Source organism: Lepisma saccharinum, chromosome 14 (assembly GCF_977018435.1).
Source record: "Lepisma saccharinum chromosome 14, izLepSacc3.1, whole genome shotgun sequence".
In the NCBI taxonomy this organism is placed as follows: Eukaryota; Metazoa; Arthropoda; class Insecta; order Zygentoma; family Lepismatidae; genus Lepisma; species Lepisma saccharinum.
In genome coordinates this window covers 37,173,273-37,317,451 of record NC_139242.1, presented here as the reverse complement: position 1 = coordinate 37,317,451, position 144,179 = coordinate 37,173,273, and the positions used below count along the sequence as shown (strand labels likewise).

Here is a 144,179-nt window from a genome sequence, read left to right as displayed (position 1 = left end):
TAAAACTGAGAATTATATGAGGCTAATAAAAGTTTCTAAATTAGTGTTTCTTTGCATTTCCGATGTGTCAATGGTGCAATGTTCATTATATTAATTTCCAAGACTCGATGTGTCCAATATCAAACTATTGTTTTACCTAACAAAGTGGAAATTTTTTTATTTACTTTTCATTGAATTTCGATGCGTAGTGAATTTAGATTCTTTCACATCATGATTTCATTCAGTAACAATGAATATTAACTATTTTTGATATGTATTTGAAGATGATTTTCTGTAGGTAGTACTTTCTTTAGCATATGATTTCAATAATTTGAATATATTTAAGTAATTATGTGAAAAACATGTAAGAGGGCACACCGCCCCCCGGGTTCGAATCCCGGCCAGGGCATGGATGTTTGTGAGTGTCCATTCATCAATTTCATCATATCATCACTCATCCCGCCAAAGTAAACATCGTTGCCAAATTTCTTGGGTATTGTCCGAATGCTCTGCCATTTTATTTTTACCCCTGGGCCACACTCAGAATTCATCACTGTCTGTACAGACAATTGTTTTTTTATAGCTACTGGCAACACTGCACGAGAAGCGGAGACCTGCTGGTAAGCCAGGAATCGTCCCGCACCGCAGCAACAGAGGCCGACCTGCCCGAGGCAGCGGAAGGCGGCGAACATCAAAGGAAAGTGGCTCGTGGCACAGAGGGGGCCTTTCCGAGAAAGACTCTTTCAAGTCTTGTGAGAACACCGACTCATAAGGCAGGTGAAGTGGAGGGGGCATTCATCAAATGGCACCGCAAAATGTTCGGGAGCTCCTTTTAAATCCCCTGCCTAGAAAGATTTGCAACTTGCAAAATTGCACCTCTGCATAAACACGTAAGGTACTGGGAATCCAAGGTTCCAGAGTTCGAATGTCGCTCAGGTATGAATGTTCCCTTGCCGACCTCCGTGGCGGAGTGGTTAGCACAGCGTGCTACGATGCCAGGAGTCCCGGGTTCGAATCTCGACCTGGGCGTGGTTGTTCTTTGTGTCCCCTCCAGTGACCCACCCACCCAAATTACCTCAACAACCCCTATTTTTTTTTTCAGAGGCCCGAATTTTGGTCATTTTGGCTTTAAATTTACCTTTACATCCCCTGAATATGAGCTTATATCTCCCAATTGAAATATACTGGATAAACTACCTCATCATTTCATCATATCATTCCTCATCTTCATCGTCGCCATTAGCCGAAAAGTGGAAGAAAAGCTACACTAAATAACATAAAATCAAATCACACCAAATTAATGTTACCATGATTTTTCAGTGATTTATCAATCTAATCCTATCTGAGAACGACACATCCCCCGCGCAAATAGAGCCTTATCTTCCAGAAACATAGGTTTTAAGTGAAGGGTTCATTTACGTAAATGTTTTGGAAAATTAATCTCTTTTGCTCATCAACTATGCCGAGTATAATTTCCCAAATCGTCGCTATTAGCCAAAAGTGGCAGAAAAGCGAAGTTAAATAACAGAAGTCCAAGTCAAATATTTTCCCAAGCTGTGTTACTGTAACTTGAAACTCGACCTATTTCGCCCATATACAGTGCGTTCAGTTTGGCTCGGGGCCAAGATAGCGGCAGACGACCAGGCATGGGACAGATGCCGGCATTTTCGATCTGTAACGTCACGCTCATTTTTACGCACATATCTTTAGCATGCAGACAATTATATTTATATTGCATAACGAGTACTAACCTGTATTATAAGTAGGGAAAGGATTTTAAGTGCAATGTTATGGTCGGGAAAGGGAAAGAAAAAGTTCTGAAAATGTTTTCAAAAAGGTGCAAAAAAAAAAAGGTGATGATAAAATGCCTTTATACTCAATCAGCTCTCTTTTTCTATGCTTTCAGTATGCTGTTTTCTCTCGCGCGTTTTGCTACATTGTCTTGGAAACTATTGGGGCTGCAATGATTACATAATACAATTTTATAGCTCTCGTTGTGCTCTACAAAATGAGACTATAGGATTTTATGTAGCTGCTTAAGAAGACTGAAAATGATTTATTTTCCTGTCCAACTTTTTAACAAAACATGAAAGAAAAGGAAGGAAAAAGGTACTGAAGCATCAAAGGAGGGTTAGAAAGGGAATAAATGTGTTAATCTCACGAAAAGGTGCTACAAAGTGTGTTCATTTTCTTTGATTTTATGTCCTAAAATACATATCTCAAACGATCGGTATGAAAACAGCTATATTTTTGGAAAGATGCTGAACCTTGAAATCCGTTCCTCAGTTATAAGTGTATATAAACTGTACACAAGAACATTTCTTGGGTATCTATCTGCTTTTTCAGTAGGTCTAGTTTTACCAAGTTTATCCTAGTCACAGAATAGAGATTTGTTCCTTTCTGCCACCCGCTTCCACAAACACATGCAATTCTTCAATCAAGCACTATTATTTTATTTCGAACTTTCCTTTAACAAATTTCAGCTCAAGGAATGATCCGAAAATATCAACACAATTTGGAGCTCTTGCAACGTAAGGAAAAGTGCTCCCGCGCGCCATCTTGTACCGTGTTGACGAATTTAAAAATACCTTCTTATAAGTTTGTTTTATTGGTACTCGTATTTTGATTTATTGCATCAGTTTTTGGTTTTTTTATCTCAGGGTAAGCCACTGTGCCGAGGATAAATGATAAAATAGATTAAGGCACACATAATGCCTGGGTACTCCATGCCATGCACAGGATTCGAAAATAGGGCCCTCATATTGAGCACTATAACAACCCTCAAAATGTATGCTGTGTATATCGGCACTTGTCATTGGAGACAGTTCTACGGTCAAATTTCAAGGTAGATACTTGTGAAAGCCAGCAAAGCAAATATGAAGTTTTCAATCTATTAAGTTCTTCTAATTTCTTTTTTCTTTCTGATATGAAATCGGTGCTTGAAGTGGGGGGGGATGGTAACCCCTAGCTAAGAAAAATTACGGAAAGCATGCCCCCAGGTGTTCCATTGCCCTTACGTTAAAACACAGCAGCATCCCCCAAGCTAGCCTCAATGCTCAAATAATCCCTCCCCACTTAACAATTTCCACTTCGAAATATTAGTGGGGAAGAAAATATCATATTAAGGAATTCCCCAAGTACCTCGCTTTTCCGGAAAATTCTAGGTCTAAATAGCATTGTAATAAATAAACTAATTACACTCTTAGAGATAAACAAAACATGTTTGTCAAAGTATGCATAACCACATAGGCAGGCCTCAAGCAAGAATCAAACCCAAAAATTTGTGCCTTTGTGCCAAACGAAGTAACACATAGATTCGAACTGCTGCGGGCGGCTCTATTGGCAGTCGAAGGCAGAAATAATAGCAACCATAATGATAATAATAATAACAATTATGGCCAGGATTTAAACACGACAGCTATGTTGATTTCATGTTTTCTCCTAAAATTATATACAGCCGCCTTGGCTACCGAGTACCTTCAGTTTACGAGCGATTTCGCAGGTGAAGAAACTGGACTAGAGTTGGCTGAATTTCAATTAACTTAAAGAGGTAGAAAAACAAGTTAAATAACGAATAATAATAGAAACAATACTACGATGAGAAAAATAAGAACTCGTTCAAATGTGTTGTATCTTGCACAAGGGCATACTTTTCTTATCAAACATCATGATTACCAAGTATAAATTACAAACTAGTCCGTTTACCGTAGGGTTGTGACACATGTGATAGATAACTAATAAATGGAATAATAAAACATTCTGAAATACGTGATAAACTCTTTCGTGGTTAATGGTACGTTCTGTAGCCTGCAAACCCCCATGGTTCGACAGCCCTCTAAGGGGCAGGGCCTGACAGAGCGGCTTCTCATTGGGCAACGCGTGGTCAGCGCATCGAGTCCCATCGCCGCTGTTTTCTGGTTTTCGAGACCGGAGTTCGCTATTATTTTTAAGTAGCTTCCCACGCTGAGTCAACGCCGAATTTTTGAGACTCGCACCGGGAATGAACCCGGGACCGTTCGCACCAAAGTTGAGAGCGCTAAGCGTTTGGCTACCCGGAGCCTTCCGTAACTTACTACGTAATTGACAATAATGAAACATTAATTTGCTATTATTTGCCAATAATTGAAGCATTCCACCGAATAACGCTGTATGGCACTTTTGGGCATCTGCTGAGTTACCAGTGAAATCATGCTGAGGCCCTGGTTCTATAGGCAACAAGCTGGTAAGTCATAAGGTCGGATGTTGCCCAAAGATTGCTACTGTGTTTGCATAAGGTTTTATGTTGCTTCTACTGTAGTCCAGTAACATACAACAGGTTTTATCCGTTGTTCTCGCATTCACTGATGTACCATACATCGTTATTCGGTGGGATGCTTCAATTTTGTGTGCAGCATCTACATGTATCAAACCTACTGAGTGTTTTACTACCATTTTGTATGGGAAGTTCTATGAATAGGAATGGCATCGAAACGAGACGAGACGAGACTTGGTCTCGCCTCGAGAGGAAATTTCTGTCTCGTCTCGATTTATAAACATACGTCTCGTTCTCGAAGTGTCGGTCTCGTAATATATGGTATAAACAACATACACAGCGTGTAGTTATCATTAACGATATTATATTTCGTTCAACAAGCGTTTAATTTATCCTATCTTGTCTGTATCTCATTGTAATCAAGGGGTCCCGGATACAATTTTAGGTAGTGGTTCACTACACAGAGTGGTTCGAATCCTTTTTTCTACAGATCTAGCCCGAATTCTCTCTTTCCCACTGAATACATGACATATCCTGCAAGAAATGGACAGTGTGTAAAGACGAGCTCTTGCGGTATCAAAAACTTGGATATCTTGATTACAGGTAATAGACATTTCAAGAACATTGAATTCATGAACTTCCTTTTTGAAGCACTTCACCAAATTGATTTATCGGCATGCCCAATGCTAGCCATAAAACCCAATGATATTACTTCATCAGAGCTCCCCTAGAAAACAAAGGCCTTGCGCCCCAATACTCTAAAATCCTCGTCACTCCCTCCTCATTGAAAATTTTGGATCTGACAAACTGCCGCCCCGGTAGCAGAAGGTGAAAGTTTTTAGTCCAATTTGGGCTAAACGGAACTGGACCTACAGTTTAAGTGGATCCGAACTATTGTGCAATGTATCTCGTTGGAGGATCGAATCCAGAATCCCTTGATTACAAGATGATAGCGTTAGCCTACTACTGCGCCATCAGGAATCCTGTCATCCATTTCCATCATCGCGATGTAAAATAAGCAGAATACAAATATGCATTCCATCGATTTGATTTATTTTACTTCGCTTTTCCACCACTTTCGGCTAATCGCGAAAATGAGGATGAATTGTGATAATATGAAATGTATGAAAGGAGAATCACGAACACAAAATGGATAGCACACAACACGAGTCCCACGGAGGATTATAGGTTATTTCACGTCGCTTTTCTGCCACATTTGGCTAATCGCGACGATGAGAATCAGTAATAGTATGATTAAATCGATGGACACTCTCAAAAAACACCCATGCCCGGACAAGGATTCGAACCCGGGACCTATGACATTGTATCGGGCTGTACTTGCCACTCCGCCACAGAGGTCGGTAAATAAATACATGCTCGAAATGGGAGACAAATCACAGCTTTAGGGGGATTTCAGACCGAGGCGACAAGCGACACGAGTCGCTTGAGCGCGCACCAATCGAACGCAGGCTTGTGCGACCGCTACGTTGTGGAACTGTGAATTTTGGATCGTTCTGAAGCGACATGTGTCGCCTGTCGCTCCGGTCTGAAATCTCCATTAGGTTGCAAAGTGCATGCGCTGGATCACTTACCTAGATGAACCCCATTCAGAGCTCTGCACCTCTTCTGCGTCACCGCAAGGTCAACGAAGAAGACGACGACGAGATGTCCGAAGCTCGCATCCGCAAACGGGTCAAGGACGATGACTGCATCGTGGCTACCCGACCTGCTGAGAGCCCCGTCCGGCAGAACGGACAGGAGCGGACCGTCCGGAGTCGGCTCGGCCGCGTAGACGCGAATTCGCGATTTGGGCACGCGCGACACGTCGCGACACATCTTCTCCGTGGTGAACAGCGCCTCGGTGCAACTCTGATCCGCGATCCACCCGTACGCGGCGTCCACCCACGTCGCCAACTGCTCCGTGGCCGCTGGGGCGACCATCTCGGCCAGGTCGGAGGTCACCTGGCCGGAACACGAGGTGGCCAGGAAGAGGAACGCAACGCATGCTACCATCATAGCAGACGGAAATAGACTGTGGTCCCTTTTCGTACGCCGTGACGGCGGAGGGAAGGATTCTTTCGGTGGCTTCTATAAAACCGCAGCCACAATGCAAACACGGGACAATGATCATCACGAAGATCAAAGGGACCGACAAGCCGTGCCCCCCGGGTTAGGGGGGAGGGGGGAAGCGATGCCGTGGGAGAGTGAAAGGAGAAGAGGGGGGAGGGATGGGTGGCACTCCAAGTCGGCTGCAGTTCACCTTCCGTGGATTGAGCCGTGACGGAACACGACCTGCGACGAGTGGTTCCGAGGACACCCGATGTAATTGCGGTGAAATTTTCGAAATGGCTCCGCTTTGTATTAGCGATCGGTACCTTGAATTCGACTCGACTCCAAGCACGGGAAATATGTATTGCGAAAGTTTACCTCGAAGTCCACATGCCTCATCACCCCATCATAAATCGAACCCAGGACATCTTAAAAACCTTCCAACGCAATATTATTTCTCAGGAAAAGAAGATGAGAGGTTGAAATCTTATTAATAAAACGGAGATATTTCAGAACTTACCATGGTGCACAATTTTCCTTATTTGTCTTCCCTATTCCTTTGATTTGAGATGAACATAGGCTTTTTTGCCGATCCCCGTGACGAAGTGGTTATCACAACGTGCTACGACGCCAGGGGTTCTGGTTTCGAAACCCGTCCTGGCATGGGTGTTCTTTGTGAGTGCCCATTCATAAATGTCATCATACCACTCATCCTCATCTTCGCGATTAACCATCAGTGGCAGAAAAGCGAAGTAAAATAAACTAAATCAATCGCCATAGGCTTTCGTGTTCTGTCGAGCCCGATAAATGCCTATTTTGTCCGTTTTGCATAATCTTTTCTTAAATTGCTATTTCTCGGTATTTTTTAAACTTATTCCCACTCTCTTTCTTTCCCATGTCTATCCCACAGACAATGTAGAAGACAATCCCTTGTGTTGTGATTGTCCCTTGGTCGATGTCATCAAACCACCATTCGCGATTAGCTAAAGTAACAGAAAAGCGTGTCAAAACAAGAAAAATACAATAGAATAAAAGAAATTCAAACTAAGAGTATGCAAATGATCAGAAATAACAACTTCATTAACAACTGCCTTTTTATTTTATAGCTATTGCTATTTTCATCAGTTTGGCATCTATAGGTATGCCTGGCTATTTTGCATTTTTAATATTTTTATTTTATTATATTATTTATTTATTATCTTAATGGGGCTATAATTAAGCCTTACAGTATTTTCTTAAGGTGAGGTATGACAATTTCGCACTAGGCATGCATTTATTTCAATACCTTTGGAATAGCCAATGCTACTAAAGAAAATCCACGCATAATTATTAGAGAGTATGAATTTCTCCCCATGTTGCAAGTGGAAGCGGTTTTTAAAGTTGATTATTAAGCTAGATACCGTATTTGAAAAATATGACGCATTAGCATTTACAGAATCCCATGTATTCCTTATGGAGAAACAACTTCAAATTCAAGTTACGGCTAAACAAATGGAAGTTTCTACTCTTTCTAGCGAAAATGTCATCTTCAATGGATCCTCTACCCGATCATATGTTTTTTTCCACCATCGGAAGTTTGATATTCCCAAGAAAACTAATAAAATAATTCTCCCATAAGCGTAATGCATTTCCCCTTGCTTCCACGACCATCCTTACAGTGTTGTCAAACCTGAGCTAAAGTGGACTTTCAAGGACCAAGATTTAGGAAGGCTGGCTAAAGTGCCTCCCATGGTAATTTTAGTTGTCAATGGGATGGGGAGCTGCTATCACCGGTAACTTTAAAGTAATGACAATCTATTCTTAGTTTTCACCGTGTAGATCTGAGGGCATCTCCCATCTCAATAATCCACTGATGGCTGGCACGTATCTAGAAATAGGTTTCGGGAGGGGGCGGGGGTCCGAACCAAGTGTCTCAGGAATAATAATAATAATAATAATGTTTAAATTAAAATAATTATATTAAATAACATTAATCCTAATTACAATACATAAATTAATATTATATTATTATTACAGGAATAGGTAAAAAGACTGTATAAGAATAGAGATATAACAGCGCATATTCTTTACGTAGCTTACCTGTAGTTAAGATCGGAATAATTTACATAAAAGCAAGTGTCCTGGCAATGAAATTAATGTCAAATAGATGAATAATTGAATATTTATCGAATAATAATAATGATGTTCATGTAGTTGGAGAGAAGTAAGTTTCTGATTAATATTTTATACATATTGAATAGTAGTGTGCATAAATCTTCTTTGTAATGTCATTCAAAGCCGTAGATCCCAATATAATCCTTGTCTTCTAAAACGTTCAGAGGAAATTAATAACTATCGATTATGCAACAAATACTTAATTTTAGTAGGCTACTTGGTAAATCTTTCGGGGAGTCCGGACCCCTGGACCCCTCTAAATACGTCCTTCCTGTCCTTCAAAGCCATATGATCCCAATATAATCCTTGTCTTCCAATAAGTTCAGAGGAAATTATACAACAAAGGCTAAAATAAAATATTTTTCATTATCTAATTTTATTACATGATAAATCTTTCGGGGGGCTGGACCCTCCCCCCAAATACGTCCTTGACTGATGGTCGTATGAAATCGAAAATAAGGGATTACCGGATAATAATATTGTCATCTTCACCTCAGTCACGGCGCTATATAAAAGTAGCTGGGGAGGTAAGGAGGTGGGGCAACGCAGCCAATATAACAATATCACGTCACGTGCAAAATGTATACTCATGGCAAAAGTTGATCTATGTGGGCCAGGGCCAGTGATGGCATCATAGTGGGGCATGGGGCGGGGGCGACAGTTTGAGCCAAACGAGTGCACGAAAGAGCCAGATCTGGCTCTAAAAGAGCTAAGTTGGCAACAGTGCTCCCCAGCTGCCTGAGAGAGAAGGACTTAGGGGAAATTGTTCCTCTCCCCCTTAAATAATGTGCACAAATTCTCAAAATTAGTCAAAACATTACATTGGTTTAAAAAGCTATATTAATATCACACCATACACTCAAGTAGGTGTTTTATGAATGAAAGTCTAATTCTAACGAACTTAAATATGAAATGAATACTATTATACTTAATATAATTAATGTACAGCAAAAGTGTTCATAAATTATCATTAAATTTCAAATTATAACTAAAAAAAAAGTGTACTATCCTTGAGCTGCTGTAAATTGAAAGCCACCCATTATTTCTGTACAAATAAAACAAAGTAGTTGCAAATGAAGTAAGCAATAATAATGTAAACTGAAAGAACAAAGGGTGAGGCAAGGTTCAAGTCGGATTCTAAAAGAGATGAATTCAAGTTTGTCTTTGATCAAAAACAACTCGCTTTTTAAAAATCAACTCCCCCAAGCAAAGAAATAATAACTCACTGCAATTCAGATCAGTTTTTTCAAGGAAAAAAGAAGTAATTGAACGAAAACTTACGCTATGAAAGATATCAATGTGTAAGGCTTCATTACAAAAATAGACGATAAAAAACCACAAAAGAAACACATCCTGATTGCAATGTTTGATTGATTGATTTGCTTTATTTTACTTCGCTTTTTGTGCCACTTTTGGTTAATTTGCGAAGATGGGGATGAGTGATGACATGATGAAATTGATGAATGGACACTCACAAACATCCATGCCCAGGCTGGGATTCGAACCCGGGACCTCTGGCGTCGTAGCGCGATGTTCTACTCCACGAGAGCCGGCTGATTGCATTGTTCTTTCCTTATTTCGCCTTTTTGGTCATATTTGGCTAAGGATGAATGATGATGAGATAAAATAAATGAATGAGCACAAGTGGTGAAGTGATATTGAAGTTGAGAATAAAGCAACACCGTGGTCAGCAAGTCAAAAATGCTTGTTGCAGAAGAAATTCTGCTTCATTTTCGTTTCCAAACTTAGCCTCCTCCATGCAAACTGGCGTACGCCGGGGGAGCTGATGGGGCTAACTTTTGAGAAAATCAAAATGTTCAAATGAAATCAGAAAAGAACTATAGGGGGAAAAACCAAGCCCCTTAAATGACCCCCCGATTACCATTCTTGTCTTTGAACAACATTTAAAAGGAAGGTTAAATGTGGCAGTTACGAAATAATTTATTGTGTATCCTGGCCCCGCCTAGAACAATTTTAACCCTGTCCGCATAAATCCTGCATACGGTAGTGTCCATACAGAATGGAGGAGAAACAGTGTGTGTTTATTTTCAAACGGAGCTGTAAGCCTTCCCACCCAAATGCTTGGATTTTAAATTCTGGTGTTTCGGTGTTGAACCTCTTTCTAATTGTGAGTCCTTTGTAATAATTGCCAGTAAAATCCTTCTATGAAGTAATTTTCGCCTGATATTCACTGCGTAGTAGGAGGGGGCCTCCGCCCTCTCTCCTCCTTCAGGACAGCATGGCCGAAACTCCTCCCGACTTGTACTCACTGCTTGTCACCACAGTTGCCCATTTCAGTGTCTTTTAGCATTTTAAAGGCACGTTGAGGCTCGTACGGTCCTTCAAGAAAGGCCGCCTCACCAGTCGAGGCATTGCGCAAGATGTTTACCTTCCAATTACCTCGCGTTCTGTGAAAAGCTGTAATCCAGGGACATAAAACAAGGAATAAGGGGTTTCTTAGAAGCTACACGTGTAAGGGGAACTCTGTAAAGCTGGGGAGCTCTGAACTAATTTCCACTAGAACGCCACAAATGACGATTTCTGGGTCGGCTTGTGCAACACTTTTTTTTTTGTCGAGAAGTTCCCTTTTTTCCTTCACTGTTCTGTGCTTCTCCTCTAATTCTCTACTCAAGGTATGGTGTCAGAGTGTTTCCTAATTTCGGACTAACATGTTTAATCATAGAAGAGCAGCGTCAGCGCACAATGGAGTCACACGGAACTGTATTTCCAGTAGGAATACCCTAGTTGGCGCTGGACTGGCTACCTGACTGGAAATGATAGCTGCCAGGCTTGCTGATTGACTGGTTTTGACGACTAGGCCGTGTTCTAATTGGAACTGACTTTCTCTGCTAGATAGATTCTGAGGGACAGTCAATCAGAGCAAAAGTTTGGTCATGTGAAGATAATCTGTGACTTTACTTTGGTGAAGGAATGTTTTCGTCTGTGGTTTCCGAGAGTTGGTTGTTTCTGTTCGGTGTTCGATGAAAGGAAAAGTAACGGAGATGATGTGCCCATGAATTTATCCAAAGCGATGAGATTTGTACACGATAAATGTGGTTAGCCGATAATGAAAATCATTATTATTACCACGGAGAAAAATGTTTGTTTGGATTAACCAAAAAAATGGTAGTTTGTTTAAATAGGCATCAACCAAACAATTGTTCACCAGTACCAAAAGATTTGGTCAACTTCTATTTGTTTGTCGTAAACAATTTTTTGGTTACCAAAACCAAATATTCTTTTGGTAAATCTAACAAAATGTAGCCAATTTGTTTCGGAAAACCAAATAATTTAGTTAAAATTACCAAACGATTTGTTAAATAATTTATTCATAATTACTTGTTAATTCTATACATTTTGACAGAACCATCTAGCGGCCGGTGTAGGAAACTCAGTATAAAGTAGGTATATTCTGAGCTTTTTTTCAGAATATTAGGCTACACAACAACATAAAGACTCGCTTCGAGTAATTATCTATCTACATGAGTTTGAATTTTCGACAAAGGATTTTCATACTGCACTCGACGAAACTGGACAATCGTTATTTCAAATTCGAAAGCATGCTCATGCACATATAGTAAATTTAACCAAACGTTTTGTTTCTCTTTACTTACATATGTATCATTTTGTTTACGAATACCATATTTCGTCTGACCAAATTTTTTGGTATTCTTAAACAAAATTATTTAGTAATTACAAGCAACATTTGGTTATCGGAAACAAAAAGCATAACCAAACAGCTCAACCAAACTTTTTTGATAATTCCAAACAAACCAGTTTTTTCTAGTGCATTAAATGTTTGACATATTTAGTTGAACATTTTTTTTTATGATTGAATCCTGCGAATGTGTGAAAATACATACACGAGTTCATTAAAAAGCTTGTTGAGTACACCCTGATTACCTTATTTTATTTCGAGCAAATTTCTAGCACATAATTTTATTTTCATTTTTTAAATTTTTAATAACAGCAGTAGGTATTCTCCTAAAACGTTCTTGAAATAGCTCGTTCATATTTCTTAGCTTGTCTGCTCTGCGCATTGCCTTGTGGGAACAAGAGGATAATGAGAAGTACGGTAAAATAAGTATCGTGGGAGGCGAGAACTAGCAGATGAGCCAGAACCACACAACTAGTTCAAGTCAGTTCAAGTCTAACTGGAAAATCCAGGAGGGTCTAGCCTCAGGCATAATAGTTGCTTACATGTGCTTCATCTTGAGGGTTGAGATTTTACGTTGTGATTGTTACTCTGGCCTTTCCAAAAGTCATGGTCGAATGTTGCACGTTCAGATCTTAAGTTTGTTTTAAGTCCACTTCATTTACAGATAGGCTAATCGGGACTGGGCCTACAGTTTAAAATGGGATCCGAAACACTATGTGCCTCCACCGGGTATAGAACCCGGGTCTCCTTGATTACAAGGCAACTGCAACTTCAACATCGGGGAGGTCCACCAGGATGCAAATTTGAATATTTTGTATTTTGTGTGATTTATCCACACAACCCCTGACATCCCTCCAAATTTCACAAACAACCTCCTAACATTTTTCACAAATGCCCGATTTATGGTCATTTTGGCTCTAAATTTACTCTTACATCCCCTAAATTCCTAAATTTCCCCTAATTTCCTAGATTCCTAAATTTTCTCTATATTTAATAATATTCAGTACAATTTATGTGGCATTATTTTCATTAATATTTGGTTCTTTTCCTAGTATTGCATTTTTTCAAACTTTACCTAGGTAATTTGTCATTGGCAACCCTATCCGAAATTAGTTAACTTTTCGTAAAAGTTCAATCAATATTGTGAACTCCAAGTTTTATTAGCAACGTCATATCAGGACTCGTATTTCTATTAACTGAAACTTTAGAAAAAATGCATGCATTATGCCCTAAAACATTATCAAAGCATATGTATATGGTTGAGTGTAGGAAAAGGCAATGAGCCTTAATCTCCGCCTCAAAAAATAAGAGGCAAATAAATAAAATAGAATGTGTACAACTTATTCTTGAAAATTACACAAATACCTTTTACGGGTATTAAGCATTTTACAAAATCATTATTTATGTGCTGTAAAGTGACCATTACAGCAAATTGTTCACCCAATAAATTTGTCCATAACTATATGCAAGAAAAAAAGGAAAAGGTCAACAAAATTTCTTTGCACTACCGGTACGAACATGATTTTAGGAGCCTTGTCTGACGAAATAAAAAAAAACTAAATATGACCGAAATATGCTTTTACACCATGCTTTTGGCCAAAATATTTCCTAAAGCTAACCAATGGTAAAATATTCATTTATATGACGAATAAAACCAGCGTCACAAGTGCTGAAACGTGTTTAGATTAATTTAGGGACAGAAAAACAGGATAGTATAAAAAAATATATGACGTCATGACAATCATAGCCCTAAACATTATTATTTCCTTGAATTGGAACAGGAGCTTTTTGACCCTTGCAATTCCTAAGAACATTTATCGCAATACTTTTACCAAAGTACTATTTGAAGAGAGTAAAAAACTTGACAATCACACTCTTTTGTGGCTACAATGTTACAACTGCTATCTTGCGGTCATAGGAGCAGTACGAAAGCCATGTTCCTCATGAGGACTTACTGTTCTGGGTAAAGAGTGATTGAGATTGGTGGAAGGGGGAGAAAACGCCTCTTCCTCCTCCCCCTCGATTTTTTGGTTAACAATTAGCAGTTCACAGGAGGGAGGACTGTGGTCTTCCACCATTTTCTTTGAAATGTATAGTTTCGTATGTCGCCCTCACTCTTGCCATGCTTTGATGATGTGCGCGAGGCGGCATCTACGAGATTACAGGGCAACTGGACAACAGGCGTGGTCGGGAAGCACACTTAGCACAGTCCAGTTGTCCGTCTTCTTCTTTGGCGGCTAAGGGCTTTGCTACGTTCCTCACACCTGTGGCATACTTGTCGTGGATTAAGGAAACGGAGCGAAAAACAAGAACCATATTGTGTGAACTTTATGGCACCGTCTTACGCTCACAAAGGTTGACCATGTCGATTCTTGGAAGTACAACGTATTTGTCTTGTTTCATTGCAGATGGCCTCAAATAGAGCGTGGGAAATTCTCCTACACAAGGGTACAAAGACAAGGAAATATCACAACTCTTATCTCAACTGCCAACCTCCGAGCTGGAGTGGTTAGCACAGCAAAGAAGAATCCAGAAGATTCCCCGGGTTCGAATCCCGGCCTGGGCATGGGTATTCTTCGTGAGTGACCTTTTATCAATTGTATCATATCATCACTCATCCTCACATTCGTGTTTAGCCAAAAGTGGAAGAAAAGCGATGTAAATGAACCAAATCAATCAGTCTCAAATTCCAACCACTAGTCTCGAAAATACTTGTTGCTAAAAACCAGTTCTCGAGGGCTAGGGTTGGTATTTTAAACATTCGTCTCGTTGTTCTCGTTTCGGTCTAGAAGGACAAGTTTCAGTCTCATGTCGAGTCTCGTGGGTCCCGGGTTCGATGCCCAGTGGAGGCACATAATGGTTCCACTTTAAGCTGGTCCACTCCCGATTAGCCTATCTGTACTTAAAGTGGATTTAAAACAAAAACTCCAACTCCAACTAGAGTCTCGAAATATATAGTATAAACAATATACATCTTGCTATTGCACAAACATAGATGTCCGGAAGATGGGGGAGAGGGAGGTTCCCCAACCTCCCGGAAACTGAATGTCAATCTAAATTTATAAGTTTCACACATATAATTTCATTTCAATAACAGGAAGTTACGTTAATTATTAAGTGAGCGTTGCAGGAACATGATAACTTCAAACTAAAGGGGTGTTTTTGAGGGGGCAGTACTATTCTGGGGAAAAATATAAGTTTTTCCGCCGGCCGGGAAAAAATCCTGTGGACGTCCACAAACTTTCACAGCGCATAGAGGTTGTTAAGGTAAATAACTTTTCTTTTTTCTAAATAATATTTTTCTGTTTCACACTTTGATAGGACTCTATGGCAGTGCTTGAAATGGGGGGAATGCGGGGGATGCATTTTGCATCGGTATACTCCCACCTACTGCATTGTTTCCATATTAATCTATACAAGTACCCCCCTCGCTCACCTATCCACAAATTCGACAAACATATCCCAACCTAGAAATTTTCACTTCGAGCACTGCTCTACGAACTCTCAAAAAATATTTTTTATCCTGAATAGAAGCAACCTCGCAGTACAGGCTAACAGTTGCTGCCTAATGAATTAATTGACTTTAAAATTTTCTAAGAAAATATTACTTGAGTAAGTACTGTTTTAAATTCTCTCAATGCACATATAGACTAATCGGGACTGGATCTACAGTTCAAAGTGGGGTCCGCACTGGTATGTGCCTGCACTGGGAATCGAATCCAGGACTCCTTGATTACAAGGCGACGTCGTTAATCATTACGCCATAAAACAATTCCTAAGTGGCAGTTTCCCTGTCATTCTCTTTCTCATATCCATTTTACCTAATTATCCACTTTTCACTCAACACAAATATATCTTGACCGGGATTCGAACCCGAAGCCCATTGTGTCGTAGCGTGTTTCGCTGACCACTCTGCCATGGAGGTCGACAAGGCTCCGTAATTACGATACACACACACACACACATGTATATAATGTATGTGTATATGTATATAAGGCAGATATCCACTTTAGATGTCTGAACAAGACGCATAGTTAAATCAATTTGGTTTAGGTAATAATTCTTCCAAATATCATAACATTTCGGCCTCGGCTCGATTTTACAGACCTCTGTCTTGTAATGTCTCGAATGGCTTTGTCTCGTTCTCGTCTCGATCAATTTTTACGAGGATGACCTAATATTCCTATCTTGAACTTGAACTTGAATTTAAAATTTTGGGAGCGTCAGCACTTAGGCTATTTTGCTCCCGTCACATTATACCGGGGCCAGCCCCTTACCATTACAAATAACAACTCTAACGTTGCATAACTAAAATTCTTAAAATCTTCTGACTTCTGTTAAAAGCTGAGGCTGTAAATGGGCACTCAGCACACAAAAGGACAAAAAAAACAGGATAACACACACTAAATTATACTGGCCATAGTGCCAGTCGCCAGAGCCTCGTTAGTCTTTAGTTCAGGGTGCACTAAGTGGAAGTGAGGTTGACTTTTGGGCGCCTATGTGGAAGGTACCCCTTACACCCCTAATATCCCTATCGAAGTCGAAACGGAAGAAGTCACTCAGATAAGTAAAGTTTGGTTGGAATTAATTACATGGACAACATAGCATTTTGGAGACTGGAATCCGGACAAATATATATGATTCGTGTTTTGTATCACTTTTATGCGTCTTTAGGTTAACTGCAACGATGCAGATAAATGATTATTAAATGGGATTTACGAAGGAACCTGGGGGTGTATCATGCATGCAGTGGCTCAGAGGGAAATTTTCCTTTTGGACCTTAAAATTCCCTCTTTCAAAACAATAAATACGAGATTTCGATCTAGGGAGGTATACGAACCAATTTAGGAGGAGTGGAGGCAAATCTAGCTTCAAATTAAGCCTTTGTGAACACTTTTATGCGTGTGTGTGTCACAAAGAAATGATTGGCATGTTAATTAGGGGTGAATAAATATTGTACCATGTACTTAATTTATTTCCTATTTTATTAGACATTACATTTACAAAATTGTCTTTACCTTCAGTCTTCACTATTAATTAAACTTATAACTTGAAAGTTCTTACACTTTTCATTACAATTAACCAGCCGAGTTCAGGTTGAAACGAAATACGATATTTCAGGCGCTTATACTCCACTGAAGAGGAGAAACAGAAGCAACCGTGAGTCAGAAATAAGCACTAATGCATGACGTCTAATTTCCATGTTTCTTGCACAATTTTGGGTTTCTCCCTTTTTCCCTTCTTTGTAATTTTGGCTCCAAAATTTCCCGTTTCAGGGAAAATTCTCTGCTGGGAACATCACTTGATGAGGTAACCCTTCCTGAAGACACCCCAGTCTCAACCATCTCCCCTTCCAAGTAGTTCGTGGAGAAAACGCGATGAAATTTACTTGGACATTATTTATTTTATGAACAATTACAATTCGGGAGACATTTCTTAAATAATAAACCACCTCTTTTTCGGGAGCCAGGTAGAATTGTCTAGACCTCTATTGGCGCCGACTCGAACCGACAAGGTAATAAACGTAATTGCGAGCAAGTGGAAGGTTTTGGTACTTGGTCGCAATCGCTTCGTACTCAACAAAGGAAAGGAACATTTGCTTGCAGTTTCCCGTCCACCGACGCCGCATCCTTCCAAAGGGCGCGTTCATTTTGTCCAGCTCTTTTGTGTAAAATTAGAATACAGGAGTGATTATTTGGCACCGAAGCCCTTTTTAGTAACCGACGCTTTTCTCTTTCGCAGCCCATTGTCCTACCTCATTGCAAATTTCCAAAAACTTTCGGAAGGAAGAAGAAAACTCAGGCTGGGTCTTCGGCCCTCATCTATGGAACAGGGCCGATCTTATTTGGGTGCGTGACCTGGGGCATACAATTTACACGGAGCCTTTATCAGAGGTTTGAAAAAATCAGGGATTTTTGTTCAGTCTGAGGTACAGGTGTTCTGTATCAGCCATGTCAAACCCAATTCGTTAGTAGGGCCGCACATCTTGAATCAAAACCCCTAGAAGTACAAAACTAAGGAGTCCCCCTTGACAGGGGGGTGATGGGGGAATTCCAGTGCATTCTATTGCAGCATCAGTATATTATAAAAGTCATATATAGAGTCCGGGATGCAAAAATCAGTCTGAATTCCCCCCTCCCCTTCACGTACCACCCTGCTTAGAACTGAATGATAACACGATTACGTTTGTATGCGTGTGTGTAATTCTAGTAAAAATATCTTAATTAAAATCCTTACTGGTTTTATTGAAATAAAATTAAACTGAAATATTATTTCGTAGTCTGTGATACTTTATATGTATAAATTAATTACAATTGTGCAAACATTTTGGCAAGATGTCTTCTATGGATAATTCTAGTTTTGTTTCCAAGAGATTTGACACTTTTTTTAGCTTCTTAATGTCCGCATTATATTTTTATGAGCAACAAACTGTTAATGTAAACAACAAATGTTTGCCACTCATTCTTTATCGTGGGGCTATTTTATTAATCTTCAAAATAGAGAACAGCTGTTCACTAAGGCAAGTGCTGCCAAATCACTAAAATTCCAGTAGCAAAATCTCTAATCCGAGGTTACTGCTCTGGGATATTTGAGAAAGATCTAGAAACAACCACCCTGAGATATTTCTCTTTCAATACGAGTCACGTTGTAATTCAATAAGTTCCATTTGGAGGTCGGGTATTCCATTCGCAGCATCAAAATAGAAAGGAGCAGAGCAGTGAACAAGAAAATTGTGCCATTCGCACTCTCTGAAGTCTTGAGACCTCTTTTCAAATTCATCAAGTAGTATTTTTACTTGGGACAAGTATGGACTTAAATGAGGTTCACAGATTGACCGCTGATATTCCTGACAAGTTGGGAAATGATTGTAATTATAAATTATATTATGTTACAAACTGAGATGAAGGAAGACTGTACCGTTGCAAAATGGCCTTCACTTATCGTAATTAAAAATATCTTCTGTTGTGGAATATTATGTCAAGCAGATCTTCTGTCGCATTTGGATGAGAATTGCATTCACGAATAAATACAGTTAACTGAGCTACCCCACAGACATCCGTATACTTTCATCTATTGCGAGCGAAAATGTAACGAAACCAGCAATTTTCGCTTTCAATTGTTCGTTGCTATCGCCTGCTAAGTAATCAATCGTCTTCTCAACTGTATTTCTGATCTTTTTGTTTTTAATTTTCTTTTGATTTCTGTTATTTAGCATCGCTTCTCTGCCAATTTTACCTAATAGCGATGATGAGGATGAGTGATAATATCCTGAAATTGATGAAGGCACGTGCACAAAAATTGCCCATACACATACCTGACCCCTGGTGTAACACGCTGTGTTAACCATTCCGCCACGGAGGTTTGCAACTGTATTTAGTGAGAAATAAATATTTCTGAATGAATTCACTTATCAGGGCACAAAATTTACAGGCTTTTCACTATTGCCTTCACAAGAAAAGTAGACAATCTACCATTTTGCTTGAAAAAGTCTACATTCCAGTTCGACAGCTTTTTTTTTACTACCACAAGGCTTAGGAATCGACATGGTTGTCTGAAACTTTTAAAAATATTGACGTTCCTTCAAAGCAAACCCTTCACAATGGAGGAACTACTCATTGACAACCGAAAGTATGCACGCTTCCCTCCACCAACCAGCAAGATATTCTTGCACTTCAGAACTAATCAACTTGCTAAGTCGATGCCACACCTATACCTTAATGAAATGTAAGAATGTGTCTGCGCAGGAAAAACAGGTGAATCTTGGGAAGTTTGGTTGAGTCGGGGCTTGTTTTCAGAGATAAAAAATGCGGGATAATATAAATAATATTGAATGCATGAATTGTACGCAGGGCTAAAGGGTTGTGGGGGCCGCGAGTTTGACATGGCTGTTCTATATGATCACAATATACACATTATTACAATCAATATAAGCAATTGATTGATATATTTTGTACTATTACCTAAGAGGAAAGAAGAACGTTAAACCAAGAATTATGGGAGGCTAATACCTACAGCTTCTAAATTTTGCGATGTGCTACTGGTGTCACGTTCATTACATTTAAATATAAAAGTGGGTGTGTTCAATATCAAATTATTCTTAATGGGAATTCTTAATCATATGCAAAATAACATTCTCTATCATAATTCTCTTTGTTTACTTTTCATTGAATTTTGATGCTACAGTAAATATACATTATTTTTCATACAAAATAATATTTTTACTTCATGATTTCATTAGATAAAAAAATATTCCATACCAACTATATTGTTGCAATATTTGAACACGATATACGAGTATATGTAGATTAGAATTATTTAAGTAACTTTGTATATTTGTAAGGATTTCGATAATAATAGTAAGGTAAAAAATTACATTAGTTGCTTAATTGAAACACCAGTACCCTGCAAACACGTATTAAACAGTGCACAAACAATTATTTTTATCTGATGCGGGGCCTCAGGCAAGTGTCCGAGTTGCCCCTCCCTAAGGCTGGCTCTGCTATGGGAGTTTCAAGGGAGTAAGTCGACCCAGGGTTCATTTCAGTGTAAAAAAAGGTATGTTAATGAGAGTCGACAAGAGAAAATAAATTTGGGTGTGCTTCAGTTGACGTTTTTGCATTAAGTCAACTTTATGTACATATAGGCTTTTTGGGACTCGACCTACAGTTTGAAGTGGAACCTGAACCCTGGACCTCTTTATTAACCATAGAACACTACCGTACGTAAAATTTACGTATGCTTTGCGCTCAAATCCCTCCCTTACCTCCCACCTCGCAGCTACTCACCCCTCCACCTAGCCAGTGCCTCGGGCATTCTGTCAGCCATAAGGCAGCACTGTGGTAAGGAGGGTGCAAGCGCTGATCGTCTTGATTTGGTTTGTTATGTTGTGCACTGTACGTCAATTTTACGTAGCTGTAGTAAAAGGAGAAAAATCTTTCACGTAATTTTGGCATTTGTAAATTCGATTTCTATAGTTAGATTTTGAAAACAAAAGTTTAGAACCATGCACTATTTTCTTGTAAGACTTTAAAATTACATTCATTCCTTATTTACAGAGTTATGAATATTATTATTGCTTTCTTTTCATTGTTTGAACATTTCGCCTTCATTCTTAATGTACGAACGGGCTTATCAATCAAGATCTTCTCTTAAAATATTATATATTTAATAAAACCACATTTTAAAATGAAGAATAAAATTCCAATATAAGGAAAATAAACAAAATAATGTTCACAAAGAATCGTCATTTTGTTCTCATGATGTAGAGGTTGTTTTAAAAATTGATTTCTTCATGTACGTAAAATTTACGTAGCGTTTAATTACACTGTAACATTGGAAAACGGTAGTGTTGTAGGATTAAGAGGCGACGACGTTACCACTACGCTATCATGCAGGCTCAATCATGGGCGTGTGTGGTATTTAAGAAATTTCCAGAGGGGGGGGATTTTACTGATTGTTTAGAGACAGAATGAGATAATGCTTTCAGATATACTGTATATACATATATACACACACACACGTGTGTGTGTGGGCGTGTATGTACGTTTGTGGCCGCTAGAAGAGAGGGGTTGGGGGGGGGTAAATAGGGTCACCCCACGCTTAGTTTCATGTCACTCAACCTTAAAAAAAAGTGTCTTGAACAAAACACATTTTTAATAACTTCTTAAAAATTGCCATTTAAATTTGAATCTTCACAAAAAGAAATGGCAAAGTCCACTTTATGATCGGAACAGCTAATGGGGACTGGGCATACAGTTTTCTAAGTGAGATTTTGACACCCCCCAGAAATCAAGTCTGGGACCTAAGTTTTGGAGATCTGAATCGAACTTAGGCATAACTTGGGGGAGAGGGGCAGAATAAAAAAGTTTCATACCCCATAAAAATAGCGCCCAAGACTACTTTGCTATGGTCAAATTTGCGAAATTATAAAAATTACTCATTAACTTGCTTCTTTGGTCCTCCCACGAGCTTAACACAAGTTCCATTAGTTTGTTAATTCTGAAAATTTGTTGGGCGGGCAATTACCACCGCCAAGTTACGCCTAATTAGTCTGGAACTCCTTGATTACAAGACAATAGCGATTACCACTACTGTATATCTAACGCCCATCATTGTGTACGTAATTTCATGATCAATTGTTGTTAGGGAACTGGCCAAGAGGAATTATTCAATATAGATTCTTCTGTACTTTTAGTCATGATATTTTATAAATGTGTTTAGCTTGCTGCAAAATTACAAAACTACCAACTTGGCAATGTACGAGGGTCACTATTTATATTTTGAGCCTTGGCAACACTGATTGAAGTTAGGCGCGATTTGACGTTTGCACGGAATCGTCAGGCATTATTGACCATAACGTACTTCAAATGTTTTGTCAATAGCTTCATTTGTGTTGTTTATGTTGCCTTGGAGATTGAGCGACAACAATAAAATAAAATTAACTCGTGAACATTTTCGTGCGATGATTTTTTACGATTTTCGACGTGGATTATCAAGACAAGAGTGCATCGATCAACTTACTTCCACATTTGGCGATGAAGCCCCATCCTTTGCCACTGTGAAACGCTGGTATAACGAATTTAATCGTGGCCGCCATTCGCTCACCGACGAGATTCGCGAAGGTCGTCCAAAATCAATTGTTGTTCAAGAAAACATTGATGCTGTGCAAAACCTAATACTGCAAGATCATCATGTGACATTAGTTCCACCAGCATATATAAAATATTACATGATCATTTAGCTGTGAGAAAGGTATGTTCTCGTTGGATCCCACACAATTTGACAAAAACTCAAAAAGACGCTCGCGTCAATTTGTGCAAACAAATGCTCAATAAATACAATCGTGGTGCTTCAAAAGACGTACGCGTATATAAGATTGTTACAGGTGACGAATCATGGATATATGCATATGAGCCGGAACGTAAACAGCAGTCGACTGTATGGGTGTTTCAAGATGAACCCAATACAACAAAAGTTGTTCGCGCTCGAAGCACATCGAAACAAATGGTCGCCTGTTTTTTCGTGAAAACTGGTCATGTGGCAACTGTGCCTTTAGAGGAACGTAGAACGGTCAACTCTGAATGGTACACAAAAAATTTGTTTGCCAGAGGTCTTCGGTCAAATACGGAAAACAAAGAAACGCCGTCGCATCATTCTCCATCAAGACAATGCCAGCTGTCACACATCTCGTCTAACAACCGACTTTATGAACAGTCAAGAAATCGAATTGATGGGTCATCCGCCGTACAGTCCTGATTTGGCACCCAATGACTTCTTCTTGTTCCCGAATGTCAAGAATAAATTGCGTGGACAACGATTTTCGTCGGCGGAAGACGCCGTTGATGCGTTCAAAAACCATATTATGGAGGTGTCTCAAGAAGATTGGAAAAACTTCTTTGACAAATGGTTCGAACGAATGCAAAAGTGTATTGACCATAAAGGAGAATACTTCGAAAAACAATAAAGCAGTTTTCAATGCCAAATTCCTGTTTTTTCATTGTTAGGCTCAAAATACGAGTATAAATAGTGACCCTCGTAAGCTGAAACAGAGAAATATTTCCAGCAAAGGATACCACATTCCAACTCGCCCATGTGTTTTAATTCACTGATGTTGAAAGATGTGTGTAACTTCATCACTAGATACAAGAAGCCTTTGCCATGTAATTTTCCATTTCTTAAATTTTTCATGGGCAACCAACAATCAAATGGAACCCACTAATTTAATACTCCTGCCTTTTGTGTAGATGCACTTGCAAATTTTCAGAAACCGGCCCTTTGATGAAGACAGCCTTCACCACCACCAGCTTTATCAGATTTCATTCATTTTGAAGGCAGAGTCCTCGTATTGCAGAGTCTAAATCTCGTAATGCTCACTTTTTCCACTAACATTTTAGCTTCACAAAGAAATCTAGCTCATTATTCTAAAAAAAAGCACACTGCTCTTTAACAAATGACTTCATAAAGGGTTATTGCGCTCGGGTCAAAAATTCAATGTAGGCTACGTTTGTGCAATATTGTTCCAATCATACAAATGCAGACATCGTTCTGTGCTGACAAGTTCTAGTCACATGACAACTCATTTGTAACTTCCACATTCATTGCGGTGGCATTTTCCTGCCAAATTCCGTGGACAAAGAAAAGGGAAGAGGGTGGTTGTCTTCAACCCTGCCCACTTGTTCGACACACAGACATGTTTGACAGTTCCAGGAATAGAGCAGTGCTTGAGGCCATATATGTGTTCGCCAAATAGAGAGACCAGTTGTCTGACAGAAAAAGTTGGAATTGAATGGCGAAGTGGAAAATGTAAATTGCTAATAATTTCTTGTTTCCCTCCATATATCCTTGCCCCCAGGGATAAAATTTATCAAGCAGAGAGGGGGACACAAGTATCCAGAAGGGGGAATTCCTTCCCATCTTCCCCTACAAATACCACACTGGGCGTATGAACAACCTATGATTTGGGGGCCAAAAGCCTTAATGAAAGTTCAATCGGGTGAAAGAAAAACTACTCTTTTACAAACTCTATATTTACAAAAGAGGGCGTTTCTAGGGTGAGTCCGTCCCCCCCCCTCCCCCATGAAAATCCCATTCCTCTATACACACACAAGTATACGAAAGATTGTTTTCGGAGAAGGCTGAAACTAAAAATACAGCTACTTTCTAGGTAGAGTGGGGATAAACTATAAAATATTTTTCAATTGTCATTTTTAACCTTTGCCTTAAAAGTTCTGCAAAGACAAAAATGTTTATCAGAGATCACTCTAAGGGTAGTTTGCATTTATCACTTTGGTTTTTCCCGAGTTATTTACTGCTTGCATTTGAAACTTTTTATTTTCTCCAAATTCCCGGAGGGGCTTTATTTGCTGAGGATATTTTGACAGTTGAAGTTCACATTTGGCGTCCTACAAGATGTGCTCTATCTGTTGCCCGTTCTGTGCCACACAACATGCAAGACGTTTCCGCCAGTCCTCAAGAACACGTAATAATACTGCAGGATCCACAGAGTCACACGCTTGCTGGATCTGGTGCTGCAAAATGTCGGAGATCATTGATTTTGTCTTGATAAACCATGGCTTTAAGATGGCCCCAAAGGTAAAAGTCATGGGGCGTAAGGTCCAGAGAACGGGGTGGCCACTGCACTTGCTGCTGCATTTGAATTTTGTAGGGGTGCCACTTGTTCTAATGCAACACCTGGAGTATGGATCTTTGACTGACTCCTTACACTGACGCCAAACGTCGGATATAGCATCTCGGGCTCTTGACTATGGATTGCCGTTGCTGCTTCCTCGTCGGTAGCAGTTCTCGGCTGTCCACTATGTTCTCTGTCGTGCACGGATCCCGTCTCTTTAAACTTGTGCAACACACGCAACATTGTGGTATGTGAGATGTCATTTCTCTCTCTGGATGCTGGGCGTCAAAATCCTCTGCGACGAGCCGGTCCCCGTTGCGGAGTGGGTAGCTATGATGCCAGAAGTCCCGGGTTCGAATCCTGGCCTGGGCATTGATGTTTGTGAATGTCCATTCATCAATTTCATCATATCATCACTCACCATATTCGCAAATTAGCCAAAAGTGGCACAAAAAGCGAAGTAAAATAAAGCAAATCAATCCTCTGCGACGACCCTAGCACTGCGCTCCCCACATATCTGACCAATTTCAATCCCTTCTTGAAGGGCAAGAGTCATGTTACTTCATCTGGAACGAATAAATAACATCCTATTACATTACTCCAAATGTCAAATTCAACTGCCAAAATATCCTCACCATTAAAGTTAGGAGAAAAATCACTGTATAATCTTATTTCTGAGAAAACACACATCTTAAATAACGTTCCACATGACTCCGTTCTCATTTGAAAATCTGGAGGTAATTCCAAAATGGCGGCTTTCAATATGGCCGCCATGATGCGTACTGGCCCCAACTGGTGTACCCCTACCCCCATTACCTAAATCCGAAGTTTCATCGTCCTCATCAAGCAGTTTTCAAATTAAAAGGGTGGTGCTGGACATTTGCCTCACCTTGTAGAATTCTCAATGTCTGAAATTGAACATGCCAATGAAAACCAGCACTTACGAAATTAATTTAATGATATTGGCCACAGAATTCATTAGATCCAGTCGTTGTCAACTTATTTAAACCAAATTTTATATTTGTCAACAAGCTTAGACATAATCGAACTAATACTTTCTCTGATTTTATGTCATAATTTATGTATTAATATTAAATTTCAAGGGTACATATTAATTAACCCATAACGTCCCAAAAATTAGAAAGCTATTTTGAGTAAAAAACAAAACAAAAAACAAACGAATTTACCATTCTGCAGGCTAACAAAGGTTTTCATCTGCACTACATGACTGCATATATACTTCTTCTTCTTCTTTTCCATCCCCTTCTGCCATTAAGCATCCGGTTCCATCATCCACTTCCTGTACACTTTTCGGTCCAAGGCTAGTTTTCGCACTTCCGGCATTGTTTTGCCTTTCTTCTTTACTATCTTTTTCACATACTCTTCCCATTGAACTCTTGGTCGTCCTCTTCCCCTCTTGCCTTCTGGTCTGGCCTCCAGCACCTGTCTGGGCTTGTGATCCTCCTCCATTCTTGTAACGTGTCCAAACCATTGCAGTGCCTTTCTCTCTATTGTTTCCAATAGTGGTTTTTGCTGTAACTGGTCTCTAATGGTGGTGTTTCTAATCCTATCTCTTCTAGTCTTTCCTACTACTTTTTGTAGGTATCTCATCTCTGCTGCTTGAAATCTGCTATTCTGTTTTGGTAATAATGTTAAGCTCTCTGTTCCAGCAATGCGGGAATGTAGATTGTCTTGTAAATCATCATCTTCATTTGGTCACTTATTTCCTGTTTATCAATTAAAGTGTTGTTGAGTTGATAGTACACTTGGTTTGTCTTTGTATCCTATTATTCACTTCTTCATCCATTCTTCCATCTTCAATTATGATTGTTCCTAGGTATGTGTATCTGTTTACTTGTTCCAGCTGCTTCTCTTTCCACTGTATATTTAGGGGTGCAGTTTCTCTTTCTTTTGTCACCACCATCACTTTACTTTTATCTATGTTCATGCTCATTCCTTTGTCTTCTATTGTACTTGAACATTCAATTAGCGCCTTCCAGTGGTGTAGCATGGACATTTCGGGTGGGAACGCCAAGTCCGAAGGAAGGGTCGGCCCTTTCTTGCTTAATAACGTACTTATGGTATTAGTCGCCACAGGTATTGTTTATTTGCCTGAAGTCAGCTGGGTTTTCAATAAAACATCATCCATGCATGTTTTAGCTAAACAATTAGATGCCTCACTATGCCACAAATGTTTTTTTGTACTCTGGTGTTTTATACCTTTCTGCATGACGCAAGTCATTAGAAAACCTACCTGAATCACAAGCGCCTTTGAACAACAGCAGACGTCATTGTTGTGATTGATCCAACTACTCATTGATTTGGTTTATTTTACTTCGCTTTTCTACCACTTTTGGTTAATCGCGAATATGAATATGAGTGATGATATTGATGAAGGGACACTGACAAAGAACACCCGTGCTCACGCTGGGATTCGAACCAGGGACCTCTGTCGTCTTGGCGCACTGTGCAAAGCAGAGTGGATGATCCAAATGCCGTACGCTCTACTGACGTAACAGTGCGCCGATTAGTAATTCAGACCACTGTTTATTACATCTTGAGAATGCTGATAAACATTTTAAAATAATTTTATCCAGAGACCATTCGATGTTAAGAGTTTTCAAATGAATGCTAAACATTTCCATTAACACAATATTAAGCAGTTAGATAATAACGAAAAAATACAATAAAAAAATTAATAGTTTTGCGGGTTAAGTGGTAGAGCAGCAACAGGCTGAATTTCTACCACGAGGACTTCACCAACTTACTTCACAAAAACTGTGTTGATCTTTTAGTTTCTAATACACATCGCTGTTCGTGCGATAAATCATACACTGCAGTGGCCATTAAGAAGCAGTATATTTGAGATTGGTAAAGTTACGTCAGTCAATATTGCGTATTGTAGCATCACATACCACGAGTTGCATGAGCGCGAAGAGCGAAGAACCGGGTAGGAATTCTACCGCTGTCGTCTGCTTCAGAAGGCAGGAAGGGTCACATGAACCAATCACGGTAGACCCAGGGGGTGCTCGTTCGGCGGCGCAGATCGTATGCGCAATTGTCCGTGGATGCATGACGTCATCATCGAAACACTCGGCACGGAAAAGGCTGGTTCCTTATGCAAATATTGAGAAATTTGACAACGAATATCTTCTAAAATATAGTAGCAAGGGAAAAGTTACAACTTTTACTGTTAAGATTCATCCTTTCTAATCAATTTATCACAAAGTTGATTCAAATGTGTAAAATGGTTTTCAAGAAATCGTGTTACGAAGGAACCCCTGTTTTGTTCTCTCCAGGCTTCCAATGTAAGGAAGTTTTAACTTAAGCGCGTTGGATTTCTTTTTGCTCTATGTTTTGAAATAAGATTATTTTGTTCTTGTTAACTGAAATCATGCCTAAATGCTATGGAAAGCTGTGAAAACTATTATCAGAAAACTAACGGAAGAAATCTAAAATATCACAGCTTGATTGATATAAAAAAAAAAATGCGAGATTGCCCATTTTTGTGAAAAAGGCATTGTGCGAGATCTAAAAGCAGAACTTTATAATATTGTATGTAAATGTAAGGGTGTAATAAACGTGACTGCTTCACAGGCACGTATCCAAGAGGGGGCTTAGGGGGCTCAAGCCCCCCGAAAGTTTTCGGTTTACACTAGATAAAATGAGATTTTTTTGTTTCTTGTCGTGTCAAATAAAATAATGTGACGTTAATTTAAGGAGAGAAATAATTATCGAGGAAAGACGGAGAATATTCTATAACCCTGTTATTGGTAACAGCTCGTATCCAAGGTGGGAATCAGGGGGCTCAAGCCCCCCTTCAGAAAATTTTCAGTTTACGCTAGATAAAATTAGGTTTTTGGCTTCTTGAATAATATGGTGATAATTTGAGAGAGATAATTAATTATCTAGGCAAGACGGAGAATGTTCTATAAGCCTGTTATTGTTAATAGCGCGTATCCAAGGTAGGGATCAGGTGGTTCGAGGCCCCCCGCTCCCCAAGGAAATTTTTCAGTTCACACTGATAAAATTAGGTTTTTGACGATAATTTAAGGAGAGGAATAATTATCGAGACAAGACGGAGAATGTTCTATAACCCTGTTATTGTTAATAGTGCGTATCCAAGGTGGGCATCAGGTGTCTCGAGTACCCCTCCCCCAGGAAAGTTTTCAGTTTACACGAGATAAAATTAGATTTTTGTCTTCTTCAATAATGTGACGATAATTTTAGGAGAGAAATACTTATCAAGGTAAGATGGAGAATGTTCTATAATCCTGTTGTTGATAATATTGCACGTAAACTTTTCTTACGCTTTCGGTGTTGTCGTAGTGAACTTGAACACTATGTAGAAGAGACTTGTCAGCATTTGGAAGGTGCACAACAAAGGTAGCGCCGCAGGTAGGGCGATTCGGATTCATTGTAATTTTTTAATCTCTGGAAAGCGCGAGAGGGAACGTTCTTGAAAAAAGAGAAGGAGTCGAACTACTGGCAATATTTACGAATCCTTTTTTCTGCGAAACGTTCTAGAATATAATGAGGATATTAATACGCGGCTTCAATTTCCCGGTTGATCTGTACAACAGAATAGGTATGAAATGGACTAAATACCGTAAAGTAACGAAGTCTACCACTAGTTCCAGTTCGGTCCCAAAGCTAAAGACATTGACGACAGCGGAACTTCGAGTAGTTCGCGTCGAAAGACGAAGAGATCGAAGGTTTCTCTCTCTAAAGTGAATATTTCGGCAGTATCGGGCTGGGCATTGGAGCGATTTATTAAAAAAGAAATAAGCTGCACAGATCAACTGAAAATCAAAGTTTAGAGTGATGATTTGGTTGTGCCAGGACCAAATTTTGTGTATGCAGTCCGAGAATTTCATGGCATAAAAAAATACTTTTGTTTAAGGCTACTGGTTTCGACACACACTCAACAGACAATTTTGGACACTTGCGAGTGCTTAGGCATGAATATGAACAATTTGGTGGGTTTCGGCTTTTATAAGAGCTGCAAACATGGGAGGACAAGACACATTAGTGGTGTTCAGGCTCGAATGAGAGAGAAATATTCGTGAACTGTCTGATTCCAGTTCCCAGCACACAGTTTGAATCTTGTGTTGTCGAGTGGATTGTGCATTCCGTGCATGTGTAACACCTTCGTAAAAACACTTCTGGTACATAGATGTTTTGATGCCTGATGAGAAGAAATGGACAAACATACATACTGAGATGGTTCTGGCACACAATATTAATGCATGGAAACAGAGGAGTTGAGTGGTAGAAAATGTCCCGATTTCACGTTCTGATTAAAATTACAGCCTTAAACAGTGGCGACGATTTAGGAGGTAGTTGCTCCCCATTCTTTTGCCTCCACACTATCACACTATGGCCTCTTAATGCTTGTCTCCTTGTCCACCCCACCCCCCACACACACACATTTTGGGACCCAGTTGCCACCACTGGCCTTAAACATACAATTGTGATACCCCTTTAAAAAATGGTTTTCAGCCGCCGCCCCGAAAGGAATTCCTGGATACGTGCCTGCTGCTTCCCGTAAAATATCACTGCACTCTCCACGTTCTTCTTCTTCTGTCTTTTCTTTGGCGCCGTCAATAGCTTCAACACGTTGTTTTTTTATATATATTTGTCACATATATTTGTTTTAATTAGTATTCTGCTCGTTCCGCCACCTGAACGCAGCAGCTACGGCTCAAAGGGCAGTGAAGTTACACCGGAAGAAGGCTCGGAAATGGCAGGCTTCAGAAGTTAACTCATCCAAATTAAATTAAACAGGTATGTGCTCTCTCTAAATTTAAATCATAGTTCACAAATAATTTGATTAAAAGTTTTAAAAGTATCTGTTTTATTTAATAGCGTATTAATTGGTGCATTCTTCTCCAGCATAGCCATAGGCAGTGACCACACTACGGGGGGGGGGGGGTTGTCAGGAACGCCCCCCCCAATTCTCGTTCGACAATTTATCTCTCTCTCTTATCTGCTCCCAGTAAAACGACAAAATAAATGAATGAATGAATGCTCTTTTAGCCAAAATATGCATTTTTGTGTCGTATGTAACGGAATAATAAAAATGATTGCCCCGGGAAAATATGATTTACCCCTCCATCTTTACTATTGCGCTGTCACTAGCTACAACATATTTTGATTTCTATTGTTCGCACATATTTATTTTAATTTTAGTATTGTGAATCATATTCCACTGTGTTACCTCACGTAGCCCCCCCCCCCCCCACACACACACGTACGACTTCAGTCGTAAGTTTTAGACTAAGCTTGTCAAATATCCACTTATATCTTTGTATTCTTGAGCCATTTTAAAAAAAATCATTTCGCCCCTTCTTCTGGACTATTTCATAGGAATGTTTTCCCACCGGAAGCCCCTTTGCAGATCGAGATCCGGGGCTATAGCCTTCCCAAGCCAGCGTCCCCTCCAAATACTCTCTTGGCCTCATGAAAGACAAATATATGTATTTCTACGAAATATTAATTTGACTTGGCAGTTTCTCTTTTCGAACAGGAATAAGTTTTAAATTTTAATAGCTTATAAATTTACACTAGCAATTTTGAGTAAAGGTTTTGCGTAACCCTAAAAGTACATTTAGAGACTGCAAGGTCAACTCTCGATATTTCAGATATATTAATAATTTTCATCACAACGTCTTGTAATAATTATTTGTTACTTCAATAACCTCCTCGCAAATGTTTCTCGCATATTAAAACATAGATGCCAATTTCTGTTTATTTCCTTGTAATGCTGACCTCCGTGAGGAAGTGGTTAGCACAACGCTTTACGATGCCAAGGGCCCCCAGGTTCGAATCCCCGCCCGGGCATGGGTCTACTTTCCATTAATCAATTTCATCATATCATCACGCATCCTCATCTTTGCGATTAGCCATATGTGACAGATAAGCGAAGTAAAATAAACGAAGTCTATTAATCAATTATTTTTTTAAACTCTTTAATTCTTCTTTAGCATGCCACGTTTTTGTTAAAATTATATTACGATTTGTAAAATGACGAGATTTTAAAGGAGAACACGCAACTTTCTTTGTAGCGCATCGGTCAGAAAGTTTCAGGAATATGGATTTTCAAAATTTTTCACATGTACTTTGCCCCCTTTTAAAAGTAGCGCGTTTTCAATTATGTTACTAATCATTAAAAGGATGCCTCAATACCATCTTGGAGGATGACAATTATTATTTTCCCTCTCCTAAAAGTAATAATATACTTTCGCTCTCTGAATCTCCCATATAAATGCTAGGGGCCGTCTGCTTCAGCCGAGCTCACTGCTTCTCCGGTGACGTCACGCGTTCGTGCAAGATCGGCAATCTTCGGATGGCTTTACCTAATCTCTATATTCCTTGGGTAGACCTCTCGTACGCCGGCGTAAGAGAGATCATTTACGCGCGTGCTGTAGAAATGGAAGCTTTCCCTCCATAAAGGCAGCAAGGAATATAGGAGTCCTGTACGCCGAACCTGCTCGGCGTCCGGCCGGGAAAGGCATTGAAAAGAGATGCTAGAACGAGTGTTGAGAGTGCAGCGTTGCAAGCGGATCGCGAAAAATAGCTATTATAATGCCATGAAGGCCAAACATATTTGAAATTAGTCACGTTTTACTTTATAATCACAGCATTTTAGCATTTTTGAAATTGTAAATCTGGGAACGCCGGGCGTACTATAACGCTACGCCACTGCCGCCTTCTGTAACTCCTCTCTATTCCTAGCCACCATGGCAATGTCGTCAGCATATACAAATGATTGTACTTGTACTGGTCTCATCTTCCGGTTTCCTACTTTGTATCTCCCAGTTCTTAGTTTACATTGTTTGATAATCTGGTTCTTTAGGATAATGAACAGAAGGGGGCTCAGGCTGTCTCCCTGTTTTACTCCTATTTCTATCTTAAATTCATCTGAGCATTTCCCTGCTAATCTGACTGTTCCTTTCACTCTCTTGTATACACTTTGTATTCTCTGTACCAGTGCACGAGATGTTCCAATTTTCACCAGTGCATCCCATTGTTGTTTTCTTGGTACCGTATCGAAAGCTGGTCTCAGATCCAGGAAGGCCACACAGATTTCTCTTTCCTTATTTAATGCCTTCTCAATGACTTGCCGCAGTGTAAATATATGATCCTGTCTCTGACGATTCTTTCTAAATGCAGATTGCTCTTCTTCTAGTTTGTTTTCCACTTCGTTTCGTAATTTCATTTCCAAAATTCTTGTGTAGATCTTCATAGCTACTGAGGACAGGCATATGGCTCTGTAATTTTCGCACTTGATTGTACTACCCTTCTTGTAAATTGGTATTATTCTATTTTTCTTCCAGTCTGTTGGTACGTTGTTGTTCTCCCATGCTTCTTTACATATTCTCCACATCCACCGTATAACCTCCTTTCCTCCATATTTGATAAACTCTGGGGATATTTCATCTGCACCTGCTGATTTTCCAAGCTCTATCTTTTCTATTGCCAACTCTACTTCAAACAATTCGATTCCATTTCTATCTTGGCGCTCACCCTGTACTCTCTCTTCAGCATTACCTCTCTCTTCCATTTCTTGATTCTGTTTGAACATTTCTCCATAATATTCACTCCATACTTTTAGTACTTCCCCTTTTTCTGTTTTGATGTTCCCTTCTCTATCTTCTATATTCCTTATTCTCTTTCCGTATTTCCCTTTAAGGTTTTTGACTGTTTGCCAGAATTGTTTAACATTTCTCTGATAGTTCTCTTCAGTTTCTCTTCCAAAATCTTCCCAAGCTTCCAACTTTGCTTGTTTTACTGCCTGCTTGGAACTATTTCTTTTTTTTTGTACATATTTATTCCAGTTATTTTCTGATATACTTTGTCCAAGCTTCTTTCTTGCTTTTAACTTCTTCTTTAACAGCATTGCCCCACCATTTTGTTCTTTTCTTTGTCCTCCTATTGTGGTAAGTCCGCACACCTCTTCTGCTTTCTTAAGCAGAGTTGTTCTTAACACATTCCATCTCTTTTCCAATGTATTTTCCCCATTAATTTCTTCTTCTCTCATGCTCAATTCTTCTGTCACTCTTCTTTCAAATTCTAATCTTTTCTCTGGGATTCGTAGTTGGGCTAATTTTATTTGTATATCTTTCTGTTTTCTGTCTTCTTGGTTCTTTAAATCCTGTCTTCATGATGAGTAGTTTATGTTCAGTGCTTAGCTCTGCACTTCCATATACCCTAACATCCTGTACTGCATATCTCATTGTCCTAGTGTATGTGAAGTCATCTATTCTACTTCTGGCTCCTCTATTTCCAGCTTCAAAAGTTATTTTATGAATCTGCTTGTGAGGGAAAAATGTATTACCTATGAGCAAGTTGTTATCTATACAAAAGTTTATCATTCGCTCTCCATTTGTATTTACTGTTCTTTCAGCTCCATGTCTTCCCATACTCCAATGTCCTCTTCCTTCTTCATTTCCTATCCTACCATTCCAATCTCCCATTATCACAATATGCCTTGTAATATCTCTGGCTTTATCCACTGTCTCTTGGAGATTTGTGTAAAACTGGTCTTTTTCAAATTCTTCTGCATCTTGGGTTGGGGCATATACTTGTATAAGTGCTACTTTTTGTTCTAGATCTAAATTTACTCTTATTATTCTGGAGCTCACTGGTTCCCAGTCTATCACTTTTGCTCTGTAGTTTGCTTCTAAAAGAATTCCTACTCCTTCCTTAGCCCTGTTTTTCTTACTTATTCCTGAGTAGAAAAGTACATAATTCTTATCCAGGATCTTCTCTCAATTTCCTTTTTTCTTAGTTTCACTAACTCCTAGTATCTTAATTTTATATTTCCCCATTTCTCCAACTATTTCACTTTCTTTACCTGTTAAAGAAGTAATATTCCATGTTCCAAATGTCATTGTCCTATCCTTGCCTTGTTGCCTCCAATGAATCCATCTATATTATTTCCTTTGATTTCTCTGAATATTTGTTGGTTCACTCTGGGTGGGTTATTGGCCCTACGCCAGGCTAACCTAATGGAGGGGCTGCCTCCTCTTGGCCTCTAGGCTTGCCAGATTTTCTTTTGGGGTTGCTTCCCCTAGCCTTTGAAGATCCCTCTTCCATCTGCAAGGCAGCAGATCCTCACTTTTAAACTCTAGTGAGATTGAGTTGCCTCTTCCGCCATCCATGCTGAGGGTTTCTTCTCCGCCGCTTCCACCGTTGAGGACTTCACTGAAACCCTAGCAAGGGGCCCTTACAAGGTACTACCATATGGAGCTAGATGGACCAAGGTTTTTTAAAGAGGTACTACTCCTCTAGGTTCCTCCGCCTCCTCAGCCATTGAGAAGACCATCCATCTTCTTCTGCCTTTGGAGCCGTTGACCAGACTAATAGAATAGGGTAGGAATATTAGGATAGGATATATAGGTAAGATGGGACGTTGCAGAACGCCTTAGTCTGGCTTCTCTTTCGAGACCTCTCCAGCATGGGTGACCCTGCTGGTAGAAAACTCTACCGCTGGCATAGCTCTCAGCCTCAACAAAGCACGCAAACCCCTCTGCCCGCACGGTCAGTGCTACTTTAAGGTGGCATTCCCTGGAGGGGCTGCATATATGCAGGGTAGAAAATCCTCAAACTAAGCCTTCAACTAGCAAAATGCAACTAAGAAAATTTGCTCATCTTGATATCCTCTTACATGTTCTTCTTGATGGTTCGCAAACCAAAAAAACCAGGGAAACCAGAACGAAACGTCGCAGATAAAATCAAATAAAAACCACTAAAAATAATTGTTAGATTATTTTGCATATTCTCTTACATGCTTTGAAAATTTGTCGGTCTTGTATGGAGTACACCTTGGACGGTATTTTGCAGACTAATGAGGCGCCTGGACTCAAGAGTCAGAATAATCCTCCGAGGAGCTCATGTTGTGCACTGTTAATGTGTGTTTGTTATTGTCCCGTCATCCATTCATTGGATCACCTTTCATCCTCATCTTCGCAATTAGTCAAAAGTAACAGAAAAGCAAAGTAAAATAAATCAATGGCTTAGTGGTCTTGTTAATCAATGGGTCCTGGGTTTGATCCATGTTGAGGCACAAGGATCCCACTTAATGTGCACCTTAAGTGGGAAACAACTCATTATATTTCGAACAAAGTAAACATTACGTCGGTCCAATGACATAACGACCTATCTCATTTTTTCCAACTTTTCAGAAGCAAAAAACGTTTTCGCACACACTTTCGTAGATGTTTGTGAGAAAACTATTTACCCCCTAACAAATTTTGTTTTGTCATTAAATTGTATTATGTTTCTGCTGTAAAATAGTGTTGTTGAATGTTACATGTGTTGCGTTACGTGCTTGAAATTTCACAATTTCTTGACATACGTCGGTATGTCAGATCAAAATAATTACTCACACAGAAATATCTTTGAGATACGCCATGCAAATTAGTATCAAGTTACAGCTTCATGATTTGAGAAATCTTCTTTTTTTAGTCAAAATGTGAGCAAAACTATATAATATTTATGATTTTATTGTTCATGACGCTTTTTTTATTCAAAGTGAATGGTTATTTTTATTTTGAAGTTCTATAGATTTACATGATTTAAGTACATGTACAAATTACAAAACTCTTCACTACAAGTACAATTAAAAAGCTATACATGCGTATATGTAGCTATAATTTGGCTACATTGCATAAACATCAATAAAACATTTTTGTGGAATAGAGTGGAGAACAGATTCAGTGATTCAAATTTGCATAAAAGTTTTTGCAGTCACTGTCTAGAACAACGGGAAAAGAACCTTCACACATTGACAGTAAATCTGCATATTTCTCTTGCGCTATTTTACAGATTCTTTGTTCAATGGAAGTGACATTCTTCGCAGCTATATTTTTTCGGGATTCTCTTGCAGTAAACTTGTTTTTATGTAGATAGTATGTGGCTTGTTGCTCTGCAATCGTAGTTCACGAATATCTTTCCAACTGAACTTAATACCATCATCGGTGGTCTTAAGCTGGAAAAGCCTCAGATCTCCAGCAATTGCCTTATAATTCACAAAATCTTCCATCTGCATTGTGTGCACGATGTAAGGATGGTTTCTTCGGGCTAGTTTTATGATGGGTACAAGCTGAGAGAGGACAAATATCTCTCCAACTTTCAGTAAAGATCTGGAGATTGCACTGTGCGCAGAGTCTCCCTCGTTTTGTCCATGATGAGGCTTAAAAAATCTGAGCACAATTTCTTTTATATTCTCTGCCTTTAGCATTACATGCATAAGCGCAGCCACCACAATCCTATTCTTGTTTTGGCCAACACAACTGTCAGCATATAAGTGAACTGTATTCTTCTTTTCTTGGTCCACTTTCATTAGATACTGTTAAAGACATGTTGCTATTTCACATGATCCACGCTTGCCGATTCCTTCATGCCACAAGAAACAACGACAATTGTCCGTGTTCAGTTCATAGACAGTGAAGTTGTAGTTAGCCAGACGTCTATTGTAGAACACGGATGAGTGGATCGACATAGGCAAGTGAATAACTTGTTGTAGATCAAAAACAGCAGAACAGTCGCTGTAGTCTTACTTATTGCTTTCAATTCTCTCACTTTACTTTTCTATGCAACTTGCTGCTTAAATTTATCTTCTAGCTTCATTTTATCTTCATCAGATCCCGCATTGTACGTAATGCATAATCCACACTGATCTTTTTTGGGTTGATGAAATGCAAGATTCATGCCCTTGAAAACATTTGTGTATGTTTGCAAAGATGCTTGACATGTTGTGTCGATCTCTTCCTTGTACATCTCATATATCTTCTTTACAGTTAAATCAGAATGCAGATACTCCTTTGTTGAATATTTTCTACAATAGTGAGACTCCATTCGTGGAAAGCGATTTATGTGATCTTCTACTATACTCAGTTTCCTCTCGTCATTTTCTTTCAAATGTTTGTATCTTCCACCTCGTTTATCAGTTAGTAATATGCCTGTTTCTTGAATGTTGTTCACTGTCGTACGTATAAATCGTTCGCTAATTCCAAGAGTATTCAAAAACATCTTCTTGCAAACCTTCAGCCTTCTTCCATCCAGGGAAAGATAGTAAAATTGTGTTTTTGTACGTCTCGATGCTTGTTTTGTGGTTTTTTGTATCTTATCTTCTACATCAACATGTCGTGCTACGTACTCCCTTTGACGTTGCAAGTTTCCAGGATCGAAAAATCCATTTAGAATAATTATTCGTGATTTCTCATTGTTCTTCCGTACATAGTATTTTCTTCCTTTGTGGGTGCAGCCTGTGCAGGGGGGTTTCAGCAATCTTCTTTTCCTAACAACCTTCCCTGTAGTTGAAATATTCTCTGTTAGACCGTTTCGATATTGTTAAGATTGTGACCGCTGATTTGTAAATACTGAAATATACATTTCTGCATTGCTTTATTTTCCTCTTTGTGAGTGTATTGGCCCCGAATTTGCATTTTTCAGCTGTAAGCAAAAAGAGATACGCCAACTAGCGAAACAGTTTAGGATTTACTTTATCTGACATAACGACGGAAGTCAAGATACGCCGCTATGTCATACCAAATTTTTTCACAAATTGAGATACGCAAAATCAAAAAATATTCATAACTTCCTTATTAATTGGATTTGAGTGACGCCGATTTGCCAGGTGATGCAGGGCACCAGTATGATCACAACGATGTTAATAACTCAATTTCGCAAAAAAATGAGATACGTCGTTATGTCATTGGACCGACGATTAGTGTAATTCTATAAATTCCATGGAGAGGAATATGGAGGTTTCATTAACCCAAACTCAATACCATGGCATCATTATTAAAATAAGTAGAATCAGCTCCCTTCCCCCTTGCCAGATGTTTGAAATGCTATTTGCCAGGTAATAAAAGACCTTTATTATGCTTCTTAGTTTGTAAGGTTTATAATGAAGTCAAATAAAAATAACCCATAGCGCAACAGTCCGCGAGGGCCAGGGCCTACATACAGACTGCCAACCTCACTCACCAGAGGTTGGAGATCTTCCAACCAGTTCCGGGATGATCTGTGATCTGCACGATGAATCCCCAGTTGTTGTTTTAGGTTTCTGTGACCCAGTTATCTTACTCATTTGTAGCTCCCCAATTTCCTCGCCATGGTGGGTGGCCACCGGTCCCATACAAAGGCCAAAATCTCAGGAGAAAATGTGTTGCGCTTCCCTCAGGAGACTCGAACCTGCGTGCATCCTGTTGTCAGAGTCCAAAGCTTGCGCTTCAGACTGCATGGCCACAGGGCAGGACTTATAATGAAGTATGTCTCACTAAATCTCTAGGGAGATAAGGACTTAGGTTGTCCCATGGTCTATATATACCAATGTGACGATGGAAACCATAAATACATTGGCATTAAATATTACATATCAAGAAAATGGTTAGGATTCGGAAAACAACTATGAAATAAGAAAACCTCCGCTTAATCTGTAGAGCATTTTCTTCTCAAACATTTTCCCATATCTGCAACCCTAACTGAAATATCGGCAAAAAATTGAAAATTGGTAGCCATTGTCCAATATAGCAGCCCTAGCACAACTTCTATTTTACGAAACTTTTCGTACATTCATTAACAGGGCAAGTACAAAATAGCTGCCAATTTTCTGATTTGTCCCAATTTTTTGTTCAAAAACAATTTTTACTGTATTATTAGAATGTAGAAGCTATTTTTATTTAATGTTGCTTTTCTACTCCTTCAGGTTAATCCCAATGCGGAGATGAAGGAATCGCAAGAATGAACATAAAGTAACACCCATGCTCCAAGGATGTCATCTTCCATACAAGGTATTTATAAACACTGCACATGTGTAATTTAACAAGATATTTAAGAGCTTACATTATGCTTACAAAAGCCGAGGTGCCTTGATCTGCACTTCACCCTTTGCACCAAATACTATAAACCTCAGAGCACTAAAACTCACGTCTTAGAAGCCAGTGCATAGAAGTAGTGCTTTCCTGGAAAAATACTGTGCCCACCCTTTCATAAGTGTCACTACTATGCTCTGGATTGTGCTCTAACCCAGTGATTTATCCACACACCCTTAAATTTTTCATAAAATACCAATTTTATTTGGCACCAAAAACTCACCCTTGCAGCCGGACATGGAAAATTCCGAATAAACCTTCTGTTGAAGCCATGACATTTGGAGGGTAAGAACACGTGTGGAACACTCAATGTGGTTGGATGCTAAGAAGCTTCACAAAATATTAAATAAAATATTTTAAAAATGATAACGAAAATGATTATACACTTCTTGGCAAGCAAGGTCTTGGGAACTGGGCCAGAATTTCATATATTGGAAAGAGAACCACTTGTAAGTACTTACTTTATGATTTTTCTTTCTGAAATATCAATTATGCAGTAACTGGGATACAAAACTTAGAAATATTGTAGGGATGGATCAAAATGAAATTTTGGCTGATACTAACATAAAATTTAACAACAAAGATAACCAATAGGACATAAAATTTCAAATGGTTCATTGACCTCCTTAATGAATTTATGGTTCCAGATGAAGCAAGCATTTGCAATGTAAAAAAAGCTGTATATTTACTTTAAAAAAAAGTACAATATTATTTCTGCCAATATTGTTTGGTTTTAGGTTCATATGGCAACTTATGTTTATGTACAATTTTATATCTTATCAGTAGTTAGGTCAATTATTATTTCCTTCTCCAAATATAATTTACTACGGAAAAATATAGATATACATATCATTTAATAAAACCTATTTATTCAGAATGACAGAGTAGTTAATTTACATTTATTACTTTACTTAGTGAATATAAATATATCCCCAAACTATAGCATTGCACATGTTCAATGAAATTTTATTTCAGGCATTTCAAAGTGTCTACCTACTAGGATCAAATTACATCTTTAAAAAAATCAGTCTAGACACTGATAACTAAACGGTTTGCATACACAAGCTAGAAAATTTTGTAAATATTGGATTTTACTGTTTTAGAAACATTAAAGCTTCTACAAAATCTACATTCCCATTCCACCTACCCCAGTAGAATCCAAGTGGGTATGGCAAGTCCAGCTTAACAACGGAGTTGTGTAGATAAAACCCTCCCCCTTAAAAAAAATGCTATAAAACAAAATGCTCATGCTAATTCACGATTATGTTCATATTTTAAATTTATGATCCCATTTTTAGGTTGTTTCATTGACTGACTAGTCAAAAATTCCTAGTTTGTGAATATTAAGTAATACCAAGTTAGTCTCTATCATGTCATGATGATCGCAATTTCCATAAATTCCTACCTCTGCTGAGTTTACTGACAATTATCTACAATCATTTTTCTTCATGTGCAGAAAAATTTACGATCATGCGACAATGCAACACATCTCTTATCATAGCTCAAGAAATCTGCCTATATTACTCAAAAAATGAAAAAAATAACATATTTTTGATAACAGATTTATTGAATTATTTTATATTATAAAGTCAGTTTAGATGTTGCATATTGTTACATTTTCCACCACGTAATAAAAAAACATTCAAACTACATTGTTAGTTTAAGGAACTGTTCTTAAATATGGCACAGTGAACAGTGAAACATGAAGGAACTGTGTGAAAAAATATACATTTGACAGAAATATTTACACCAAAACAGACATAACATGGGAGGATAAATACAGTCTCATATGTTAATTTCAAACATAAACCTCATACAGTAGTTCAATTAACATATGTAACTAAAATTTGCACAAACAATAATAAAAGTACTACAAAGCAACTGGAATTCTCAAAAAAAGATCTCATAAATATAGTTGCATTAACTGAATTTACAAGCATTTCACAATAAACACTATCAACTTGCTTGCAAGGACCACTCACTTTTTCGTATACCTTACACACACACATTTCATAGCACCCTCATCTACACTGTAAAGTTCAACTTGAGCAAAAATTCAAATTACTATCTTGTTTCCTTTTCTTCTTGTGGTTCATCTTTATCATCTTTCTCATTCCTCTTCTCTGCATCATCGTTCTTCAGTTGTTTTTCCCACATCTCTGCATAGACTCCATTTAAAACTAGCAAATCTTCATGTCTGAAATAATTACAGAAATATGCAAAATAATCAAGTATTTATTACTATTTACTTAATAAGGCATATTAGACATTATACAAACATTACTTAATGTTTTATTGTCAAAGCCTCGATACTTCTGATATCTTAATCAGCAAAAGCAAGAAGAGGGTATATATACAAAAAAAAAGAAAATAAAAAGGTAGTTTTTGGGATGTTGTATGCCTGTTCTCTAAACAAATCAAAAATCAAAGCACTAAGGAATTCAAATACACATGCCAATGGTTCGTTCCCGTTCATTTTGGTACAAATTACTTGAATTTTCTCCAGGTTTCTCAGGCAATTTTAAAATAAATTCCCGGGTCATTCTATAGTACTTTAGCTGGGATTCGAACCCAGGACCCATGCCAAAGTAGCATACTGTGATAACCACTCCACCATGGAGGTCAGCACTACTAATGAATAAGTTCTATATGTTGAACTGCACTTGCCACAAGAGAATAAAGTTTATTTAACATTGTTCAAAATAAATATACAAAAACTATCACATGAAGACACCAGTTCGAGACAAAAGTACAAAAAAAAAACCCACTCGATTTTCCCAATTTTCTTTCAATGTTGTAGGATTTCCAGAACCAGGGCATGAAGGCTGTTCTGCAGATTTTTGAAGGATTGATTGATTTGGTTTACTTCACTTTTCTGCCATTTTTGGCTAATTGCAAAGATGAGAATGAATGGTGATAAGATGAAATTGATGAGGACAGGACAAAGACAGTCACAAACACACAAGGACAAGCACAGAACATGAGCCCCATGGAGGATTATATGGGTTGTGAATCCAGATGCCAGAGCCGCAGTCTACAATCTGCAATGGCAGGTTGACATTTGGGTGTCTTAAAGGGTCACTCCTTACACCCCAGATTTTTTACCCTGATGGCATTTCTGCTTACAACCAATAAAAAAAAAAAAGTGTTCCCCTGTGCTTAGCACCACACCATGAAGGCGTATAGGGGGTGTGGGGGTAACGCCCCACACTTTCTTGATCCGGTCGTGAGTGGGAGATGTGATCAGCATCACGCCCCTGACCGCCTTTACCCCCCAGGGTTTCCCCCAGGTACCCATGTTATTCGACGCTGGGTGGGCGCCGGGGCCGCTTCCAACGTTAGAAAAGTTCCCGGATTTGAACCGGCCGGAGATCGAACCCGGGACCTTTAGCATGGTAGTCAGACGCGTTACCGACTGAGCCACCACGGCCACCTATTCTTTATCTAACATACAAAGACTATTTAAAGGGAGGTCCAGATCTCCCTCCCAAAAGACTTACCAAATCAAAATATACTTGCATGATGACAAGGTTTAGATTGGGATCGCACAGTTTTGAATTGACAGTACTTACAAAGATTTATGCACACTACTACTTATAATAATATGCAGAAAATATTAATCAGGATTTTACTTTTCATCAAGTGAGCCTAACATCCTTTTTTTGTCATTCAATAAATATTAGATTTTTTTACATTAATTTCCTTGGCAGGGCAATTTGTTTTTACACAAATTTAAGAGATCTTAGTGACACATAAGCTACATAATGAATACGTACTGTTATATCTCCAGAGTAGCTACGATTTTTTGATTATGAAATTCCATGACTTTTCCAGGTTTTCCAGACATGTTTGTCGTCATGATTTTTGCTTTTGAACCTTATGTTTTTCAATTAAATATGCAGGCACGTTAATTATTATGAAAATTTACAAAGTGATTAATACAATGCTATTCAATGAAAAAATAAATAACTACTGTACTTCCCATTTTCACTAAGTCATTACAATTAAGGTGGCGTAAAAAATCAATAAAAAAATGTGGCATATATCAAAGCTTTACAATGTAACTTGTATACAACCTCAATTATATCAATACAAATGAGAAACAACAGAAAATTAGGTCATGAACCTTTAGAAAATATGCAATAAGTTTAATGATTATATTTTTTAATTTATTGAAAGTAGTACATATTTCAGAAATTCAGAACGTGAATGGGGTCGGTGACCAACCATACATAAAAAAGATATATATATGGGCCACATTTTGGAATCAAATATCTCCATTATTTGAGTTTTCCACATGCTGGAACCAATTTTATATTACGGAAAACATCGAAATCTGTCTATTAAAAAAATCAACATAATTCTTGAGGGAGTACAGTGGGTCAACGGTTCCTCCAAAATCCCACATTCCAACCCATGTTTGGTGACCGTTCCGAATGTTTTATGATTTTTTTCAAATTTTCCTAGCAGGAAGGATAATTATTATCGAATTTTGGCAATCATTGTGACACGAAATTTGAACCTTCCTTAAAATAATGAGCACTGTTTGGATTCGAAAAAAGTTATTTATGTTGAAAAAAAAACAACTTCAAAATGACCTTCCGCAAGCATACACGCTTCCCACGGACAAGGTATTCTCCAGTTGACAAGCAACAGTAAGTATCGTAAACTGGTGGGAATGAATATAGATATAAATCGGAACCTTAGTAGAGTGCATTCAGGGTCTTTATTTTAATTCTAAGACAAGCTAACAACAAAAGCATATATTGACAAAATCTTAAGTAATCGCTAAAACTCTGCAGTATGTGTTAACAAACATAAATCGAAATCAAACCATGTAAAAGTTGCATTTGTAGCACGATGAAATCGTAATAAAACAAAAGGAACTTGGGCCCATATTCACCACTTTTCAGCATGATTTCATTTTATCGTTACGTATCCCTCATTTTCATTTTCGAGTTATGTGTAGCTAGGCAGCCTGACAGGAAGTATAGGAAAGTGTTAACTTCAGCACCAGCTCAGCGAAAAGCATTCGCCAATATTTGCAAAGGAAAATTGATGAGAGAGAAAAAGGGGAGGAGTTTTGATTAGGAGGAAGGCAAGTTGGATCTGGCTCGGGAGAGACAGGGGAGTTGGTCTTGGGTTTTGGAGAGGAGGAGATTGGTTCGGAAGTAAGAAAAGGGGGTTTTTGAGTTTTGGAGAGAGGAGAGGGAGTTTGGTTTTGAAGGAGATTCAGGCTGGATGCAGACTTTTAAAACTTGTTTGGAAGTGGAGTGCAGCGAAGCTGAGTGATAATTTAAGAGGCGAACTTCAGCAAGCGAGTGACAGTTACTTTACAAATCCTTCGGTCCACGCTTCTAAAGAGAGACAGGTAATATGCTTTTCTAATGCCATCCTTTGCCAATGCAGACTTAAGGTCATTGTAACCCAAATCTAGAGAGTTGCCATTCTATAAAGGGTTCTGTAAATTTAAGTTTATTCAGGGACCTCCTGCAGTTAGCAGATGCAGCCAAGCGAGAGCTTACGGGCTACCGCTAACCCCTGATTGAAGAATAATTACTTTCATCTAAAAGGCTCCAGGTTTGATCCCCGAACCTTTCGAGGTTCACACGCTTAGTAAAAGTGTGTCACAAGACGTGGTGGAGGTGCGAATTGGGCCTCTCATCCATTTCCTTTCCGGAAATGCAATGAGAATAGACCGTTAATTTTCCACGTAATGGTGGTATCAGCCTTCATTTATTTCATCTTGCAATAAATGCAACTGGCATTTCTTTGCCAACCCAAGAGAGTGATGATATTGTGGAAAACTAGTCGCACACTTTAACAGCAACCCCTTTTACTAACTGGAACTTAATTTTTTCTCACATCTCACTTCTTAGTGTTTTGCACTCTTAACGCCACTTAATGTTCTCACAAATTGCATTCATTGTTCTAAATTTATATTGGTGACCACGGCAAATTATTTCATTTTTGACAGCGACGTCGTGATAGTTAATGATGTGGAATGTTCAGTTTAGATTATTGTGATGAATTAGATGCCACACTAGATAGAATACAAGCTTTGGCAGAGAATGTGGTTGGCGGAGAATCCAGTTTCGTAAATACTCAACCATCTGCGTCCTCCACCCCAATAAGGCGTAGCCCTGTATTTACCCATAGCCGGGCTAGACTTTTGCCTGTTAGCACCCCAGTTCGAATCCTGCCCAGAACTATGGCATGCACAGGTTTTATGAACCCGTTCTTGTTGGACGGCTTACAGTTCCAAGTCACGGCCGGAGAAGATGCAACTAAATTTTTTGATAGAGTGGAGAGTTTAGCTCTACTTAATGATTGGGATACCCCGAAAAAACTACAAGTTTTGCCGGCTCTTTTACATGGGCCAGCCTTAAGATGGCACCAAGCATGGGTACAAACTATGGGAAATCAGGCCATTACGTATGATCTCTTTAAATCTAAAATGATTGAAGAGTTTACCGGATCCATAGACAAGCTGCAATTAGAAGAGCGCATTAAGCATAGGCTACATCGAGACGACGAATCAGTGTCGGACTACGTAAGAGATAAGCAGCTTCTCTTATGTAAAATGGATCCGAACATGCCCATCAGTAAACAAATAAAACATTTGTGTTTGGGTCTTCAACCTGAATACATTCGCGAAACTTATAAGAAGGAATATGCTTCGGTCCCTGAGCTCTTGCGTGATTTAAAGCAATTCGAAAAAAATCAGTTTTTGATCAAACAGAGAAAAATCCAGGAGTTGATGTCAGAAGCTCAGAAAGGTTCATTGTTTTATCCTGTAAATAAATTGAAACTGCCATGTGCGCAACAGCTCCCCTTTCACAACACGGCGGCGAGACCTTGTGAAACACCACGTTCTCAGGCCCATCCTGACCTCGAGAAGCGTGTCAACGCCATGCAGGCTGAACTGGATTCTTTGAGAGTACACAACGTTGTACCTTCAAACCCAGGACCTTTGACCCCGGGACCTTCGTCTCAGGAGACAGGTCTCGAAGCTCAATTAAAGAGTTTATCTCTTAAGATGGATGAAATGGTGAATGCCCAGAATAAGCAGGACAGGCATACACAAGACACCCAAAATAACTTCCCTCATCATAATAATTATGAAGGTCAATCCTACAGAGGTAACTATAGAAATCAGGCTAAAGGATGATTCAGATTTTCATTTGCCATTTTTAAGGCCAGGAATCTTCTTTTGGCCGTGGTAATGATAATTTCCAACAAAATGGTTATCGTCGGAACAGACATTATCAGACCCCCAATCGCGGCCAGTGGCGCAATGGAAATTCGCGCTTTCATTCTTGGCGCAATTTTTCGCGGGGCCGGGGCACAACCGGTGATCGGGGCGACCGGGGTTCGACCGGTGACCGCCGTGAGGGGCAGAGATGTGATATTTGCAATTATCCCAATCATGATTCGTCTGTCTGTTTTCAGAATAGAGACAATTTAAACGACTAGGGACTGTGCATAAAGGAAACATATGCCCAGCAAATGTTGTAGGTCGTACGTTGACAGTTTCCACTTTTCAAAATGCTGACTTAATTTATGTAAATGGTAAAGTTTGTGGTACGCAGCACAAGTTCCTTTTGGATAGCGGATCTCAAATTAGCGTTATAGGAGATATACCAGCGCCCGCCCATACCCCAAGATTTAAAATTAATACAATAGTTCAAGGCGTCACTAATGGGCAACTCCAAATCAATGAAATTGTAATTTTGACCTTTTCTTTTAATGGACATTCTTTCAGACACCCATTCAGATACATTCCAAAATTTTCGCATGGCATTATATTGGGGAATGATTTCTTAAAGAGTCACAAGGCAAATCTTGATTTTGAGTCCAACAAACTTGTTTTAACACGTTTTGGTACTCCTCCCAGAAACCGTATCCAGAGGGAAAGTGGTAAACCTTTTGCTGTGTCCGTGAAAGTTTCAAAAATGCTACAACACCTTTTACGGCCAGAATTTGTGGCCCCTAAAAAGATTAGAGTAAAACCTAGATCTCACTTATGCATTCCCGTGAAATTAGTTAATACTCACGATAAGGCTAGGAATCTTTTAGAACCAGATCAACGATTTCAGACTAAATCCGGCTTACTAATCCCCTGGGCTCTTCTCAACTCGGATTCACCCCTGATTTGGGTAACCAATCCACTTACGCATAACATTATTATTAAAAAGGGGACAAGACTAGGACAGGCCGAACTTTGCCATCCTCTTTGCACTCGTGACAGTTCTAGCCAGTGCACGGAAGCAAGTAGGGAAAGTTTAAGTGAAATCTATGTTCAGAAAGAAAGTTTTGGAGAAAGTACTAAAAATGCACAGGTTAATATCACAGCAGAATCACAACAACCCAGTGGCATGCATCCCGACGTCACTACACTTGACATTAATCCCGAACTGCAACCTGAAGAGAAAGAACAATTGCTACAATTACTGCACAAATATAAACAGGTTTTTTCGTGGTCCGAGGATGATATGGGTAAAGCGACAAATTATGTGCACAAAATCAGGCTAAAGGATGATTCAGATTTTCATTTGCCACCTTATCAAGTACCGATTCATCTTCGTGCGCAAGTTGATCAAGTTCATATGATCAAGTTGATACTTTGTTACGGCAAGGCGTAATTCGTCCGAGCACCTCACTCTTCAATTCTCCTGTATTTTTAGTTCGTAAAAAAGATGGTGATTACAGATTACTCCAAGATATGAGATTTCTCAATTCACGTACTGTCTTTGACGCGCTTTCGATAAGTAATCTCCAGGAAACGCTCTACAACATGGGTGGCAAGCGGTACTATACTTCATGTGATCTCCGCAGCGGATTTTTTCAAATACCATTATCGGAGAGTTCAAAACAGTACACAGCATTCACAATTCCTGGGAAAGGTCACTATGAAATGCAGTATGCTGTACAAGGCCATATTACATCTCCAGCAGCGTTAACCCGCTGCCTTCAATTGGCTTGCTCTGGCTTAAATAACGATCATTTTTCATCCTACATGGATGATCTCTTCTGCTATTCCGACAAATTTTCAGATATGTTAACAACACTTGAATGGCTATTTCAATGCCTGATTGCTGCAGGATTACGCCTGGCCCCACACAAATGTCATTTTGCATATTTTCAAATTATGGCACTTGGGCACAAGATTGGAAAGCATGGCTTTTCCGTGTCTGACAAAATAATTGACTCCATCACCAACTATAAAGTTCCAACTACTACAAAGCAGGTCCGACGTTTTTTAGGACTTTGTTCTTATGTCCGAAAATTCATCAAATCCTTTTCAGAAATAGCTGAACCACTACAAAGATTGATCGGTAAAAACAAGAAATTCGTATGGACTGACGAGCAAAAAGCAGCCTTCGAGAAGTTAAAACATGCACTGATTACAGCCCCGGTTCTGTTACCATACAGCCCCGGCAAGGAAACGCGTCTTTATACCGATGCAAGCACAAAGGCAATTTCTGGCATTTTAATGCAGCCTAACGCCCAGAATTAATTCCAATCTATCGCATACTGTAGTCGCACGTTAAAAGAACACGAAAAGAAGCTAGGAATAATTGAATTGGAACTTACTGCAATTCTATATGCTTTTAAAAGCTTTAGATTCTACATACTTGGCAGGGAGTTCGATTTATTTACAGACAACCGAGCTATTACCTATATTCGCACATCACGTCATCTTTCTGCTAAACTCTTAAGGTGGTCTTCCATTCTCGAAGAGTACAATTATACTGTATCACACTGTAGATCTACTCAAAATATAGCAGATTCACTTAGCAGAGAGTGTGGCAATTTGCCTGCCGACAATGAGCCAGAGTTGCCAGAACCACGCATGTTTTTATTGCAGGACACCACTGTGGACGTCGCCTCACACCAGCGTGCAGATTCATTTTTTGGTGATATTATTAAAGTTTTGGAAAGCCCAGAAGACGAAAATGTGGACATTTCGCCAGCCCTTCAAAGACAAGCGTGCTCCTATACACTGGAAAATAATTTGCTATATAGGCAACATAAAATGGCAGGTGGATCTCGTAAACTACTATGTATACCCCGGTCCTTGCAAAAATCGGTTGTCGAATCGATTCATTGTTCTCCTATAGGTGGAGCTCACTTCGGCTTTACCAAGACGTATTATAATGCTCTTTCTAGATTTTATTTCCCTTTCATGAAGAATATCATACAGAAAATTGTCAGGGAATGTATTGTTTGTCAGCAGCATAAGAGGCCTGTCGGATTCCCAAATGGCGAGCTTTTAACCTTCCCCCCACAAAAACCTTTTGAGAGAATTACGGTCGATTTTAGCGGCCCCTATCCTGCGAGTGGCATGTTACGCCACAAGTATATTTTAGCATGCTCGGATTTTGCGACCCGTTTTCTCATTGGCAAGGCGGTATCCGACGTTTCAGCTGCGACCACTGCTGATTTTATTTACGAGGAAGTAATACTTAAATTTGGCTGTCCGCTAGAGATCGCTACGGACAGGGGAACAGGATTCACCTCCAAAGTATTCCAGGAATTGAACTCTAGAATGGGGATACAGCTCAAGTTTGCGCCCGCTCAATTCCACAATAGAATCGGGATTATTGAAAAATCACATGGCACTTTGCAACAGATTCTCAAGAGATTTGTCTCGAGCTCACACTGTAACTGGAGCGATTACTTGCAACCTGCTATTTTTTCCTGTAATATTAGCAGGAATGAGAATTTGAAGAGTTCACCATTTTTCCTACTTCACGGCTTTGAACCCCGGACTCCGGCGGAAGCGGCTCTCCACGCAACACCGTGTGACCACCCGTCCAACGAGACGAAGATACGCATCCTGGAAAAAGCACGTTTATCAGCCGCCGAATGCCTACAGAAACGATTCAAGGAGACGAAGAAATACTACGACAAACGGCATAAGTCTGTGAACTTCAATCAAGGAGACCAGGTCTTGATATTTGATCCTACAAACCGCATTGGCGGGGCGCAATGTTTCAGTAATATTTTCCGCGGGCCTGCTACAATTTTAGAAAAAATAAACCCCAACACATACAAGGTGGAATTCACGAACAAGCGGGGTAAAACCGTCATCGATGAGATTGCTGTCCAACGCTTGAAGATTTATCACCCACCTTCAGATGGAGATGGCGACGAAGATCTGCCCATAACGGAAGAAGGAGAGCAAATCGAAGATTTAAAACAATGCATGTACGTGCATTATCTAGTCATACAGGTTTTACAACATCCTTTTCACTTAAAGGTAAAATACGAGTAACTTTTCTATACCTTTTCATTTGTTAATAAATTTTATGTGTGAATAATCAATTGTTACTAACCAAACGGTTGTCACTAAGTGAAATATTCAGTCATGCACACTAAATTACATCGTCAGATGAAAGCAATATTGACTTTCAGCAACACCGATATATATTTTCTGTAATGCGCATGGACACTAGGAGTTTATTTAGTAACTACACAATACTATAATAGTAGTGATACGTACGAAATATATTTTAATGCGCCTTTTGATTATCCTTTCTCCAGTTACCCAGGGATCCCAATTCGTTATCGACGAAATGGCATAAGATTTAGGTCTCCAGAAGACTTTAGTTATATTTTTCAAATAAATGTGCTAAGCACATATTAATAATGAAATGTGAACATAAGATGTTCCACTGTAATTTTAGTGTTAGAGAATTTTCATGGCTGAAAAACACATTCACATATTTATAGCGTCGAATTTTTTTTATTTCCAGATCATCGGATTTACATCTTCCCAACTTTTTTCCTTTTACCCGCCTCTAATAATAAATTTTATAGTGCAAAAACAGAATAGGATTACTTATATTTAAGAACCGAATAGGAAACGCACAGCTACGGTATCTTTTGAAAATATATATATAGAGCTCATAGCACGCCTAATTAACGAAAATTTAGTGTACTAAGTGGTCAAGAATGGATTGCAACCATCCTACTATGAATAGTTTGGGAGTACTTATAGTATTATATATTAATTTCCCATCAGTTCAGGCGTTATCATTTACAGAGATATTTTCAGAAGCGTTCCAATTCCCGTATGTAATCTGTACCAGTTTGGTCATTGCGACCTTTGTTATATGTTTTATTTTAGTAATTATTTTACTCTCTTCTCGTTTTTATCGCTCTAAGCCTGCAACAAAGAAGCTTCAAGTACAAGACATTGTGGTACTACATGACATAGCTAGCGAAGTTAACTCAGAAATGAATCATGTTTATGATAATGTTTGCATGGAACTAGAAACAAACACCCAGGGGATAGTACCACTAAACCCTTCTCCAATACCATTTGTTCAGATTGAGTGTAGACAGCACCCTGCTCCTCCCACCTGTGCTCCTGAAAGACAGTTACCTGACGTAATGGATGAAGGTGTTACTGAGCCTTATTTAATACCAATTTCAGTCAATATCTTAGCTCAGGATCAACCCATTGCTTTTGTCCATCACGATACGTATGATGATTTATAATTGATTTACATGCCAATATAAATTGTTTATAATTTTTTCATTGTGATAAATTTATAGTTTCCATTATGTCTACACCCCAGATTTGCACTATAGTTCTTGGTGCACGGTTGAGTACACATTTCTGCAAGCGTCGTCACGTTTCTCTTTTACTTACAATTTTCTCTCTCTCTCTCTCTTACCCCCCCCCCCCCCTCCTAGTACCCAGCGGAGAACCGCACGAACGCAATAACTCACATTTCTTGCAAGTTAATTTCCTCCATTCCGTTTTACCAGCGTTAGTTAATTCTAGCAAACTCTGACGGCTGCGATTCAGCGTTCCCATACACCCAGTAACCTTGGACAGTTCCGGCCGAAGGTGAAAATTGATACAATGACAGGATTGCAATATGACAATGCACAATGGCTAACTCCGCTCCTTTTCCAAGGAACTGACTATGAGCAGAACAATACATCTCTTGTTACCTTTTCCTGACTTCGCATAATCTGTTGCCTAGCGGCGACTGTATTGCTCTCGCAGCCGGACAAGATCGAACCATGTTCCAGCATGCTTAGCTTTTAGAATTTCCCCACCCCAGAATATTTACGAGATTTATCCTGACGCCACAATTTCTTGCACTTCAAGCCATCACTCGCATCTAAGCTATGGTCGAAATTTTACTTACTAGTTGGCGATTAAAACTCATCATCATTTCCAACGAACTGTTTCAGTACTCATAATGATGGCTGGCCTGTTCCAATGCCTTTGTGCGTAAATTAAACATTCGTAGAATTATACTCAAAAGTCCACGGGCAGATTTAGGTTCATATTACATTTACAAATTCAAATGACATTATTAAGAGACGACGTAACTGTAAATTTAATCAATTTCTTAAACCGTCGTATGTTTTATTACCTTTGGCTAATTGCAACGCACATCACGACGCATATTGCGACGATACGCGAATTTCATACCGGGGGTTGACCGTGACGGTCGCTCCCCGTGTCCCAGTGACTCTCTAGTCAGGGGCGTACCGTCCGGACCGTTGTGGATTCCCCACAACAGCCCGTTTTGGCTTAATTAGCCTTGATTGAAATTTTTGATTGATTTTTTTGTTTGTTTAATTTTTTCCACGCCTACATCTCTTGGTCATATGAAATGCAATTTACACCTAGCAACCGCATCAATTTTGCAAATTTACTGATGAGTCTCATTCTCCTTTGTTTCAGACACGAAGCGAGGATGCCTTACTTCGGTTGGATTATATTCCTTCTATCCCTCACCATTCCCCCCACCTTGCCCTTAACGACGTCAGATGACCGCAATTCGATTTTTATTCAATCACTTGGCTTGCACTATGAAAAACAAAGTCTACTGATCCATACTCACCGCAACATATATACCACGCTTAATGTGTATCTAGATGTGAACATTGACATCAAAGACCCCGCCGACTGCCCTCATGGGTCTCAAATTGCCGCTCAAGCCCACGCAAAAATTGACACTTATTTACTTGAAATTTCCAATTATTTTCGTTGCCGTTTTGTAGTCGGTGACACGAGACCCCATTGTAGTTTAACTCCAAACATTTCGTCTGACGCTCAGTCTAGGAATAAACGTTCCTTAATCCTAAATTTACTGAACCTATTTAGCGTGGGAATGTCAATTTATAATACTTTCTCTATACATCACCTTCAGTCCTCGGTACAAACACTCGCCGAAAATCAACATGAGATCTCTGCAGAACTCACACGTATGAAACAAGATGAACTGCGTACCTTTGGTATAGTTAACAACATTTTATTGATCCTTAAACGTTCAATTTTGGATTTGCAGAAAAATTTAATGGCCAGGTTCTGCGATTTGTACACAGCGGAGCGTCATATTTTGTCCCTTCTCCAAACAGCTGGAATTTTTGAGCGTGTAGATTTTCTCATAGCCGAAATAGCAATGAATAAACTATCATATCATATGATATCTCCCCATTGGCTGCGCACTTTTATAAATTTACATCCTGATTTCAAAAACACACTGTATACGACAGACGTAGGTTTGTTCTACACTTTGTCCAACATATATCTTATTAATTACGATATGACTTCACGTTCCTTCCATTTATTAATGGAAACTCCTTATTTATCATTAAATTCAATTCCTCCAGTGTTCAGAGCAATCAATCTTGGCACCCTTCGACAGGACAAATGGTCACGAGTTAAAGTGCCCGAACTGACTTATACAATCCAGCATAACGGCTCTCCTCGTGTAGTGGAAATTGTGGACAGTAGTTGTCAGTTCATTTCATTTTTATATATATGTAGACAAGCCGAATTGTCAATCCAGGAAAACGTTATTTGTCTTCAGAATTTGGTTTACCATAACTCTACAACTTCCTGTGCAATGGAAATAAAATCTCATACTGGAACCGAGCTACAACGAATTCGAACACGGAATGGTGTTCTGATCTCTGGTAAAGGACAATTTAAACTGTCTCAAATTCTTCATGGAAATGTCAATAGTCAAACCACGGTGTCTGTATTGGAAGGAAATTCTGTGTTTTTGCATTACAATGACTTCGATCAACTTATTTTTGCTGATGAAATCATTCACACTCGCCAATCGCTAGACACGACAGTCAAAATGATGTTAATCTACCTTTTAATTTGTCTCTCAATTTTTCTGACATCATCCTTCCGGATTGGACAGATATGAACTTAGCTTTACTGAAATTAAATCAATCTTTGGCCACAGAAATCCCGTTACATGAGATCGTTTTCTCAAAATACTCAATTGCCATATTCCTCTGGTCGTCTGGAATTTTGCACTTACCGGCTATGCCTTATATCATTATTACATGAAGTGTCGTTCTTCAACTCGTACATAAGAATTTAACTTTCACTTATTACGTCACTGCAATTACCCTTCCGACAACCACATTTCTAACAATCACGGTTATATTCCAAATTTTGTTCCGATTCGCATATCTATTTTGCTTTCCCAAACCTCTGTAGATTTACGGACAATTATTGCAATTTTGTTAGCCTTCAATCAATATTTTCACCACGTTTACACTCCCGTAATGGTAAAATAATGTCTCACATCGTGAACCTTCACATCTTTAGCATATCAGTTATTTAAAAATTGATTTACATTCTTTATTGCTTTTTATTATTAGTTATTATATTTTATTTGACATTAGGCCCCATTTTTAGTGATTTTGTACCTTTATTTGAATGGCATACTCTGGGTTATTGTGATTTTAAAGACTGTATTTTGAAACCTTTCCCTGTTCCTTTTTTTTAATTGGCCACCTCATTCCTATCCTCACCTAATAATGTCTCGTATCTCCATGACGTCTACATCACATAGCAGAGATTACCTGAGACGCCTTCAACATTGGAATTCTACGCGCCGGTGACCTTCAGAGAGCAGCTCCATTTACCATCGCCTATCAGTTCGTGGAGTCAACAATTTCAGTTTTCACCCGGCATACATAAACCCGCCGAGTACTTCGCATTACCTCCTCGAACTCAAGACTGCACAACGACCGTCGGCCGATGGGATTTGCGCCAGCCACCAGAGCACACCTACAGTTTTCTCCCATTTCTACGCTCCGGCCCTCAAGATGCAGCGGATACACGCCCACTTTTCGCAAAAGTACTGTCTTTATTTCCGCTGGAATTCCAGTCAGAACTACATTCCAGCTCAAACTGATGCAGTGGATGAACACTTTTCCCGTCATGGGTCCCAGCCTACAAGTTTCAAGTGGCCAGAAGAAAACATGACACGTTTTACCCCATCTTCAGTCTCCTTCGATTTGTTTACCATTCAGACGCCCGTACGCAGCAAGACCAGCTTTACTTTCATGTACGGTCCCCACCACAAGTGTGTTACCATCTTCGAGTGCAGGCATATGCAACCCGCCAAGCACACCTACTTTAGCTGTTACTTCTACAACAAGGCAGACTTTACGAGACTAGGTTCCCTAGTCCGGTGAACAGCATTCTCCCCTGGATGATGAATTCTACAGTACAGTTAGCAGCACAAATTAACCCAACTGTTTCTTCCTTCTTTTCACCCGCAAATCTCAAGATTTACCCCCCCCCCCTGCCTCATCAAACATTCCTCACCCAGAATTTTACATCCAGTGGTACAATCATGAACACTTCTCGTTCCTTAAACTACAAAAGGACCGATATTCTCACGTGATGATTGGGATGTAAATTGTGACCCCCTTGTTCCGGTTTTCGCAGTTGCAAACACTTTTGCACGGACTCCATGGAATGCAGTGGATACTACACGCAAGTGCTTTCGCGTGTTTTCAGAACATTCCGGACCTTACATAGGAACTTTTACGCCATACAGCAAGGACTGTAGGATTTTAATTTTTTTTACTAACCAAGATATACACATATAATGGACATTTGATTTTGATATTCCACTCATTATATATTTGTAGTGGCCTAAGTTGGGTTTCTTTACTTATCACGTGTGTATTCAAATATCTACTCATATTTAATGGACGGTGTTGGACAATTTTGGTATTTTAATACGTAATGCAGTATAGCATTATTCACTATAATATGATATATTTTCAACAATCTTTTTTTCTCTCATTTTTATTGGAAGATGGTACTTATATCTTCTATACATATATTATTCTCTCAGAGAGATTCAATGGACGGAGAAACTTGCGTGTGCTTCGATACAATATACATTCACCAGGATCCTCTTATATTAGTGCAAATTGCCTTGCAATTTATTGTGTCGTGAGCTGTTGCTCCCATATTCCTAATGTTTTGGTGTTAGCCCCCCTCCCCCACATGCTTAGTGGGTGGAGCCACAACTTATGGCTTGGACCATTCTGACGTCAGTTCAGCTGACAAGTGAGTTCAGTGGTGTGTGTTTGATGTATCAACATCTTTTTCATGGTTCTCTGACCCGAGCTGACATTACCGCTTAGCTCGTGTTGATAAACATTTCTTGGAAGCCAATGTATGCGTGCTCAGCATAAATATTGTAGTACGCACGCGTTCATTTCATTCATGCAAGAGACGAACGAAATATGGCATTGGACTTCTCATTTTTGATTGCCATCTCGACTTTTAATTTTAGTTTGCTCCCACAGAGCTTTTGTCTTGATCTTCGATAGTCCAAATTAGATTACGACTTGACACCTGTCAACCGAATCTAATTTTGACTGCATTTTTTTCCTCCCCTTTAGTTTTAGAGTTAGTCTGTAGTGTTCATTTTCACTGACGTGAAATGTATTTTTATTTTTCTTCACTAAATAAATAGACCTTCTAAGGGACTGCATTGGCATAAACGGCACTGTACCTGCAACTTGTCTAAACATTTTAAAAATTCAAAGGAATTTTTTTCGCCCAGCTGGATACCGTTACGTATCCCTCATTTTCATTTTCGAGTTACGTGTAGCTAGGCAGCCTGACAGGAAGTATAGGAAAGTGTTAACTTCAGCACCAGCTCAGCGAAAAGCATTCGCCAATATTTGCAAAGGAAAATTGATGAGAGAGAAAAAGGGGAGGAGTTTTGATTAGGAGGAAGGCAAGTTGGATCTGGCTCGGGAGAGACAGGGGAGTTGGTCTTGGGTTTTGAAGAGAGGAGGAGATTGGTTCGGAAGTAAGAAAAGGGGGTTTTTGAGTTTTAGAGAGAGGAGAGGGAGTTTGGTTTTGAAGGAGATTCAGGCTGGATGCAGACTTTTAAAACTTGTTTGGAAGTGGAGTGCAGCGAAGCTGAGTGATAATTTAAGAGGCGAACTTCAGCAAGCGAGTGACAGTTACTTTACAAATCCTTCGGTCCACGCTTCTAAAGAGAGACAGGTAATATGCTTTTCTAATGCCATCCTTTGCCAATGCAGACTTAAGGTCATTGTAACCCAAATCTAGAGAGTTGCCATTCTATAAAGGGTTCTGTAAATTTAAGTTTATTCAGGGACCTCCTGCAGTTAGCAGATGCAGCCAAGCGAGAGCTTACGGGCTACCGCTAACCCCCGATTGAAGAATAATTACTTTCATCTAAAAGGCTCCAGGTTTGATCCCCGAACCTTTCGAGGTTCACACGCTTAGTAAAAGTGTGTCACAAGACGCTATACACAAAAAAATACGTAAAATTACTATTTGCATCAAACCAACATTCCTAACCTAACAACAATGTGTGACCAGCGTACATTTAATTCCTCTATTTCGCACCAGTTTTTTAAAAATAAATTAATTCTACATGCACAAAACACGTGCATATTCGAATAATGACGTTACTGATACTGCATAAAATCACTAATTTCTCGGGTGTAACACATCTCTGCAATGTAAAAACTACGACAACAAGCAAATGAACTAGCTGATCAGGTTGCTTCTGAATGGGTCGCAAACTAAGGACTCAAATTCACAGAACAGGTTCACGGGGGAAACAAAGTAGCAAGTCCCTTTGTTTTTACTCCGCATCCGCACCCGTCCAGTGTGACGTCAACCACAGCCGGTTATGTGAAATTCTGCTCTTCAAGGCAGAAAGTATTACATTGTCTTTGGTTCAAGGAGTATACAGTTATTGCAGATCCAAAACCAATGAACTGTCCGAAAACCAACCTGCTCCGCGTCATGTATCAAAAGAGAACGGGTTCCGAACGGGTGTGTTCTTGAAGAAAGGAAATTTCCTCATCACACACACAGCTAAAGCAACATTTTTTGCGCAAGAAATTCTGAGGATGGATGGTGCGTAGGTTTCATCTTGAGTAGCTTGTTCTCTAAGGAAAAATCTCACGCCTCTCCAAATTCGAGTCTTGGAACAGGTTCACAAGAACGAGTCGCAAAATGAACGGACGGTCATAACGAATCCAAGAATCTAGATCCGAGAGTGAATAAATATAGAATCGAAATGCAAAGGAACCATAATTTTGTACGTAACAAACTAGAAGTCATAATGACGAGAGGAACAAGTTTCTGAATTGTATCTTTTGGTGGAACTGGAATCACAAGAACCGAATTCGGAAGTGGAAATGAACTGTTCGTTCATTTTGTAACTGGTTCTCCTGCAACTCCAAAATGCACGTATATTCCAGAAAATATGCAAAATTCCCTGACTTTTACCGGTTTTCCAGTCGCGTACCAACCGTGATCTCTGTTCTCAAACAGTATTTTCACCTATTCATTCAATATTAACAATAACAATATAATTTATTTACCAATTTCCATAATTATTATTATGAATGTACATGTTGATTTTCTTAACATATTCATTACAAACACGATTAATGTCATTATTATTTTTGAGACAATTGGTTCAGACCCCTACCAAAATTAATTTCTAGATATGTGGCTGCTAACACACTATTATTTTAAGTATATTGACTGACAAAAGAAAATTAATGTCAGTAGCAACCATTAACCTGTACTACTTAATCTCATCTAGCTTATAACATTGATAATAATAAAACCTTCAACAAGCAAAATGTTATGGAAAGATGCTTACTTGTCTTATTCATGCTGTGAAAACTGTTGGAGTTGCACTGTAAAACCTTGTAAACAATTAAATCAATCTATTACTACCTCTAATGTAGAAACCACCGTCAGAAATAGTAGGGAGTGAAAATGGTTGTAGAATAGCTACAACAAATGCATTTACACAACTAGATGAAAATTAGAACTTACCGTCCACGTTCCACAATCTCTCCATCTTTTAGGACTAAGATCTCGTCTGCATGAATTATTGTGGACAAGCGGTGAGCAATAATTATAGTAGTTCTATTTGCACAAACATTGTACAATGCAGCCTGTAATGAAACAAATGCACATTATTACATGGGATGTTGATTTTATTATCAAGAGTTAACTCTGACAACATAGTGGTTCAGATCCCACTTTAAACTGTAGGTCCAGACTTGATTAGCCTGTCTGTGCACAAAGTGGACTTAAAACAGAAATTCAACAACAACAGACACTTTGATGCATGTTATTATGCATAGAGAATTGGAATCGGGAATGTTGGCAGCAATAAGATGAGTCATGGCATATTGTTTTATCATTGCTACTAAAATTCAGCTTCCAACTGGGGAGAGAGATTAACAACTTCATTTGGGATGCAAAAAAAATATAACATGAGCCTGCCAGAGTTATTTCGGAATTGCATAAAAAGTGTACCTCGGACCTTTTCAGGGTTTAGACAGGGACATGGTTAAGTTAGGAGTATCATGCACTTTATGACAATAAACTGCATACAATGCCCAAGTCTTGTTGATCTAGTTTTAGTAGCCTGTAATGAAAAGAATGCATGTTGTTACATGTGATGTTAATTTTATTATCCCGAGTTATCTCTGGCTACAAGGTGGTCTGGATCCTACTATGTTGTTTGTAGACCTTCACATTTGTCTTTTATTAATAGACTCGTGCACTTTCGATGTGGCCGAAGGCCATAACCATGTTGTAGATGGGTTTCCTCAAACATCTTAATGATTTTGAAAATGTCTGCATGTTGTATTTGGTGTCACAATAGTGACACCAAACTGGAAAAGCAATACTTACTTCCTTTGTCATTTTTACATATTTTTAAATAATTGAAACATAATTGTTTTCTTCATTCCCGCAAATTCCTATTTTGCCTGTGTAACTAATTGTGAAGCTCATATTTTGAAATACGAAAAATCAAATGTATCTCGTTTACAGTGCTTTTCGGTGTGGAAATAACATTCCTTTATTTTCCCTACTAACGTCCACTTGCATGGTCAACAACTAATATTGCAAACACGACAGTGAAACATTTCTAAAACATTAAAACAGTCATCGTTGATGATCTCTATGATAAGAAAAATATCTGAACTCTCAACTAAGCACCGAAAGACACAAAACTAGCACTAAAATTGATGAACATAGTGGTAATAATGTTTTGTTAATGATGACAACTGTTTTGTACTGTGTCAATTTATCTTAATTTTTTTTTGGGGCACCATGTGTTGCACCAGTCAAATACAGTGCCTTTCATTTTCGAGTCGTCCATGGAGTGGCGGCCAGCAGCTGTACGCTAACCTTCGCACTGGATGCATCAGTGCTTCAGTATCCAGTTAGAGGGTGTCCAGTTTGCAGGTGTTTGTGGAGTGTTAAAATGTTAACAAGTGTTTTAGATATTGTTGTTTTACTTTACTTATTAGTACTGGTGTTTTTCTGCAGTCTAATAATGCCACGATGTATGAACAATTTAAAACAACAAATTTTAATGTACAACTCTTAAGTCAATACGAATAGTAAGGAATTGAAGAAGAATTCCCAGATGTTTCTGTTCCATACAGAGACAGTGTTCGAAAACTTGTGAACAAATTTAGGGAAACAGGGTCTCTTCTTGATGAGAAGCGAAGGATGAAACGGCATGTGCTTACTGAGGAGAAACTAGATGACATTGGAGCACAATTGGAACATATTCCTCAAAAATCCCTCCGGCGCCTTGCACAAGAAACGGACATTTTGATAACGTATACGTGGCGAGCTACCAAACTTTTAAACCTGAAGCCAAACATTAGAAGAATTGAAAGAAAATATCAGGAGAAACTGAAGCAATTTTGGAAGAGCAACTGATATGTGTTAGTGAAAATTTCCTTAAAAAATGCCATAAATGTGTGGAAGCAGGACAACATTTCCAACACCTTTTGTAACAAGGTATGTACTCATTTTAATTTTAACTGTCCATGTAATTGTACGAGCTTATTTCATTACATAGCTAGCAGTACCAGTTACGCAGATGTTGCATGAAGTTTACCGGCAGACATGCTCCCACCTGCCTGGCACGCTGACGGCCTCTCTGTGGACGACTCGAACGTGAATGGCACTGGATAATTGTGTACATTTTTTATCTGGCATTGTAACATCTGCGCATACATTAATCAGTGCCATTCACAAAAATTGAAACATCTGGAAGAGATTTGTTGTTATTTTAGATATGAAAATTAATTCTTTTGGCATTAGATAATTTTTTAAAGAAGGTATGTCCATTTCAAATTTAATTATTTTGTGTGGAAGATGTAAAAATCTTTAGGAAAAAATGTCGGATTTTTAGCCCTTGGAAACAGAAGTTGCTACAGACGTATAAAAAGGGCATTTTCACCCTTAAAAAAGGGGTAAGCGAGTAATTTTTTTAATTTTCTCCGTCTTTTTGGACAATATATGACTTGCGAAGAAGGTAAATCATGAAAGGATAAAAACATTGACTCTTTCCGAACACTGCCAGAATAAGGTACTTTGTTCATTGATTTTACCATGTTCTTGTAAATGCCATTTCCCAAGCTGAAGCAGCTACATTACATCCACATAAACTGTTGTGTAAGGGTTCATGTACACCATCTTGTTCACCTCCAATGGCATTAGATACATATTCTGTGGCCAACAACTGATCTGTAGATGTCAAAATTTTAAATTACAGGTGTTGCACATGACACTGATGCAGTGTTTAGGCAGGAAATTCTACTAATGTTTCAGATAAAAATTTTCAGTCTATCTGATCTCATTTGGTCTATTCACCAACAAACCTGTTAAACAGGAGATTCTAAAATTCTTCAACCAAAATGGATTATTTAAAAGCTTACCTGAATATTTCTTTCAGTCTGGGTATCCAGTGCGCTGGTTGCTTCATCCAACAGCACAAAGGCTGGAGCTTTTAAGATTGTTCTTGCAATGGCAACTCTTTGCTTTTCTCCGCCACTTAATTTCAGTCCTCTTTCACCCACCTAGAATATCAACAATAAGTGTAAATAATTTAATTCTGTGTACAAGAAAAAGTTCACACATGAAGTCAATCAGAAAATTTCCAGCCTTACTATTAGTTAATAGACTATCCCTGGAAAGTATACTGAAATACAACAAACATGTACTGTTTTATTTGTGTAGATAGAATGAAAGTATAATGAAAATGTTACAACACAACATATGAATCAACACCTGCATGTATCAACACAACAACAGATATTGTGCACGCATTTGAACATAAACAGAACAGTCAGCATACATGTTCCAGGTGTCATCCATTTAACACCACACATTTTTCATAGCGACACTGCACGTTTGCGAACATTACTAAAATATTATTAATGTATTGGGCAGCATTTTCATATGTAGTGAACTTTGAAGCAAGAGTTCCAGAAATCTCCTCCAAGTGCACTGTGTTGTAGCTAGTGGCCTGCCTCAGTGGCTACTTCCATATGAACAACGCTCGACAAAAAACACCTCTCGAATACTCAAACCATTGAGGATCGCCTTTCAGTATAACTGTTTTCTGTAAGAACCGATGTCACACTGTAGCTTACTCGCTTCTCACACAATACCAACGATGTACAGTGTTGCTAACTTTCAGCCAACTTTATTCCTGGCCATACTGCATTAATAACAAACTTTGTTCCTTCAATGGCTGAAACTCTTTAATGTGGTCAACATTTTAACGTACTGCACAAATCAAGAGTACTTATTAGTACATGTATTAATTATAAGATGAAAGTGGCTTATTTTCTGCAAAAATTAATTACAGAGTACAAATATATTATTCTACTGTATTACCAGTAGTGCTGATCTAAGATTGTGAGAATTATATTAGAGATGCTTGACTGGAAATAGTTGCACCACACAGCCCACATTCTAGGAAGCCAGATCACAGCTGCCAAATGTTGTCCAATAAAAAGACACTGATGGATTTGTCTTACTTCAATTTGTTAAAATATGTACGTATTATTAGAAATTCAACCCACACCCAAAAACATGAATTATTCTTCCCTGCTAATAAATCTCACCTGAGTTTCATACCCATCTGGAAATGTGAGTATCCTTTCATGAATATCAGCATTTCTAGCTGCTTCTGTTATTTCCCCATCAGTAGCTGACATTCTGCCATACTTTACATTGTATCTGGAATAATATATTACAATTCAATATAAGGTGTATGCATCAAGCAAAATTCATGACAACAAAAATCACTCATATTATTTTATACAGGGAAAAATTATTACAAAAGAGAATTTATATAAATAAAAGCTTAATATGAAAGTAAACAATAAAATTATTTCTCTTGCAGTTTATGGCTGTTACGATGACATAAACATAATTTTGTTGTAGATTTCGGAAGCACAAATGCTTCCTTCATCAGACATTTATTTCTAGAAATGTCATTCTCAGAAAACATTACAACAAAAAGTGTGTTTTTATGCTTGTAACAGCCATAAACTACAAGGGTAATAATTCTACAATGCAAGCAATATGTATATAAGAAATAATAAAATAGTAGCATATAGAGAAATGCATGAAATAACACAAAATGTAAAATAATTATTATTATTATTATTTTGCATCTACAAAAAGTATTATGAGAACTTTTAAGAACATAGATAACACAAAATGTTCATATTCACACAACATAAAATAATTTATCTGTTTCTCACACACAAGGCAGTTAAAAAATATTTCACTACATAAAAAAAAAATTTGAGTTTCAATCAACAAAATTACAAGTAGAATCAAAGATGTGCTTATCTTATCTGGTAAACTCTCAGGTTTGTCCACGAATCCTTCACACGCCTTTTGAAAATGCTGTTGCTTTGTAATCAAGAGATCCACGGTTTGATTCCTGGTGGAGGCACACTACACAGTTATTCGGATACTACTTTAAACTGTATGTCTACCCCTGATTAACCTACATGAGCATAAGTGGACATAAACGCAGAGCTTTCATCAGATAAAAGTTATATTTCAAAAATGTCTATATTTAAAGCACAGGTTAACAGAATTAAAATATCCAGTGAAACAGAAGCAAAGTCAAACGTTCCAAGAACAGCGATATTTATCAACTGATATGGGTAAACATACATTTGTACTTACTTAATAGTGTTGTTGAAGAGCACAGTATCTTGCGGCACCACACCTATAGTTCTTCTCAATGATTTCTGTGTTACATTCATGATGTTTTGTCCATCAATAAGAATCGCACCAGTACCCACATCATACAAACGGAACAGGAGCCGGACAATTGTGCTCTTTCCACTTCCAGATGGCCCAACCTAGATAACATGAACCTTTCAAGTACTTATCTTCATAACATTCTACAGAAGGTAGCCCACGATAAAAATAGTCGACTTTGAACCTCGCTAGTAAACTGAACTGGCTAGTAAATTCCCTTGCGCCACCACCAATTGTGTTCGATGTGGTGGCGACGGGCCTGTTCGATCGTCTGGCAGCGTAGTTTCCACTGTAGCAAACTCCTGCGTAGAATGGGAAGGGGAATGTCTCGCCATACCCCTTTGACAACTTTCCCAAGACCCTGCAAGGTACAGGGACGGTTTCAAGCAAGTGCCTGTTTGAGGAGTCCAAACCCACAGTAGTCCATTGGTGAGGCATCCGGGGGTTTCACAGGAAGGGACGAAAATGGGATCACTCGAATTCCTGTCTCCTCTGCCTTCCTTGCATAGAATGCCTGGGATGCTCAAGCTGTATGGCTGGAGGCCTTGTCCATGTGGATCCATACATGTGTGGTCTCGTCACCATACAGGTGGGGGATGTGTGTGTCATACAGAGGGACCATAACGTTCTACTGGAAGTAAGCTTCGTTGACTTTGGTGTTGGAAGGCACTTTGACAAGTAGCACCATTCCCTGACTGCAATATCTAGCCACCACCAGAAATATCTTGGAAAACTTTTCCTTGCACTGCAGCACAAAGTCAGAACGGCTCTTCTGGTCTGTTTGGAAGGTAGAAAATTGACCAAACTCTGTTGGTCTCATCTAGGTAGAGCCACCCTTCATCCAGGGTACACACCCATTTCCACTTGTCCCCTGCAAGGTATGTTTCATACAGTTTTCTGGCGTTTGTGAACCTCTCCTGGATGAGAGGTTCTTCCGGATGATGTTGGAAACTGTGTGTTTGAGATACCGTGGTGTATAGCCAAACTTCTCTGCGTTGGGGGATTGTCGTGTGTCACTGATGTCCTAATGGCACGCACTGTATTGGGGGTTCAAGTGGGCTCGGGCCGTGATCTCCTCACAATTTCCGGTCGACCACATCGTTGGATGATGAGACCCACACTAGCTTTGCTGATGATTAAACCCTCTTCTTTGCAGTTTCACTATTGCTGAGTGACTATAATCGGTGGCAGAAAGTCCACAAATGAACCCCTCCCAGAAAGCTGTCACTTTTACCTTCATCCTTCCACGGATCCTGCTCAACTGATACTTTATCTCGTATAGGCCGCAGTGTAGCCAGCAGGACATAACAGCAGTTCAATGCATCGTTCGCGATGGCCAGTCAAAGTAGACTATTTTTATTGTGGGAAACCTTCTGTATTAGAGTGTGTGTGTGTGTGTGTATTTTACAGACAAATTACTGTCAATCATGTTTCCTATTACACAACTGTTAGAAAGTTCCAGGACTATTTTATTATCTGCAAGAGTTTCACTTAAGTTTTTACATTTCATGTTATTCAAAGATGGAATGTGTAGTCCACACATGGTGTGGCAACCAATTTTAAAGAACAATTACAATCTAACAGCCATATGTACAAGTCACTAAACAGCCACAATTTTTGCATTAAAGAAAAAGTCAACATTGTCATCACATTGATATATTAAGTGACTTTCAGTTTCCAAAATATTGACTTGACATGTTACATTGTTATTTCATATTGTACTGTGGAGTATATGCACTTTTATTACCACTAAACTTAATGGCATATAAGTAAAGTAAAGTGTTCCCCTGTGCTTAGCACCACGCCATGAAGGCATATAGGGGGTGTGGGGGTAACGCCCCACACTTTCTTGATCCGGTCGTGAGTGGAGGTGATGTGATCAGCACCATGCCCCTGACCGCCTTTACCCCCCAGGTTTCCCCAGGTACCCATGTTATTCGACGCTGGGTGGGCGCCGGGGCCGCTTCCAACGTTAGAAAAGTTCCCGGATTTGAACCGGCCGGGGATCGAACCCGGGACCTTGAGCATGGTAGTCAGACGCGTTACCGACTGAGCCACCGCGGCCAACTTAATGGCATATAATATAATAAATAAAAACAATAAGTAAGAATTGTTGTGGTAATTTTCAGAATATGCCACCGAATAACTAATAATTTTGTTTCATAATTATTTTTAATACTGAAAGTGATAATTACAATATACCACAGTAAAAATTCAACTAAGAAGTACAAAAAACTTACCAATGCAACAGTTCTTCCAGCAGGAACATGGAAACTGATATTCTTCAGTACAACCCTCTCTGGAAGATAGTTGAAAGTGACATTATCAAATTCTACAGTTCCATTCTTCACTGCAAGAGCTTTCGCATTAGGAATATCAACGACTTCTTTCTCTTCCCTCATTAAGTCAAACATGTTTTCCATATCAATAAAATTCTTTTGAATTGCTCTGAAACAAAATCCATAGCAATAAACACTGAAGCTACATGGAGGATGCATGCAAATATAGTTTTCAGTAGTTCAGTGTGTATGTGTGTGTATTCACATTTAAAATGTACATAATACAAATGTAAAAACTACACTAAAGGCACTATTTGCTACAAATATCAACAATTCAAAAATGACATACTGTACAGTTAAACCTGACTTATACGTATGTCAGTAACTAAGAATTACTTACAAATCAGATTTATATACCATGCCATATCATTATTAAAATACTGTAATTGTATCTATTTTGAGGAACAATATGTACTGTATTTCAATCATAAAGTGGTAAATTAACAAATCTAAAAGTTAGATTCTTAAGTTTTATGTGGATTAGCATCCACTTACGGTATAAATTTTACATTCTGATCAAGCATGTAACATTTTCTCTTTCTGTTTTCCATAGCCGACCAGTAGCAACTGAAAACATTCAGTGAAGGATCCGCTGTTCTGTTTTTATTATGGAACATTGCAAACGTCAGCTATTGGCACATTTTTAACGTGTGTAGTTTCTTATTGCAATTATGTACACAAGAAAATGTGTCTTGTGTTCTGAACAACTGCGACAAATCTTTGAAAATCGCCTTGTGTTTATGTAACCACAAGAAATGCATACTTTTGTAGTTTGGTTACGTACAAATCAACTGTATTTTATAAAAATAAGTATGTATAACCCTAAATCACATATAAACGCATCTTGTACAAATAAGGTTTAATTAACAGTTTTCAAATTATATTTTGCCGGGTCCTACGGTAATTTACGTATAAAACAGAATTATGCAGGACTAAGTTACATATAAAGTGGTCTCAACTGTACTAGGAATGGACGGATATGAAAATTTTCCAAAGGTACACAAGATACACAAATGTCAATCTTATTTTCACGTAATATACCTTGGACTGCATTTTACAGACTAGCAAGGCTCTGTCATCTAGTCACATGGTCAGTATAGTCCTCCATGAACTTGTGTTGTGCGCTGTCCACATGTGCTTGTGATTGTCCCTTCATCTATTTCATCTTATCACCATGCATCCTCGTCTTTGCAATTAGCCAAAAGTGGCAGAAACGTGAAGTAATATACATCAAATCATTCAATCATTCATGAAAATTTTGCTGACACTGATAAAGTAACCGATCCAATATAAAATTGCACATGTTCTTTAAAAAACCTGAAGTGCTTCATAAACCTTTTAATTTATGTAACCAGGTGATTAACACATCTACTTTACAAAACCATGCAATATGAATTACATATTTATATTCAACAATATCAAAATGACAGAATTTTGCACTCATTTACAGGTTATTTAAAGATATGTGTGATGGCTAAAAGTAGGGGTGTGCGCGACAGAATTTTTTGAGTCGGGACGGGACCGGGACGAGAAATTTTTTAAATTCCGACATTCGGGATGGGAAAAATTAGCAACTTCCCAACTCGGGATGGAAAATGTTCGAACATTTACAATGCAGAAAACGTCGAGAATTAATGACTTTTTAAATGACCATTCGGTATTTCCAGACTTCTCGGGATCCCAAAAAGTCTGGAAGTAATTTCCCGACCTCGGTCCCAACTTTTCGGGATCCCGCACACCCCTAGCTAAAAGTATTGGTAATTTACCAACACACTGGTATGCCTATATCAGCTGTAACTCACAGACTTCGGATGAACCTGCCTCATTCAACTTCATGTTATCATCGGTGTCCATATTGATGGGTAGCTGTAAGAATATCAGTATCAAGTCGAGGTATCAGCCCTACTAGATACACCTCTGCCTGCATAGTCTAATAGTTAGGAATGTTTTCTTCCAAGAAAATTAGGTGACATAAGGATCTTTTTCGTATCACAGATGGATCACACACAACTTGAACACACGAAGAAGTAGTAAATTCTAGTCTAAGGCAGATAAAAATTGGTGATGAAAACTGACATTGTGACCCCATGTTCTGACTTGACTGTTGAGTTATTGAGCACTGCTTTGCATCATTAGGGTATTACAAGGGGAGATGAAAGAATGGGGTACCATCCCATCTTTTGTCAAGACTGGCTAAGGAAAATCCACACGAGAAAAAGGTCAGGATTGTCAACTTTAGGCTTTTTTGATTGTGTATCTCCCAAACAGAACCCTGTTAAAATTTGAAAACTGAAATTCACTTTTTACACAATTATATAATAATTCTGTGTAAATTTTGTCCGGGGTTCACTTAATTTATTCGGCTATTGATTTGGGTGACTCACAGAATGCTATTGATTGAAATTCTATCAATCGTCCCCAATGGTGCAGTGGTAATGTTCTCCTTTTAATCATGGGGTCCTAGGTTCAGTATGCAGTGGATGCATATTGCACAATGGTTTGGATCCCACTTTAAAATGCAGGTTCAGACCCGATTAGCCTATCTGTGCATAAAGTGGACTTGAAACATTAATTCTATCAATCCTATATTCGATCAAGAATGAAACAAATAACTACAACGAAGTATATGAGTAATTTTGCGAATTCTTGTTCTTGCGATTCTTGATTTCAGGCTAGCTCAATAGATGATGCTTGAATTTATTTTCCATTTTTTTATTGTTAGTTTGTAATTGTCTTTAAATTGCAGAATTATAATTGCGTGAACACTTAAACCAGCAACTAATTTGTTTAGTGCTGTCCAAGATATGCTGATTATTACAGTTAAATGTAATTAATAAAACAATGGCATACCTGTAGTATGTTCCGAACCAATTAAGTGGAACATAGAGTTGAAGAATATATGATGAGAACAGAACATAGTCTCCAACTGTTAAAATTTGTTCAGTGACCACCATATGGACACAAAGCAACGAGCCTGCTAGAAGCCCACTGCTGATGATGACATTTTGAAATGTGTTAAGTAGATTAAGAGTTGCTGTGGCTTTCCATTCTTCTCTCTGTTGGATAAGAAAATACAAAACTCGGATATAATTACCAGTATTAAAAATAATCACGGTGAAAATCATTCAGCAGAATTGATAAAATAACATTTATCAATAATTAAAACCTGTGAAATATCGGAATTGTTTTATTGATTTATATTAATCAAATCACACTGAGCCATGGAGTTGAGGCTTGAATCCCAGCCTGGCAGAAAAATGATGCTAAAATACTCTACTCATTTGTAGCTCCCAATTTCCTCACGATGGTGGGTCGCCACCCATATGCTGGCCAAAATCTCACGAGAAAAGTTATTATGCTTCCCCCAGGAGACGAACCTGCACGCGTCCCGTAGCAAAGCCTAAAGACTGATGCCACAGCCTGCATGGGCACGGTGTGTGGGACACTTCATAACAATAACAGATGCAAAATTCTACAGCGTAGAGTGGACAAAAATTGACCCCTTTGTTGAAAATGAATTTGGACAAAAGAGACATGAAATTTCACAATACTATGAAAGAAAGTTTGGATATCATCAGCTACAAGATGTCAAAATCAGAACGGTATATGGCAGTACTCAACAACTGCATCTTGCCTACATGCCAAAATGCAAAATAAACTCTTGAACACGAAATTTTGAGTTTATTTACCAACACAACAGCCTCCAGTCTGAATTATTCTGAGCTGTTCAAACTCTTGGAACACACTGAGAGGAATAAACTGAATAAGAACTCCAACTACCATATAAGTGAATCTAAAAGTATTATTAGAGGCATGCAAATTTCGTTTTTGACGAAAACACGAAATACGAAATAACATGCTGTAATGTTCCTTTTTCATGTTTCTGAAAGGTCTGAGGTGCATTTTTCTACCCTGTTTTGTCACGAAATAATGCGAAATGAACTGCAAAATGCGAAACTGACTCTTAAACATGAAATTTACCGTTTATATACCGACGCAACACTTTCTGAAGTCTGAAGTATCCTGTGAGTTATGCAATTCACGGAAAATTGATTAATTCTGCTGTAAATATTTGAGAAGTGAAAATGGACCCCTTTACACAGGAATAAACTTAATACTCTGGTAACTTCATAAATGTGCTATTAGAAGGGATAATTTTATTTTGTGTAGTGCAGTTTTTAAATCAAATTTAGGATTATATTCACACTTTTAAAACCAAAATGTCATCTTATATAGCACTTTTGATGTGATTATTCACCGCTATAACACCGACATTTTATTTTATTTACTGCTTTTGAACCCGAAATCGACTCTGTTTTTGTACCGAAATTTTGCTTTTTTATTTACCAAAAATATATGCCTCTTAGTATTATAGAACAAAATCTTACAACATATATGTGCATATTTAGCTAAAGTTAAATTGTTGACAAATGTCCAAGAGTTAGAAAAATGAAATTAAATAAAACGTACTGTTATCGATGACCGAACTGGAAACCTAACCAGCAGTGAAACAACAATTTCCTTTGTGCTTGGTGGCAGGGGACACCAAAATTAATAGAACCATTAGAGGTTGTGTGGTAAAAGTTGGTCATTTGCTTCAGTATATGTACATTTAGAATTAGTCAAAATCAAGATGTAACATCAGGATATGCCTAACTGAAGAATACTTACCCATAATGCTGTAGCAGTTTGGACATTTTTTACATAATTGCACACAACAACAGTAATTGAATTTACAATTTCCCGTAAGCCTACTTACAACTAGAAACATCTTTGTGTGTATACCTGATACTTTAAGACTGCTTCTCTGTAACTCTGAACTTCATATTCTTCTGCTCCATAATATTTGACAGTTTCAAAATTAAGCAAAGAATCCACACTTCTTGCTCTCTGTTCATTATCAGCAAGATTCATGCGTCTGTGAAATTTGGTTCTCCATTCAGTCACAAAAATAGTGGCAGCTGAAAGAAAGTCCAATTTTAGTACATTTGTCTAAAATAAAGATTCAATCTAACATTATATGCTAAGAAGCCCATGTTATTGATAGAGTTTGTAAGCAACAGAACTTTTTCAGTAATAGTGACAATAACATGATTACTTATTCCAGTAATGAGTAACCAAATTAATGGTTACTGTTACTTTTTTGTACATTTTAACAGTAACGATAAAAAATTATATTTTCTATAAAAACAGAAATAAAATGTTCATCCTTGTATAGGTACATACAGGGTGTTTCCGTGACCTTGATTCAAACTGCAGGATGGATGGAGACTGGCCGAAGTACCAATGAGATGAGAGGAAATGTGTAATTAAAAAGTTACAAGCCAAAACTAGTTTGGGGTGCCTATGATAGTGGAAAAAGACAACTGAAAGATGCGGCTTATAGGATTCATACAGACACTACTACAGTATAGGACATTATTCCAGTACAGGAATAATCTATTTTTCCCCTAGTTGTTGGAAATCATTTAATTTGCCAAAATAGTGTGACCAGTCTTTTATATACCTGAAGATGTATTGTTAATTTGAAATTAAGCATCTTATCAACATTTGATCATTCTTGTCATTAATTATACAAAATGCTATATAATATAGAAGACACTTCCATTTGTACATATTATTCAAATTCTGTAAAAACTGAAAAGTGCAAACATGCTTCTGTATAATAAGTTACTTGTATATATTTATTTCATACAGATTAATAACATTTATAAGGCTAAAGCTAACAACCTTCATTATATTTCTAAATTTAATGAACTTTTATCATAATACAAAGTTCTAAACAAATACATGAAAAACTCAATATGCTGACCATGGAAGAAATTTATTTTATTATAAAACATAAACTAAACGTAACGTTTCAACCTTCTAGCAAGGTATTCTTCAGACTCTGCACCAAGTACAAATGTAACAAGGTACAAAAAAGGACGATATATATACACAAACATTACTCCCCTCCAAACTATTAGAAAGTTGTTCTGGAACATTCTAGCAGGTGGCTTTCCCTTGTCAACTGTACTTTCACCTAAAAGGCTAAACATATTTTCTTCCATCTAGAAGTTAAAGAAAGAAATGTAGATTATGAAGAAGTTATATATGACATTAAAGAAGCAGTGCTCCATATAAAAGAAGAACCAGAAAGAGACAAGATTAGAAGAACAGCAGCCATACTGAAGAAAGAAATGGAAACACAAGGAAAAGTAGATAATTTGAGTCAAAAAGAAAGGGAAGGGATGAAGAAAATCAAGACAAGAAGGGATGTGGTGACAGAGCAGGCAGATAAAGGAGGAGCAATTGTGGTGATGGAAAGAGAATGGTACGAGAGGAAGTATGAAGACCTAAAAGAGAACGGATATGAGGAGATTTGTGGAACAGAAGAAGAACAAACTATAAGAGAAATGGTCATCCAAGGCTGTAGGAGGAGAGGATTCAAGAAGTGCATAAAGGTGACAGGAAGACTACCAAGTTTGAAAGGCTTTCCAAAGATACACAAAGAGGAGATAAAGTTGAGACCAGTAATGGAGTGCAGAAACAATATTTTGGAACCCTTGGAAAATAAATAAAATAAAGTTATTGAAGTGTTAGTAACACAGCAAGAAAGTAGAGCAGTTAAGAACAGTGAACAAGTAGTGGACCTCATAAAAGGACTTAAGATAAATGAGATGAAGATGACAATGTTTAGCTTAGACGTGAAAAGTATGTTCCCGAGCATCAAGAGGGGACACGTGTTGGACATTGTTAAAAAGATAATGGGGACAAGAAATTATAGGAGAATGGAATAGTGAAAGGGTAGTGAAGGTGATGGAAACAATTTGGAATAAAGGTTACGGTATAATGGGGGATAAAATAATGTTAATGAGTGAAGGACTGAATATAGGTTCTAGTCTAAGCCCAGCATTGTCTGAATTGGTTATGAATGAATGGGAAAAGAAAGTGATAGAAAAAGGAGGTGACAAAATAATTCTGTTTTGCAGATATGTGGACGATTGTTTTGCCATATGGAAGGGAACGAAGAGGCAGCTCGACATAGTTGCCAAAGAAATACAAGATGAAGAAAGAGGGATAGTATTGGAACTCGAAATAGAAGACAAGGTAAGTTACCTAGATATATTGATGAAAAGGAAGAGAGGACAAGAAATTGAAACTGCTTGGTATCAGAAGAAGTGTGCAGCAGGGTTATTCTGCCACAAAAGAAGCGACGTAAGTGAGGTGATAAAAAGAAATTTTATAAAGAACATGGAGGACAGAATCAAGAAAATATGCACGAAAAAATGTGAAAAGGAAAAATAAATAGCCTATGGAAACAGCTGGAAAAGAATGGCTATGAAAAGGAGGATAGACTGGACATAAACAGAAGAAGGAAGAAAAATGGCAGGGGTGAATTGGAAGAGAAGGAAAAAGAGAGGAGGTTTGGAATAAGGAGTATAGTATAGGGAAGAGCACAGAAAATATATGCAAAGTGCTTAGGAAAGTGGACATTAAAACTTACAGGAAGGGAGGGAGAAGCATCTTAAGAATAGCGAAGAATGCAAACAAGAAAAAGGAAAACAGAAGAGGAAGGGATTATCTACAAAGTGAAATGTAAAGAATGTCAGAGTGTGTACATAGGAGAAACGAAAAAGAGGCTGAAAGACAGGTTGAAACAACATACGGATGATGTACGACTTAAGAGATAGAGAAATGCGATATTTAAACACATGAGAGAAACAGGACATGACACATAGTGGGATGAGGCTAAGCAGATAGGAAGGGAGAAGAGAATACTAGTGAGAAAATGGAAGGAGGCCAAGGAAATAGAGAAGAAAGGTGAAGAAGACACAATGAACTGAAATGGGGGACTGAAGATAAGCAAAGAATGGAAGAAGGTGTTAGAAAGAGTGGAAAGAACAAGAGAGAAAGAGGAGAGAAGAAGGAAGGAAAAAGAGCATGAGATAAAGAGTCCAACCACATTCTAGATGGAAGAAAATGTGTTTAGCCTTTTAGTTGAAAGTAGTTGACAAGGGAAAGCCACCTGCTAGAATGTTCCAGAACAACTTTCTAATAGTCTGGAGGGGAGTAATGTTTGTGTATATATATATCATCCTTTTTTGTACCTTGTTACATTTGTACTTGGTGCAGAGTCTGAAGAAGACCTTGCTAGAAGGTTGAAACGTTACGTTTAGTTTATGTTTTATAATAAAATAAATTTCTGCCTTGGTCAGAATATTGAGCTTTTCATATCATGGAAACAAGGCTCAATGGTGTTATAAACAAATACATCACGAAACAAGTTCTCATTTTTAGGCACAAAGTTTAAATTGTAAGAAAATGGCAGAATCCACTTACCTATATACAAAACCATGGTAAGGAATACAATTAGACCAAACCACCCATTGAATGTAGTTACAAAGTAAACAATAGCTACAACAATATCAGTAAGTGTTGGCACTATGCTGAAGAGAATATAGCTCAGTAAGTTGTTTATGCTGTCTGTGCCACGATCCATCACACGTAGTACTTCCCCTGTCTTTCGGCCAAGATGCCAACGCAAGCTCAAACTGTGTAAATGACTAAACAGCTCTACCTACAAAAGAAAACACATTTAATGCAGTTTATTCTGTGAAAGGATTTCTTGCTAAATTATCATATTAAGCAACAACTCAGAATTACACATGCACAGTACTACATTTTATTTTGTTTCAATTATAAAGGGTGATTCAGAACAATGAGCATACACTTCAGGAGGTGATTCCTGAGAGGACAAGGAACAATAAAGTACACATGAACATATGTCCGGAAATCTATGTGTTCCAGGATAGATACCACCAACCGTTGTCATGCTGGAAGTCCCTAGTGTGCGAAAATGCATTTCTTGCTCCAAGTTAGGCGACTAGTGCTCTTACAAGGATCATATGCATTTCCGGACATATGTTTATGTGGACTTCTTTGTTTCTTGTCCCGTCAGCAATCACCTCCTGAAGTTTGTTCCCATTGTTCAGAATCACCCCGTATGTATTGTGGATTGTTATGTTGCATATCTTTCCCAGTAATTTCTTTCTTGGATGCCTATGGGAACTGTAGTAATAAAATAAGTAACAGTGGGAAATATTCTGACTGAGGCTCTGCTTTTATTATGTTGTGAGGACACAAAAAATTTCAATAAAAAGTTCAAACTGGTCATTTTTTTAAAACTTTATCAAATTTTATCATAACATTGTAAAGCAATAATCACTATTGGCTAATTAAATTATATATCCTTACTTTAACATTAAACCTAAACTTCTTTTTTTGTCTTAGTTCTCACGTAAACCCCCGATTACAGTAATAACATAGAGCAGACAATAGGTACATATGCACAGTACCAGATAAAAAGAACTAAAGGTACAAGTAGTATGTAAGAAAGAAAATGAAAAGATGAAAGAAAATATTTGTGTCCAAAAATTCTACACATTACGTCTGAAAAAGTTAATTTATTGCATAAACCATTGCATTGCACTTCAAACAACTAACCTGCACTTCTCTTGTTGTGTACTGCTGAACTCTTATCCACAGGAAAGTTCTCATATTATTCAACAGTCCCATGCCACCAGTACCTCCACCCTGAAGGAACTTGAAACCAACATATATGAGGACAAAGTCCCATCGGAATTTGAGATGTTTTTCACCAGTTGTCACTGTCATGCTGTCAACTGAAAATAGAAATTGCATTAACACATTTGTAAAGGACAAATGTTTGCTTAAAAATGAACATATTATGTTGGAGCAACTACATCAAAGAAAATACAAATTACTTCAATGTGAATCAAAAAAGTGAAAAAGAATCCTAGCATTGTTACTGTTGTTACATTGAAAAAAAATGAAATTATAGAGAACATCTTGCATGAAAAGAACTGATTTATTACCTATGGTTAATAACTATATTTTATATGCATATCGTCGTATTAGTAAAATTTTAGTGATCTGGTATACCTATAAAGAGTGCAAAACTGTCATTTTGTTGTAAGACTTGAAGCTTTCTTGGCGACGAATGATGAATAGATTCTCTCAGGTTATCGACCAGGTGAGTTGTGGAGAATATTCCAAGCTTTCGAGAGCTAACGTCACTCTCATCTTCAGGGTTGAAGTGCAGATACGAGCGTCAACCCGGTGTATATACGTTTGTGGAGGGAAGATCCCGGTGAAGACGATAGACCAATCGGATGGCGTGTCTGCTGCGTGCACACTCCTGGTTAACTAATGCTAACCAAGCTGGGTCTAGTTCAAGCCCCATGTCGCGATTAAGATTATCTTTTTCTTCAGGAAAGGCTATGGTTGGCCATTTGATGAATGGCTTCCTTGTAGTTTGAAGTTTTGGCTATGATTTCTGTGTTGCTGAAATCTATGTCCATCATTTATTGAATGTTTTGCTAGACCTGACTTTTCAGGATGGAAATACTTGATGCTGCTTTGGTTTTCTTTACAGTGCTGTTCTATTGTCCCAAGACTGATCATCAGCGTCATTGGATGCCCAACGTATAGACTCGCCAAATTCCTGACAGCTCAGCTCTAACTACTCACAGGGAAATGTGAACACCATGTGAAAAACTCTACAGAATTCATCAAGACGCTGCAGCAGATCAGAACATCACCAGATGACATCTTAGTCAGCTTCGACGTAATGTCACTCTTCACCAAAGTGGCACTTCAAGATTCACTGCAATTACTAGAATGCCAGTTCACACCAGAAATCATCAGTCTGTTCAAACACACACTGACCTCTACCTATTTCAGCTACGGTGGACAGTACTATGAACAAACCGACGGTGTGACAATGGGCTCCCCTCTCTCGCCTGCCATAGCCAATTTTTTCACGGAAAACTTTGAGCAAGAAGCACTGCACACAGCTCCGTTGAAACCCGCCACCTTCTACAGATACGTCGACGACACCTTCATCGTCTGGCCACACAGTAAAGAAACGCTTCAGCCATTCTTAGACCACCTCAACAATCAACACCCGAATATCAAGTTCACCATGGAGACCGAGAAGAACAACAGCCTGCCGTTCCTGGATATTCTCATCAAACGCAAGCCAGACGGATCCTTGGGACACAGTGTATACCGGAAACCAACTCTCTCACAGATCTATATCTCAATGCCAACAGTTTTCACCACCTGTCTCAGCGAGCTACAGTACTCTCTACTTTATTTCACTGGGCCATCTCCATCAGTGATGCGGATCATCTATCAGAAGAAATACAGCATCTTCGCACAGCTTTCAAACAGAACGGGTACTTGGAACACATCAACACAACATTAAAACAAGTACTGTCCAAGAAGACCACCATATCAGAGAATCCGGACACATCGGGGAATCTAGACACAATGGGGAATCCAGACACAATGGGAAATCCAGACACATCAGGGAATCCAGACATGCCAGGGAATCAAGACATGCCATGGAATCTGGACACATCAGGGAACCCGGACAAAGCTGACCAGAAGATAGCCATTCTGCCTTACACCGGAAATCACTCCGGAGTTATAAGCCGGATTCTCAAGAAGCATAACATAAAAACCATTCACAAACCACTTCCGAAGATCAGAAGCCTACTACGCAACCTCAAGGATGAGTTAGGACTCAAAACACCAGGAGTCTACTGTATTACCTGCAAATGCAGGAAATCATACATTGGGCATATGGGTAGGACAATAGAACAGCACTGTAAATAACACCAAAGCAGCATTGCCAATCTGAAAAGTCGGGTCTAGTAGAACATTCAATAAATGAGGGACATAAACCAGATTTCAGCAACACAGAAATCATAGCCAAAACTTCAAACTACTGGGACCCCATCATCAAGGATGCAATAGCCATTCATAAAGAAAAAGATAATGTTAATCGCAACACGGGGCTCGAACTAGACCCAGCTTGGTTAGTGTTAGTTAACCAGGAGAGTGCATGCAGCAGAAATGCCACCCGATTGGTCCGCCATCTTCACAGGGATCCTCCCTCCACAAACGTATATACACCGGGTTGACGCTTGTATCTGCACTTCAACCCTGAAGATGAGAGTGACGTTGTTATATTTATGGATATAACCATATAATTCATATAGTCTGGTTTTATAAAGTAAATGTCACCAAGAAACATTTGTAATTTTATATTACACTGATAAAATATCAGTTTTTCCAGGATCGGTAAATTTCACATTGGTATCGGCAAAAAATTCACACTGGCTCTACAGTTGTATGCAAGATGCAACTCCTTTGTGCCTCCAACAAGAAATATGATACACCAAAAAGAAGATATTTCCATTGTTTCACTTTAGTATAGTTTTGATATTATGGAATTAAAGATGAAAAGACTGAAGAATGCAAACTAAAAGTGATAAAGCCTGTCCTATCACATTGGAGGTACATTGCACAGTATACTTGTAATATTAAATTCTTGCTAGGAATATGTTCGTTTTCTGTTGATCCACTTTATATTAACTTTTATATTGATTGATTTGGTGTTTTAAGTCCACTGTATGCACAGTAAGGCTAATCAGGACTGGACCTACAGTTTAAGGTGGTATCTGGACCACTATGTGCCTCCACCCGGTATCGAACCCGGAACCCCTTGATTACAAGGCGAAGGCCCTACTATTGCACAATCGGGGGGAAGCCATTAACTTATATAATAGAGGAAATGGAACAATTTTAACAATTACAATTTTTTTCTAAAAAATAGTAGATCCATGTACACCAGATATTCTGGTTGCACCTTTGTAAGTAAAGTAGAGAGAGATACGAATTTTTACCACACAAAATTACTTACCAATTAACTTGCTGTATATTGGAACATATAGATTAATAACACGTCCAAATGCCAGCAAAAGGAAGCAGAACATAACTCTAAACTGCAGTACACAATCCTTTTTGGGCCACAAAAATGGGGCTAATATTCTAATTTTCCTCCAGGCATTTCTGAATGTTGAACCTTGAGGAACATCTCTTTCCTGCAAATGGAGGGTTAAAAAGAGGTTACTTTAACGAAGCACTGTAATGGGTACATTATTAAATTTATGTACTTAATGGCAAGAAATGTCTTACATGTGGCCACAATGAGTCTTGTAAGGGTGATAATGTGCAATTTTTGTGTTAAAAGCAACCACAGAATGAACTTTTTTTTACTTTAACGTTCCAGATTATTTCGTAGAAAGACATCCATTATGAATTTCTTATGATACAACACTTATTTAGCCATGTATAAACTGAGACATTAGTATTCAGTAACACTGAATACTTCTGACTAGAAAGGGTGGCCATGGATGTATCAAACTGTCTGAGATTTCTAATGTTTACTTGAAAATATAACAATAAAACAAGCTCGTGCTCTTTAGAATATGACACTTTGATTCTTAAAATCTGCATTTTACAACCATTTTTTGTGTTGTTTACACTGTCTACACAAGTGGCGTAGCGGTCATCCTCATAACCCCTGCAATGAAAGGGGGCCCTGCAGTGTTCTCTCTATGTGTTCCTGAAATTTCATATAATTCCAGGAAGTCAACAGATAGTGCATCTTATTTAAAAAATGGATTTACGAAACAGAAATCTGGTTCCCAGTAACGCGATAATAAGCAGTGGTGTAATGTCTCAGCCAGAGGGGCCCGAGCAACTTATGTATTAGTCTCCTCCGAAGTGTACAATTAACTAACTTGCTCACAGATGGCAATCGATAGGAACATCCTCTCGTTTCATACCTTTATAGCTACGCAGTTTGTAAATGTAGTGTAGTACTTATGTAAATTATCGTAGCTGGATGATTTTTATCTTAGCTGGGGGCATAGCGTCACTTACACCCCCTCACACACACTCTTAAAGCACTGATGACCTATTAACAAAATGGTTCTTGTTTCATGAAAAGTCTAAGTCTATCGAAAAGAAATGGCATCGTTACACTTATGAATAATAATATTGAGGTCCACTAACACCAAAATTAAACACCGTGTCTGTACGGCAAACAACTTTTTTTTTGGGGGGGAGGGGGGTTGGTGGAGGAGAGGGTCCTTCCAATCGGAACTTCACTTAGTGACAAATTTTCAGTGCATAAAGTCACATCGTTGCTTTATTATCTACCTCTCAAGACTGGAGTCCTCTGCTATTTCTTCACAGCAGACTGCAATTGATCTTATAATATTAGGTCACCATCGACAATCTAGAGATCCAGTTCAACCCCCATAACGGAAATTATAAGTTTCCTTGAGTATATAACTCACTATTCATATTAGAAGGCTATGTGAGCGGCTCTTACGTTGAATCTTGGCCTGGTGCAGCCAGGGGATGGCTTTTGGGGCTGAAGGTGCATGCATCTCAAAGTCCAAAAAAAGAAGTGTTTACTATCCTCTAAACAATTTCCCCAAACAGTATTTTTTTTATAATATGTGTATTATATGTAATCTAATTTAAAAAAATACAAAGGATCATGAACAATATATTTGGTTGTACAGTATGAAGCCTCCCTACAAAAAAGAATCCTGCTTTGAGCTAAGAAAAAATATTTCTAATTTCTTCTTCCAGTTATTTATCAGAGATTCAGACCACCCTGATTTAGTTTCGAGAAACTACTACACTGATATATAGCCTAAGTTGAGGACAAAAAATGGGAAGGCAGGGTATTTGCGGTACTTGATATTTTTTTCACTAAGGGGCCCCCCCAATATTTTACTTGCATAAAGACCCCAGAGAACTGCGCTACACCACTGGTCTACACGTATCAGCTCTATGACGTAAAAATACTAGGTACAAAATGTGTGCACCGTAAATGATAAATTATTTGCTTGCAGATGGGTTGTCAGTGTACGAAAAAGAAGTTATAACATAGCTGAATGAGTTCCCAGACTTGAGCCTATAGCATTTGAGTTAATGAGTCAATAATCAGGGCTAATTCCAATTACAAATAAAACAAGCAAAAAATGATTTTCCAATTGTGTCATTTCAGCCTTACTTGTGAAGCTTTCATTAATATCTATTTGTTTCAGCTTTTTTAATTTATAATTGAATTACTGGCAATGTGAATTACCAAGAAATTATAATTATTCATGAGGAACCAACTGTTATGACTAATCATGCAGATGTTGCTGAATGCTGTGTTAATATTGTTTGTTTCCATACTTAATCTCCTTTTGGGTAAAAACAGTTGACAAAACACTGCAAACACAATATCATCATACCAGTGTACAGTAATTACAATAAATACAATAATGCCCTTACTCCTGTTTCTAACTGGACATTTGGTCCATTGCTCAAATTTAAGTAATCCCTTATTGTGACCAGTCCTGGAGCTTTCAGACCAAGAACAAATACAAAAAAGCACGCTGTGTATCTTGCAATAAAGAGCCCCATTTCAACTTTGTCTGTCAAGCTGCAAGAACAAAAACAAATGAATATTAATACACACACATGTAGAGGAGATAATAAAATAGACACCTGCTATCTCATCTTTTATACTTGAGCCTTGGCAAAAGGCAAAATCCCCAAAATGTAATTTTACTACAATATGAAGTTAGAAATAATTCTTATCTATCAAGAGTTAGCACAAAGAAATACATAAATAAGTAATAATAATAATACAGCAATAATAACAGCTTCTTTCTGCCTATTTAAAACTTCCATTTCTCAACTATTGACACAGGAAATTTCAGCATACAATATTTATTTGTGAAGAGAAAAACCATTGCAACATTTTGTTGTATCTGTAGTAAAACTAAGAACCTAATTAATAATTTAAAATGTTTCTTTTTTAATGGAGAAGCTGAACCCCCCAACCACTTGTGCTATTACATAAAATTTAACAATCTTAAATTTATTGTTATATCGTGATAACAGCTTGAGGATATGAAGGTGATGTGCTAGCATTGCATTCTACCAGGTCTCTACCAATCATCTATAATCAAAACAAGTCTTTAGATTCTGGTTTTATCAAAAAAGGTGTTTGTGAATGGATGAATTAATTGTTGTTCTAAGTTCACTTTATACAAAGAGGTTAATCAGGACTGGACCTACAGTTTAAAGTGGAATCCAAACCACTGTGCAATGTGCCTCCATTGAGGTATGGAACCTGAGACTCCTTGATTGCAAGGCAACGATGTTACCACTATGCCACCAGGGAGGTACTAAAAGAGGTGTTCGTTGTTATATGATTTCTAATAGCATGAGTTCCTTGTTACCCAAACATCCTGCTGTGCAAGTCTGAGGTCTCTGACTGCCATGGGCATTCGGAAGAGGGGGGGCAAAATGAAAGTCAACCAAAAATTATATATTTCACACATATAATTTCATTTTAACCACAATAATATGTGTTAATTATTGCATAAACACCATAAATTCAAATTTAAGCAATGTTTTTTTTAGGGAACAACACTATTTTTGGGGAAAATGTGCCTTGTTTGCCCCCTGGAAAAAAAAAATTCCTTCCTTGACCCTCCCTGGAAAAAATCCTGTGGACGTCCATGGTGGCTGCCACAAGTTGTCACAGTGAGAGGTGGCAATAACTGATGGATGCTAAAGACATTTTCATTACATGATTGATTCTGAAGTTTTAATACAAATATTTTTCAAACATGTATTTAGTTTACACTGTCATATCATATTTGAAAAATTAACAATTTATTCCATTTTACGTTATGTTTCTACATGTTTACCAACATAACTGAAATTATCCAGAAGTGTCATGCTAATAAACACACATGTAAAGCTTCTTAGGAAAATCTAACACAAGAGCCATGGTGGTCTAGTCGATAGAGCATCTGACTGCCACACGGAAACCCTGGGTTTGATTTCCGTGGTGGGTGATCAAAGGTCTGAATTTTCCAGTCTTGTTCCTGCATAAAGTGGTTCTGGTACTCACCCAGCCTCAAATCAAGGCAACTGGAGCATGGTGTTGATCGCATCACCTCCAAAATGGCCAAGATCGAGAATGTGTGGTGGGCCTACACCCCCACATTCCCTAAAATGTTCCTTCATGGCATGGTGCTACAGGGGCTACCCACCGGAAGGAAGTGTCTTAGCGCGGACACCATAGCATAGTTGTAGCACAACAACTTCAGGCTCACAACATGCCACTAAAGGGAGTTAAGATTGTGTCATGTAGGAAAGGAACGAATGGGTGTGTAGCAGAAGGATGTAAAATATGTTCAGGGCTAAATAATCTTTCACAGATTTTTCGTCATCCACTTTCTTGATGTGACAACTATAAATGCAAATGGTCCCAAGTTAAGGTCGCTGGAGCAAAAAGGAAGGAAGAAATTATAATAAAGCCTTACAGACGAATGGTACTCACCTTTGCAAATTGAACCACCAATCTGCATTACGAAGACTCAGAAATGACAAATTCTCAGTAATAAACACAAGTGTCCAAAACAAAAGCAGTATTAAACCATGGCCTCGAGTGGGGGTAGATGGTAACATGTAATGCCTCTCCAACATGATAAGTATGAAGGAGAAAGGCCACATTAATGATACCAAACACACAGAAACAACCATGTAGCCATAGATAACATCATGGTTGAACAAAGTTGTCTGCAGAATAAATCTCGCGACTGATAGAACTGGCACAAAAAACGTCAGAAATATCTGAATTTTGAAAAGTATAGAGTGAGGTAAGGTGTATGAGGATATCCTAGTGGCATATTTTCTGTAAGCCCATATCTGGATAGTACCAATTATAAAAATGAATGCTGCACTGCTTGAGGATGACACTGTATCCATAAAGCATTCCGACACCCCATGGTTAATCCAAATGTCATGTAGAGTTGTGTTAGGGGGACAGAACCTCATGTTGACTGTGCTGTAAGTAGTATATCTGAAATTAAAAAAGAAAAAAACAATGAGAGAAAAACTCAATATGCTGACCAAGGCAGAAATTTATTTTATTATAAAACAAACTAAACGTAACGTTTCGAGCTTCTAGCAAGGTCTTCTTCTTTTGTAACAAGGTACAAAACAGGACGATATATATACACACAAAAATTACTCCCCTCCAGACTATTAGAAAGTTGTTCTGGAACATTCTAGCAAGTGGCTTTCCATTTCAACTGTACTTTCACCTAAAAGGCTAAACATATTTTCTTCCATCTGGAATGTGGTTGGACTCTTCATCTCACGCTCTTTTTCCTTCATTCTTCTCTCCTCTTTCTCTCTCGCCCTTTCCACTCTTTCTAACACCTTCTTCCATTCCTTGTTTAACTTCAGTCCCCCATTCGAGTTCACTGTGTCTTCTTCACCTTTCTTCTCTATTTCCTTGGCCTCCTTCCATTTTCTAACTAGTATTCTCTTCTCCCTTCCTATCTGCTTAGCCTCATCCCACTCTATGTCATGTCCTGTTTCTCTCGTGTGTTTAAATATCGCATTTCTCTATCTCTTGAAGTTGTACATGTTGTTTCAACCTGTCTTTCGGCCTCTTTTTCATTTCTCCTATGTACACACACTGACATTCTTTACATTTCACTTCGTAGATAATTCTTTCCTCTTCTGTTTTCCTTTTTCTTGTTTGCATTCTTCGATATTCTTAAGATGCTTCTCCCTCCCTTCCTTTAAGTTTTAATGCCCGCTTTCCTAAGAACTTTGCATATCTGTGGTCTTCCCCATACTCCTTATTCCAAACCTCTTCTCTTTTTCTTTCTCTTCCAATTCTCCCCTGCCACTTTTCCTAATTCTTCTGTTTATGTCCAGTCTATCTTTCTTCTCATAGCCATTCTTTTCCAGCTGTTTCCATACGCTATTTATTTTGCCTTCTTTTTCACATTCTTTCGTGCATATTTTCTTGATTCTGTCCTCCATATTTTCTTGATTCTGTCTCCATATTCTTTATAAAATTTCTTTTTGTCACCTCACTTACATCACTTCTTTAGTGGCAGAATACCTCTGCTGCACACTTCTTCTGATGCCAAGCAGTTTCAATTTCTTGTCCTCTCTTCCTTTTCATCAATATATCTAGGTAGCTTATCTTGTCGTCTTCTTCTATTTCAAGTTCCAATAGTATTGCTCTTTCTTCATCTTGTATTTCTTTGGCAACTATGTCTAGCTGCCTCTTCGTTCCCTTCCATATGCCAAAACAATCATCCACATATCTGCAAAACAGAATTTTTTTGTCACCACCTATTTCTATCACTTTCGTTTCCCATTCATTCATAACTAATTCAGCCAATGTTTGGCTTAGGCTAGAACCTATTTTCAGTCCTTCACTCATTAACATTATTTTATCCCCATTATACTGTAACCGTTATTCCAAATGGTTTCCAGCACCCTCACTACCCTTTCATTATCCCATGTCACAATGTCAAAATGTGTCCCCTCTCGATGCTCGAGAACATACTTTTCACGTCTAAGCTAAACATTGTCGTCTTCATCTCATTCAACTTAAGTCATTATGAGGTCCACCACTTGTTCACTGTTCCTAACTGCTCTGCTTTCTTGCTGTGTTACTAACACTTCAATAACTTTATTTTATTTATTTTCCAAGGGTTCCAAAATATTGTTTCTGCAATCCGTTACTGGTCTCAACTTTATCTCCTCTTTGTGTATCTTTGGAAAGCCTTTCAAACTTGGTAGTCTTCCTGTCACCTTTATGCACTTCTTGAATCCTCTCCTCCTACAGTCTTGGATGACCCTTTCTCTTATAGTTTGTTCTTCTTCTGTTCCACAAATCTCCTCATATCCGTTCTCTTTTAGGTCTTCATACTTCCTCTCGTACCATTCTCTTTCCATCACCACAATTGCTCCTCCTTTATCTGCCTGCTCTATCACCACACCCCTTCTTGTCTTGATTTTCTTCATCCCTTCCTTTTCTTTTTGACTCAAATTATCTACTTTTCCATGTTTTTACATTTTTCTTTCTTCAGTATGGCTGCTATTCTTCTTCTAATCTTGTCTCTTGCTGGTTCCTCTTTTATATGGAGCACTGCATCTTCAATGTCATATATAACTTCTTCATAATCTACATTTCTTTCCTTAACCTTGAAACCTCTTCCTAGATTTAAAAAAGCTTCCTCTTCTTTTGATAGGTCTACATTCCCTATTACCACAACTCTTCTCCTTCCTCTTCTCCCCTTTCTTCTTTCCATCCTAGTCCCTCTCCTTTCTTCTTCAACTTTATTTTTATTTTCTCTCTAAATTTCTCCTGCCAGCTTTTCATTTCGTAAAATGTATATTCTCTCGTAAAAATGGTGAGACCATATTCAATAGATTTTTCAATTCTTGTCAGGTCCTCCTTTATTATTTTCATCTCCCTTCTTCTTGCCCTTATTTCATTCCATATCAGTTCTTTTTCTATTTTCTGAACCAATATATTCCATCTCCTGGTGTTGAAAACCACTCCCTTCTTACTTATTTTTAATCCTTTAGGTGTTGTGTCTCTCTCCAAACAATTTCCAGAAACTTCTCTTGTTCGTCTTTGTGTATTTCTTTCTTTTTCAAGTCCTTCCAGTTCTTAATTTTCATCATCAGCTTTGGAAAATGTCCAATTATAACATCAATAAGCCTTGTTTCCATGATATGAAAAACTCAATATGCTGACCAAGGCAGAAATTTATTTTATTATAAAACATAAACTAAACGTAACGTTTTACCCTTTTAGCAAGGTCTTCTTTAGTACAGTTGACAAGGAAAAGCCACCTGCTAGAATGTTCTAGAACAACTTTCTAATAGTCTGGAGGGGAGTAATTTTTGTGTATATATATCATCCTCTTTTGTACCTTGTTACATTTGTACTTCGTGCAGAGTCTGAAGAAGACCTTGCTAGAAGGTTGAAACGTTATGTTTAGTTTATGTTTTATAATAAAATAAACTTCTGCCATGGTCAGCATATTGAGTTTTTCATATCATGAAAACAAGGCTTAATGGTGTAACAATGAGAGACGCACATAAAACACAAAGTCACCTGCAACTGGACTGTACTAATGCTTTCATAGGTTGTTATATATTTATTTACATTTTTCGCTATTAAAAATAAAACACCAACTATGTGCTTATGTCTGGAACTTTATCTTTTTTCAATGTAACTGATAAATGCCAAAATGACTGCAGGTAATGAAAGCACCGACTTCTTTCTGGCGGTGAATTTCAGGAATTTCCATATGAAAAAATCAATATGTTGACCAAGGCAGACATTTATTTTATTTTAAAACATAAACTAACATAACGTTTCAACCTTCTAGCAAGGTCTTCACCAGACTCTGTACCAAGTACAAATGAAACAAGGTACAAAACAAGAAGATATATATACACAAAAATCACTCCCCTCCAAACACAAGATTATTAGAAACTTGTTTCTGGAACATTTCAGCAGGTGGCCTTCCCTTGTCAACTGTACTTTCACCTGACAGGCGATTTTGCTAAACATTTCCTTTCATCTGGAAAGTGGTTGGACTCTTTATCTCATGCTCTTTTTCCTTCTTTCTTCATTCCTCTTCCTCCTTCTATCCTCTTTCGCTCTTGTCCTTTCCAATCTTTCTATTCTTCCATTCTTTGTTTATCTTGAGTCCCCCATTCCAGTTCATTGTGTCATCTTCTCCTTTCTTATATAATAGGAATTTCCATTCATTCACGGCCCTAAACACTGTTAATAATTAGTCACTGAGTGATAATTAATTACAGAACAGTGTGAGTTACATTTCTTTACTTCATATATTTATGACAGATTTCTCCATAACAAAATGTATGGGAAATAAGTAACACTACTGTTATGAAAGCATGTCCATAACCAATCGATATCTGTCTCTATGTCTATTTTCCATTGCAACCTGCATAAATTGCAGCTTCATCAAAGTGTTGACCTATAGTCTCTCTGTCAGAATTGTTGGTCATATGCAGAAAAATATCCAGGCATAGCCCAACTGGATAAATGCACACAATGTGTGAAAGAGGAACATTTCCACCTTGAGCACAGCTTATCAGTCTCCACTATAATTTACACAATCTATAAATCCTTATTATCTTATCTAGTATACTGTATATTGACACTCCCTGGAGGAACTTACCAGTCTTTATGTATACTTTATACAGTCAACACATTATTACATACTTCAGTTTGTAATTGGGTGAACAGACAAAAATTTAAATTTCTCCCTAATATATCAAATTATGTTGAATTCTTATCAACTTATACAATATACTTGTATATTAGTACATAAAGTTCAGTAATGTTTGGGTCATTCCATGCCAAACGATCCAATGGTTGTTGCGTGACCATATAAGAAAAATTTCATTTTTAGTACATACGTTTGTACATGTTTCTAGATATCAAAACCAATGTTCAAAAAAATTTATTGTCTTTAGTTCTCCTGCGGCAGCCATTTTTCCAACATAGCACATGGCATTTTTTTGCTCATGTAGCAGTATACGGAAACCTTAATATCTGAAAAACCATTAAAGCTAGAGACCTGAAACAAAATTCATTTTGTAGCTAATGAACTATACTTTCTATGATATTCAAGTATGTTTTACTCAAAATTGCATCCTAAGTACGAAAATTATGGTGGAAATTTGGGTAACAATAGTTAAAAATTTGGATTTTTAAGCCAGATTTTTTAAATGAAGGGGTTTAGTCTAAGGCTGGATTTTTTTTATGTGTAGACCTATCTGCAGGGTGTCTGTAAATAAAATATAAGTGCTTAGAAATGCACCCCTTTTTTACAGCATGGGCTCAAACATGGCCGTTCATTGAATTTTGATAGTTTTCGGAGTAAAATATCTCAGATGGGTCCTCTTGAAAAATTCTGAAATTTGGCACAAAGGAAGCCCTGCATGAACCTAACACAACAGTAAAAATCTCAACTTTTAGATTCAACTTGTTTTGGTCAATATGAGGTAACGTATGTCACCTAATTTCTGACGTTACAAATTAAGGTTAAACTACGTCCCATACTTAGAATAATGAAGTCCTTTCTCTTTCTTTTTTAAATTTGGGTTAAATAAAGCCTCAGAAAATATAGTACCGGTAATATAAGGTTTTAATACTTGACTTACCATAAATTGAAATTACAAGGTATGACAATTGAAAATCTGTGAAATCTCATTGCAAAAGGTTTGAATTATTAGGTACCCACGACCAGTTGGTATTGTCAGCTCCAAAACTGAGCTCCCTCACATTTTTTAAATGTAGCAGTACATGCAGTTTAAGATAGGCAGTGGCATGCACAGGAATTTTGAAAGGGAGGGGAGGGGTGTTACATATACTTTTTTAGTATACAGCCCTGTTTTTGCCACATTATCCTGCCTTTGACGTAATTGTTTATGGAATACTAGGCTAAAGGTATTGGGTTAAGACCCCCACCAACCCTTCTTTGGGCACTCCACTGTAAGTGGAGTGCCCAAATGTTAGCAAATTTATGTACACCAAATGTTAGCCCTGTCCAAGTAGATATTTTTAAACATAGGAACAACAAACGGGGTGCAGTGTTGTTCATGCAGTGTTGCCAAATGTAAGTGAAAGTGTAAATTTATTTTTCCACAAAGCATGGAAAATTGCATGTCAAACATTCGTACGGAAATTTGGACGTCAATTTCCACCTTGGGTAGGTGGACTATTTCGCCATCTATAGTTCAGAGAAGAAAACCGATCGTTTTTGCATATAGCCAATCCTGAAATGCCTCGTAAAGGCGTACCGGTCCAAATGAGTGTTTTAAAAAAATTATGAGGTACAGTGGCAACACTGTTGATGTTTGAAGGCAACAAAAGGTGTGTTTAGTGATGGTCTATGACATGGAAATACTGGAAACAGGAAAAAAAGAAAATGAAAATTATGGTGAAAAAAGTGTTACTTACCTACTCCTGGCAACCATGCAATGTGATAAGAGCACCCACTGAACGAGAACAAAAGAATCAGTTAGTTGTGTACTCAGAACTGTTTGAGCCGTGCATTTCGCATTGCTCGTAGGGGAAGATTAGAATTGTTCTGTGAAATGAAGTACTCTTTGGAAGAGAGGGTGTTCATTGTGGAACATTATTTTTGTTCAAAATCGTACGCTAGTGTAAAAACTGTGTTTCGCGAGAAATATCCGAATAACAGTGTTCCAGAAAATTAGATGATATATATCGACTTGTTTCCAGATTTTGTGGAACAGGATCAGTTAATGACAAACCCTACCACAGACAACCACCAGTTTTGACACAAGGTGTGCTGCAGGATGTGGAGCAGAGAATATCACAATCTCCCAGGAAATCTGTTCGTAAACTTGCTGCACAGTCAGGTGTATCAAAAACAACAACTCACCGAGCGTTAAAACAATTGCACCTACGTGCATATAAGGTACAGGCTGTGCAAGAACTGAAGGAAGCAGACAAAGGTGCACGTGTAAGATACTGCCAGTGGTTTAGAAATTTTATTAGAGACAATGGTGTGAATATTTTGAAAAAGTTTTTTTCCACGGATTAAGCATGGTTCCACTTAAATGGATATGTCAACAGTCAAAATTCTCGACACTGGTCAAGTAACAATCCCCATTTGTTACATGAACAATCACTTCATCCACAAAAGATTGGTGTGTGGTCCATTCTTTTTCAACACAACAGTTGATGGAATAGTTTATCGTGACCTTATCACACAGTTTATTTCTCTCTTGGAACGTGATTGTTGGTTTCAACAAGACTCCGCAACATGTCACACGTCTAATCAAACTTTAGACATGTTGGCAGAGTACTTTGGCGATCACATTATAAGCAAAAACTTATGGCCCAGTCGCTCCCCGGATCTGACATCTCCAGATTTTTTTCTGTGGGGTTATTTGAAACAAACAGTTTACATTAATAACCCAAGAACACTTGATGATCTAAAAATAAACATTTGCACAGCCATTAACAATATAAACCAATCAACCTTGCATAAAGTTGCTTCCAACATGATAAAACATGTTGATGAATGCCTCAGGGAAAATGGTTGTCATTTTCAACATCTTTTGTAAAGCTACACTGCCTGTTACGAGCATTGCATGGTTGCCAGGAGTAGGTAAGTAACACTTTTTTCACCATAATTTTCATTTTCTTTTTTTCCTGTTTCCAGTATTTCCATGTCATAGACCATCACTAAACACACCTTTTGTTGCCTTCAAACATCAACAGTGTTGCCACTGTACCTCATAATTTTTTTAAAACACCCATTTGGACCGGTACGCCTTTACGCGAAAACGATCGGTTTTCTTCTCTGAACTATAGATGGCGAAATAGTCCACCTACCCAAGGTGGAAATTGACGTCCAAATTTCCGTACGAATGTTTGACATGCAATTTTCCATGCTTTGTGGAAAAATAAATGTACACTTTCACTTACATTTGGCAACACTGCACCCCGTTTGTTGTTTCTATGTTTAAAAATATCTACTTGGACAGGGCTAACATTTGGTGTATGACTTATGTATGTACAGGTTTCGGTTACAAAGTAACGCAACTTTTAATTCCCAGTTGCACCGTTCGTGGTATAATAAAATAGAGGTAAACACTTACCAACGATGCCAGTTCTTGTCAATGGTAATATACCATGTAAGAAGAATTCACACAGCTGACAGTTGTAGCAGAGTGGTTATCACTGTGCGCTACGACGCCAGGAGTCCTGACTTTGAATCTTAGCCTGGGCATGGATGTTCTTTGTGAGTGTTATTTCATCAATTTCACCATATCATCACTCATCCTCATACTTGCGATTAGCCAAGTGTGGCAGAAATGCGAAGTAAAATAAACCAAATGAATCATGCAATAATTTAACCAGCGTAGACAAACTCATATCCATGAAAACAAACCTTCCACAAACTCCCTGCTGACGGCAGCAAGTACAAAATCGGCTAAAATGTGCCATTCGCATTTTTGTTCGGCTGGATTTCCTTGCAGACTGCATAAATGCTTGTTTTTAAGACACCTGTTCAGAAGTTAACGATTCAACACAATACTCTGGATTCAACGCAATTTTGGTATCGCCACTTGTTCAAGGTTTCAAATGTAAATGTTTTGTAACACTTGCTGTTGGAAGCCACATCAACATTCAATGATACTTACAACCCACAAACACTACGCAAAATCTCGAGAACCACCACACGGCAATGGAGAGGAGGGCAGGTTTTGCACGGTTGAGGGGAGGAAAGCTATAAATAGCCGTGTGCTTGAGGGTAACAGTGTTTCGGAAGATTCTTGACCACGAGAAGTAGTGTCTCCAACTATGTTATTTTTCCCTTATGAATTAGATACAAGAAATGTAAAGGTCTTATTACGTACACGCATGTTGGAACATTAATAAAACATTGTAGTTGCGAAGTTGGCTATATAGCAATTAGATACGATAACATCTTTGGAATATTACCAAATTGTAATGATGTTTCTATAAAGGTCGGGTAGCAACACTGAATGGCACAGTTTGCCCATCTGTAACTCCAAAAGCTTGTGTCCCCGCCCTCTACAAATTCCTTCTGGGAAGCAGTTGCCAGTGTATGCATCTGGCATTTTTCTTTGACAAGCTGGGGGAATTCAGGTTCCTGAAATCTGAGCATGTTTTATGTGGGAAGTAAAGGAAAGGAAGCCTAGGTGGATCATTTAATAAATGCTAAAGTAACATTCCATACGATTTTAAGCATCACTGGTTGTATTTGCACCAAGCACTTTGGCTTTTCTCAAAGGTTTCCCTACAATCTTTAGCAGTGTGTTGATTTTACCATTCTAGATAAAATGCATGAAGTTGAAAGTGGTGTGTGCGTGTTTGTGGTATATACATCAACACGTGTGTAATCTAGAGATTCCCATGTCAGTCACTGTCAGTCTAAATCATGTTTTCTGATTCTGTCTAGTCCGGTGTTTCAAGATTATAGACTTTACTTAATATTGCGAATTTGCAACACTGCACACCACAGAGTGACGGACAAGTAGCGGGAATTTCGTTAATTTGAATGAGTGAATGTCACCGTAGATGCTTTACTAAAGACTGGTTATGAATTCATAAGCAAGGATAAGGCTAGTAAATGCTTTGAACAGCATACAATGCTGTATTACTCTAGCTTCAAGACGGCATTGAATGGACTATCTATCAGGGTGCAAAAGGTCTGCGGAGGGACTACTGCCAGAATCCACCAATAGGGCTTCACTGGCTTTCTCTAGAACACGTGCTTTTGTTTACATCCACTTCGTAGTGGAAAAAAATGGACTTTAGGAACTTAGTGAAAGAACAAATAATTCTGCCTGATTTGACAAAGAGAATGAGTAGGAAACTGGAGCTGACAACACCAACTGGTCGTGGGTACCTAATAAATCAAACCTTTTGCAATGAGATTTCACAGATTTTTCAATTGTCATACCTTGTAATTTCAATTTATGGTAAGTCAAGTATTAAAACCTTATATTACCGGTACTATATTTTCTGAGGCTTTATTTAACCCAAATTTAAAAAAGAAAGAGAAAGGACTTCATTATTCTAAGTATGGGATGAAGTTTAACCTTACTTTGTAACGTCAGAAATTAGGTGACATACGTTACCTCATATTGACCAAAACAAGTTGACTCTAAAGGTTGAGATTTTTACTGTTGTGTTAGGTTCATGCAGGGCTTCCTTTGTGCCAAATTTCAGAATTTTTCAAGAGGACCCATCTGAGATATTTTACTCCGAAAACTATCAAAATTCAATGAACGGCCATGTTTGAGCCCATGCTGTAAAAAAGGGGTGCATTTCTAAGCACTTATATTTTATTTACAGACACCCTGCAGGTAGGTCTACACATAAAAAAAATCCAGCCTTAGACTAAACCCCTTCATTTAAAAAATCTGGCTTAAAAATCCAAATTTTTAACTATTGTTACCCAAATTTCCACCATAATTTTCGTACTTAGGATGCAATTTTGAGTAAAACATACTTGAATATCATAGGAAGTATAGTTCATTAGCTACAAAATTAGCTTTGATGGTTTTTCAGATATTAAGGTTTCCGTATACTGCTACATGAGCAAAAAATGCCATGTGCCATGTTGAAAAAATGGCTGCCGCAGGAGAACTAAAGACAATATTTTTTTTTGAACATTGGTTTTGATATCTAGAAACATGTACAAACGTATGTACTAAAAATGAAATTTTTCTAAAATGGTCATGCAACTAATTATGTAAAAATTGGTTCATTTGCCATGGAATGACCCGTTTACTGTTTTGCTGAACAACAAATTTCACCATGAACCTAAGAGAAAAAAGGTTATCATTCTGAATGTTTAATGATTTTTTACTTAAAGTTTTACAGAAGTATTAGGAAGTGTATTAAAATATTAGAAATGACTGTGAAAGTAAGTTTGAAACTTGGGAGGAACTAATTAGTACAGTTAAAAGTTTCACTAAATATTATTTTCCAGAGCAATTATGATTTGAAAAGTAGCTCACGGCAGTATCTGAACTTCCCAGTAAACAGCCATTCTTGTTTACTGTCATCTCCGACATGGAGTACTGGATGATTTTAATGCAAGGCTCCGAAGGAGTTTCGTGACCAGATTTAGGCAGCATTTTTTAATGCTAAGAGCCCTAAACCTGACTCACGTAACCTAATAATGTAAACAATTTGGAACATAATACCCCTTAGCAACTCATCTCACATTAGTGCTCAAAGTGAGGGAGATGCAGGGGATTGGTTTCCCTCCAGATAGAAAAATGTTCGCAAAGCGTTCCCCAAGCTGTCTCATCGTTCGCCATGTTAAACATACATACTCCCCCCCCCCCCTTCCCCAACAAAGCTAACCCCCAAGGCTGGATCAAACATCCTCCAGCTAACATTTTCCTCTTCAAGTGCTGCGTCACATGCCACAGTAAAATGCCGTATCCAAGATGCCAGCATACAAATACACATATGGGGGTATATTGAACGGAAAAATCATTCTCCAGAAAACACTAAGCCAATCTATGTTAATCGAACATGTAAAAGAATGTGTACCACGACTATTTCCAAATTAAACAATAGGAAATTCGACCGAAAGGGGGGCTAGAGTCTAGTTTACGTCCTTCTTGCCCGTTTACAAAACCATGCTAGCAGACAGCTGGTGCACCGGCATCCATAGGGTAAGTAAGTTTTTCTTTTCACACATTCCGTCACTAACCATTCACGGGAACGAAGTATGCATACGAGGTTAGGTTAGGTTCCATTAGCACTCATTTCACCCCTAAATATGTGCTTCATCATCGAAAAATGTCCTCAGTACGTTCAATCACGCATATCCGGACAACACGGTTTTTCTCGATTTTCTCCTCGCCTTGGGATTTAGTTTGTTGAATTCCTTATACAATAACCTTTCCAACGATATATGACACGTATTCCTTACGAAAAGGACGTAAACTAGACTCTTACCGAAAGGGGATGTGCAATCGGATATAATCAGTAACTGAAAGCTGGAACTTTGGTGTAACTTACCCAATGTTCGTTACGAAGTTTTGGCATAAATATGTCTTGAGAACGACTTATGCGGCTAAATTATCAATTCAACAACTCTAGAGAACGCTCGAATCTCTCGATAATTCAAATGTAAGTCCCTTCAAGACGACTCTTCCGCATAAACAAGATGTCAACTACAAATAAACAACAATCTACAATTCAAGAGTTCGATGACCATTTGATAACCTACCGATATCAAAGCTCAAGTTTAAAAGATTTCTCTCGTCTTGTTCCCCCGACTGCCGATTGAACAATAACAAGAAATATGTGCAAGTCTGTATTCCTTAATAACGTATTGCCAACGAAGTAATGCTAATTAATTCAAGAGTTATTTAAAAATGTGCAAATTATTTCAAGCGTTATTTAAAATATGTGAAAATCTACTACCGTCCGAAATGGTGTACTTGTGGTTAGTCATATCAATCTGGCAATGACAGCCCAAACATAAATATGAAAAACATACAATGACCATCAAATCTCATATTCATCTACATTGAGCTTGGGTTGTTGCAACAATACATGTTCAAAATAGCATTCTACGCTTATCCTTACCAAACGCAAAATTCCGGCAACATGCCACAAAATACGTCTTACTGCGTTTCCCGCATTGAGAATGATTTGCTTATTTACGAATTGCGTCTGTCAGCTGTTACTCGATGTTGGGGGCCAAGCATCCAAGCCAAGCCATGTTAAAAAAAATAATCGTGATCACTAATCAGTGTTTGGTTTCTAAAGCAGAAGCACTTCGTTACAGATATGTGTACGCGATCGAATTGTTTTGTTGGGGAAAGAAAGGATAGGTACGGCTGTTTTTTTAAAATCTCGCCGTTGGAAAATTTCCGGCACGGCCCCCTATAATTTTCACGAACGTAGTAGTTCAACCATATGATTCAACTAACAGTGGCAACATTGAAACAAGTGCTAGTTGTCCATGTAGTCTCCCTTATCGCACAACGCTAGAGCAATCTTGCGTTCTAACGTCACTGGAGAATACTTTTATTAATTGTTAGGCTAAATTCCTAAGATGTTAAGTAAGGCTAGCTAGGTTTAGTTTTTTTTAGCAAAAACAATAAATGATTAGTGTATTTATGCTAACATAACCAAACATAACAAACCTAACCTAACAACGTAGTGATTATTTGCCTGACGTCAGAACACAACGTTGTTCAAATGGTGTGCGATAAGGGAGACACTTGTCCATGTGGTTGACTGGTCCTTGTTCGTGAACACTTGTCGTTCACCACTGCCTTACTCGATCTTGATCTGCGTTTAAACGTTTGTTTAGCTCTCGATCGATTAAAATTCTGAACAGTAAGTATATTTGAAATTACCAAAAAGTTCCTACTTTTTTTTATTTGTACGTTTGGCAATTAATACCGTGGTACTAAATTTCTCATTAAATATTAAGTATCCCCAAAACGTCTGAAATTCCTTTATTTTCTTCTTGTTCACATTGGTACTTACGTATTCTGCATGCCTAAGAATTCTTGAAGTTGCCATTTCGTTTTTTTCACGGAAATAATTAGATTTTCGACGTATGAAGTAAGTTTTGTTAGTTTCTTTTTCCCTTCAGTAACACGCTAAATGGCGGTCACATTTTCACTACCGTAGTCAGCATGCAGTGTTTCCACCCCACTACGTAGCCCCACAAACCATTGACGCATAGCCCCACGAACCATTCATACATAGCTCCACGAACCATTTCCGGTAAAATTAGGTTAGGTAGGGTCACGTATAGGTTACAATAGTTAAAAATTGTGGTAAATTTCTCGTATCGGACAAACAGCTGAAATTTCTTACTTCTTTTCATTTCAATATTCGTACTTACGTATTCTGCATTGACAAACATTGCTGAAGGTGACATTTCGCTAATTTCACCGAAAATAGCTATATTTGCGACATGTCGAGTAAGTTTTCTTGGTTGCTTCTTCCCTTCCGTAACACGGGAAATGGCCATCACAGTTTCACCACCGTAGTCCATATGCAATGTTTCAACCCCACCACGCGTAGAAAGTGCAAGATAAGCGAAATTGAGTGATCCGCGATCGGCACAATTGCTCATTATTTACCGGTGAGGAGGAATGTCGGAAATGTGTTCGGGAATGTAGTTTTGATCAATTTTAATGCGAATGCATGTGGTTTTCTACGAAAATCTATTTCCGACGAGCTATTGCTGCTGCCGCTATTTGCTTTCTGCACGATAGCTCAATACACGCTATTGCTGCTGCTAGAAGCCGATGTTGTCCGAATGTGGGAAACGTGTTCGGGAATGAAGTTTTGATCCATTTTAATGTGAATGCATGTGGTTTTCTACGAAAATCTATTTCCGACGAGCTATTGCTGCTGCCGCTATTTGCTTTCTGCACGAGAGCACAATACACGCTATTGCTGCTGCTAGAAGCAGACGTTGTCCGTATATGCTAAATTGGATGAAAGGAGTGCTAATGGAACCTAACCTAACAGGCCTAACCTAACCTAGTAGACATACCTCGTCCCCGTGATGGTCCATGGGGCTATCGTGAATTTTTAGGCTAACATCAATGGTTTTTGGTTTAAGGGAAATAAAGAACAACAGTAATTACTCGTTAATGTAAGAAATATACATTATTAAATTCATTATTTCACCTAAAGAAATGTTCCGCAATGCAGAATGTTACGTTAACTACATTAACGAGTACTTACTGTTGTTCCTTATTTCCCAGAAACCATGCACGGGTAGCCCCAAAAACCATTGACGTTAGCCCAAAAACTCACGATAGCCAAACGGACCATCACGGGGACGAGGTATGCCTACTAGGTTAGGTTAGGCCTGTTAGGTTCGGTTCCATTAGCACTCCTTTCGTTCAATTTAGCATCCACGCATCCTGCACACGTCATTTTCAAAACGTTGATCACGTTCAACTGATCATACGTATTTAAACGTGTGACCAGTTACATAAACGTATGTTTGGAAACACTGGCCCGTATTACGTCATCACGCACAGGCTACATCCACCTGGAAGTAAATGGATGCAAGAGCTCTCGTGCAACGGTGACACATTTATATCGAAAAAAAGATGATTAACCGGCAAAATTGAATAAACGATGCGAGAAAACACTTCCCCGAACTTCCACAACTATAAAGAAACTGCATTCGGTAAGTAATTTCTCCTGTAAATTTGAAGAAATCCGTTTGTCCGATACGAGAAATTTACCAAAATGGGTTTCGAAAAGAATAAGCGTAGCCCCACACACCATTCTCGCATAGCCCCACGAACCATTGACACATAGCCCCACAAACAACTTGCGGAAATGTACATTCTTCAGTTACAAAAACATGTGTTTGGAAACACTGACCTGGATTGACTGGGATTACGTCATCACACACAGGCTACATCCACCTGGAAGTAAGTGGATACAAGAGCTTTCGTCCATCGGTCACACATTTATATCGAAAAATAGATGATTTACCGGCAAAATTGAATGAATGATGCGAGAAAACACTTCCCTGAACTTCCACAATTCTAAAGAAACTGCATTCGGTAAGCAATTTCTCCTGTAAATTTGAAGAAATATGCTAGTGAAACTGTGACCGCCATTTTGTGTGTTACCGAAGGCAAAAAGAAACTAAGAAAACTTACTCGATATGTCGCAAATAGCCACCTTCAGCAATGTTTCTCAATGTAGAATACGTAAGTACGAATATTCAAATTACATGAACTAGCAAATTTCAGCTGTCTGTCCCTTACGAGAAATTTACCATAATTTTTTACTTTAATTTTCAACAAAGAACTTGAATTTCCACTATGAAACATTCCGTGCCATTATGCTTTTTACACGAAAACAAACTCAATTTTTCACATTCTGAGTGCTTTTTTTAAATTCCTTTCTTTGCTTCCGGAACACACAATATGGCAGGCACATCTTGACTCACGTTTTGGGTATGCAGTGTTTCAACCTTCTGCACCGAAAAATACCTACTATCGTGTTCGTCACCGGTGGAAATTATACATTATGCACAGGTAGCTGACGAATAGCCCCACAAACCATTCACGGATAGCCCCACGAACCATTATGCACGGTAGCTGACTGACGTACACAGCATCTGGTTGTCGTAGGGCAAGGAAATGAAAGCAATGGCAATTTTACGTCTGTGAGATATTTCTCTTGAAAAATACATGATTTCCCGGTCAAATATATTTCACGATGAAAGAAAATACATCGACAAACATTGTAAACCTTGGAGAAACTCATTTCCGGTGTAAAATTGAAGAAATGTGTCTCCGATGTATGAAACTGTTACCGTAATTTAAATGCTAATAGCCCTAAACCTAACCTGCGTAAACTAACATTGAAAGCATTTAGGAATGTAATATGCCTTCTTACTTATGTAATGTCACATACTAGCACCACTAGTCCATATCAGAACACCTTGTGGTATTTTTCCAACTCCGTGGCATGCAGAAAAAAAAGTACTTGTCTCTTGGACAAAAATAAATGCACACCGATGTAAACTTCATAGGCATCAACAACTAAAGAATACACACATCCGTGTAACAGTCCAGGCCAGGTTGTAGATCATGCACATGCAGTTTGGAATCTGGTGAAAATAGCTCAAAAGCTAGCTTCACCACCTGCTGGAAGACTAATTATTGCAGAATTTTGGAAATCATTGTCACATGAAATTTGAAACTTCCTTAAAGTAATGAACACTGTTTGGATTCGAGAAAAAAGTTATTCATGTTGAAGAAAAAAACAACTTATAAATTACTTGAGGCAAGCATGCACACCTCCAAGGACAAGGTATTCTCAGTTGACAAGCAACTAAATATTGTAGAAGAGTGGGAATGATTGTAGAAGTAAATCGAAACCGTAGTAGAATGCACTTAGGGACTTTTTTTTTATGCTAATAGAACCAAACCTGATTTCTCTATCCTAACCATGAAAGCATATATTGAACAAAATCTTATCTTTAGTAATCGCTCAAACTCCGCAGTGTGTGTTAACAGACGTAAGTCTAAATCGAACCATGTAAAAATTGCATTCGTAGCATGAAGAAATCACAATAAAACAAAAGGAATTTGGGCCCAGAGGCAGAAGAAAGTTGCTACAGCACCTATGTTTTTGCCGCATTACAATCACAGAATTATTTGGAAAGGTAAGGATTTCCGCTGATACTGACAGTAAAGTTCGTGATATGGAAGTAAGCATTCAATGTACATGAAAATTAATAATAATAAAAAAAAACAAAAAAAAAACAGGAATTTGAAATCCGAATACTATTTTTCCGGAACCAAAAGATATGCCTGGCAAAAGTTGCAAGAATATCGCATAATTTAAATGTTTCCCCCATACCAGCCATGACAACATTCTGCTATTACATACTACTACTCAATGTAAACAAAGATTTATCCTACATAGAGTGGCCATAATGGAAGCCACACTAGCGCTCAGGTGGTATTTGTAATAGTGCTATATATTTTCGTTGAAAGAACTCCTAAAAATAGAATAAATTGGATTTCAGAAAAACGACAATATTTTTTTTCTAGGATACAACATAGTACTCAAGATGCATTAGCCACCTTTCCTGCTGCCATTCAAAATAGTGAAATAACATGTTCCAGTTGTTATACTCTAGTTATTGATGTGGAGCATATGTATGATTCAATACCCTTACATTTATTATGAAAAAGAAGTGGAAAAATTAAACTTAGTCAAACCTAGCAAACATAATATGTAATCTTTAAGCTAAACGCTAAATTTATACATGGTTCTCAGACACCCTGATAGGACCTAGAATCAGTTCACAAGGAATCCCACAGGATGCTCCACCCAGACCTCTATTATTCAATATTTACACCAATCAGTGGCGAAGCGTAGAGTTCCTAGCAGGGTAGGCACAGAAGTGCAATAATTTCCATTAGTTGCTTAAATCTGTAAAAATAAAGGGTGAGGGGGGGGCGGCTATGTCATGGAGAGTGGTTCAATGTCTCTCCAGACGACTTCTTTACTTGCCAGTGGCGTAAGGTTTTGAAAAGTATTGTTACCGGCCATCAGTACGATAATTATGTCTTAGACGTTCTCCTCCCACCCACCAGATGTCATCGATCTAGATTTTTCTTCATTTCTGTTTTTTTTATTTGTTTGTATTTTTTCAACCCCTGATTTATGCACACACCTCCAGAAAGAACTACCAATCATGAGACATCTCAAAAATCCAACGAATAGTGCTCGAGCCCTGTTGTCAATTCTTCATCACTTTTTTTCTAAATTTATTTATTTATTTTGCAATTGAGGTGAAAAGGGCTAGAAGAACCCCATAATTTTCGGGTCAGTCTGACGTTTGTGCCGTTAGCAGACAACAGAATTACACACTTTCAGCGACTGTCAGTTTGGTACGTTCTATTGCTGCCAACTTAGTTTTTTTTAGCAAGACATCCTCGCACCGAGGAAAACACCATTGTTATCTGTTGTCTAACTAAAGGAATGGTTGTAGTTAATTCCAGTCTTGGCTTTCTAGATAAATGAATTTCTGACACCTGTATGTGCAAGTAAACATAATTTAAATTTTGAATATTTTCATCTCATTTGTTCTATGCTCTATGCTAATCGTGACGATGAGAATGTATGGAGAATGAATTAAATATGATCAGGAAACATTGACATGACCACAGTTAGGTCACCTGGCTTCGTAACGTGTTAGGTTGACGACTACAGGGCTTTCAAGAAAAAACATAAGTAAAGGTGACCTCTCTCATTCAGTGTGTATACTTCGCATCCTAGTTTGTTCTACCCCTTGTGTTAGTAGACACCTTTACGTGATAATAGAATATAGGATCCTTGTTTGGGACCCGGCAACACAACAGGTTACTATGTAACATATAAACAGGTTATAATAAATGTAGTTGCTTGAGAGAATAGAATCCCAATTTTAGGTGCAATTTAGCTCTTTTCTGCCAATCCAATGTGATAACACTGGCCTGTTCCGCCAGACCTGAAAGAGACATGGCCCACGCAATAACCCCATAACCCTCTTTGTCCTAAACCCAAAAAAGTCTTCCCTTGCATTGTACTCTTAATGGCCGCCCTCTTCTCTTGTTATCCCTTCAGGGTAAACGAAACTGCCTACCTCTTCGCTTGTGTCGGCTGCATAAAAAAATGTCTGCTTGTAATATTTATTCAACGACAGTGTTAACACATTAAATAACGTTTCAACAACTTTGAATTGTTTTTTAAATATTTTGCTGTCACTTGCCACTGCTACTTGCAAAGGAAAATATAGTTGAAAACATTTTAGAAATGATTGTTATAAAAAGGAAACATGAAAGACCAAAAGTGGGTCCTACCTTACTGATGATTACATCTTCACTCAATTAAGAACTCAATTGTTCTTGTTGTTCTTGCATTTCAGTCCAGCACTTCTTGCATAAATCTGATCCCTGCACACGACACGAATCAAAAACAAAGCTATATCATCTCGCACCTCGCGCTCCGTGCCAAGCTCCCTTCTAGCGTCGTGAGCAGGAGGAAAGTTTTCATAGAGGGAGAATGAGCAAGGGAATCCCCATTCACGATAAAAATAAATTATTCTATTCCCAGTGAAAGTAAAACTACTTTGTAAATATAAGTCGTAACTATCATTTTAATTTACGTAATTTGGTATGAAGACTTACTTTACAAATATAAGTTCTTTGGACTTTCTGTTTACGCTACGGTGTTGGGTGAATTGACAAGACCATCAGCACTCTGACCAGAAAACAAAGTCAGAACTACAGTACTCCGTAATTTTCAATTTCACGTACACTTGTCGATGAAAGGAAGGAAAACCTAAGTTTCGTACAAAATATGGAGGATGTACAATGAAATAGAAGTCTCTCTGCACGAACACAGGCTAATGTTTATAAAAAAATGCTCATTACCCCTCTGTTGCATATCAATGTAAAGCTCTACTCATTAGCTTTTCGGGGTGTAAGGGGTGACCTTCCACATAGTACACCCATTTGTCAACCTCACTTCCACATTAGTACACCCTGGACTGAAGACTAACGAGGCTCTGGCGACTGGCCCCATGGCCAGTATAATTTTGTTTGTTTTGTCCTGTTGTCCTTATGTGTGCTAAGTGCCCGTTTAGAGCCTCAGCTTTTAACAAGTCAGAACATTTTAAGTTTTTAATTATGCAACATTAGAGTTGTTCTTTGTAAAGATAAGGGGCTGGCCCCCGTATAATGTGACGGGAGCAAAATAGCCTAAGTGCTGACGCTTCCACAATTTTAAAATCAAATTCAAATTCATTAGCTTTTCAATTATATAAGTTTCATTTCTGTATCTGATTAGAACCAGAATTATAGTCATTTATCTCAAGACAGACGTGTTTAAATTTCACACAATTTCCAAACTTTGCAGACCTGTAACTTTCCTCACAATGGTCATATACCTCTGCAAATTGGCAGTTTTCCATCTTTTATTAGGATCATTGAATGCACCAAATTTGAAAGAAATCGTCGAAGAGGGTCAGGTTGAGTGGTGTGTTGAATTCACATGGAATGGCCCAAAGTAGACACTCCAAAGACAGGTATTACGCACTTGCTTAGGAATGATGCTTTCAAGCCCAGGTGCTTTTTGGCTCCAACTTTTAAGTTTCTCGTAAAGATTTAGACTAATCATCTTCATCCTTTTAATAAACTCTTTTCCATTCAAATCTCTAAGCTATTTAGACCAATAGGAGATAAATCAATATTCACTGCAAAATGATTTGCTATCTTAAGAGCAATAACATTCAGAATCAATGTGACACTTTCTGCCATGTTAATGCTCACAGATGCAATGAGTGCTCTTGGGCTTCCTCGATGGTTTAGTGGTAACGACATTACCTTGTAATCAAGGGGTCCCGTTTCTATACCCCTCAAGCAATAACACCACTTTATTATCAATCAAGCTGAAGATACTCCATGTTGCCAAACCTATTGTAAGTGCATAGTTTCCTCCTACCCACAGGAGTGTAACCGATCTTGAACACACACCCCTACAAAAGTTGACCCACCCTCGCTGGGAAAAAAAGCGGTTAAAGCGCTTAACATTTTTTCGGGTGACTGTTGAAGTGCGTTGGTTGTTAGTCCGGGTCAAACGCTGATACTGGTAAGATCCGTGTGATCATGGATCTTAGTTTTCGGGCTATCGTAAACTGTGTGTGTGAACTAACGGCCTGTTCATGACCTCTGCCAGAACATAAAAAATATTTCTAAAGAGTGACTGCATATTTATTGTGAATGAACGACAGGGTTAATGGAAGATTGAAGACATTCAGCTCGTCGTCATCAAGATTTATAACTCCTAAGCAATTAGCCTCCGATATACAGTTATCTAAATGAAACTCTGCATTTTGCTAAAAATTGGCCCGGTCCCAGCATGCTTACCTGGCAAAATGGGCTCTGTACCCGTGTCTACCAGTCTGGAAAACGTGGAATTCCTAGATAAGTCAGAGAATTTAATTTTTCTGAACCAAGTCGGGCAATTTACGGTTTTTCTGGAAAAAATAATATTTTGGTGGAAGTACATAAAAAGTAGGTTTTCGAAGAAAAGGAGCAAGATATTTTTAATTTGTTGTGGACAAACTGTACTTCAATTTGGTATACTGAATAGTACTGGTAGAATTTTCATGTTAAATACTCTTGGAAAAATGGGCCATGTTTTGAACTATTTTCAAGTAGAAATATACTACAATAAGTAGCAATTGGCATTTACGACTTTCTTGTTGCAATATTTGGGTTGTGTTTGCTTAATATTAGGATTAATGCATATTAAATTTACTGTAATTATCTATTAATTATGCCATAATTGGTTTTTTTTTAAATAAATTATTTACTGGCAGTTAATACATGGCAAGTAATACATAAAATCTCGCCCCTGATGCTCCTACCCAACAGTCAATTTCTGTAGTTTCCCTTATTGTTATTGCTTTTAACTTGGTTTTAAGTGTGATTCTACATGTAGTGTTTTATTAATAATACATAAGTTACCTTCTTACATGTGTAAATACATGAATTGCAATCATGACTACTTCTGAAATTTTTTTGTTCTTGTTCTGGAAAAGTCAGGTAATTTTGTAGACACACTGCATGAAGTAGTGTCCTCTACTTCTGCAATCTGCCTGCAGCTTTACTCATCAGCTGGTGGAAGACAGTTGTCACTGCTTACAGGTGTTTTCACTGAAAAGATCTGTCGTTGACATTCATCTGGGCCCCATATTCCTCATGATTTATGCAAGCACTGACTGACCACCGACATGAATCTCCACTTTATAATGTCTTCTTTTTGTGATGCTTTACACCACTTTAAATTTCTCCAGCAGGAGAGAAATGATGTGTCAATAGTAGAAACATAATTCATTTGCCCACATTTTTGGGTTATAATCTATTCTTTATATACATATTAAAATTTACCTGTGTATAATAGGTTAGGTCAGTTAGTTTTGGTTGCTTTAGTATTCCTGTGCCTATAGGATGTTTAAATTACAAGCATTATAACTTCTGCGAATTATTAGTTAGGAACCAATATTTCCTAATAAATGCTTTCTGCAACTTAAGTGTACTGGAATTTCTTTCCCAGAGCTTCTGTAATTATTTAACACAAAATTTGAGAATGTATAAAAGTTTTGAACAATGTGAACCGCATATTGTATATTTGAAACATGTTATTGATTGAATAAGTCTGGTTAAAATAGAAAATTATAAAAGTTATGCTTCATAAAATGATAATGGTAAGACTCAAGTAATGCATATTTTTTTTTAATCTAAATTGTAGGTACAAGCTCGTTTGGTGAAAATGACCAAAAGTGTAAAGCATAAGAAACAAAGACTCCTGGAAAAGAACAAAGTGAAGTTAAAAGCCAAAGCCAAGAAGCTTCCGAAAGGGCAAAATATAACAAACACCAGTTTCAAAGCAAAGAAGATTGTTTTGCAAGAACAATTTAAGGCCAGCACTAGTGAACCAATTGGCAGGCGTAGGTTAAATGTAAAGGTGAGTGCAGCTGATGTAAATTGTATTGTCATTTCTCTGACTTAGGAGCATTGTAGATAGTCACGTTTTAACTGAGTGTTTCAAAATTCCACATGTAATGTAAATCAACATTTTTTGGTATCCTTGACCGTCTGTACCTCCTTGAGAAAGTGAAATATTCTGCGTGGTTTATGAAGATTATGAAAGTTTCCTGTTGTTTTTAGCTCTCGGAGATGTGTTATTGTGAAATAAAGTATGTCTGTTACCTTAGCATGTTACTTTACCATCAAGCAGAACAGCGTGAAGGCTTCTTGCAAGTTAATATAGCACCCAACACAACATTCCACAACAGCAGCTATAATTTTACATCGTTAGGTTAGGAGTGTTAGTTTTGGAGTTGATAGCAAATTTAAGATGTATTAATTCACTATTTTAGTGTACACTTCGCAACATCTTATTTGACCGCCCTGAAAAATTTCAAAGTCCGGAATTCGTAAATTTGGCAGCATAGCGCTTCAGAGCCAAGGAAGAGTAGCCAACTTTGCAACATTTCTTCTTCCTGAATGAAAACGCTCGTGATTTTTTTTCATTCTTTCACATTCCATAAAGTAAAGATACCCTAAAGCAGTAATAAAATATATGAGTAGACAAAAAATGTTAAGTAGAAATACGAATGTTGAAAATATTTCAAGATTCTTCGTTCTGAATTTGAAAATAGGAAAATGTATGTGCATTGTGAAACACTGAACAGGTTCTCATCCACCTGGAAAGAATTGCGGTCACATTTGAATGCAAGAAGGCAAATTTATGATGATTTTATGCGAAATGTTTAGTAAAGATACCTTGCACACCACCAAACGATTCTGCAAAGTGTGTCTTTTCCTTGGTTCTTGGCGAAAAATGGTTCGAAACTCGGGCACAATGTTGCTTCAACCGAGATTAACGTGTTTTACTGAGCTTTCTGTTAGCAATCTCCTGGAGTAGTTGGTTAGATGACAGCACTTTCATCTTTTTACTGTTTTTGTCAAGATCGAAACATCGTAGGTTCAAATCCCACCCTTTCCTTATTGTTTTTTCCTTTTTATTTACCGAGTACGAAGTGTTCTAATAACGTAATATAATAGTATATGATATTACTGTAAATATTTATGCGATGCATGCTCAGTGGCGGCGATTGGGTTTCAAAACTAATTGGGCAAGGTCGGGGGAGGGGGGAGGGCAAGGACAGTTTCTTTCCCTTGGTAGATAATGTTTAGCATAGTGCGGGGTCATCTGCCCCTCCACACTCCATAATCGTCACCACTGTGCATGCCTCAAGTAATGCTTCTAGTAATGTTTTTAATCTTTCAGTGATTGGCAGGATTTTAGAAAATACTTTTCCTTTCATTCAGCTGTTATAAGTAAACCCATTCACTTACCATTTAAATGCCAATTCTTTTGCCATGAAATACCATTTAAATTTGGCTATCTCCCGTGAAGGTTGCACAGCAAGACAAGATGTCAAATATTGTTTAAACTATCCAAGCAATTTACGTGAAAATTTTATATATTGAAGTGGAAGTATAGTAATAAGTATGCACATATGCAGTTTACTTGAAAGATAATTAGAAACTCACCTAATAAATTTGATCACACACATCGTTGCATTCCATTTCCATTCCTCAACCTTTTATATTTTTCCTGCCACAGCCACCTCTTCCTCACTTTCACTACATTCTTCAATTTCACTAACATAAAATGAACCCCCGTGTTCATCTCCCCTTCCAAAATCCACATTTTCCTTTTCATCGCTATCGAAAAGCAACTTTTCAATCGCAGAATCATCTACAACATTCTTATGCAACATGTTTGCAAGACGTAACAAATGAAGGTTTGCTTACATGAGAAATTACTGAGCAAAACATGCTTCAATGGTATGAAAAACTTAGCAGCACAAACATACACGTCATAGATTTGAAAGATCATACAACCTCTGCCATCTATTGAATGAAAAAGGAACTAGATGATGAAATTGGGAACCTGTCGATTCGACGACTAGGTATGGGAAGCGAACGTCCAGTCAGGCCGTCGATTCGACGACTAGGTATGCGGATGGGTTAACACATAAGTTAACTTACATGTCAACTTTCTGCATCCGGAAATGCTGGACATAAATCGCATAAATATCACGGAAATATCCAAGAAACGTAGATAAGCATTCTCGTCCAAAGTCGTTTACTTCCCGAAAAAGATTTTGCAAAGAAGTAGGTTTGAACCCATGATCTTGCATTCCATAAGCAAACGATCACCCTACACCACACGGTTCACGTTGTTTTATGCACTCTGTTCGGATCCCACATTAAACTGTAGGTCCAGTCCCGATTAGCCTTACTATGCATAAAGTTGACTTAAAACACCAAATCAACCAATTCATCTCCTTTCAGAGTGGGCCTTCTATGATACTGTAGTCGGCCAGCATCCGAAAATACAGTTCTGCTTCGCGTATACCAGAGTGTAATTGCATTTAATATTGCGACTAATTTTACTTTAAAACTACAGATTAAAGCGATAATAGTATCCAGAAAAAGAACCTCAAAGTGGATCTTCACACAAAGTATTTTAATCCATTGCCAAACATTTCAGTTAAGAATAATATTATGCTTTTCCATGGACCGTATTTTCGATTGATGGTGAATTTGCTAAAAGGACCATGTCAAGAAATCTAAATATGTAAGTTTTACTAGTAAATGCATTTAAAATGCACGAAACAACAGGGGAGGAGAAAAATAAACCTCAAAAATAAGTAAAAATGTAACAAAAACTTACAAATACTGACAAATAAACTAAAAGCCAAAAAAGGCCGAAAAATGAAAAAAAAATGTAAAATAGAAAGTGTTTTCCGGCTCTAACTGAAGGGAAACGGACATGTTATCAGGTTTAGCATTGTTTTTAAGGGTCAGAAAAAAAGTTGATTTTTCATCAACTTCCGGACCCTAATTAGTAATTATGACCATTGAAAAAGTTGGAGGTAGCTTACTTAAAATTTTCTTGCTGAGGGATCGTATCGTCCCATATCTCCACTTCATAATAAAGAAAAACATCAAGTTCATATTTCAAATATAACTTGGAGTTTTCCACCACGAAAATATGTTTTTCATAGTTCGAAGTTCGTTAGTATTATCTTTCAAGGTTTCCATTGTTTTAATTTCACACATATTTTATATTTCATACGTTCCTCTCTCTTTTCATACAGTCTTTGGAAAAAAGCTGAAGTTTCTTGTCAAACGGGGTCTGGTTCAAATGACTCCTTTTCGCTCTCCTGTTCCTACTTTAAACAAACAACAAAATACTTCGTAACTAAACGATTGCTTGTTCAAAACGCGGAATTTTTACACAATTTACAAAATATGACAAAACACCAATAGACATGTTCATCATTTTTCCCTTTCAGCGTTTCTCGATTTTATCTGAATTCGTTTCCTCATGAAAATTGCCATGAGGAAATTATAGATATGACATTATGTGTGAATTGGTTTCTTCAAACTGGTAGCAAATTTTAACATGAACTACCTGGAGAAGAGGTAGTGCTTGATTCTTACGAAGGAGGTCGTAGGTTCGATTCTCCACCTAGGCAGGATTTTTTTCAGGAGTATATCGTTGGGTGTAAAGTTTATCCACTGTGCTAAGAAGTTAACATTGGTCTCTCTATTTCATGAGAGGAAAGGAAAGAGAAAGTTATTTCGATGATAGGAGGAAGTCACATGCCACGTGGAATGCGCAGAATCAAGTTACATAGAGCTAAGTCTGTAATGGTGGTTTTGAATATTGCAAAGTTAGTGCGGAAAGTTTGATATATCTGATACTCGTAATTTCTGTTCAAAGAAGACAACCATTTTAGATACAAAGCAGTGAGGAATTAACGATCATTATGAGGTTTTGAATTTTTTGTTTGTCACTATATAAATACTTATTAGTAGTTTCTTATTGAATCGGCCTTCGTCGCAATAACAATTTATTTATGTTAATTAGCGATTTACTATTAGTTTTAGATGCATGGTAAGATGGTGGTGAGGGGATTGACAACAGTCATTACGAAGGAACGAACATAAAATTACCAATCTTAGCAATTTGAACTCATTAAACGCTCTCCTTCGTTACAGTACTGCACTACATCACTACTTAACATAACTGTGTATCTTTTTTTAGTATATCGAAATCAAATAATCAATATTTTAGGTGTCAGTGAAGAACAAACAATACATAACTTAAATAACATTACATTTTGCATCCTGAATACATATATGTGATTTGTGAATTAATCACGATGTGTGTGTTAACACAACATATGAACAATAACTAAAAAGAAAAGTTTTAACTTTAAATCCTGGAAATCTCCAACTTCTAAGGGGAAATATGTGCAGAAGGGACGTCCCTCAAGTGTGCATCGTATTCATTTTTTAAATATTCTAATATCAACGGTATCTGTTCAGCAAACAAAAAGAAAAAAGAAAGAGGAGAGGGTGGGATATATCTGATACTCGTACTTTCTGTTCAAAGAAGACAACCATTTTAGATACAAAGCAGTGAGGAATTAACGATCATTATGAGGTTTTGAATTTTTTGTTTGTCACTCACTATATAAATACTTATTAGTAGTTTCTTATTGAATCGCGACCTTTTACGCTTGATGAAAAATAAGGATAGCAGCACCTAACCAACTGCTCTACGTTAACTTAATGACATTATACCCTTAAAAACATGTTGACGTTTATGAAGACTCCCAACTTCCTTTGTTTCAAACACATTTTCTCGACAAGTTGTGTAAAATATATGTTTTTGAGAACTGTTCGATATTATGCATGGTATTGTAAATAAAATGTCGCATAACTCCTCACAGATTTGCTTATTTCTGCACAAACTAGATGACAATTTCCTCCAGGTGGAGAAAAACTCTGTTCAGTGTTTCAAACCCCCCCCCCCCCCCCAAATTTCAAGTCGAGCAAGCAGAATCATAAATATCCTTCCAGGTTCTTTTTCCAATTTATAATTTCTGTTTGATTGTGTATTATAATAACGGTTTATAGTTTCTAAGTTCATGGAAAGTGTTAAATGAAAATCTATCACCGCAGCGTTTTTCGTCTAGTGGAAGAACCTACTCAAAGTTGGCTACTCTCACCTGGAGCTGAAGTGCAATGTAGCTAAGTCTATGATTTCGGGACTTAGAATTCTTTCGGGGCAGTCAAATAAGATGTTGCGAAGTGTACATACAAACTGTTTTTACTAATAAGAAAGTACTCAGAGATGGCAGGTTTTAACTTGCGCAGGCCATACTTTGGGATCAAATATTTCGGTTATTTGTGTTTTCCACATGCTGGAACCAATTTTATATTACGTAAAACATCGAAATATGTTGATTAAAAGAATTAAGCATAATTCTCAAGGCGGTACATTGGGTTAACTTGTTGTGTCCATGTGCCAGATTAGTGAGAGAGTAGTCACAGAATGATTGTCTTGGGTTAAAAATACAGATCATTGTAGGCTGAGATTCTTTAATATGCTCAGTGTTGTTATTAACCATAAAATTACATAGACCATTTGGAAATATTTAAAATCGTATGAATTACTTTCACCCAAGCAGATCACTGATATTTTGGGGGAAAAAATCCCCAAAAATTAAATCTCAAATAGTACCGTTTTTCTTTCAGGAATTGCTGGCTCATCTCCATCATTATAACTCAAATGTCCGACAGCATGGATTGAATGGCTTGAAGGAACTTGTCACAAACTACCCAGAAGTTCTATCTACAAATTTATCAGCTATGATAGAAGCAATTGGTGAAGTTACTGTGGATAAAGATGGAAGTGTTCGCAAAGATGCATTAAAGATGCTTGAATTGTTGTTATCTCGAGTGAGTATGGGATGTAATTGTGTAGCATTTAGAAGTTTGCTAATGTTTCTTTTTCTTATTTTCTGAATGCTGAAATGTGAGGAAAATACACTGTGTTATGACAATGAATTTAATATACAGGGTGAGCACAAATACAGTCCCTGGTTTTGAAAGGGTGTAACTTTAATACCAAAAGTAATATTCTGCGGAAATGTTCACACTAGTTGCAAAAACTCATAAAGTTTTTGGTGGTGTTCATTGGAATTACAATCACTCAATGTGCACGCCACCTGTTATGTGGGAAACATCGAGACGGTAATCCAGCTGCACTGATGCGTTCCTGGAGATCATTCAGAGTTGTGGGTAGTGGAAGTGCATGGACCTGGTCCTTCACGAATCCCCAAAGGAAAAAGTCACAAACTGTCATGTACTGTGATCGTGGGGACCACTTGCATAGATTTTGATCTTTGGGTCCAGCTCGTCCTATCCATCGGTGTGGGAGGTTGTCGTTCAGAAAGCTGCACACAGATTGATGCCAGTGTGGGGGCGCTCCATCTTGTTGTAGAATGTAGTCACCTCTCTCTGCAGCAAGTTGAGGAATTAACCAGTCACGTAGCATTGTTAAGAAGCTTTCACCTGTGATTGTTGGCTCCTCAAAGAAGAACGGACCGTACACTCGACGCTCTGACACTACACAAAAAACATTCACCTTGGGTTAGTCACATTCCACATCAAGAGTGGCATGCGGATGCTTGCTTCCCCAGATCCTAACATTATGTCCGTTTACTTTTCCACTCAAGTGGAAGGTCGCCTCGTCACTAAAAATGATCTTTATCAGAAAGGTGTCCTCATCCTCCATTAAAGTGTGGATAGTCTCGCAAAACTCATGTTGCTTTACCTTGTCTTGTGGATATAACATTTGAACCAATTGCAGCTGGTACGGGTGAAACCGTAAAATCTTGCTTATGGTTGTTTGTGGCGCATGCTAGCTTGATGTGTTGATTTCCTCGGGCTGTGCGATAAGCACATGTTCCACAATTTCCTCAGAGACGGACGGATCACAAATGCACCCTTTCTCCACAAATGTTTTATGCCACTTCAAAATGTATTTGTGTGTTGGTGGATCAACATCAAAATTCCGTTTAAATGCACGCTCCATTCTCCCAACACGGCTTGTTTTAGCAAGTTGTAACACACACCAGCTTCTTTGCTGCTGGGTGAACGCCATTTTCGATGTCACTTCCCTCTAGCTGCCTAAGTCACAACTAGCAATTCTGAAGAGAAAGATATGAAAATATTTTGAGTTAACAGCTTTTGATATCAATTTTTTCAATATATTCAATTAAGGCACTCACGTTTTCCGCAAAGCTGTTCTACATTATTTTCTATTAATTTCGGTAGCCACTGCCACCCACCATCCTCGTTGAAATTCGTCATGTTGTTGCTTGGCACATCCCCCCCCCTAAATCGCCGCTAGGTGTGCAGCTGTTGCCTGTATGTCTGCGTTCACAGGTGTTAATTGCTGCAGTAACGGAAGCCAGAAGTGTTGTGCCTGACCACTATCTATGTTCAGTTCATGGTTGTAGTGCATGATGGCATGTGTTTTCTTTAATTTTTGGGTCTATCAGAGTGTGTGCTTTGTATTTGACATGTACTTTCTCAATTTTATGGTTGTGGAATTTGATATGCTTGGCAAGTCTGATGGTGGGTTGGGCAGTTTTTGCATTTGATAGGTGCTGCTGAATTCTCTCACTGATGGGCCTGATGGATCTGCCGATGTAATGAGCCTTGCACTCGCATTCACCATCATAGACACCTGGATTGTTGAGGGGGGAGAGGAAGTACCGTTTATGTTTGTTTAGTTGGTCAGAAAATCTCAATACGCTGACCAAGGCAGAAATTTATTTTATTATAAAACATAAACTAAACGTAACGTTTCAACCTTCTAGCAAGGTCTTCTTCAGACTCTGCACCAAGTACAAATGTAACAAGGTACAAAAAAGGACGATATATATACACAAACATTACTCCCCTCCAGACTATTAGAAAGTTGTTCTGGAACATTCTAGCAGGTGGCTTTCCCTTGTCAACATTACTTTCACCTAAAAGGCTAAACATATTTTCTTCCATCTAGAATGTGGTTGGACTCTTTATCTCACACGCTTTTTCCTTCATTCTTCTTCCTTCTTCTCTCCTCTTTCTCTCTTGTCCTTTCCACTCTTTCTAACACCTTCTTCTTCTTGCTGGTTATCTGCAACATGAAAAATGACTGTGATTCTTTCTTGTGCTCGTAGAGAATAGCAGTATATCACTGGGTTCAGCAACTCTTAGCATTAAGTTAAAGGTGATGTGTTTGGATGTAAGGGTACATGATCTGCATGAATCATTAAAGTTGTTAAATTTACTATTGCAAATTCTAATTCCAGTGTGAGCTCGTAGCAGTAGTTGAAACTTAATCTTGCAAAGTTAACAAGCGTTATTTCAAATTCTGGTGTTATTGCAGTGTAAGATAATCTCAAATTGCCTATGGAATTTTCTTGCATTATCATACATATTTATGGTGAATAAGAGAGAACGATTTCTGTACAAAAACTGGGCAAGTTTCGGGATCATGAGTAATATGTAAAATGGCATTTCAGTGTTAAAATGGTGAATAAAATCCCAAATTTGATTTGAAAACTATACTTATTACAGAAAATAAACATTTCTTTTCTAATAGCACTTTTATGCAGTCATTGGGTTGTTCAATTTATTCCTGTGTACAATACTACATTTTTGTTCTCAAATTTTTACGGCAGAATTAACAAATTTTCTGCATTTTTGCATAACTTGCAGGATAATTCAGCTTCAGAAAGTGTTGTCAGTAAATAATCTCGAAATTTCGTGTGTTGGAGCTTATTTTGTATTTTGCAGTTCATTTAATATAATGAACTGCACCTTTCAAAACCATGAAAAATGAACATTGCCACATATTATTTCACATTCCACGTTTCTGTCAAAAGCTAAATATGCATGCCTCTAGATATCAGTATAACAAGATTATGTACAACACCGTACAATAAAATTGTATTGACTCCCCAAAAAATGTCATAATGAAGGGATTTCCAAGTTAATTTCCAGTGTAGAAATATTTCAGAAGTTGAAGGTTGTATCCAGTTGCCATTGATTTGTATATTAATGTTGATATCTGCTTCACTCCATCAATATCCACACCAAAGTTGTTGTTTTTCTACACAGATCAGTAATAATCTTGCGAGTGATGTCGCATGTGTTCTGATATATAAATACCAAGTATCCATATTTTACATGCAATATGCACCAGGAAATAACATCTTGACTGGTCAAGAGAGAGTATTTGAAATTGTACTCGTAAAATTATGGATGAATTTTGAAAGTTGATTATGTTTACACAATTATGAACAACGCATTACTGAATATGAAAAGTACCTACTGGGTCAATCCGTATGAAGTGGTACAACATGGTTGCTTGACCATTTTTAAAAAAGTTTTTTTTTTTTGTATGGTGTGAGCCTCACATGTTGACAGTTCAGAACCACTGTTATTTTATTTTTACTATCACCAATTTTAAGATGGCGGACATTCTTTATCATGGCGTGTGTCATTTTCTCCATTCGTAAGCATCAGCGGCAACTTTTTTATCTCCGCTCTGGTAAGACCTACGACAATGAGACAAAATCTGTGATGTTAAGCACATTATAGGCTACAATTATATTTGTGTGTAATTTTCTAAATATTATTCCTTCATAATAAATTTTAAGGTCAAAATTGTGTATTTTAATTGCTCAAAATGACATTTTTGTACATTTTTTTTAGGGGGGAGGCAGTTTGTTTAACACTTGAATTTTTTTGTGCAAGTACCTGTGTACTAATAGTGTGTGTCAAAATTATTTGAAGCGTGAGACTTTAATCCTTTTTTTTCTACAGGGTCATAAACATGTACTTTTTGTTTAAAAAAAAAAATCCAAGTTCAGGGTTAAATATCTCTGGTGGGCAGTTGTTTAAAAATCTGAAATTTGTACACAATACAGTACTCCATGATAAGTAACTTCAGTAAAAATTTTGAGTTTGAGATTCAATTGGTTTAAGAGATACAAAACTCGTGAAAAATTCAATATTTTGCATTAAATATGGTATGCCTAATTTCATTTCTTATTAACATTTTGTGTTAAAATTCTGCATACTGTAATTTGGAATGTCAATCAACAACATTACAATCCTGAAATGGCTCTGCAATAAAGTGTATATACAAGTGCATATGTGAGAGAATGGAGTTGAAGAACTCATACTGCAACTGATGGAGGTCATCGGAATCTTGTTCTGCATTCATCCCCATAAAATGCCTTCAGTGTCAGATGAATGTCAATTTGTAGCACATTTGCTGCGGTTAGAAACTCGATAACAACACACTACTTCAGGCGCTACACCAACATTGCATGGTTACATGCTGCCATTTTCATCGCTATAGTTCAGCACCCCCTGGCGATAGAAGTTTGAAACCTTCAATGGAGAAGCGTAAAGTCTTACAAGTTCAATGTATGGTTACTCAAAATCCAAAATGCATTTACAAGGTAACAAAAAATAAAATCATAGGAAGGTTTACTTTTCAGCACGCACTCGTATATTTACTTTATTGCAGAGCCATTTCAGGATTGTAATGTTGTTGATTGGCATTCCAAATTACAGTTTGCAGAATTTTAATACAAAATGTTAATAAGAAATGAAATTAGGCATACCATATTTAGTGCAAAATATTGAATTTTTCACGAGTTTTGTATCTCTTGAACCAATTGAATCTCACTCAAAATTTTTACTGAGATATTTAACCCTGAACTTGGAAATTTTTTTAACAAAAAGTACATGTTTATGACCCTGTAGAAAAAAAGGATTGAAATCTCATGCTTCAAATAATTTTGACACACACTATTGGTACACAGGTACTTGCACAAAAAATTTCAAGTGTCAAACAAACTGCCTCCCCCCTAAAAGAAATGTTCAAAAATGTAATTTTGAGCAATTAAAATACACAATTTTGACCTTAAAATTTATTATGAAGGAATAATATTTAGAAAATTACACACAAATATAATTGTAGCCTATAATGTGCTTAACATCACAGATTTTGTCTCATTGTCGTAGGACTTACCAGAGCTGAGATAAAAAAAATGGCCACTGATGCTTACGAATGGAGAAAATGACTCACGCCATGATAAAGAAATGTCCGCCATCTTCAGATTGGTGATAGTAAAAATAAAATAACAGTGGTTCTGAACTGCCAACATGTGAGGCTCACACCACACAAAATATAAAAAAATAAACTTTTTTAAAAATGGTCAAGCAACCATGTTGTACCACTTCATATGGATTGACCCTCCTGTGGTTTATTGTTTTTGTGTTAATTATGACATTCATAAAAAAGAATTTTTTCAAAATTACGAGGTGTACTGGCAACATTGGTCATGTCAGGGGGCAGTACCAGGTGTGCCCAACATATATGTTATTCAATCAATGCCCAGATTAAATAAAATAGTTCAAATTTATTGTACAAAAATTGAACTAGGTTAGTTTTTTGTACAAGCATTCCGTACTTTCATATTCTTGGTTGAGTGACTTTTTGGATGCCCCCTACAAAAATAGGAAATAACAGTAGTTACAATTCTTTAAAAATGCTATGCCTGTGGTGCTACAATCAATAAGAACTTCACAATCTTTTACAATTTTCCCCTTCTGTATTTCAGGCTCCTCTTCATCAGGTTACTCCATTTTTCGATTTGCTGTCTGCGTATTTAAATTGTGCCATGACCCACATACAGACAGATATACAGGAGGATTCACTGGTTTTCATGGATATTTTACTCAAACATGTTCCATCGCTTGTGACTGAACATGCAGACAAAATTCTCTACAACTTTCTTGATCAGATTTCAAAGCAGGAGGATTCTAACTCTGAACGAGTCATCACCATTAATTTAAATAGCAATATGACAACTATAAAGTGGAGAGTGCAGGTACTGAATCGATTGCACAAACTCCTCAAAGCTCTGCTTGAAGATAAACAGAGTTCAACGCAAAAGTCCAAGAAGGTGCAACAAGTCAAGTGGAGCAAGGACAAAGCATTGTATGTTCCCCTCTACACCAACTATGCCAGTGGTTGTTCTTTAGACATTTTCTCTGTCATGCACATGGGTCAGAAGGTAGAAGACAGAGTGGATCAGTTGAGAGATGAAGTCTCCCTGAAGAATTACATTGACATGTTGATGCCGTTGTTGTTCAAGACTTGGCTAGAGGTGGGACCGTCAGTATTAGAATCAGAAACAGGTTAGCTTTTAATTACTATGTGAAAATATTAGGGCTGAGTCGATGTATCTGTATCGGCCAATACCAGTGGTATCGGTAGCAGAAGGTATCGGTTGGAATTTGATTGATACAGGCAGATACTATTTTAGCATTTTGGTCTTTCACGGGCTTCACAAGAATACCTCTCAACCCTTTTGTGGCGTCTGAATTATGCAAAATTAGAAATTTATCTTTATTTTGTACCAGTTTTGCATGAAAAAACTTAATTTTATGATGACATAAATTGTAATTTAATATACTAATATAATTTTTGTATATTTTAAAGCAGAAATCTTGGTCAATTGATGCATATATACAGTATTTTGAATAACTTTTAATTATTACAATTTTAAAGTATCTGGTATTGGTGGGAATCGGCGAGAGTATGGGTATCGGTTCAGCCCTAGAAAATCGATTTCTAGATTACTCCAGAACCTACTTTTTGGTGGTTAGATTTGTATTTACGTCAACTTTGACGACATGATTATCTTTTATCTCGTGCAGTATATTCGAGCTGAAGGTCACATGGAGAATGAGATCATGATTAATGCAGTTTATGTAATCATTTTGATATGCTAGGTAATTTTTCCACAGTGTACAGGAACGAGAAGAAAACATTTGGAAAAGGCTGTCCATATTTTCTGTATGTGATATCAGGATTTTTTAAAACTTGCTAACCATAATATAACAGGAAATCTGGATGTGGAGTAAGTGGAAAGGGATGGGTTCAGAGGAGAAAAACAAAATGGTCTTGACTTCTATTTCACTTCCATTTTTGGAATTTATTTCTGTTAACAGACCTGAAAAAAGATTAATACATTTGCAGATCGTTGATCAATCTAATTCAGGAATGGAATCTAGCTTATGAATAAACTAGGGCTGAGTTGTTACCGCTTTGTGTTCCTTGTACCATTGCACATACACAAGCTTCTTTAGGTGCTCAAACTTGCAACAAACGTAAGATGAACTTGTAAGTGATGCAAAATGTAATAATTTTATGTTTTCATAGATGTGTTTTTTAATCTATACAGCATTGATTTTCTTGTGCAATGTATAATAAAACTAAAAGTAAAAATTCATTTTCAGGTCCTCTTATCGAAGAAGCAGCTGAAGTACTGCAGTGTGTTTTGGAAATAATGCAGCTGGTGTGGGAATACATTTCATGGTGGGATTCTGAAGCAAACATGGGTACTATGGTAACTGTCTTTTTGTTGTTCCTATTTCTTTCCTAAATATACAAAAATCACAACTTAGTGTTTTTTTAGGGAGGAGTAGGGGGTTTCCCCCCCAATGGCATAGTGGTATCATAATCCCCTTGTAATCGAGAGGTCCCGTGTTCGATACCCGGTGTGCAGTTCAGACCCCCCCACACACACACTTAATAAATCTGTAAGCAACAACCTAGCCATAGACTGGAAATGGTGAAGGTTGACAATTACTTCCATAAACAATTGAAACGTAAGGGAGTGAAAAGTACCAGACATGTGAGGATCTTTAATTTGTAGCTGTCTTTGTCTGTCCACTGAAGATGACAAGGGGATATGTTGTGGTATAATGATATCTTTGCGACATCAACAGGAGGGCTTAAAAACAGTTTCTACGCTTGGGATTTTGTTCACTTTTTATAAAGATTTTAGGTACTGATAGGCAAAATTTGAACTTGTGCACAATAGAGGCTCTGTCTGAAAAGACCAAAAAGCAGGCTCGAAGTACTGTCTTGTTGAAGTGATGTTCAAAAGCTGTAATTAAATGAGCAATCGAGACCTCAGCATGGAGCATGCCTAGTTGCAGGCTTGAATACTACACTTGTTCATTTGTTTGTTTTATGGAAGTCTGAAATCGGCCACATGTTGTTAGTTCTTCTAATGTGTGAAAATGTAAGTATGAGAACATTTAAGATGCTATGTGATTTCTATGATGAAAAGCAAGTGTGTATAATGTGGGAAAAACAATGTGTTCTTAGTTTTATCTACTGATCGTATTTGGCACTGCAGTAGAAACACTTTCTCTTCCAGTCCAAGGCTTCAAGACTGAACTGCGAGACCATTCTTGGAGGATGTTTGCTTCAAGTACGATCTTGCACCTTTGGGACATGACCATAGATGGGTCTACTAATCATGTATAAAGTGACTAGGTGTACAAAAACATTCCACTACAACTGATAAAAATGACAAATCTGCCAGATTTTATTCTGCTGCAGTTTACCCAAATCTGTGTTACATGAAGCAAGTCAAAACACTAAGCAAGTAGATCATATGTGGTCAAATCTTGGTGATACATGAAATTTGCATGGTTCAAGTGAATAACTGAACTTTTATATTGTAAATTTCCAAACTACTATGAAATTTTCTGTGCTACAATATTAATGTACAATCAATCTGTACATTTATTCTGAATTATTGATACTTATTGGCATAAGTATGTATCTTTATCAAAAACTACAAATGAAAAAGATACACATTTGTGACATCGGACCATTGAGAAAATAGTTGCACGCAAAAAGAATTTCATTGACTGTTCACAAAATTTGTTTTCATTTATAATTTCAGACTGAATGGTTCAGAAGGGAATACTATGAAGAATTTAAGCGTTTCTTTCTTTCAAAATTTCCGTACACACTGATGCCGCAGTCGAAGAAGAGGAAGTCTGGACAGTCTGTATCATCAAGGAATTTAATGAACTGTGCTGAGCAAAATATGCTGATCTGTTTCCTGTTCTGCTGTATGGTTGAATTTGGTGGATCCAGTTTAATGCAGAAAGTTATATCTTACATATCAAGTATGTATTAAAACAGAATCAAACTTTTATTTTAGCAGACATATTTTCATCGTAAGAGCTGCTAAGTTAAACACATCCTAAATGAATGTAAGTGATCCTTTCATGACACTTTGGCAGTGCATCAGCAACTTTGTGAGAAATATTTGAAGGGTATATAAGAAAAACAATGTCCACTTTTTAACTTTTTACAGGAATGCAATTTGAATTTTGAAAACTCTACAGAGTGAAGCCGAGGAATATTTTTTCGATGCTGATTTATGCAGGACTAAGTGTTTTTCCTAAAATTATGCATGTGGGGATGTAAGTACACCACCCCTAGAAAATCAAAATCTCAATTTTCACCAAAACTGGACAGATTATTTTTTGCCTGTACCCTTCATTTATTGGTGACTTAAAAACATTTAGGGTGCTAAAATTTTCCACAAATTTATTAGTTCCCACCACTACTTTCAGTTAATGCCTGCAATAACCTCACATTTTTATGGCCTCCCCGATGGCGCAGTGTTAGGTAGCATCCTCGCCTTGAAATCAAGGGTTCCCGGTGGAGGCACATAGTGGTTCGGATCCCACTAAATTGTAGGTCCAGTCCCAATTAGCCTTACTGTGCATAAAATGGAATTAAATCACCAAATCAATCAATCACATTTTTTATGGAGATTCAAAAAAATTAAAAAGAGAATCTTGATCCTATGTGCTTCCAAATCTCCATGACCCCAATATTCTTCTCTAAAGCCAGTCTCACATGGTACTCTCACTTCCTGACCCACCTCCAACTCGAAACTACCATAAGATTTTTTACATCCTCAATTCGCAAAGGCATCAAAAGGGGTCTCACACAATCCTTAAAATCACATATTTAAAAATGGTGACTGCAAAAGCTTAGATGGTAAGGGAAAATAATGTTTTCTATTAAGATAATAACATTAGCACTGTTGAAAAATGCAGCACATGTAATCCATGGCAGTGAATGTGAGTATATAACATATGCTATTTCAAGTTGATATACAACTTTACGGACACACTAGCATAAAGTTGCATTACCCGTATATTACGATAGAAGTTGCATCTTCCAGTAAAACCTTGTATGGTTTTGAAATATATTTCCTAATACGAACTACTCAAATAAATTAAATAAACTTCGCAACATTCAAAGTGCAAAAATTGTGGTGTTTGTAAAATTGTTACCATATTATATTTATATTTCATTGACACTACTTTGCTCCTAAAATATTTATTGGAAATTTACTTTGAAGTCCATGAAGAACTAATTACAATTCATAATTTATATATCATTGCAACATTAGTAGATTTATTTACTGTGGTGCTACACACAGCACAATCTATTTGTTACAACCAGCATACCAGAGAGTACATACATACGTGTGTGGCTGTTCAGTGTTTACTTCAAAATAGTATTCGCGTCGGTTGTGAAAGTAAAATAACAGTATCACAGTAGGAAATTTAAACATAAAAACTATTTTTTTAAAACAATAATAATGAGTAGACTCTTCACTCAACAAATAAAATGTTCCCCTCAATCATTTATATAGCTGTATTGGTCGAATATTTTTCTCCTTTAAGTTACCTTGAATAAACAGTCAAATATATATTGCCTTTCTTCTTCAATTTCCTACTTCAGCTGGCCAGTGTGCTCCTCAATTCTGATTGGTAGTTCTTTAGTATTAACGATGGATTTAGAGACGGTTTCTAATTCTGTTGGGAACTGAATAAGAGAGAGCTCTCACACGATCGTTAAGTAAGGAAGCTAGAAGTCGATCATGAAGTGAAGACGTACCTAACTGCCATATGAGACTGGCTTAATTTCACTCTTTATTTCCAACTGTGTTGACCTATATATGGCTTATAATTTTTTCATGATTATCTCCTGAATCTTATTATTGTTTGTTCTTCTTTTACATCCTTAACATTCTCCTTCGAACCTTTATATCCCATACACTCCATGTTGCAACATTTCTTTTTTTGCAATGTATTGCAAAGGTGCACTAGAACAAGAGTAGCACAGAAAGTGTTAACTTTTTCAAACACTAATAACTTGAAATGATATGGTAAAACCTACATTCAAATGAAACCTCATTTAAAGTGTGTATTTTATTACAGGTTGTTTGTTTTACACATTCTTACAGGTTAAACAAAAACATGCAATAATTTTCACCTATTGTACATTGTTGCCCACTTACCATGTCCAAACAATAAAATAAAAAATAAAAATAAATGTTGTATGGCAGATGTAATATACACATAAATGACAAAATCTTTTAAACTCTGCAAGCAAATTTTATCTAATGTTAAGTTTTCTGGTTTTGGACAGTTCACACAAGTGTATGTTGTTACACAATGATAAAACATGTTGCAATATCTCGCATTAATGCCATACTTGTTTTTGAAGTACATTTAATTAATATTTCCATTCTTGAGTTGTTTCCAGCGATAAGTGGTTATTCAAATTTGCATTAAAACTTTAAAATCTAATATATATTACATTGTTGATACCACACATTTACTGCATTGCGTATGGTATGATGTGGCATTTTGTAATTGTAGACATACCAGTCACGTCTGGATGGTTGATGGTCTGAATAGTTTCAATTACATTGACACCTTGCTTGCTCATACCTGAGTGTGTTAAGTGGCAGACTGAAATTCCCAGGTTCCAGTTCCATTCTTGGCATGGTTGTTATGTGTGATGGCCTTTTGATCATTTTCATATAATCACAATTAACCAAATAGTGGCAGAGAAAAGTGACACTAAATATCTAAAATTATTGTCAGAATCATTGTTTAAGTTCTTGTCAAGCCAACAGGGACAGATTCCTTCGTTAGTTCTATATTTGCAATGTCTTCTTTCGCAGAAAACTTGGATGCAACTGAGAATGCAGAATCTACGTTGAAGGTTCTTCGTTACTTGATGGTTGACAAATGTTGGTCGCAAGATGAAGTGAATTTTTCACCACTTATAGATTCAATAGTTTCCTACTACGAGAAAGCTTCTCTCAGAAAACGAGCTGGTTTACGTGAATTACTATGCTCCATTGTTTTGAATCATCGCCTACGTCATGTAAATAGGTTAGCCAAATTACTGTCCTATTGTCAATTTTTAATTAATGTATTTAAGTTACAAATCTATTCTAAAATGTCAATAATATAGTAGTGCTTTAATTAATGATATTCATGAAAATATTATACACTTTCTATGGTTGAAATTTTCTCATGTGGTTCACATCTCTCATGTGGCCTATGAAGGTTTCGCTGATACCTATAAACTGTCAATAAATTTCTAATACCAAGATATGTTATCAACCTGATATAGAATTAAAAATGTTCTGTGAAGAACCAGAATGAATCATTTCTCATGACTTCAGTAAGATTTACTCAAAGAGAATATGTATTAATAAATTTATTTTGCAATATTAGGGTATATGAATCATACCTTTATATTCACTAAAGCAAGAACAAAATTGCAGTAGTTGTGCTGTGAATAGGCTGCTTTAATTTTTTTACAATTTGTAGTAATGCAATGTATTTAATTTGTCCCTCTAATTTTAGTTAATATTTTTATTGCTGGTATAACCATGAATGGTTTTGATTTGTAGTGTGATAGCAGATCCAACATTCTGAAATTAAAAGAGAGGTATTGAATATGTTGAAGTGCTTGAATTATGCTCTAGGATTTCAGGAAAAGTAACTTACTTGATATGTCTAGAAATTGGTCTCATTCATTTAATACACAATTTTTAAAATGTATTTGTAAATTTTACATTGCACTCAGATTGTTGAGTTTATCCAAAAATGTGTTCAAATTGAATGTTCCAAACAGTCTCCCCTTCCTCTCAATTTTCTGTGTGTTAGCCCTTCATCACTGTATCTGAGCCAATATTAGAAATAGGTTTCTGTTGTATATACAAATTTGTTCATTTTAGTTTCTTGATCGATGACATTTCTATTTTAAAGCTTGTGTATGATTTCTACTAGTTATCTACAGAAGTTTTTTTTTCTTCTTTTGCTACCAATGGAATAACAATATAAAATTTTCAAATTAAATATAAAATTGCAAGTATATCTTGAAGAATGTGAATGCATCATTAACCTCCTTGATAATACACGTAACCAGATGGTAGGAATGGGTTAACTGCAGTGATTAGAATGCTACATTTTAAAAGTAGCTTTGCTACACATACAGCTACTCCTCTGGGCTACTTGCTCCTTTGCATAAAAAAATTAAACAACCCCAAGGCAGTTGTACTTACTAGGTAATGTTCTGTTATTTATCATTTTACCCATCATGCAATACAATTTTGTTAGCAATGTTACTATCTGTACCTTGTTACTAGTTTTTAGCTAATTAGGATGCTGTCCAAATTAAAGTTTACAACTATGCATAAATGTAGTTCAGTGGGACTATTTATGTGTAGATATTAACACACTTTTGATAGGTAAAATTATTTCATTTTTAATAGCTAAATATGAAGGCAGCATTTTGTATGAAAATATCAGTGGCAACCATGACTAAATGAGGTAAAGGTGAAGAAGATATTTATAAGTTTTTCAAAAGGCACAATGTAAAAGTAACTTGTCACACTGTTACATGATAGCTTTGCCAGCCTCTGTAACGCAGTGGTTAGCACACATGCTACTACACCAGAAGTCCCAGGTTCAAATCGCAGCCTGGGCATGAGTAATCTTCATGTGTCCCTTCATCACATCATAATTCATCCTCATCTTCCCGATTAGCCAAAAGTGGCAGAAATGCAAAGTTAAATAAACCAAATCAATCAATTACATGGTGACTTTTCTTCTTGGTCTTTTCTATTAATGCAAAGAAAGAATATAAAGCACATTCAAAATTTACTTCAAAATACCAAGCTGAAATGTAGCTCCTAGCTACCTGCAATAGCACTGTACTTCTGATCACTGGTTAACTACATATAATTGTTTAAACATTTACTTTACACAAGAAGGCATATGCATTATGTGTTTATATATGTCAAAATAATGAAGAAATGCTGCAATTTTGCATTAATTTATAGGCCGTTAATATATAGTATATCTGATATGCGCGGTGCCTCAGTCGGTAACGCGTCTGACTACCATGCTAAAGGTCCCGGGTTCGATCCCCGGCCGGTTCAAATCCGGGAACTTTTCTAACGATGGAAGCGGCCCCGGCGCCCACCCAGCGTCGAATAACATGGGTACCTGGGGGAAACCCTGGGGGGTAAAGGCGGTCAGGGGCATGATGCTGATCACATCACCCCCACTCAAGACCGGATCAAGAAAGTGTGGGGCATTACCCCCACACCCCCTATACGCCTTCATGGCGTGGTGCTATGCACAGGGGAGCACTTTAACTTTTTGATATAATTTTACCGATACATCAATATTCCTATACTGGCTAACCTGTCCCATTCTTAATTTTTTGCAAAGAGGTTTATATATCGTACTGTGTGAGGGGAAAGGGTATTTTCTGTGTTGATACAATAAACTGGGTCTTGGGCCTCCCCGATGGTGCAGTGGTATCGTCATCGCCTTGTACTCAAGGGGTCCAAGGTGTGATACCCGTGGAGGCACATAGTTGTTCGGATCCCACTTTAAACTGTAGGTCCAGTTCCAATTAGCCTTACTGTGCATAAAGTGGACTTAAAACAAAATCAATGTATCAATTTATATGCATATTCGTTGTATTAGTAAAATATTAGTGATCTTGTATATCTATAAAGAGCCTGTAATTTAGTTGTAACTGTCATTTTGATATATTTATGGATATAATCATATAATTCATATAGTCTGATTTTATAAAGTAAATGTCGCCAAGAAACACTTGCAATTTCATATTACACTGATAAAATGTCAGTTTTTCCAGTATCGGTAAATTTCACATTGGTATCAGCAAAAATTTCACACTGGCTCTTCAGTTGTATGCAAGATGCAACTCCTTTGTGCCTCCAACAAGGATTTGATACACAAAGTCATGATAATGAAATATTATAAAGAAGACATAGGAGTTGAGCCTCTCCATTTTCTTGTGATCTTCCACCATTCCTCTCTTTCCATGGTGTTCCAATCTTGTCCTCTTCTCCTAACACTCTCCACTATCTGCTCTTTCCACCTACATCTTGGTTTTCCCTTTGTCCTTGTTCCCAATCCTTGTGCATTGTAAGCTCTTACTGGCAGTTTTTCTGCACCCATTCTCTTCATGTATCCAAACCATCTCATCTGTGCCTGATCTATTCTGTCCAGCAGCTTCACAACCCCCCCACTATCTGGCGGATCTCCTCATTCTTTATTCTGTCCCTTCTAATCTTCCCCAACATGCTCCTTAAAAATTTCAACTCTAATGCCTGCAGCTTTCTATTCTCTCTGTCAGTGTCTGCTTCTTTGCTCCATACATAATTATTGGTACATAGTATGCATTATATATTACCTTCTTGCATTTCATAGGTACATCCCTGTTCCATATTAATCTTTGAACGCTTCGATATAGTCCACCACCAATTTGTCCTCTTCTGTTTACCTCCTCATCTATTCTTCCACTTCTATCAATTCCTAGATATTTGAAATTCTCCACAACCCTCAACTCTTTCATGTCCTGCCAGAGGCGGGAAATAGCAAAGGATGATGATGATATGATTGATTAACTTTGCAACCACATACTGTACATGTCAATTTACATGCTTGTAAAATTGTACTTCATGGAGGAAAAACATCAAATTATCTATTTGTGAATGAGCATTGTCTGAAAATTATTTTTTACTACATTTTCTTAAAAATTCACTAATGGGTGTAGTCTTCAATTTAGGGCTTAGTATTTTTTAATGTGACTGTATCAACAACATAACATGGAAACCATTCACTTAAACAATCAGAACTGCAAGCACAAGCAATATCCATTGCCCTCCAATAATCGATAGGTGTATAATGCAGATTGTGAGTTCAAGGCTTATTACATTGGCACAACTATTAATGAAAGAATTCAACAACACCAGACTGATAAGACATTTATTTAACAAAGAATTCCAAATACAGCGTTAGCCATTTTATATTGGAATGTATAACAGTAGAAAATTAACAACATAAACAAAAATTACATCCGATATAGAACGTTGCACATTTTTGTACAACAGCCTTTTAAAACGTGCCTGATTATCAAAAATGTCTATTTGGCTTGTTAACTTATTGAATTGACTGGGTAGTCTGTAGAGCAGGAAACGCTGTATGAGGCATAACCTTGGCTTCATGGGCTTTTGTAAGTGTTTAGTGGATGGAATTCGCTAACAAACGATGGCCAGGAAGAAATTTAGAACATAATTTAGTGTAATGATGATGATAAGTGGTGGTGTAACATTCTTTGAAGATCAAGTACATCCAAGTAGCTTTTCACGTTGGCAGCACATAGTCACGATTTTCTGGCTTTCCTATAAATGTTTCCAATAAGCTCCTCAATTGCCCTCTTGTCAGCTAGACCTTCCACTGAGTATCAAACCCAGGACCTCTTGCATCAAATGTTAAGAGTTCTAACTATTTAGACAAATGGGAGCTCCCGACTACAGCAACCATGTTAATGAATTAAGCAATGATAATGGAACACTAATACCATGTGGATGCAAACTGGAAGCTACAGAACTCCTGGTGGCTTGATGCAAAACAGTAGCTTGATATACACTGACTTCTGTGGCAGAGTGGTTACTGGTTAATACAACATGCTACAATGCCAGGGATCCTGGGTTTGAATCCCAACCCGGCTGTTCTTGGCGAGTTTCCCTTCATCAATTTTTATCATATCATCACATTCTCATCTTCACGATTAGCCAAAGTGGCAGAAAAGTGAAGTAAAATAAACAAAATCAATCAAACAATAGCGTGATATGCAGTAAAGTAACAAGTTCCCATATGGATGCTGGTCACCAAAATTAATAGATATACTGATATTTAGTGTTGCAGATAAAGCAGCTCGAGAGAAAACACAAAAAGATTCTAATTAACAAAAACATTTATCATTAAAGATGATTTCAAGGGGTTTAAAGTTCAGTTCGAATTACCAAGTAATTCGAACTAAAGAGAGAGCACTATTAGTTTAGATTATATTATTGTGCATGTTTGTATTCTAGGAAAACGCACCTGGATGGCTGGCTGGTTCGATTACCTAATATCCTCTGTGAGAAGGAGGTTTCTCCTGGTACAATCAAAGCTATGGCAAGGCTTGCAATACAGAAGAATGTTTCCTTTCTCTCAAGCTTCTCATCAAAGATTCCAGACATATTGAGTAAGTATTTTGTGAATAACACAGACATAAATACTTAATTGTATCAGTGGTTTAATCTCTACCTAGTTTTCAACTAGAATGCCCGAATGGTCGACAAATAACATGAAAAAAGACTGTTTAAAAGTAGTATCAGCTTTGAAAAATAGTACACCTGAAATACAATACAGCTTCTGAATTTGTTGGAAATGGTTGTTTGGTACTTCAGGTTGAAAACGATTGGAATATATATATATAATGAGCAGTTTTGTACATTAGCTTGAATGTCCATCCCTTGATTTTAAAGCCTCTGTATATATATATGAGAGAGAGAGAGAGATAGAATAGTCCTTAGATCTTGTTAAGTCCTACATGTCTTGCAACACTATGCTTTTGTGTGTGTGTGTACTTTAAGTATAATGGTTTAATAAAAATTGCTCTTTTTTGTATATAACTTCAAACCTGCCTCATTAAATGTATAAAATCCACATAGATGTAAGTTCTAGAAATTGTGGAGGACAGAGATTAGCTATATTATTGGCATGAAATGCCAAAGACCTATGTTCAAACAACCCTGTTCCTCATAATTTTCACATAAAATTTTTAAAATGTTATTTCATTCATATTTTGGGAAATGAGAGAGGAGGTAGTAAATAATTAGAGAAACTTAGTACTCATATTTTCTGCGAAACTGCTTTTAATTTGTTGTAATTAATTAATAGGACAAACTTAAAACACCTTTGCAGAAAACATGAGTACTAAGTTTCCCTGTAATTATGTTATTTTTCATTAATAAAAATCTTGATTTGAATTAATAATACTTGTTATAATTTTTGTGTATTTTACTTATGCATTATTAATATAATTTTGCAGATAATTTGCCACACATAACTGTTACAAATTTAGAGCCAATAGAAGGACAGAAATCTATAGTGAACATATTTTATTGGATGCCAGATTGGAATGAAGGACATTTGAAGTGTTTGGGGAAACACATCAAGAGTGCACATTTCGATAAAGAACTGATTGCATATATTTTGGAAATCTTCCAAGTAAGGTGAGTATTGTCAGTAGTTTTATAAAACAATATGACATTAACCTTTAGTGGCCGGGAGCCTCACTGCTTTTAGAGAAGGTAAAATTTATACATTGTGCCTCCCAATAATTAGTGTTAAAGGAAGAAGAAATTACTTACGTTAAATTTCGTATTTTCACGTTGCACAATTGGATGGTTATTTCTGATTAATTTTGAAGGCTCACTGCCTTCATATACTGTATTTCTTGAGCGAGAAACTTTTTCCATGACAATTTATACCCTAGTAGTATACAATTTATTTTGTCTGCATTCCTGGGAGTTCTTTCTTTAATGAGGTACTTTTGAATGGAGGTATGAAAAACATAAAAAAATACTCAAATTTCTTTGCCCTGCTAACCCCTACAGTATGTGAAAATAGTCTATATATATACATATAGAATAAAAGGAAGGAGGGCCACAAGGGCTAAATAAAAAGTGAAAGAGGAGAGAGGAAACACTCACCGGACAAAGAAAAAATTCAAATTTTCGTGATGGTATGTCACATCTTCAGGAGTAGAGACACGTTGTAGAACTAAGTGACAAGATGGAAGAGTAAGTATGTTTTCCTGGGGGAAACATCCACAGCCCTGAACCTCCGCATCAACAACCACCACTCCTCTACCCAAAACCTGGACTTTGCTGTTGCCATTCACACCAATCACCACAATATTCCTTTTAATGACTGCTTCCAGGTAGCGATCACCCACTCCTTGCCCCAATCCACCAACACCTCAATACGTAGAAGATGGGAGAGGGCCTACATATCGACCATGAATGCAACCACACCTCCAGGCCTGAACAAGGCCACCCAGTAACGCCCCTCATCCCCTATCCTCACCCTCACCACCACCTTTTCCCAACCACCCCCTTCCCCACCACTCACAGTTTTCGACAAGCCAGGCAAAAGAACCATCTCTATATATTTATATTTTTTTTGTGGTACTGTCAACACTTTTTTTTTTTCGGGACCTGGCAACAATGCAGGTCATGCTTACTCTTCCCTCTAGTCACTTAGTTATACAACGTCTCTCTACTCCTGAAGATGTGACATACCATCACGAAAATTTGGATTTTTTCTTTGTCCGGTGAGTGTTTCCTCTCTCCTCTTTCATTTTCGTGATTTCATTTGGGAGGATGGTGGGCAAAATTGGAGGAGGCTTGAGTGGGTTTCATTGGTTGTGGTCTGGGATGAAGGGTTTTTTGCCCAGAAGTGTTGCCATCTGAGGTGTCTGGCAAAGGTGTGGATATCGAAGAGGAGACGGAATTGGTTGTGGGGAGTTGTGGGGGAGAAGGTGAGGCCTTTGGATAGAATATCAATTTCGGTAGGGGTGAGATTGTGGTTGAACAAATTTAGTACTAATGAAAGTAAAATAGTGGTCTGGGGGCAAGTCACCTACGCTACAATGAACCCACCCTGCTACCCCTGGGGGGTGGGACAGGGGGACAACCTTGAAATGTTAAAAAGGAACCCCTATTTTTTATTGCAGATTCAATGTCCGAAAGTACGTCGGTTTTGTCCGACACAGTTTGTTCCATTCGTGATAGATAGATGGCACCGTAAGCGCAACGTGTTGGTTGTGTCTCGTAAATGCAGTGGCTGGCAACTGTGTGAGGAGGGATACTGTGGCCTAGAAGCATTGTGCTCGAGCTTTCAGTAGTCTGTGATTGTATGGTCAGTGCAGTGTGACTGCAAAGAGTCGAATGACACAGTTAAGTGAAGTATTCAACATCATGGATTATCTATCCGTACAAGAAAAAATTGAAAGGATCCTTATTTATGGTGAATGCAGAAGAAACATCAACAATGTTGTGACCCTTTATGGGGAACGTTTTCCTGACAGGCTACGATCACGTTCTTCGTTTGTTCGAGCTGTCAAACAGTTTTGTGCCAAAGGAAGTGAACACCGTACAAAAAGGATTCGAAGAGCAACTGCCACTGGAGAGCATAATCAAATTGCAGTCCTAGCCACAGCTCATAATCCCCAGGCCAGTATGCGAGTAATATCATCGCAGTCAAAAATTTCTCGTAATAGTGTTTGGAGAATATTGAAACGTCACAAATTTCATCCCTATCACGTGTCCATGCATCAAGAACGTCATGGGGACTATTTTCACAATTGAGTGGTGTTTTGGGAATGGACACGCAAGCAAATACTAGTCGACCAGCAGTTCTTTCGTAAAGTACTTTTCTCTGACGAATCAACCTTCACAAACCACGGTCAGTTAATCGTCACAATAAGCATTATTGGAGTGTGGGAAACCCACATTGGTTGTGTGAAGTTGAACATCATTGTTCTTGGTCGGTTAACGTGCGGTGTGGAATCATAGGCTACAAACTCATTGGTTCCTATGTTTTTGAAGGTACTTTGGACGGGCACAAATATCAAACGTTTTTGCATGATCAATTACCGACATTGCTTGACGATGTAAACCTTGCACTGCAACAGCACATGTAGCTCCAACATGATGGTTGTCCAGCATATAATGCAATAGTAGCATTGGAGGAATTAAACTGCATGTACAATGGTCGTTGGATCGGTAGAGGCGGTCCGGTGCATTGGCCTGCCAGATCACCAGACCTTACGTTGCCAGATTTCTTTTGTGGGGATATCTCAAAGAATGTGTTTATCAAGATGTGCCAACAACCCACGCAAACATGATCGAATGAATAAGAAATGCTTGCGCACACATTGATGCAGATACACTTCTGCGTCGTGTTCAATCATTTGAACATCGGATCAAGAAATGCATTGAAGTTTGAGGACGTCATTTCGAGGCTTGCATGGAATAATTGCATCTAGCACCCTGATGGTAAGAGATGAGGGGACCCACACAAAACAAGCACCCTGATTGTTAGAGGCGAGGGGACTCACCCAAAACTAGCACCCTGATGGTGAGAGGTGAGGGGACACCCGAAATGAGCATCCTGATGGTGAGAGGTGAGGGGACTCACCCAAAACGAGCACCCTGATGGTGAGAGGTGAGCGGACTCACCCAAAATGAGCACCCTGATGGTGAGAGGTGAGGGGACTCACCCAAAATGAGCACCCTGATGGTGAGAGGTGAGGGGACTCACCCAAAATGAGCACCCTGATGGTGAGAGGCAAGGGGACTCACCCAAAACAAGTACCCTGATGGTGAGAGGCAAACAGACGGTGCCATCTATCATGAATGGAACAAAATGTGTCTGAACCTATGTATTCGAATCTGCAATAAAAAATAGGGGTTTCCTTGTAAAATTTCACGGTTGCCCCCTCCCCCACCCCCTGGGAATGTCAGGGTGGGTTCATTGTAGCGTAGGTGATTTGTCCCCACAATACTATTTTACTTTCATATGGAACATTTTTTCGTTCGATGCATATTTCTTCAGGTATTTCGATTTGTCAAGTTACATGGGACACCCTGTATATAGTCTGCCTCAAGAGTGGTACCTTGATTACAAGTTTTTCAGTCCTATGAAGGGAAAAAATATATAGTACAGTTAAATTATGCATAATTCTATATTGATATTGAGAAATGTGGGAGACTGGAAAGTCTGCCTCTATATAAAGCAATAAAAATAAATAATTTCTAAGTCTTGTGGAAGAACTATCATATACTGTAGACCAGGGGTAGAAAAATACAGGGTGTCTGGTCGCCATGGGGACTGAAAATATTCACCGGGGGCCTACATTTTTGAATTCAGCTTTTTTTTTTCTTTTTAAGTAACAAGTACAGTATATTTTCATGTTTGTGCATTTTCTGTGCCATGTATGTTACCATTAAATCATAATGATAAACATGTCATTATAAATTTTTGCACAGTTAGCCAAATTATAAAATTTGCAGCAATATGGTATAGTCGGATGTGTTAGAATGTATTGCATAATTATTCATGCTGTTACCAGTTGGGCCTTCTTTAGAAAAGCCACTCCAGAGCAAGAATTAATTACTTTTAATCCAACCTTGTATAAATTCATAAATTAAATATTTGAAGATCAAATTTCCTAGCTTATCTTATAGGAGGAGTTTAAAAATGAAAGCTGTTTTCTGAGAATCAAGGGCTAGCACCTGAATTGTTTTTAGTTTTGTCTACCCCTGCTGTAGACTATAAATAGTAATACATAATATTAATTTTCAGAAAGGATAAGCATCCAGAGAGTCCATTTGCCCTTATGCTTGAAAAAACATCATGGTGGAAGGAGTTAAGAGGAAGTGCTTGACCAATCCACAACTTTGCTATCGTCTTTGAAGATGTCAGTGTTCAAATATTTTATTTGCCTGTTGTAAAGATTTTTGTACAATGAATAAAGAGAATGATTTTGTGCAAGAATGTACATTATTTTAATATGCATGAGAGAATAAGTGAAACAATCTGAAAATGTTTTAGTATAGCTAGTTAGAGTAGGTTCTAATGGATTTTTTCTTTCCATGTATCATATGTAGCACATATAACCATCAAAAATATACAAAGGAAACATCATCACCTCTTGCTGAGTCGGCATAGAAGTCAATCCTCTCCATTTTCTTCTAGTCTTCCAACATTCCTCTCTTTCCAATGTTCAAATCTTCTCCTCTTCTCCTAACACTCTCCACTACCTGCTCTTCCCACTGACATCTTGGTCTTTCCCTTGGCCTTATTCCAACTCCTTGTGCATTATAAGCTCTTGATGGTATCCTTTCTGCATCCATCCTCTTCGTGTGTACAAACCATCTCATCTATGCCTGATCTATTCTGTCCTGGAGCTTCACCACCCCCACTGTCTGTCAGATCTCCTCATACCTTATTCCCCAATATACTCCTTAAAAATTTCATCTCCATTGCCTGCATCTTTCTTTTGTCACTCTCGGTCATTGTCCAAGTCTCTGCTCCATATATAGTCATTGGTACATAGTATGTATTATATATTACCTTATTGCATCATAGATACATCCCTGTTCCATATTAATCTTCGAATGCTTTGATATAGTCCACCACCCATTTGTCCCCGTCTGTTTACCTCCTCATCTATTCTTCCACTTCTCTCAATTATTCTTCCATGTCCACCTTTATTCTTGGTTCATTTCTGGCTATGTTTCTTGTTATTAGCACCTCGGTCGTTTCTGCGCTGAATTTCACTCCTGCTTTTCTGATTTCCTCATTCTAACTATCAAGCTGTCTCTGTACTTCTTCATAGTTTCCCCATATTACTAGGTCATCAGCGAACAGCAGGGCCTTAATCTCTTTCTCTCCTATCTTCTTCCCCATCTCTTTGGTTAATTACATCCATTATCCATTGTAATTGTGAAGAGCCGTGGGGAAAGAGCACCTCCTTATACTGAACCACTGTGTTCTTCTCACTGGTGTCTTCACACAGCTCTGGTTGGCGTTGTATGTGCTCTGAACTCTACACACTATCTCTTTCTCTGCTCCTTTCTCTCTTAGAGCCTTCCAAATCTTTATTCTGTCCATGCTATCAAATGCCTTTCCTGTAATTGCCTTATGGTGAATATCAGATCTACTGTTGATCTGCCTCTTCTAAATCCATACTGTTCCTCTCTTATGTTCATCTCTGTTACTTCCCTTATTCTTTTCCCTAATATATTCTTATACATCTTTGCTCATTGGTACGTTAGTGTTATTCCTATGTAGTTTTTACATTCCTTTCTGTCCCCCTTCTTGAATATGGAAACTATTAGTCCCTTTGTCCAATCTCTTGCCCCCACTGTTTTCATCACACTCATTCTCTTTAGTGCTTCCACCACGTTCCATGTGATATTCATTTTTACTTTCCTGTTTTCTTTTTTCTTCACTTCTTCATGTTCCTTTCCTTTTTTCACATTCAGCAATATCTCAAATGATTTCTCCACATTCTTCTTATTTCTTCATACTCTCCTACAACAATTCTCCTTTCTCTCGCTAATCCATACAATACTTTCTTGTTCCAATCTACATCATATTCTAGCACTTTGGCCCATTCTTCCATCCACTTTCTTCTTTCCTCCTTTACTATTGTTTTTGCCTCTTTTTTTTTCCCATGCACTCTTTTCGTGCATTTTGTGATTTCCTTTAAACCATTTTATAAATGCATCATTTTTGTTTTTCACTGCCTCTCTAGTTCTTTCATTCCACCATGGTGTTTCTTTTGTTGCTCGTCCTTGTACATACTTTTCGGCTGCCTCTACTAATTCTGTTTTAAATCTTATCCATTCTGTTTCTACTCCTTTGGGTTGATCTCTTGGCACTTTTGTTCACAATATTTCTTGATATTTCTCTTTTATCATCTTATCCTTGAATTTCCACACTCTTATCCTTCTCGGGGTGTAAGGGGTGCTCCTTCCACGTAATGCACCCAATAGTCAACCTCACTTCCACATAGTACACCCTGGACTGCAGACTAACGAGGCTCTGACGACTGGCCCCATGGCCAGTATAATTCTGTGTCGTCCTGTGTTTTGTCCTTATTTGTGCCGAGTGCCCCTTTTTAGCCGCAGCTTTTAACCAAGGTAAGGAAATTTTAGTTTTCAGACACACTGTTATTTTTGTTATGATAACGGGCTGGACCCCGTATAGTGTGGTGGGTGCAAAATAACCTCAGTGCTGACGCACCCAAAAAATATAAACTCAGTCAAAATTCTTATCATTCTCTCTTGTTTCTTCCTTCTCTCTTATTTTGCATCTCGCATCTACTAGTAGCCTGTGATCACTGTCTAAGTTCTCACTGGCTATTACTTTAATGTTGTTCATTATCTTCTTTACTTGTTTACCAATATATAATCTATTACAGACTTTTGTTCATTATTCCAACTGTATCTTGTAATTTATTGGCTGTCATATTTCTTCTTAAACCAGCTATTACCTACAAACAGTCAGTTTCTTACAAAAGTCCAGTAGCCTCCTCATTCCTCTGCCCCCATCCATCTGCTTTAAGTATTTCCGTATACCCTTTCCTGTCTCTTCCCACTTGTGCGTTAAAATCACCCATCACAATTATTCTGTCATTTACCCTTTCTACTTCCTCACTAATTCCACTTCTGCCCACAAATCAACCCCACTTCTTCTGCCCTCTTCAGTACGTGCCCAGTACAGTTTATAATATTTCCTAAATTTAATTTCTCCTCTTCCTTTCCATTTCGTTTCACTCATTCCAAAGATGTTGATTCCTCTTCTCTCCATTAGATCCACAATTTCGTCAGTCCTTCCTGTCATCATTCCAATGTTCAATGTCCCTATTCGTAGCCTGCGCTGTCTCCAATTTCCAGTCCGACTTGCTTCTCTATTTACTCAAATTTTTATGCTTTCAGCTGTTGACTAATCGGGCCTGTCACAGCCTACACCTGGGTGGTGGGCCTGCCACCTGGGGGTTCTCAGGAAGTTGGGGTACAAGGAAGCACTTTTTAATAGTAAAAGGAATTTTGAAATTGTACTGCAACACACAAAAACCTTTTTATAAGAACCCATACCTTGACTGCTGGTGCAAATTAGATTTCTTTTCTTCAGTAATACAAAACCAAATTGTATTTAACCAGCTCTTTCCAAACCTCTTAGTTTGCTTTGTTACATTTTGTAAGAAGGCCTGCATATAAATAAAGACAACCACATCCACATGAGTGGGAAGTGTGAAATATATTCTCCATTAGGGTTGAGAGTAACATAACTTTTTTTCTTTCTATTTGGCAATTATGTCAGTATCACACCTTCCATAGTCAAAATTGTAGAAGTAATTTTAACAGTAATGCATTACTGTTTAAAATGCGTGTGTACTAGGGGAGAACTAGTACCTATGCAGAGGCCACACAGATACTTGATGATTGAAAATTGTAGTAATTAAAAGTTGTTCAAAATATTGATTAATATTAGTGTGCAAGTATTCCGCTCCAATTATATTTATCACTTTGCTAATAGTTATGCTCTAAAACAATGAATAAAACAGAATATGAAAATACATGTATAATCACAAGATCCAGTTTTTCACACAACGGCTGCAAAATAGAAAGAAACTGAATTTTGCATAATTTCTGGGAGATTGTAATGGTGTTGCAGAACATTTTTGCAGACCTCGAAAGACCAAAATGCCAGTCAAGTACTACCCTCTATCAGTAAATAAATTTCAGCTGATGGCATCGGCTGTCTTAATGTGTAACATTTGCAAGATTGTTACTGTCCAATTTATTATTTGGAACAAAAACTGATTTTTACAAGAAAGAGCGATTTTATTTTTCTCTGTGGTCAAATTGGTGTATTTACTTGTATAATGTGCACTTTTTTACAAAAACTGTGGTGCATATTATGCACAGAATAATTCTGACAGCCAACATAAAACCATGAATGTTTTTACTATGTCACTGCATATTACATGTGTATCAACAGGCACAAATACAAATTACCAGGTTGGATTCTTTAGTAATGATATAAGAAAAATATAAAATGGCCATATGCCATAATTTTTTTAACTGAACGTTTTGACACCAAAAAAAGTGGCACTGCACTTTTCTGGCAGAATTTTAGCATGCACCTCCTGTCACACAGAATGTGTATCAGTGGTATTTGTTGAGCAAGAAATAAGGGAAAATAACTTCCTGAGTGCTGCAAATCCCTAACATAATTTTGATATCGCTTTCGTCTTCTACAAAGTAAGCAAGGTGGTTACAGCTCTAGGGTGCTAAACACAGTGGAGCGAGAAGGGAGGTGTCATTGGTTGGTGACTCATTGTACACACAAGAGGATAGGCTCCTCTTGGTCCACATAGCAACAGGTGACTCGTTGAATAGGTATGTCATTCGCTCGTGATTGGCATAGCAGAAGTTTTGCAACCTACAACTAAGAAAGCCATTTCCTGAACCTGAATTATACTGCACATTATATATGAGATATAATTGTTGATTTTCCCCATCAAAAACTAGGGTGTCCATTACACATGGTACAGAGGCTGTTCAGCGTATATGTGACCAAATTTTACTTTCCAAATAGTTACGAAAATCCGTGGCACCAGGTGTGATAATGCTCGATGTGTCTCCCCTGGTTCCTAACAATGGCCCGGCAACGTAGTTTCCATTGAAGAAGGTCCCGTTGGAGAACTACGAGGGGGATCTTGTTCTATTCCTCTTGCACAGCTTTCTAGAGTCCATTCACAGTTGTCACATGTCTCTTGCCCAAACCCCTTTTAAGCAGTCCAAATCCACAAAAGTCCATTGGACTTGCATCTGGAGACTTCACAGGTATGTCGTTGAAAGGTATGGCCTGTATTCCAGAAGCCTCCATATCCTGGTAGAATGCGAGGGTGTGTGATGTCTTGCATTCCCGTTGGTGGGCATCGGTAAGGTGATGACCGCTAGCCTTGAACATCTTTTCAAGATTCAGTTGTTGGCGCAAGGTGTGGTTGGTTAACAGTTGCCAAAGACACATTTAGACGATTCGCCATCTGTCTTTGGGTCAGGGGATTCTCTTGCATGGCCATTTGGCGAAGTTTCGCCTGCATACTGGTGGTGGCTTGTGTGCATGGTCGTGTTCTCATCCCCTTAGTTGGAGAACCGAATGCTGGGGCCATTGAATCCTTATACTTGCCGATAACATTCTTGATTAAAGTCAAACTAACGTCACAACCCTTGCTCTTACACTGCTTCCTGATCATTGACACACTGAACTTTGCATCGTAAAGGGCTACAACATAACCCTCCCAAAAGTGACTCAGTTTTGGTGGCATTTTCAGCCAAGCGAGAAAACACAAACACTTGGAAAAGTTTTACAACGTACTCCCAAAAGCGGCCCAGTTTGGGCAGGATTTTTGGCCCAGCAAGAAAACACAACCACTCTCTCACAGCTCACACACTACACTGACAATCGTGCCCGACCAGGGTCGGGCAAGTTCATTCTGCACGTAGGGGGATGGAATCGTGTTTGGTCAAACATACATTGAACAGCCTTCTGTATACCCATTGGCATGTGTTGTTTTATATAGGAGAGAGTAACAGGTTATTTTCAAGACAAAGTAATGTATTAAATGTTTTTTTTAGTAACTTCGCCCCACTTCTTGCCAGAGCAAGGGAACCTAGTGTCACGAACAACAGTCACACTCATTCTTAGTATTCTTTCTCAATCAAGGGTCCTACGGTTCCAGCATTTTGATGTTTTGAAGTAAGTCTTGAAGCTTTCCTAGCGACGAATGTTGTTTTGTTTTATTTGATTTTCCATTTTCATCCTAGTATGTCGTGGGTGGTGATGACACTCAAAAGTCAACCTCTGCTCACTGTATGATTGAGGCACTGGCACTTCAATTGTCCACCAGTATGATCCTCCTGTTGCTGTGTGTGATTAGTGCCTTTTAATGGCGTACTTATATCATGTAATGCAGTGTTTCTCAACTACCGGACTGGGAGAGGTTCTTCTGAAGTTTGTGACTTGCAGCCCTGGTCTGGCAACTACATTGAAAAATAGCCTTTCATTCAAGGTTCACCAAGGATAAAGAGGAAATTCTTTCTTGCCAGTACTGGTGAGAATTCAAAGTCGCTGAGAGGAGACTGTGACCCCTGCAGCCTCCAAATTTTAATTACAATCATTGGGCCCTTCTTGAGTTTTGGCTGGAAGGGTGAAGCAACTGGCAATCACCTGGAAATATTGCCTTCCTTTCGTGGTTCACCAGCAATAAATTCAAAGTTGCTAAAAGGGGACTCACCCATGCAGCCTCCAAATTTGAATTATAACCATGAACCCATTCTGGAGTTAGGGCCGGAATGATGGAGCAACTTTCATCCCAAGCTGGCAACCACCTGGAAAGATTGCCTTTTTTGGGTTTCATTCAAACCTGGGTACATTCAACCTGCTTCTCACCTGCAAATTTGTAGACTAACGTAAGAGCACCACGGTCAATTTAGTTTCCGCAGCAGTTTTCATTAACAAATATACTAAAATTGAAATATTCTGATTAATTGGATTTTTTCATTGTTCAAAATGGAACATGGCAATGAAAATCATCACTTAATTCATTTAATGACATTGGCCAAAGGAAACTAAAATATTCCATTAGATCCAGTCCTCGTCAACTGATTTAAACCAAATTTTATATTTGACAACAAACCAAGACATAATCGAACTAATATTTTGTGATTATCCCATATTTTATTTATATTAAATTTTAAGGCAATGTTAACATATAAAATTTAAAAATAATAGAAAGCTATTTACAAGTAAAAATTTGGGATCAGGTCATGATCCCTTAAAAAATGAATTTAGCAGGCCGTGTGCTCTCAAAGGTTGAGAACGACTGATCTAGTTCTCTTTGGGTTTAATTTTAATATTGATACAGTTGACTTGAAAAATATATATATTAAATTCTATATTTGGGGCTTATGTCCTCGGGTTGGCAATAGCCTCGGAGCTGATGTATCCATTATAATAATATATCTCTTGGTGGCAAAGGATTTGTCTACTTCTAACAGCACAATACACAATTTACTACAAAGCCTGAGAAATTTTAGAAATCCAAACCAAAATTTATACCATAAATTGAACAATTTCCAAGTGGATTATAGTAGATTTTGGGGGATAATGGAGTTGACTGGTGTTAGAAACTATAAAGTCAATAGGGGGAGTGTTGAGAGACATGTCTTGGAAAAAACACCAGGGTATAGTGTTGCATGCTCACTTATTGATTGCCTAAAACAAGCTGCAACACAAGTTTCCAAA

General features: G+C 37.9%; 4 protein-coding genes across 5 annotated transcripts in view; 1 reads left to right on the top strand and 3 right to left on the bottom strand.

Moving 5' to 3' along the window:
- LOC145998482 (uncharacterized) overlaps positions 1-6,297 on the bottom strand; it is a 20,776-nt gene extending 14,479 nt beyond the window's left edge. Inside the window, exon 1 of the mRNA XM_083134898.1 lies at positions 5,824-6,297. Coding sequence (XP_082991024.1) covers positions 5,824-6,247 — 424 coding nt within the window. The 5' untranslated portion in view covers positions 6,248-6,297. The remainder of the gene's footprint in view (positions 1-5,823) is intronic.
- Positions 6,298-26,493: 20,196 nt separating this feature from the next.
- On the bottom strand, positions 26,494-26,832 carry LOC145998335 (uncharacterized). Its single transcript, XM_083134740.1, has one exon. It carries the CDS (start codon positions 26,830-26,832, stop codon positions 26,494-26,496), a length of 339 nt encoding a protein of 112 aa, XP_082990866.1.
- Positions 26,833-40,958: 14,126 nt separating this feature from the next.
- Positions 40,959-97,898, bottom strand: Hmt-1 (ABC transporter ATP-binding protein/permease Hmt-1). 2 transcript variants are annotated; one of them, XM_083135400.1, is made up of 14 exons: positions 97,792-97,898; positions 85,150-85,671; positions 83,082-83,232; positions 80,644-80,824; positions 77,355-77,533; positions 76,191-76,428; positions 72,651-72,826; positions 70,716-70,921; positions 67,767-67,974; positions 65,449-65,627; positions 64,368-64,482; positions 63,174-63,314; positions 60,256-60,377; positions 40,959-42,303 (listed from the first exon to the last, which is right to left on the bottom strand). In XM_083135400.1, exons 2-14 carry the CDS (start codon positions 85,644-85,646, stop codon positions 42,171-42,173), a joined length of 2,526 nt encoding a protein of 841 aa, XP_082991526.1. In that variant the 5' UTR covers positions 85,647-85,671; positions 97,792-97,898; the 3' UTR covers positions 40,959-42,170. The 2 variants fall into 2 exon arrangements, with proteins under 2 accessions (XP_082991526.1, XP_082991527.1); XM_083135401.1 differs by lacking the exon at positions 97,792-97,898 and adding an exon at positions 97,219-97,367.
- Positions 97,899-98,429: 531 nt separating this feature from the next.
- LOC145998796 (testis-expressed protein 10) lies at positions 98,430-136,843 on the top strand. Its single transcript, XM_083135399.1, has 10 exons — positions 98,430-98,550; positions 108,019-108,234; positions 113,898-114,101; positions 119,837-120,416; positions 121,521-121,630; positions 122,984-123,212; positions 126,083-126,296; positions 131,333-131,487; positions 132,337-132,520; positions 136,659-136,843. The coding sequence occupies exons 2-10, from the start codon at positions 108,040-108,042 to the stop codon at positions 136,738-136,740; spliced, it is 1,953 nt and encodes a 650-aa protein (XP_082991525.1). The 5' UTR covers positions 98,430-98,550; positions 108,019-108,039; the 3' UTR covers positions 136,741-136,843.
- The last annotated feature ends 7,336 nt before the right edge of the window (positions 136,844-144,179 follow it).

Bases quoted from the DNA above. Each gene is read 5' to 3' on its own strand.
- LOC145998335 (XM_083134740.1), bottom strand. From the start codon at position 26,832: ATGAGATACCTACAAAAAGTAGTAGGAAAGACTAGAAGAGATAGGATT.
- Hmt-1 (XM_083135400.1), bottom strand. From the start codon at position 85,646: ATGAGGTTCTGTCCCCCTAACACAACTCTACATGACATTTGGATTAAC. The intron at 83,233-85,149 runs GTGAGTACCATT...TTGTTCTTGCAG, and splicing joins TGGTGGTTCAATTTGCAAAG to CTTGACAGACAAAGTTGAAA. The intron at 80,825-83,081 runs GTAAGGGCATTA...CTCCATTTGCAG, and splicing joins ATGTCCAGTTAGAAACAGGA to GAAAGAGATGTTCCTCAAGG.
- LOC145998796 (XM_083135399.1), top strand. From the start codon at position 108,040: ATGACCAAAAGTGTAAAGCATAAGAAACAAAGACTCCTGGAAAAGAAC. The intron at 121,631-122,983 runs GTAACTGTCTTT...TTATAATTTCAG, and splicing joins AAGCAAACATGGGTACTATG to ACTGAATGGTTCAGAAGGGA. The intron at 123,213-126,082 runs GTATGTATTAAA...CTTCTTTCGCAG, and splicing joins AGTTATATCTTACATATCAA to AAAACTTGGATGCAACTGAG.